Genomic DNA, 135,496 nt, shown 5'->3' on the forward strand with positions numbered 1-135,496 from the left:
TATTTAGTAGGAGACAAAAATTATTATTCATTGTCAAATTATATTTGTTTTATATATATATTTATATATATTATGAGTATGTATATAATTTTTTTAGTCGTAGGGCCTATAATTAGTGTAGATTTATTTTGACAAAAAATAAATAAAACACTGTTTCAAAATATCACAAAAACTTCTAAAACAAATCAAGACAAATATTATCTATATTTTGGCCATATCATAGATAAATAAAATTGAAACTAAACATTATGAACATGCCTTGGGAAACAATCCACGGCGTGTTTGGTCGTCCGATATATATATATATATATATATGTACATCTAGAACATTCTGACCTGACGGTCATTCTCCCACCACTTCCTTTTTATTTTTATTTTTGTTTTACTTTTTAAGTCTCGCCAGATCAAGTGGAATTTCCTTTAATTGTATCCGCCTCCTCGCTGTCTGAAGCTCCTCTCCATAAACCCTAAACCCTAGCACAACCGCCTCAGAAGAAAGCAGAAAGGAAATTTCGAAGCAGCTATCTCATACTCTCGTGGAAATGGCGACTGCCGTTCTTCTCAGATCTGTCCGTCGCCGCGAATTTTCTTCCGCTCCTATTTCTGCTTTCAAAACCGTACGTCTCTGTTCCGGAACTTTTTTTTTCCCCCTGATTCATTGTTCTTTTCTTTTCTTGTTTTGGAGTGCTTGCGTGTGATATAGTGTGTTTTATTACTACTTAGGATAATATCTCCTAAATACTGATGTTCTTCTCCGGTAATCTAGCTGGATAATTTATTAATGATGTTTTTCATTTGCTGAATGTTTGAACACTTTGTTTTTCTGTTTAATGAAGTGTAAAATTCAGATCAACTGCCGCCTGAAGGGAGTGGTAATAAAAGTAGAAAAGAGAGGACAGTATGGTGTTCTTTTTTTTCTTCTTTCATCATTACTTTTTTTAAAGAAAAAATATTAGTTGATGAAGAGAGATAAAACAGTTATTCTCTGTGTTAGTACGACTCTGTTAAATTGTATTGTGGTTTTCACTATATGATGTATACCCAAATTCGTTGAGCAGATTGAAAACTTCTTCCTGTCAAGAGGCTGTTGTTTTATTCTCTTTACTTTCTTTTGCTTTATATGATGTGAGTTAGACACATTATTCTTGAATTATATGAAGCATCATTTGTCAAACTTACTACGAATCCATTGAAGCTCACCTATGACATCGATGAAGGGTTTTACATGTTATCTTAAGCCTTTGTGCTTTAATTAGTTTATTATTAATCACTTAAAGACAAATTTCCTGCTGTTACTGAATGCTATATTTTGTACTTCATACTCAGTTAACTGGAAACACCAAACCATCATGGGCTCTGGGCAACAAGTGGGCAGGTCTAGCCAGACCGTTCAGGTATATTTCCTGTTATAGTTTCATAAAGTTAGTTCCAAAACCACGGTTTTCTCATACTGAATGCACTTCCTTCTTGGTACAGCACAAAACCAGCTGGAAATGAAGTAATTGGTATTGACTTGGGTACTACAAACTCCTGCGTTGCTGTCATGGAGGGAAAGGTGCCACTTAGTTATTAAGTTGATAATTACTTTGTACTACTTGTTCCTGATTGGTTCACTCATGTGTAAAATGATTTTTTTGGTCAGAATCCAAAAGTTATTGAGAACTCTGAGGGTGCTCGGACGACTCCATCAGTGGTTGCATTCAGTCAAAAAGGAGAGCTTTTGGTTGGTACGCCAGCAAAGCGACAAGCTGTCACAAATCCAACCAACACAGTCTTTGGAACAAAACGCTTAATTGGTAGACGCTTTGATGACTCTCAGACGCAGAAGGAAATGAAGATGGTCCCTTACAAGATTGTTAGAGCTCCAAATGGGGATGCATGGGTTGAAGCAAATGGACAGCAGTACTCCCCAAGTCAAATTGGTGCTTTTGTTTTGACAAAGATGAAGGAAACTGCAGAGGCCTACCTTGGGAAGTCTGTGAACAAGGCTGTGATTACGGTTCCTGCTTATTTTAATGATGCTCAGAGGCAAGCCACCAAAGATGCTGGCAGAATAGCAGGCCTTGACGTACAAAGAATTATTAATGAGCCTACTGCTGCTGCGCTTTCCTATGGTTTGAACAATAAAGAAGGTCTTGTTGCTGTGTTTGATCTTGGAGGTGGAACTTTTGATATCTCTATTTTGGAGATATCAAATGGTGTTTTTGAGGTATAACATACTTATTGAGCAGTTTCAGCTATCCATGATTAGAGTTTGTTCTAGTTCCGTGAGCTGACTACGGTTTACCCTGCAGGTGAAAGCAACAAATGGTGACACATTTTTGGGAGGAGAGGACTTTGACAATGCTTTATTGGAATTTTTGGTGAGTGAATTCAAGAGAACGGAGGGAATTGATCTTTCCAAGGACAGGCTAGCTCTGCAGAGACTCCGAGAGGCAGCTGAGAAAGCAAAGATAGAGCTTTCTTCTACATCCCAGACTGAGATTAACTTGCCCTTTATCACCGCTGATGCATCTGGTGCAAAACATCTTAATATAACTTTGACAAGATCAAAGTTTGAGGCTCTGGTCAACCACTTAATTGAGAGGACTAAGGCCCCTTGCAAGAGTTGTCTGAAGGATGCTGGCATATCAACCAAGGAGGTCGATGAAGTGCTCCTTGTTGGAGGGATGACTCGCGTGCCGAAGGTTCAGGAAGTGGTTTCTGAGATCTTTGGCAAGTCCCCAAGCAAAGGGGTGAATCCAGATGAGGCGGTTGCTATGGGAGCTGCCATTCAGGGTGGTATACTCCGTGGTGATGTCAAAGAGTTGCTTCTCCTTGATGTCACTCCCCTCTCACTTGGTATTGAGACACTGGGAGGTATCTTTACCAGATTGATCAACAGAAATACCACAATTCCGACAAAGAAAAGCCAGGTGAGCCACTCATTTCATGCATGTCACTTTAGAACATTTTATGTGCAAACCTTAGATGTTTAAATTCTTATTTATCATTGTTATATTTTCAGACATTCTCAACAGCTGCTGACAACCAGACCCAGGTCGGCATCAAAGTACTTCAGGGTGAGCGTGAAATGGCTTCAGATAACAAACTCCTTGGTGAGTTTGAGCTTGTGGGTATCCCCCCAGCTCCTAGGGGCATGCCTCAGATAGAAGTGACATTTGATATTGATGCGAACGGAATTGTTACTGTCTCTGCAAAAGACAAGACCACTGGCAAAGAGCAGCAGATCACCATTCGGTCATCCGGTGGTTTATCAGAAGATGAGATCGAAAAGATGGTGAAGGAGGCCGAGTTGCATGCCCAAAAGGACCAAGAGAGGAAAGCATTGATAGATCTCAGGAACAATGCGGATACCACAATCTACAGTATTGAGAAGAGCTTAAATGAGTACAAGGACAAGATTCCAAGCGAAGTTGCATCAGAAATTGAGTCTGCTGTTTCAGATTTGAGAAATGCAATGACCACTGAGAATATTGATGATATCAAGGCTAAGCTTGACGCAGCGAACAAAGCTGTGTCAAAGATCGGACAGCACATGTCTGGCGGTTCTGGTGGTGGTTCCTCTGGAGGTTCTCAGGGTGGTGATCAGGCACCTGAGGCTGAGTATGGGGAGGTCAAGAAGTAGATGATTTATATTAGTTGCTGTTAACTGACAGCTAATTTTCACTTGTTTCAGTTGAGCTACAATGTTTTCTTGACAATCGCTTGTATCTACTTGGTAGCTTGGTTGTATTAAAAGCTCAAGGACTGGAAACTTCTGAAGGAGGGATTCTTGGTGGTAGAATTTTTGTATACCTTCTGTGGAATTGATTCATGCTTAAAGCTTTAATTGCTCTAATAAATTCCATACCGTGGAGCAGAAATTTGATCTGAATTCTGATTTGTATTCCTTCTCAGTGTATTTGCTATGTTTTTGATTGTGCTATGGGAAATAATCTGAAAGCAAACTTGGTTTCTGTTGTACGTTTGTTTGTATTTTGCAACAAGTTTGAAGAAGATAATGTGCTGAATTTTTGCCTTGTTACAATTACTAAACCATATTGGTCATAGACTAAGATGTATAGAGACTAGGGACGCCAACCTTTTCAACCATAAAGTCCTTTTAACTGATTAATACATTCTTATTATTTCATTTTCATAAGTATTAAATTACAGGGACCAAATAAAAAAAAATATTAAATTACAGGGGTCACAGCTATAAAAACAAAATCAAAGAGGGAGAACTGTAAAATGACAAAATCTTAGTGGATGTGCATATAATTTGCATAAACCTCAATGAATGTTTGTGCAATTTATATAAAGGATAATGTGAGGTTTATTTAATAGTCACTAATATTAAGGAGGTAGACGTAAATTTTCAAATTTCGAAGAATTTAAGCATAATTATAACAAATTTCAACAATCAAAAGGATTTATTTATTATTTCCTATTTGGGCCAAGTGGCAAGGCCTGTAACTCATGGGTTGGTTTTCCATAGCCCAACAAATCTAAGACCAAGTCATGCTGAGGCTAGGGCTGGCAACGTGGATGATCCACATAACCAAAAAGGGCGGGTCTCAACTCTCAACTACAGGATGGATCCAGAAAGATCGGATGTGGATCCGGAAGCGGACCCGAATAGAAATTAGATGTAGGTTTAAACTCGGTGCTAAACCTCAGCCTGCCTCCTTTTCTTCTCTCGCACTCGCATTGCTCGGTTTGAACCTCGGTGTTTGAGCTTCTCCTTCGCTTTCGCTCTTGTATTCCTCGTCTTCTTCTTCTTCTTCCTCTTCTTTCTCCTCGTTGCTTTTGCTAAACAGGTATGTGAAATTGTGTTGGTGCTTTGCTGTTATTTACTACTGTGTGTTGTGATTTTGGTTAATTTATGGAGTGTATATGGGCTAATCAGTCAGGTTTTGAGTTGAATACTATGAGTGTTCTTGTTTTCCTTCAAAGATGTAGTGGATGATCATGTTATTGTTTCTTCCGCAGATTATCATTCTTATTTGTGTTGGCGTCCATGGGTAGCAAGAAGAGAGAGTCCAGTTCTATGGAAGACTCTGGAGTAGAGCTCCTAAAAGACAAGCAGCAAGTGAACTCGGGCATTGAGAATGCTGGAGCAGAACCCTCGAATAAGAGGGTAAAAAAAGAGAAAAAGAAGAAGGATACTGAAATTCCTGAGAGTGAAAATCAGAATGATGCCAATGTAGCATCAACCTCCTCAATTTCTCACAACCCTTCCATGAATTCGATGGAAAGGAGAAAACAAAGGAAGATGCTGGATAAGGAAAGACATCGAGCAGAGACCATCAAAATCGAATCGGTACCTGAAAAAATGGACGTGGAATTAAAAAGTGATAACAATGAGAGGGGTAGTACCAGTAATAGTAGTAGCGGAATATTGCCTGAGTTCCACATTGGGGTTTTTAAGGATCTGGCCGCAGTTGAGGCAAGCATCAGGGAAGCAGCTGCCAAGGCATTGGCGACCGAGTTAAGGGAAGTTCAGAAAGCGTATGATAAGTTAGAGAACAAGGATGAGGTCGAAGATAAATCCAAACTGGAAGCAGAGAAGGATGACGGCTTGAATAACTGTGCTCCATCTGTGCGGTATGCTGTGCGGAGACTCATTCGTGGCGTGTCCTCATCGAGAGAGGTGGGTTTGTTGGTTTGTCTCTAACATAGTTCTGTAATTGATTGTCTTGCTATATCGTCAAGGGATAATCTTTTGGATGGTTGAATAGGTAGCAAATTCATCCCTGTTTTCCAATGACATCCGTGAGTGATGATGTTTCTAGTTTTTGAGTATTGAACAGTACCCAAATTTCTGACGGTTGAAGGACCAAGAATATTAAATGAATTGCTTTGCTGCTGAATTTGTTTTTTTATGTTTGCCTCTTGTTAATTTCCGACCATCATTGCTTTTGTAACTTTATGCAAAACCCAGATTTCTAGTGAAACCTGTTAATTGTAGGTTGGCCTTTCTCAGTTGTCCATTCATTTGAACATATTGGAACATAGAAAATAATGAATATATGGATACACTTTATCTTATGAATAGAAGCTTTATCATTGCGAATCTTGTTGAGTAATAAGACATAGACATCAACTTCCTTTATGCATAGGCTTAGTTTACTTATCATCTGCTTTTATAATTCTGCATGGGACATTAGATGATATTGTTTGATTGATGCAGACTTAGTTGTTATTACGTCGGTCACGGATAGGATGATGAGGTGTGATGCTTTCCACTTGCATGCAGCATGTTCTTAAAAATTTACATTCAGTTAGCATACGAAAAAACTTACAATACCATATTTGACCTCTTATACATTTCCACATTAAGTCCTTAGCAACGGTTCAAGTATATTACAATTATTAATACTGGAATCAGGAAATCTATTAGACAGTAGATATTTCTTAAATATTACTCCAGATCAACTCACAGTACTTGCCATTCAAGCTTCCATACAGGCCATAAGTTTCGAAGCTCTTCACCAGCTATTCTTTTGTCAGCTTATTTTATAATGTCTTCAAGTCTAATATTGTTTGAGACTTTGTGCTTGAGAAGAGAGCAATCCTGTGTCATTTATTGGATTGGTTTATCATCTTGTTGAATAGAAACTCACTGAAAATATGTTAGGAACAGACTATTATTAGAAGATTGTTCTCTCCAATTCTTTAGGCTTCCACTTTCCATGGTCGTATATGTTTGTTTATTGATTCCTGGGAAGATCTGGCTCTTGTTTTTTGTTGTTTAAATGTCACTATTCTGGTGTCATTTCTGAAAGACTCGTATGGATGTTTTACCATTATCCATATTATGTAGAGTCATGTGTTCATGGATATTCACAATTCAGCTACAAAATTTGCTATTTATTCTTGCATTTGAATTTCTTAATGTTAATTTTTTCATTCAAATTTTCTTGGCCTTCTGAAAGAAATTGCAGTATTTTAGGCTGCGATACATCCTGTTGGCACTATTACATAAACCCTGTTGGCACTATTACATATCTGTATCCATTGGGAACATCTTGAATTATGAGAAACAAACTCAGTACTTTGTCCCGTGTACACACATGTCTCTGTGAAGCATTTATGATCATAATTACTTTCAGTTTACAGATATTATTTTCTGAAGAATATCATTTGTCGGTCCCATGTTGCTAGATCATTCCTTTTCTTGTATCTGTAAGCATAGATCTCCTTGATAACCCATTCACTTTTACAGTGGGTTGTTTTAAAAATTTTCAAGGTTTTGGAATATCTTAAAAACACATGGATTATGAGTAATTTTCCTCTCATTTTTTTCTACTGCAGTGTGCAAGACAGGGATTTGCATTAGGTCTCACAATTTTGGTTGGCACAGTCCCTAGCATTAAGTTGGATTCATTGTTAAAGCTGATTATTAATTTGTTGGAGGTCTCTTCTTCCATGAAGGGTCAGGTGGGTGAATGTCTTTCAAGTTTGTAGTTAAAGTTTGAAATTGGTGTGTAAACATTTATCTCTTTGTATAGGAGGTTAGGGACTGCTTACTGGGTCGCTTATTTGCATATGGAGCTCTTGCAAGATCAGGAAAGATAACTGAAGAATGGATCGCAGATAATAATACTCCACTCATAAAAGAATTTACAAGTTGCCTTATTGCCCTTGCTGCTAAGAAGCGGTACTTACAAGAGCCTGCTGTTGTAGTCTTATTGGAAATGGTTGGAAAGGTAATCTAGCCTACTATCATTATCCAGCACATTCTTGTCCTTGACACCATCTATTTGGCGAATAAAATTCTTTTCGTTTTTTGTAGTCATTTAAATAATTTTAAGTTCTGATGGTCTGAATGATTTGGTCACACATTATAGAAAGCTGCGTATGCTCATCATCCCCTTGTAATTGTATCATATGGAATTCCTGCCATTTTGCCTTGCCTGTTGCCTTCTGTTCTCAATTCTGCTTGATGATGTGTTAAGTCAGAATTTATTACCCTTAATCTGAACATTGATCTACAATCTTGTTTAGTTGCCTGTTGAAGCACTGTCAAATCATATTCTTGAAGCACCAGGACTTCAGGAGTGGTTTGAAGGAGCAATTGAAGTTGGAAATCCAGACGCCTTACTTTTAGCCCTTAAAATACAAGAAAAAGTTAGTTTTGACTGTAAATGTGGGAAACTATTGCCTTCCCCCTATAGCAAGAGCGCTCTCTTCGCTGCTGATCATTTGTCCAATATAGCTGGTTGCTTAAAGGTGGTATTCATTTTTGTTTCTTACAGCTTTTGTCTTTGATCAAAGGATATTGTGATTTTTTGTTAATCTGTATGTCTTTATATTTCAGGAGTCCACCTTCTGTCAACCACGAGTACATAGTGTCTGGTCTGTTTTGGTTAGTAATCTCTTACCTGATGTTGTACAAGATTTAGATTCAGCATCAGGACTAATTTCCATCAAGAAGCACAAAAAAAGTCGCAAGTGTAGCCCAGCTGAAGAAGATATGGGGAGAAATCTTCAGCGCTTCTGTGAAATAATAATTGAAGGGTCACTTTTACCCTCATCTCATGATCGCAAAAAGTTAGCATTTGATGTATTGTTGCTTCTACTGCCAAAGCTTCCTGCTTCATGTGTGCATGTTGTATTGTCTTACAAGGTTGTTCAATGTTTAATGGATATACTTTCAACAAAAGATTCTTGGCTTTATAAAGTTGCACAACATTTTCTTAAAGAACTGTCAGAATGGGTAATGCACGATGATGTTCGGAGAGTGGAGGTAATTGTGGCTCTGCAAAGACACAGCAACGGGAAATTTGATTGCATCACCAGATCAAAGATAGTGAAGGATTTGATGACGGATTTTAAAACTGAGTCTGGTTGTATTCTATTCATTCAGAATTTGATCACCATGTTTCTGGATGAAGGCCATTCTTCGGAAGAACCTTCAGATCAGAGTCAAACAACAGATGATAATTCCGAGATAGGATCCGTTGAAGATAAGGATGCTGTTGGGATACTAGGAACTTCTGAATTCCTTAAGAGTTGGATCGTGGAATCTCTTCCCAATATTGCAAAGCATATTAAGCTTGATCAAGATGCGAGGTTCCGTGTGCAAAAAGAAGTCCTGAAGTTTCTGGCAGTTCAAGGTCTCTTTTCATCATCACTTGGGACTGAAATAACATCTTTTGAACTACAGGAAAAGTTTAGATGGCCAAAATCAGCCATTCCTAATGCTTTGTGCCAGATGTGTATTGAGCAGCTACAGTTATTGCTTGCAAATGCTCAGAAAGGAGAGGGACCTCATGCTGTGGCTAGTGGTGTTGAGGCAAATGATATTGGATCTTATTTTATGCGGTTTCTTAGTATATTATGCAACATTCCTTCAGTTTCTCTATCAAGGGCCCTAAATATTGATGATGAAAAAGCATTCAAGAAACTGCAGGCCATGGAAAGTCAACTATCAAGAGAGGTACTCTGCTCTTCTAATTTATATCATGAATTGATGGTGTGGCTGTTAATAGAAGATTATAAATAATTTGAGTTTTACACACATAGATTTGTGTATTTCTCATTCCTATTACTTTTCTCTCTTGACTTCCCGTTTTTTCCCTTACTTTGTGGTTTGGGTTGGGCTGGGAGTGTCTCCAACATGTGGCCTTCTCTTATTTTTCTAAATCAGTAACCGAAATTAGAGCTTGGGCACATTCCAGGACCTCGGTCAAATAGATTTTGATGCTCTGAACCCTTGTTTTTCTTCCTCATATTATCCTTGAGTATGCCTGTGACACTATTCTTAACAATTTTGGTTTCTCCAGGAACGCAATTGTGGTCTTAGCACGGATTCCAGTAAATTGCATGCTCTGAGGTATTTGCTCATCCAACTGCTGCTTCAACTCCTACTTCGACCTGGGGAATTCTTTGAAGCTGCCTCTGAACTTGTCGTGTGTTGTAAAAAAGCCTTTGGCTCTTCTGATCTTTTAGAGTCCTCTGGAGAAGATGAACCTGAAGGGGATGGTGTGCCTGAGTTAATGGACGTACTCGTTGACACAATGCTTTCTCTCTTGCCACAGTCATCAGCTCCCCTGCGATCTGCCATTGAGCAGGTAAGTAGAAGGAGACCGTTCTTAACTTTCTCCAGCTAACCGATACTTAGTAAATACTTTACACCTCTATCCCCTTAGTGTTTTACTTACTGAATGTTTCCACCTCCTTTCCTGAATATTTTGCTTGGTTGAGTCCATCAGAACATGTCAAATTTATAGCTGTAAGCATGAGAACATTCAACATGTCAAAGTGAAATGTGTTTTGTAAAGAGACTCAGAGTCATAGTTGTGCATGCAAACACATAATGTTGAGTAGAGTGGACCAAAATGGTGCTGTGGAAAAGCAGCAAAATCTGAAAGGAGCTTTGGGGTTCAGCATATGAGAAGTTTTGATGCTAGTTAAGGGAAGTATAGATCTATTTGTTCTGCCGACAGCATATTTTGATTCGACCAAGAAAATATAGAAGCTCAACTGATAATGGATTTGATTCTAAAGAGGGGACAAAAAGCTCATTGAACGCCAGGGTTGTGGGTTTTTTAAGAGCGGTGCGAGAAATTGGATTAGCAGTTGGTTTAATTTCTCAAGGTCAATGCTTTTAGTGCTGTAAATATGAGAGTGGTAAAAGCAAAATCAAATTATTTATATACATGGCTGAATGCAAAGAGTAGAAACTCGAGTCTTATTAGGAATAAGCTTTTCACATATTCTTTGTCTAGTAAATTGCAATTGTGGTGGAAGGATGCGACTGCATAACAATGCTGGTTACTTGTTGGGAAAGTATTGATATTATGGTGATCATATTTTTTTGCAAAATTGGATTCTCTTGCTCTCCCTTTTCTGCTTTGCTTGACCATGCACTGATTCATTTTGCTGTGCCATTTTTCTTAGGAGTGACTGATAGGTTTTCTATCTGAATAGGTTTTCAAATATTTTTGTAATGATATCACTGAAGATGGGTTACTACGGATGCTGCGGGTCATAAAAAAAGATTTAAAGCCAGCTCGACACCAGAATACAGATAGTGAAGATGAAGACGCTGAAGATGATCTTCTTGGTGTTGAAGAAGCAGAGGAATCTGATGAGGCCGAGACAGGTGAAACTGTTGAGAGCGATGAGCAGACAGATGATTCTGAGGCAGTTGTGGGAGTTGATGCAGTTACTGCTGAACTACCAGAGGCCTCTGATGATGATTCTGATGAGGGAATGGATGATGATGCAATGTTTCGAATGGATACCTATCTCGCACGAATATTCAGGGAAAAGAAGAACCAAGCTGGAGGTGAAACTGCCCATTCACAGCTTGTGCTCTTTAAGCTTCGTGTTCTGTCTTTGCTGGAGATTTACCTACATGAAAATCCAGGCAAGTTTGATAACGAATATGCTTGTGCTGTTTGCCTTGGCCTCTTCTCATCAATTCCTTTTTCTTTTAAGTTTTGGATCTACTCTTTAGAGCTCACCAAGCTTTCATCATTTTTTCTCTTTGGCTGTTCACTTAAAGATGTGGATTCTTTTTGGTTGGAGTATCATTTGATTTACGTCCAGTCTTCTCTAGACTCTAGGTTTCTACCTGTCTTACATGAATGTTTCTTTTAGTAAAAAAGTTGACTCTGTTTATCACCTATGCACAGGTAAACCACAGGTACTGAAAGTATTCTCGAACCTGGCTCAAGCATTTGCTAATCCACAAACATCAGAAGGAAGTGAGCAGCTTGGTCAGCGGATATGGGGAATTATACAAAAGAAGATATTTAAAGCTAAGGACTATCCAAGAGGTGAGTCAGTGCAGCTTGCAGTACTTGAATCCCTCCTGGAAAAGTACTTGAAGTTGGCAGCAAAGCCATTCAAGAGAAAGAAATCTGCTTCTAATCCATCAAAGAAGAAACAATCTGCATCCTGGAATCGGCACAAAATGATCAATTCACTTGCTCAAAGTTCAACATTTTGGATTCTAAAGATCATTGATGCAAGAAACTTCTCAGAGTCTGAACTGCAGAAGGTTTGTGATATATTCCAGAATGCCTTAGTGGCCTACTTTGATAGCAAAAAATCTCAAATGAAATGCGAGTTTCTGAAGGAAATATTTAAACGGCGACCTTGGATTGGTCAACACCTCTTTGGGTTCCTTTTGGAGAAATGTGGTAGTGCCAAATCACAGTTCCGGCAAGTTGAAGCCCTTGAATTGGTGACTGAAATACTAAAATCTCACATTTCTTCCACTACTGATGAAAGTGCAGAAGATGCACAAAAGGTGATGTTGAAAAACCATCTTCCAAAGCTATGCGATTTGGTCAAGCACTTAGTGATCAATATGCCTGAAAAGCAGACCAGAAGAGCTGATGTGCGTAAATTCTGTGGCAAGGTATTCCAGATTTTGACAACTTATAATCTGACCTCTGGTTTTCTTAAAACTTTAGAACCAGATGGTCGCGCTGCCTGTGAATCCCAACTTGGCGACATATTTCTTGCTCTGAAGAAGCGGGTAGATTAACATACTGTTTTTCTTCTGCTGGACAAGCTCTGTTTGGGGCATTCGTGGAACTCTTGTTTGAAGCTTTCAGGTGTAAAATGATCAGAGGCAAGTTCGATCCTTCTCCATTGACCTCATAAGATGTTTCTCCTGTTGGGATTTTATTTGTTAAGGTATTGGAGTATTTGTTGAGCCTTTTCATCTGCAGCTCTCTGTTCTCTTCAAAGTGTTAATGGCGAACAAGGCATCATCATCCATTGCAATCAACATGCTATAGGGACCAGCACAATTTTGAGTAAAATTATAGTGTATGTCTTTTCTTCTAGTGACATTTTTACGGTTTGACTTTGTATGAATAGTTCTCTTCTTCTGTGGCACTAGACACATTCATTTTTGTTTTACCTAGTAATTTTTGTATTAAGTTCTGCCATCTCCTGCCTCCCTCCACTTGCACACACGCTATTTCGTGGCAGTTCATTGTGATATTTTAGATGTTTGTTTTGACGGAGACCAGACTTGACATTATTCATTACCCACAACACAAGCACATAACCTTAGACAAGTGCTGCAGGGAATTTTAGTAATAATACACACTTATTATTATTATTATGCTTAATTGATCAGAAGCTTTTGGCTGATTTTCTTTGACTAGGGATGTGGGAAGTTACGTAAGTCATGAGATCAGAATTTGATGAGATTATAAGGTAAAGCACTATCATAGAATCATTTTGTTTGAGGATGATTTTCGTATATGTTGATTCTCCTGAGTAACTATTGAAACTTCGTTATTGATCGAAATCATTATTTTGAAATCACTAATATAAGCAGAATTATACACGAGTAGGCACATCGTTGCGAAGAGAAGCCCTGAATAAAATGAACAAAATATAAAGTCAAGAACACAGGACAGAGTAGCACTACCTCCTAGGGTAGAATTAGAGTCGGACACAAGTTCGTTAAACTTGGATGTTTTTTCAGCACAACTTGGTGAAGCATACGAGGAACTAGTTATAAGCGTTCTTGAATCAATATCAACGTCATGTAAGATTAGTATCATATTCATGTTCCACTTTGTCCAACTTTATCCTCAACATACGCATGATGCTACACGAGAAAATCGTGGTTGTGTCATCTCAAAATCAAAATTTATGCCCAGTATCTTTACTATTTTAGCGATGGGGAAGGAGGTGGTGTCATCTCATTGCCCTAACTTTAACCATTTGAGTAAGTCAGTCGCACTCCAGGAAATATGACAGTTTGATTGGGGGATAAAATGTGCTGGGTGCTTTATAATTTAAACTTCTTCGACATTTTTTATTGAATAAAAAGAGTTGTTGATAGAGAGTAAAAGTTTGTCCAGAAAAGGTGTAACGGATGATCTGATCTAGGAAACAAGTAAAAACCCCTCCATTCACACAAAGAGAATGGCACCTGCACCCGCACACCAAGTTTGGCTTTGCGTTGTAAATGATGTGCCAACTTGTCACAACTAAACATAACGAATATCTCTCCATCACTGCTTCCTCCCAACCAAAGAAAAGATATCTGACATGTGGGCCAAAGACAATTAAAAACGTTAGTTAAAGATCGGCCCCTTTCGGCATATGAATTGCTTAACCTGGAAAAATCAATCTTGCGCTGCACAACTACACTAATCAAACAAAGGGCTATTTTCCCTATTGAACAAAGCAGATCCCCAGAACCCTTCCACCCTCCGGGGAACCGTGTTTGCATATCCTGAATTGAAGAGATAATAATAACACCAAATGAAAGGGAAATCACATGGCATGCATATGATTGAGGTGATGCCTTTTCCGTTTTCTTTTTGCCGCTGGAATCCACCAAAATCCTGACTGGCAAACCCTATCGCCCCCATGTGCCTTGTTTTTCTCTTCCGTTGGCAGCATAAACCAGTGCTGCTCGTCTTTTTGCAGGCTTGCCTTTGGTGCCTGTCTAGATTGCCACGCACACTGTGCTAACAATCTTGACGCGATAAAGAAAACTGGAAAGAAGACCGATCACAATATCGCACAGCCCAAGATCTTTTTCATTTAGAATTTCAACTACTTTTTGTTCTAAAACTGTACAGGGCTTAGGCTATCTATCTACATTCTCCTAGCTACACTTGATTTCAAGTGATAAACTTGCCAAATTCTGATATATTTGCCCCCTATCATCTGATGCATTCTTACATATAGATTATCAGACTTCTACAGTCACCGTTAACCCGGTGCACAGGATGGATTGTCATGGCCACCCTCTGCAAAAGAGGATCGCCAGCTTCAGGAGAAAGAAAAGTGACATTGGAAAGGAAAACAAACCACTTACTATACCTCATCAATGGACCTCCTTATATATTGAAACAACATAAGGGACCCAGGTCGACAGTCCATCATCAATACTCAAACCATAGAAGGTTGCTGAAATAATGTCAGGACTGTGCATCATCTGCATCCGAGTCGCTCCCAGTTGAACTCCCTGAATCAGAATCTGTAAAAAGGAAGAAGCTCAAACTACTTGGCATCATGTGAACATTGCCCCTGGCAATAACAAGTAACAATTCCTCAACAAAGTGTAGAAACGCAAGAGTCAGTATCAATACCACTGGAGGAAGACGAATCACTACTTGAGCTGCCAGAGCTGCTCGAGCTACTGCTGGCATTACCATGACCAACAGGATCATGATCATGACCGCCGCCACCCCCTCCACCCATCCCATCATCCTTCTCAATCTCCACAGGAGGAAAGCTTGTTGCTGGCATATCATCATCAATATCTACCTCTTCATCATCGTTCTCCTTTGATTTCTTTCCAGAGTCATCATTTTTATCACTCATTGAACCCTATACAACATACCAACACGGATAATTAATTCTTCAGAAAATACTGTTAAGAAAATTTAGGAACTAGAATGAGGAATAAATTACAGCAATAAAATATTACCATATCAGCATCAGCCATGGAACTGGTAGCGGCAACTCCACCCGCTGGATTGATGTTCATCAACAATGCTTGCCGCTTAGTCTTACTCACCATTTTCTTCCAATTGGTCACGAAGCGATCCAGCTCCCAAAGCGTCTCTGTATCAAGGGCCTCAATGTCGAGCTCAATTTCATCACCATCCTGAGCCAAATGCTCATTTCTTTTCCTTATAATCTGTACCAATTGAGGCATTTTTTCTTGAGGTAAACTCTGTAACCCAATTCCAAGCTTCTGTTTCTCCTCCATACTCATTTCCCTCTTATTTGGATCCTTCGCTCTTGGCTTTGGCAGCTTCACCGCTCCTCCTCTCCCAGCCTTCTGTTCCTTAGATGGCAGAGCAGGAGCTCTCACTGGAGAAGGGGGCAATTCTTCTGGCAACAACGGCTGTTGATTCGTTGAAGGGGGAGGAGGATGCGATGGTGTTGAAGCACTAGAGTGAGCTGGCATTGGTGTTACCATTCTATCAGGCTTCTTGAACACCTGTGGAGAAGGAACAGGGCTTACTTTCGGCTTTGCCTTCTTGGCCCTCACAGGAGAGGCAGCATTCCGATCATTATGATTATTCCAGGAACTACCCTGCAACTCATCAAGGCCACGAAACTGCGAATCTTCAATAGCCCTAGACTCACGAAATTCCCTCTCTCTCCGCTGTCCTGCGAACTTGTCAATCTTCTCCTGTATTGGCCTAAATAATTCCTCAAATCGGGCCAACATCTGCTCTGCCATCCCATTAACAGGATCGGTCTTAGGGTTGTATAACAACGCATTGTTAAAAGTCAACCTCATGTCAGCTGCAAATTCAATAGGGGTTGGATAGAAATTCTTGGCAAGATTCGCTTTAACAGTACCCAGATCCATGGGACGCTTCACAATCAAATGATAATCGTGAAGACCCAAGGCCACGGCATCCACGGGCATCTTGAAAATATACCCATACTTGTGCTTTATTAATTTGGCGACAATTTTACTGCATTCCTTCAGCAAACCCTCAAAACTGGCGGAGTCTAAATTTCCATTCTCGTAGGCATTGCTAATTTTCTTGGGAGCAGATCCAACCGCCGAGATGGGCCTCTTGTTTCCAGGAAATTTCTTTAATTTCGGTTGAGATCTAGGGTTTTCGACAATGTTGAATTGACCGGATTCAATCCGATCTCGTAAATCACGGATCTGCTGGAGCTCTGCAGACAATCGTTTCCGGAGCTCGAACAGCTCCGATTTCGTGTACGAGGCAACGTTGAAGGTCAAGTAGCTGCCATAATTGCCAGCGTTACGGCTCGTGGATGTCTGGTTGAAAGAATAGGCGTCATCGGAGGCTGTCTGCGTGACGGCTGGGGAATCAACCTTGTTCTGATAACGACCAACGACGCCGTTCGCGGTGGGGTGATGGAATTGCTTTTGCTTTTTCTTGGGATTAGGGTTAGGGTTCCCATTTAGGTGAGGGTTGGAGTAAGTAGTCTTTCCCATGTGGCCCCAGCCGGAGTCATTCTGGCTTGCTAACACAGCAGACGCCATAAACAGGAGCGTCGGCGGCGCTCAGCTCCGGCGAATCTACGGCAGCAATTTTCCCCAAAAAACATGTATCAATTACCCGGGGGTCTTTCTTCGGTCTGGAAACCCCTCTCGAATTGCGATTACTGAAGATGAAGAAACAATTGTGGGCTATTATTATAATTAATCGGCCCAAAAAGAAGGCGAAAACGATGAAAACCTAACGTGGGTGGGAAAGGGTATTAGGGTTTGGAGTTTGAGCGAAGAATGAGAAGGCAGGGGGTGCATCTTAAAGGCACTGAGATCTGCCCGGTGAAAATTCGGGCAGTTTCTGGGCCGTCGATCAATGAAGGAACCATGATCGAAGGGCGGACGTGAGTTTGTTTGCTGGCTGGGTGAGTTGATCGAAACATCTGTCATCGACGGTGTGGATCATGCTTCACAGACACGTGGCTGATTCAACAGCGTCCGATGAAAGGAAGAATTGGAAGGACGCCAGGCGTTAGGGTTTGGGGCGGAGGCTGACGTGGATGGTAAAGACGTGAATTTGAAGAGAAGTTGCAATGCCACGTGACGTGTCAGGAGGATCTCGTTCTCGTTAGACGACTTTGGTTGCTAAATTACTGTCTTGTCCTTCAAGTCTTGGGAAATTTTTATTTTGTTCGACATCAAAACTTGAAGGAAACATAATTTGGTTTCCCTTCAAAAAGTTTTTTCTGGAAAATATTTACTTATTTTTTAAGTTTAAACAAAAATTATTTACTAAAACCTCACAAAACCAAATACCAAAAAAACCCATATTACTTATTATACCAGCCGTTTTTGTGTGTATATAATAAAAAAAATATTTTAAAATATTTTGTAAATAAAAACAAATTATATAGGTCAAAAAATAATAAATTAAGAAATAACATAAAATTAATTATAACATAAAATTTTAAAAAAATTAGATAAATTAATTATTTTATCAATTAAATAATATTTTTTATTTTATAATAAATTTATGTGGGGTTGTTACTAACCACTATTTTATAGTATAAATGGCTTTTTTTAAAAAAAATATTTATAATTATTATGGCACGTCATTCTTACGTACATATAATAAAATGATCTTTTATATTTTTAAATATAATATAGTAAGAGTAAATTATCTAAAATGAAACATTAGATTAAAAAGAGAAAAAAACTAATATAGATATTATATATCATAGAAAGAAAAAGAAAAAATAAATAGAAAAAAAAAAGGTGAAAAGGTGGGCCAAGGGCAGAAGAGGGATTTACACTAAAAAAGTTTATATAAATTGGGGCCACAAGCAACAATTATTATTATTATTATTATCTATTAGAAGACAAGCAAAGTGAGGTAATATATAAGTGGGATTCACATTTCAACCAATCCTTTCTATGCATTGCTCTCTCTTCTACACAGAGGGGAAAGGAGTTGAGGTTAAACGCAGATCCAGCTGTCGGTCGCCGGAGAGGTATTTTGCGGCTTCTTTGATCCGGGTAATCTGTTGATAATTGCTTGATGTGGTTGGAGTTCTTCTGTAGATTATTCTAGATCTCGGGTAGCAGGGCGGCGGAATCTAGAAAGTGATGAAGGCTCCTTGACTTATCAGCCGCCGTATGAAGGGGGCGGGGAAGTGAGTTGTGGCTGGAAATGTGAATTTGAGGGTTATATGTGGCCAAGTAGTAAATTAAGTTTCTTATACAGAGGTTTGCAATTCTTTGAAAATTCTGGATTTTTTAACAGAAATTTGTTTTCTGGATTTCTAGTCCCGAGTATGCAGAATCATATTTTAATTAAAAGGAAATGAATCAGTCACGAGTCTGTACTGCACAGTTGTTGTTGTTGTTGTTATTAAAGTAAATATGATATGATGTGTTTGGGGATGGAAAGTGGGATTTCTTTATTGAGCTGTTATTGTTGAAGGGCAATTGCAGCAGGTAAAAGTGGGGGTGGTTTAAGGGCAAACATCGCCCAAAAGTCAAGAAACGTGTCTCCTCATTATTTAAATATATCTACATATCTCAGCTTTTGCATGAATCAATAACATGAAAATTTCTCTTTTTCTCCATCAATAAGTACTAAGCAAGTTGGATTTTAAGTTTATTATTTAACTTTGAAGCTTTTTTCTTTTTTTTTTTCTTGGATTTTCAAGTTGTATTCAAACTTATAACTTATACTTATCAGGAACAAAGTGTCACTATTGAACTACTTGATCGTTTATTTATTGTTTAACAGTGAACTTAGTTTCAAGTTCGACTTCTTGAGGGGATATGTAATGTCTACAAGCATACTTTCTCTGCAGGTTTTAGTTTGAAATATTTCTAATCAATCGTGAATTAACCATATGATAATATATTTATTATGTAACCATTGTATAATTTGAGGAAAGTAGTTACATTTGTTCTGTAATAGTGGGGCGATTCGGTCGAATTCAATCTAAATAAAAATATTTTTCATGGCAGCTCTAAATTTATAAAGAGTTTCATTTAGTCTTTTTACCAACTAACCTCTTTTGATATTATTTTGGGACTTACATTAGCTATCAACTATCTATTTATTACCAACCCCTTTAACTTCATCAATTGCATATAACGTACATTGAAGCAACCTTATCTTTGACAAACATTTTTTGGGTGTAACTGCATCATCAAAGTTGTGTGTTGAAAACATCATAGGATAACACATTCCAAGTGTTTGGAATAGGACACAATTTCTCCAGTTTAGTGAACTCGTAGATGTACGTATCTGTTATCTTCTTTTTTTTCGTAAAGGCACGCCATAGAGTTGATTGGACTATCACCATCTCTGTTTCTTGTGCAAATTAAGACAAGTACTACCTATGCTCCACCCTCAATGTAAGGGAAGTGGAGACTTCCGTAGATGGGACTGCAAGAAAGCTTTTATAAGTGAAATAACATATAACATACAACATACGCGTGAGTGAAATATCCATATGTGGCATAGATGTATTGTGAAAGATCGAAAAAGCCATCCTCAACTGGCAGTTTCTCCAGTCTTAGTGATACAAAGTGCATGAAACTTTCTCTAATTAATGGTTCCTTTAACTACAAGGGACAAATGTAATTTACTAAGCATGTAATCAATTGGTTGGCATATACGCAAAAATGAGCATTTTGCATTTTGTAGCTTTTCAGTATACATGATATATTTACTAATCACATGACCAATCACATGATATATTTACTAATCACATGAGAAATATATTACGCTTACAAAATCATTCACATGAAGAATATATTACACTTACAAAAACATTAATTTGGTTGGAAGGACCTTATTCGAGTAAGAATATTTCTTTAGCTAGAGATCAAGGGTGTCTCATTAGTCAGTATGGAAAGGATACACACGGGTTTTAATCTAAACAAGGATACAGTACCTAATATAATCTGAATTAACAGAGTATGTACAATCATTACATATGTGTGTGTATATATATTGCTCCACAAAACCATATTTATCAAATACAAATCAAAGAGAAGCAAATAGATATCGTAGGTAGGTCAGTATGAAGAGATGGAGTCTCCTAGAAAAACCATAGCAGGTCACAGCATTCGTCCATGAGGCAACAGCAACACAAAGCCGCAAGGCTGCAACACACCAACCAACCATCATCCATTGCGGAACAAATGAATCAAGATTACATGAGTAGTTGAAATTAGAAAGAAGATGGAATATGTAAGTCCAAGATCAATACATGTGAGGCAGAACATATATATATATATACGTACCATCCCTCCAAGAATCCGGGTTCCCTCTTGGGAGGGGGAGCTGCATACTGCGGTGGCGGCGCCACCACCGGAGGAGGAGGGCCACCTTGGTAATAACCTGTTCAAGAATCATCATCGTCATAATTACGCATAGAAATAGAGAAAGGGAGAAGAGAATAGGAAGTGAAGCGAAAGGGTATATACCTTGAGCAGGGTAAGGGTAGGCGTACTTTGGCTGTTCTTCACTCATCTTTAATTACACACAGTTGTATTTGGTTTTGGAGCAAGAATCAGAGGATTGGGAATTGGGATTGGTGGGGGGCTGTCTTATACGTTGTTTGGAATAAGCTAGGAAAGAGATAGGCGAAGAAGAGATGAATAATGGAGGTGAATGAATCCAATTCTTTTCTTGCTTAGGGTAGTAGTAGTAGATAGATATTAATGGGGGAGGGGGAATCTTGTGAATGTGAAAACAAGGAAGAAGGGTCTGGAAAAGTTTGGCGACATCCATCATCATCCTCATGTTCAAACTCCTGCGTGTGTGTGCAGGCAAGTTTTGACAATTTTTGTATTGGGTGTGTACTGTCCAACACCACGAATATTATCGCATCCCAACAATTCTAGAGAGTTTCAATTCGAATTTTCGATGTTTTAATGGATTGAGTATGTATGATGATGGTCGGAATCAGGAGGACATGTACGTATCATCATCCAACTGCCACTCCATATATAGGATGAATTAAGCCCAATTATTAAAACTGGATTGAATGATATGGGCTTGCAAAAACAAGACACCCATTCCAACCCAACTCCTAAACAAAAACCAAACAAACATTACAACGGAATACAGAGAAGATCACAGCAGGCGTCCACCATACAACAGCAACACAGAGCAGCCAGACAAGTCTCAAAGAAACCGGGGGTTCTCCGGGGAGGAGGAGCCGCGTACTGAGGCGGTACCATCACGAATGGGCCTCCACCTCCGTACCAAGATCCTTGAGGAGGCGGATAAGGATAAGCATGCTTTGGAGTAGTACTATCAACCATTGATCTAACAATAGTATAATATGCGTACGTACGTGTTTCTAACAATTGAAATTATAAGCTGTGTGTGGACATATAATATATGCATGGTGTCCCAAACAGGACAACTTTAACCGACTCATCACAAAATAACATTGTCATCATGTTATGCTTTCTTCATATTTTGACAACGTTACTGCATGTCTCACTCCACGTGCCACCTCCACACCCTGCTTCCCATTACCTCTTCTGCCAACACATCCACTCTTTTTCATCTAAAAACTATCCTTGTGTTTGAAATTTGTGTTTTAAGTGCTTTATTTTATATTTTGAAAACAGAGAGGAAAAGTAAGTGTGTGTTGAAAATAGATGATATGTTTGGATTTGTATTTGGGATAATTTAAAATATTTTAAAATAAATGGTGTAGGTTTGATGTTCGAATTTGGAAGATAAAAATCATTCTTCATTGTTAAATCATATATATTTATATATATAAATATTTTATGTTTAATATTATGTGTTTGGGAGATAAAAATTACTATTTATTATTAAATCATGTCTGTTTATATTATATATATATAAATGTATATATATGTTATATGTAGAAAATTGAAAAATAAAAAAACACGCAGATAAAGTATAAAAATATAAAAACAAACATTGACCGTGTTTTATTTTGTTTTGAAAAATGGGAAGACATGACTCCACACAGCCTATGGTTTTAATTATCAAGATATATATATATATATATATATATATATATTTTATGGGGGTTAAGGCTAAGAGGCGCCATGTGTCCCGAAAATGGTTGCTGGTCCTTATCCAATTCTATGAGGTGTGTCACAAAAAATTTTACTGGATGTCGTCTAGGTTAATGTGAACGCCATGTGGGATGAACTTTGATTTGGTTGGGGAATTTCAAATATCTAAAATTGTGGCCGTCTTGAATTTGGATCGATTGGGCTATTTTTGCCAATTTATTTTTTGAGGGCGATTGTTGAACTCTGTGTAAGCTTTATTTGTCTTGAACAAATTAGACACTTCATTCTAACTATGCACCGATACAACATCACTTCCTCATAAATAAGGCAGTATCAAATTTCACGCTACACCACGTTGAAATTCATCTCAAGCAATACTTAACCACCAAATAACTTAAGCAAAACCAATAACAAATGAAAAGTGTAAGGAGAGAAAACAAAAAATATTTGTTCTTGGGGCTATTGGTATGTTTTGAAGTATAGTTGAAGAGCTCTTTATATAACAACACCAGTCAACAACAGCCATAAATGACATTGAAGCCTTGAGTTGCATAAAGTAGTTACAAAACTGTAACCACCAAAATTAGACTTGATTTAATAACCAAATCAATAATCGCTAATAATGATCAAATGTTACAAAAGTGCCGATTGTTACGAAATTTAAAAGTGTTGAATTAAGGTAATTACAAATATTTTTGCTACCAAAAGATATATAACGAGAATAAGACGTTTACGCGTGCCCGTGGCTGTAAGCCGAGGAGGCGGTGGCGACGTGCATATGGAGTATCACAAGTTCACTCTTGTCTTCAATAACACTTCAATCTCAAGTTGAATTTTGAATTCAAATATATATATATATATATATATATATATTGTTATAAACTTAGAGAAATTCTAAGTTTATAACACGTTATCAGCACGACGTTACGTTACGATCGATCAAGGTAAAATGTTAATTTTATTAGTATAATTTTTATTTCTTGTTTGTTTACCTCTACAATATCATAGTTACTTTTATTCTTGAATATTTCATAATAAAAAAAATGAGCAATTATATTATATATTTCAATGTCTCCTGAAGTAGACATATATATATAAATTCTCAATTTCATCCCCTGAAGTGGATGATATTGCCTCCAGAAGTAGGCATATAATTCTTGATTTTATCCCCTGAAGTGGATGTGATATTGCCTCCAGAAGCAGGCATACAATTCTTGATTTTATCCCCTGAAGTGGATATATTCTATAAAATTTCATTGCTTCCTGAAGTAAGTAATAAGTTAAAATCATCTCCAGTAGTAGGTGAAATATTTTGTACCAATTATGTGCAATATCATCCCTGAAGCGATGATAAGTATATGTTTAATTTTCTCACCACCTGAAGTGTTTTGAGATAATGGCTTGATCAAGAAGCCCGATGCTTCTTCTTTTATTTATTTGATTTCTGATAATTTTTTGATAACATAGTATAGCTATTATTATATGACTAACTTGAAGTTAATTTTATTAACTTTGCCCACATAGTTTTCTTTCATATGCCCATGTATGTATTTTACATGTTTTGCTAGTATTTGCAACAAAATTTATTTATTAAGAAAATGATTTGGCATGAATACCATTTAATTGCTATTTGTAACATTATAAGATTTAAGGCAAACATTTTTATTTAATTCCATGTATACATGCCATAATATATCATACTAATTACATGGTAACTTATATGTAACTTAATGTTAGTAATATTTCATGTCATTTTTACTTTATATCATATGTAATACATATTATTTTACTTTTATGTATATGTTGAATATTATGTTAAAAGTGCATATTAACTTGTTGTAGCTTAATGGCCAATCTCACAAAATTGGATTTCGTTGCTCTTGATGTTTCTGGAAAAAACTACCTATCATGGGTTCTTGATGCCGAACTACATTTGGCAAGTAGCAAATTGGGAGAAACAATAAAAGAAAATACTGTTGCTTCTGAGCAAGACTGTGCTAAAGCAATGATTTTGCTTCGTCATCATCTTCATGAGAGCCTGAAGTCTCAATATTTAACAGTCAAAAGTCCTTTTCAACTCTGGAAGAGTTTAAAGGATCGATTTGACCATCAAAAGACTGTAATCTTACCACGTGCAAGATATGAGTGGATACAATTGCGACTGCAAGATTTCAAAACGATTGCTGAATATAATTCTGAAATGTTTCGAATTGTATCAAAGTTGAGGTTATGTGGAGAAGATGTGACGGATGAACAAATGTTGGAAAAAACATTTTCTACTTTTCATGCATCCAACCTTGTACTCCAGCAGCAGTACAGGGAACGTGGGTTCAAAACCTATTCAGAGTTGATTTCATGCATGCTTGTTGCAGAAGAAAATAATCAACTTTTGTTGAATAACCATCACACCCGACCCACTGGTTCCAAGCCACTTCCTGAAATTTCAGCGGCATTGCCTGAAGCAAATGCTACTTCTTCACGAAAGGGGCATGGTCGTTACCATGGCTCACCACGGGGCCATTCTTATGGTCGTGGTCGTGGCGGTCGCGGCCGTGGTCGTGGTCGCGGTAATGGTCGTGGTAATACATGGATTAATCCCAATATTCAAAAGAACAATAGGAACAAGGCAAAGAATCAACAAGAGAAAACTACAAATGAAGATCTTTGCTATAGATGTGGGATGTCTGGACATTGGTCCAGTACCTGTCGTACGGCACAACATCTGGTCAAATTATACCAGGCTTCTGTAAAAGCGAAAGGTAAAGAAGTTGAGACTAATTTTGTTGAGGCTGGAATCTCAGACAATACCCACATGGATGCTTCAGATTTTTTTCAGTCTATTGAAAATGAAGATAAAAATCTCCCTGAGCTGCCCCTACAGTTTGGTGACATTACTGAGGATTTTGACATGCTTGTTGATTAGATTTATCTCATATGTCATTAGTATGTTTCTATTATTCAGTTACGTTTACTTTCATTGATAGGGTATTTCTTTAATCTTGTAATGTTTTTATATTTTATGAATGAAGTGTTTCTTTTACTTATTATATATCTATCTCATGTATATAGAATGGATCAAGCCATTACAAATCTCAATGACAAAGAACATTATCTTGTTGATAGTGCCACTACACATACAATTTTGAGAAACAAGAAATTTTTCTCAAGTTTGTTAATGACAAGAACAAATGTGAGTACTATTTCAGGAGTTAGTAATCTTATTGAAGGCTCCGGAAGAGCTACAATCTTGTTACCTGAAGAAACAAGATTATATATCAATGATGCCTTATATTCGAGTAAATCACAAAGGAACTTATTGAGTTTCAAGGATATTCGACAAAATGGTTTTCATATTGAAACCATGAATGAAAATGGTATCGAATATCTGTACCTTACAACATATAAAACTGGCCAGAAGCAAGTTTTAGAAAGAATGAGAACATATAGTTCTGGTTTATATGGCACATTGATAAGCTCTGTTGAAACACATAGTATCACTAACCCGAAGTTAGTTGATCAAAGTATTTTTACTTTGTGGCATGATAGACTTGGTCACCCAGGTAAAACAATGATGTATACGATCATTGAAAATTCACATGGCCACCCACTAAAGGACCTGAAGTTCCTTGTTAAAAGCAATTTCATATGTTCGGCTTGTTCTCTTGGAAAATTAATTACAAAGCCATCTATGACAAAAGTGAATGTAGAATCTCCTATGTTTCTTGAACGAATTCAAGGAGACATATGCGGGCCAATAACACCGTCATGTGGGCCATTTAAATACTTTATGGTGTTGATTGACGCATCAACACGTTGGTCACATATAAGCTTGTTGTCAACACGAAATGTTACTTTTGCAAGACTGTTAGCGCAAATTATTAAATTGAGGGCTCATTTTCCTGATTATCCTATTAAAAGGATACGGCTAGATAATGCGGGAGAATTTACTTCTAAATCCTTCAATGATTATTGTCAATCAATTGGGATAGTTGTAGAGCATCCAGTTGCTCATGTACATACTCAAAACGGCCTGGCAGAGTCGTTAATTAAGCGGTTACAATTAATAGCTAGACCCTTATTGATGAGGTCAAAATTGCCTTCATCGGCATGGGGGCATGCAATATTGCATGCAGCGGCTCTAATTCGTCTTAGACCTACCGCTTACCATAAATTTTCTCCATTACAATTGGTCTCCGGAAGAGAACCAAATATATCTCATTTAAAGGTGTTTGGTTGTGCGGTGTATGTCCCGATACCCCCTCCTCAACGAACTAAAATGGGGCCACAACGGAGATTGGGAATTTATGTTGGTTTTGAATCTCCCTCAATTATTAAGTACCTTGAACCAATGACCGGTGATCAATTCACTGCTAGGTACTTGGATTGTCAATTTAATGAGACAGTATTCCCGGCATTAGGGGGAGTAGATAAGGAGATTAAAAGGAAAGATATTGCATGGAATGCAACATCTATGTCTTTTATGGATCCACGGACAAATGATAGTGAACTTGAAGTTCAACGGATCATACATTTGCAAAGTGTTGCAAATAGGCTACCAGAAGCATTAATAGATACCAAAAAGGTCACAAAATCATATATTCCGGCTGAAAATGTTCCAGCTCGTTTAGAAGTCCCTGAAGCGATTCTAAATAAATCAAATGCATCTGAGTCACAAATACGCCGGAAGCGTGGTAGACCACTTGGCTCTAAAGATGCAAATCCTCGAAAGAGAAAGGAACATATCGTCTCAATTAATCATGATGCTAATGTGACCACTAGTGTCTCTAAGGATAAAATCCCTGAAGCGGTTTTATCTGATGACTCTAAAAGTAATGAGCAAGATCTCGAGGACAGTTATGAGATGTCTATTAATTATGCTCATAACAGTTTAGGTTGGTATCGAAAAGAAATTGAAATGAATGATATTTTGCCTATTCTGTAGCCGTCCAAATCATGGATGAAGATGAAAATGATCCTCAAACTATGGAGGAATGTAGACATCGAAATGATTGGAAAAGTTGGAAAAAGGCCATACAAGATGAGCTAGACTCGCTAAATAAGCGAGAAGTATTTGGACCTATAACTCCAACACCAAAAGGTGTCAAACCTGTTGGCTATAAGTGGGTGTTCATACGCAAGAGAAATGAACGAAATGAAGTTGTAAGGTACAAAGCTAGACTTGTGGCCCAAGGCTTTACTCAAAAGCCCGGAATTGATTTTACTGAAACATATTCACCTGTAGTGGATGCTACCACACTTAGATTTTTAATCAGTTTATCAGTAATTGAACAACTACAAATGCAGCTCATGGATGTGGTAACTGCATATCTGTATGGGTCATTGGATACAGATATCTATATGAGAATCCCTGAAGGATTAAAATTGCCTGAAGCATTACAGTCAAAGTCTCGTCATATGTACTCCATCAAATTGAAAAGGTCCTTGTACGGACTTAAACAATCAGGACGTATGTGGTACAATCGTCTTAGTGAGTACTTAATAAAGAAAGGATTTTGCCATAATCAAATAAGTCCATGTTTATTCATAAAGAGGACAGAGTCGGGATTTGTAATCATAGCCGTGTATGTTGATGATTTGAATATTATTGGATCTCCTGAAGAGATTCGACAAGCAGCTAATTACTTAAAAAGTGAGTTTGAGATGAAAGATTTAGGCACTACAAAGTATTGTCTCGGCCTGCAGTTCGAACATACTAAGGGTGGAATTTTCATTCATCAATCAAACTATATAGAAAAAGTCCTTAAGCGTTTTCATATGGACAAAGCTCATCCATTGAGTACACCTATGGTAGTACGATCGCTTGATGTTAATAAAGATCCGTTTCGTCCTCCAGCACATAATGATGAGATTTTAGGTCCAGAAGTACCATATCTCAGTGCAATTGGTGCATTGATGTATCTTGCTAATAATACCCGACCAGATATAGCATTTTCTGTTAATCTACTAGCAAGATATAGTTTAACACCAACAAAGAGACACTGGAATGGTGTTAAACACGTGCTACGTTATTTACGTGGAACAAGTGACATGGGACTATATTTTGAAAGGCATGATGATGCCAAAACAACCAAATTAGTTGGTTATTCAGATGCGGGGTATTTATCTGATCCACATAAAGCTATATCTCAATCTGGATATGTATTCATGTATGGTGGAACTGCTATTTCATGGCGTTCAACCAAACAGACTTTGGTAGCCACCTCATCAAATCATGCAGAATTAATTGCATTATACGAGGCTGGGCGTGAATGTGTATGGTTTAGATCACTAATACATTATGTGCATGAATCATGTGGATTACAATCAATCGAGAAAAGTCCCACAGTAATATATGAAGACAATGCGGCGTCCATCGCCCAAATCAAGGATGGTTATATTAAAGGCGACAGAACCAAGCACATATTACCAAAATTTTTCTCCACTCACGAGCTTCAAGTGGAAGGCAAAGTTGATGTTCAACAAATTTCATCAAGTCAGAACTTAGCAGATTTGTTTACGAAGGCATTACCAACAAAGGTGTTCAAACAACTCATACGTAATATTGGCATGCGACACCTGAAAGATATCTGCCTCAATTGAGGGGGAGATTATACAACTGTACTCTTTTCCTTAGCCTTGGTTTTTATCCCATTGGGTTTTTCCAGGCAAGGTTTTAACGAGGCAGGATGTATATGATAAAGAGGTATGCATTCAAGGGGGAGTATTATATATAATATGTATATATGAATGCATACACCTCTTCATATTCTTTTTTAATACCCATTATGTTATACACCCTTTTGTATCCCCCATTATAATTTGTAATTAAAATAGTTATGATGTATTTTGTAACCACAATTTTGGTGGTCTATAAATACCACCATGTATTTCATTTGTAAAGTAATTTTGGTGTGAACAAATAACGTTTGTTGGAGAAATACATATATTGTTTTCTTTATATTCTATTAAGAGTAATAGGCCAATAAACTTAGAATTTCTCTAAGTTTATAACATATATATATATATTGAAGTGGTAAAAGTTGAAATAACTCTTAACTTATCCCATGTTGAAAGTTATTTGAAAAAAAACTTAATATACATTCCTCGTTCTTTCAATATGGAACAAATGCACATTATATCTCATTTTCAATATAATCTATAAATTAACATTTAAATTGACATCCAATTTATGTAGAAGGACAATTGTTTATGATTATCGTTGAATTTTATAAGTAATACAATTAGAAGTATGCATATGGAAGGATTAACGTGTACGCCCTTTACAAGCAGTTTATAAAGAAATGAATTACCAAATCATGCTGCATCATATAAAGAATGCTTCTTTCATTATCAATCCCTTGTATCATAAACAATTTTCTTCTTCTGGGGTAAGGCTTATACTCATCATTTCTTTATTACTACAATATTGAAAATGATGGGAAAGGATAATCTTCTAAATATCCGGGAAAGGGACCCTACCCCGATTAGCCTCTCGACACCACATCTACTGTAATTTGTCATCAACCAAATCTCAAATGTTTTATTATAATAATATAATAGGAAAAAGAGTTGTGGGAACTGAAGAAGCTCGATTGCTTGCTTGAACCTAAAGATAGGGTAATTGGTGGGGGCCATTCATGTCACTCGCACTCATAATTCAATCTCCCACCCCACTTCTCTCTTCCTTCATTTTTCCCTTTCTTTCTTTGTTTTTTTTTTTAACATAGAGGTTAAAAGCTTTTGTACCAAAATCTTAATTGTAGTAACAATAAAAACATCATTAATGTATGAATGCCCTTGATAAGAAACTTTTTAAGATTTTGAGGTGGTGGGTGGAACTTTGTCTACACTTATCTAATCCGAATTGGTGGAATCTCAACGGCGAAAACTCTTCCATTAACCACAACTAATTAAATCAATAGCGCTCCTCGTCAACCTCCTATTCTCGGAGATTGCAATAAATATCTTTCTTAGGAGTTGGTTTTTTTGTCTTCGGTGGTGCACATCAGATTGCCCAATCAAATTCAAACTAGTGGGTATTATTATTTACCTAGTTTTGTCCTATCTTTATTTACTGCCTTTCACAAACTTTTTTCACCAACATCAAAATTCAAAACCCATCAATTTCTTTCCCTACGCACATCAGGTTCAATTCCCATTTCTTACTCACTACTTACTTTTACCAACACTTTTTTCCTGTCCTAGTAGAACAACCATGATTTTGTTCCATTTCCACTTCAATGTACAAAAACAACGTAATTAGCTAAACTGAAAGGAAAACCAAAAAAGTAACATATAAGTCGACCGACGTAAACCACACAAATCATTTTGTAATGAACTAATCAAAGTTTGCAAGATAATATGACTAACTGTAACATGATAACCCCGCTAATCAATCAGTCACACAGATGCTTGCGTAACCTTTCCGACACCCACACCTTTGCCCCCTGCTTCCGGGTTCAGTACTACTGCGCCAGCTTGTCTCATGTCAGCGCTCACGCCTCCAGCCACGGCTTGATACTGAGCTGTCGCTTGAACTTGCGCTGGCGTCCCCATTACACCCCCTGGTGCAGTGTAGATCACCTGTCTCCCCATCCCGCCGTCGTACGTCATCTGTGCGTACCCCGCTTCTGTCACCACCCCTATCCCGCCCGTAGCCGCTGGCCGCACCATCTGGTAACCCTCAGAATATGCGGTGGCCTTCTGTGGCGGTAGTGTCGGTGGGGCCGCTGGCATCGACGGAACTGGTGCCTGTGAGAACACATTGTACATCTGCTGCTGATCTCGGTAGACATCAGATGGTATCCTCTGATGAACTGTATAGTAGCCCTGAGTCGGTGCTCCGGTCACTGGTCTGACTAGAGGCGCGTGGTACGCGCTAGCCGGAGCTGGAATCATGTAGACTTGCTGCTCGTTGTTGACGCTACTTCCCGGGAAAACCCCGCCTGGAACCTGCTTATCGGTCCAGTAGGGAACGCCGCCGGGAACCGCTACCGGAGAGATTTTCTCCGGTACCTTATAATATTCGCCACCGGTTAACCCTCCTGTAAGATTATCCTCGCTTTTCCTTTGGTAAGTTGCTTGTTGCTCCTCAAGCCTCAGCCTCTGTAGATCTTGAATGTGCTTCTGGATCGGATCCAACCCCGTAAACCTCTCATCCAAACCCGGAGCATGAATCGGATCGTCAACCTCTGTTACTCTTCCCACCATCGTCGGCTGCGCGAGAGGCTGTCCCGCCATTGCATTTACCTTCTCAAATCCAAACAAGAAATCCGCGTTGCCAGCCGGGGCCTGCGGCTTAGGAGCAACCGCAGCGGATGCCGACTGCGGCGGCGCAGTCATAATAGGCGCAGAATTTAACGCCTCAACAAACCTTTCCTTCTCCGACTTAACCTCATCCGACCCAAAGCTCCGAGTCGAGGAATTCAGGCTCTGATTCTGCGTCTGGAAAATGAAAATCCTCAGCCTCGCAGGCTTAGGAGAAACCCTACACAACCGCTCATACTCATGCATCATGTGCTCCAAATCGTCATCGTTGGTCACCGAAATCAAAGCGTCCAGATCTTCACCAGGCAACTGATATTTAAACGAGATATTTTCACAATCACACAGCGCAATCAGCTTGGACAGCAGAGACCCGAACTTTATGTTGCGATCGACTGCGAGAATTTTGGTATCGCCTCCGATGTACGACAACTGGTTATCGTTCGGCCGAGGATGAATCTTCCCACCGTAACTGCACATAAACTTGACCTTAAAATTCGGCGGAGGCTGATTCCCCTGCGTATCCTCCCACGGCGGCGGATTGTCGAAGTCAATTTCGCGAGAGCGCGGGGAGGAATCGCCGGACTCCGGGTACGACGAGTTGTAGGAGTAGTTCTCCATAGGCGCAGGCTAGCGAGGAGAGAGAGAGAGAGATAGGGTGCGTATTAGCGTGAGCAATGGCTTTAGGAGATTTAAAGGAGAAGGTTGTTTCTGTTAGGCCAATTGGGATTAGGAGTGTGGGTGCGTAGGCAGTTTGATTACGAGGAGGTCATTGAATTTGCTGGTATTCGGGTTCTGATAAAGTGACACTGGATTTCACCATTATTTCTGTACAACCGTGTGACGTGGCGAGTGGAGGAACAGGTGGTGCGGGAATGGGGAACAGTGCTGGTGGGGATGAGCTGGGAGAAATTTAGGGAAGGGGTGGGGCCCGGCCCACCATTCTCAAGAAAAAAAGAGATAAGAAAGAGAGAGCTGTTGACTAGCTTCGGAGGAGGGAGATTAATGTCATTTCACTCAATTACTAATACATCCAATTAAGTTGAATTTTTGGTAACTATCTCAATTACCAAAATACAACCACTCTAAACAAAAATTATATTTGCCAACACTGATTTAATAATAATTTAAAACAACTAATTATTTTTAATAATTTATAAGAAAATGTATATTTTATTTGTTCAAGACCACCTCACTGCAAATTCATATGTTAAACAAGGGTAAATTTTTTCTTTTTTTCTTTTTTTTTTGCCTCTATGTATAGTTATTTATTTGCTTAATCCCTAATGTTTATGTATGGTGATTTTGATTTCTAATTTTTACAAAAAAAAAAAAATTATATTTTTGGTCCAATCATTAAAAATATATATTAAAACTAACAAAATTGAAAAATACAACCGTGTTGCACAACACATTCTAATCTTGTAACATATGCAAAAGACAAAAACACTCGAAATCTACTCTAAAAAGTCTTGTTAGGAAGATTAATTTGAGAATTGTTTACATATAGAAACACGCTCTTGCATGTATGTTTTTCGGTGCCGTCTTTTATTTTTTATGTGTGTTATACATTCGAACCGTGATGTACACCAAGATTGTGTTTTTGACATATTTCCTAATGATATGATCAAAAGTATAAACAAACATTATGGATTGAAATGATGATACGTAAATATTAATTATAATTTTAACGGGTTAAACGTAGGAGGGGGTGGTTGGGAGTTCTGGGGACCGGACAGGAATCAAATTTCAACACTTGCATGTTGTGGTGGAATTGGGAGCCCTCCACTTGTTCCAATCACATATTTTGTTTCGGATCCCGGCTCAAATTTTTGTACATTCACATCCTCCCTCACTCTTCTTCCCAATAAGTTATTTTAAATTTTTAATTATATGTAGCTAATTATTGTACCACATCATTTCTGTATATATATAATAAATTATTTTTTACGTTTTAAAATATATAAATCAACATATTATATAGAAAAACAAAATCAATTTAAAAATATTATCCATACAAATATATATGTATATAGTAGTGTCATAAATTATCGTTCGTGCGTAAAAAAAATATCTTATTAAAGTAATAATCTCAACTAATATTTTGGTCTAATTTCATTGCAATTAGTGCTCCAAACTTACTAGGTTTCAATTCTCATTGACAAAAAGGAGTGGTAGTCCCATTAGTGGGAGAATAATGTGGGCATGTTTGGTGGCTAATTCATTGGTTGACTTATATGAGTTACCTTTCTCAACAATTTATATTTCAAAATTCTGTCCATTTTTTCGGTAAAAAATATGTATTTTTAATTTATCGATATATACTTCAAGAGAATATATAAATTGGATAAAAAATACGATCGTCTGATACTATATTAATTATTTTAAATTTATTTTATCAATGTAAGTAGTATTTTCTTTTAATAATTGGTATTTCAAGAATCAATAACATATAAGTGCCTCAATTGTGGCCTAACAAATTATTGCACTAAACCTATGTGTCCACTCTCCCGAAACCAAATAAGCTGCTTAAAAGTCAACAGATAATTAATTAAACTTATGCAATAAATCTTCAACTAGTTCTTTTATTTAATTCCAATATTTGCCTACTTTTATAACCAATTATTTAATTTCATCCAAATGGGCTATTAATTTACGAATAAAATAATATTAATTAAGGACAGCAAGCACGAGAAAGCTGCACGAATCTACTGTGGTATTGGGTACAAGAGGGCACTTTTAAACTCTGATTCAACTTGTTTTAATTAATTAATTAAGTTACGGAGGCGTAGATTATGGAAAACTGTAAAGAATACGTATACGAGTAGAAAAAAGTGTACTTTTTTAAAACTGTTAATGGTCTGTAATTAGCGGAAGACAAGCAGTCCAGATCCTGTTCTTGCATTGCTTCCAACTTTACTGTTCTTCAAAGTCATTATCTGATCGCGTTACTAGAAATTTGATTTTTTTTTAAATGGTGAATCTTGAAAATAAATAAATAATAGGTTAGAAAAGTAGTGAAATAATATACGATAAATTATATTGTCATCCTTTGAAATTTGATTTAATTAAAAATGCATTTATAATTAGATTGAAAGTTGGAATTAAAATTAAAAAAATGGTGGGGAAGGGGTCAACCCAAGAACACAACAGTTGTGTTAGTCGTGCAATTACGGCAGTCTCGGCGGTAATACCTCCAAGAACATGATCATCATACTCTCATTTAATTTTTCGAGTTCAAACATGATTCGGTTCGATTCTATGCGACCTTGATCAGCGACCGTGATCTAAGCTACGTCACCTCCCAGATCTGAGATAGGGTTTGAGGATAAAACAGAAAAGTTAAGCTAGTCGGATCGTCCCCGACGACGACCCTCCGATACTTAGATTAAGTGGTGGTCGAAGAGAAATATTGCGATCTCAATATGTGATTTAAGATAACGGGTGTGAAATTACCTTCTCTCACTATGGCTTGGGGTATTTATAGGATTTAAACGGATCCCACTACCCAACACGTGTCATTTTCTAGATCCTTCATGCATTGATTAAGCATTGTTCTGAGGTTCCACCTGTTCGGATCGGGTTCAAACAACTTGACCCGGATGCCAGCTCCATGAACCGAAGCGACCAGCGACCTCCTCTGTGAACTCTGATAAAATGTCCATCTTGCCCTTGATAAAAGATTTTTCAATCTTGCGTTTAATAAAAGATTCTCCTTCTGTATTTTGACAATAAAATCCCCATCAAAACCATAAATAAGTTTTGCTGCTTCATATATATAAAAAATGGTGTTCTATGCAAATCTCACGTACTGAATTATTATAATATCTCAAACTCGTAGATCCTTATAAAATTAATTATTAAAGATTGCTACACACATATGTATTTATTTATTTATTTTTATAATGTTGGGTAGTTTGTTGGATAGTTTGGATATGACTCATTTAGTCGAACTCTAGCCAGATTTTTTCTGGAAAAAAAAATCTAATAAAAAAACCTGAGCCCAATCAAATTAAATCGGAATTCGAATTACCTGACCTGAATGCCCACTCCTAGTATGACGTTAAATAGTTGATAGTGTTGGATGATATGAATTCTTGAGAGATTTTGAAGCGTGATTTCACTGTCGTTAAAGTGAAATTTGTCCCCACTATATAGTTGTTGTCGGGTTCAGCAAACTCACTTTTTTGAATATGACAAAACCAACCGAGGCTTGCCAAACAGCAATTCCGACAGCCTCCTTCCAAAAACAAATTGAAAAACTAAAATATAAAGTGAAAGAGCTTATGAATATTGAAGTGTAGTTTTGGCACTTGATTTCAACTATATATAAATATTTAAATGCCCTCTTTTTCAAAAAAAATATGCATTTATTCAATTGATGCCTCTTTAGTCCAAAAATTGCAACTTATTCCCTCCAACTTCTATTTTACATCTGAAATTAAACAACATTATAAAGTATTTAAAAATTAATTAAAATTATATGTGCAAGCTATCCAACACATAGCTGGTACCAAGATTCTCCCCAAAAAGAAAGGAATAATGCAAAAGGAGATGATGGTTGAGATGAGGTGAATGGGATGTGGAGTCCATGCTTACATACACTCATAATATTACCATATCTCTACATCATCACTACACTTGTTCATATTCTTCTTTATTAAAATATGTAATTATAGTTACAATGAATTACAAAATAAGATAAGATGATCCATAGCCGCAAAGCTGCTAATCTCATCATGTCATGCTTCTACATCCACATTTGAGTAAAACAAAAATTACCATTTTTTTTCCTAAAATTGTCAAAGTTGTCATCATTAAGAAATTGGCAAAATTAGTCCCGTAAGTAATAATACGAGTGGAGCTAGATGTATTACTGTTCGAGTTTTTAAAATTATATTTAAATTTATTTTGATTATTGATATAATCGAACGTTAATTGAATTAAACATGACTCGAGTTGAGTAATTTAATATTTTTAAATATATTTTATTAATTTTACACTAATTGCAGAGGTAAGCACTCGAAGACCATCCAGAAAGTGGGCCCAATTTGATGGCCCAGAATTGAAGCCCAAGCCTGTGGTGCTTACCATCCAGAAAGTCGGCCCAATATGATGGCCCATAACTGAAGCCCAAGCCTGTTGTTTGTTTCAACGTTAAGTACTAGACTATGTAGGAAGTCGACTTCAGATGCTAACAGCCAATTACAGAGCTCCAAGAGGTGGAGTGGACAGCTACATTCATGCAATGCATAGACAAGAAATTATGCTGACGGCCGGGCCATTACTCTATCTTACGCTGCCTGCGCAACATCGCCAACTCATGCTCTGTTTTTGCCATTAATGGTTCTCAACTTTTCCTGCCTACTTTGAGTGCATTTACTTCACCTACTTTACCCTCCCCGGGCCCGGATATCCCTTTCGTTCACTCCGCACGTCGACGTTATTTTGTGCTTCCCAAGGTCAAACAACCACTGACTTGCCGATTTCGTAGGAATTTGGGATTTTGGGTGTGGAAGAAATGCGTGTGTTGATGGATGATTGGTGCTTTGACTTGGAGCTGTTTGTTGAGTCTTTTTCTAGTTCTTAAGTGTTTGTTGATTGTTTGTGTTTTGGTAGATTGGAGGATATTGTGCTGAGAAGATGGGGAAGAAGAAGGTGATGCTGCCGGCGGATGAAGTTGACATGACTGCGGTGAAGTATCAGTATGAAAAAATTGCAGGTGTGTTGTCAGCGATTCGATTCATCTCCCTTTTTCCCCCCTATTGGTTTGTAAATTTTGATTGATAGTCTATTGATCGATCACTTTTCCAATTGCAGCGCCGCATTTAACTGGAATTTCGCTGAAGTTATTTGTTAGATTGCTTGAGGCTCCCATAATTGGTTCCTTGATTATGTCTCATTTGAAACAGCAGAATAAAATGGTTGAGGTCAGCGCTCTTCTTCCATCTTCTTTTCTGTTTGAATTTTTTCAATTTGGTGACTGATGAAGTTATGTTTGACTTTTGAGATTTAACTGTAAAATGGTGCTAATCATTGACAGATGCTGAGGAATACTGTGATACCTGAGGCTCCAATGTTCAAACCCGAGTTTCCTCCTCAAGGTTTATTATCATAATCCTCTATCCATCAAATTTTAACATGATGCTAGACTTTGATTCCAAACATATTTTTCTGAATTTGCTAAATTGTGTTGTATTTCAGGCACTAGGCAATACATCAGAAAAAAAAAAAAAAAAAAAGAAGAAGAAAGAAAAGTAATGAATCGCATCATTTTTCCACTGCGAACAATCAAGCTGAGCATACATGTCACCAAAAATTTCTGTATCAGACTATTATATTTCCTTTTGTCAAATTTCAGTTGATAAATCCTAAAAACTGAAGAAAGTGGACTTATAATCTCTTGAATTACAATTTTTAAGTAATAATGACCTAAAGCAGATACCCTATCTCTTCTTTACCAGTGACAAGATGCAGTGAAAGAAAATGGTATGAAAAAATTGCTGAGTGTTTGATGACCTCCTTCTACTCTCCCATTGGCAGAGCTGTTGATCTTCACTTCTGAAAAGAGGCACAATGAAAACAACAATTAGACATTGGCTTTAGAGTCCTCCTTCGCAAGTAAAGTTGGGTAATTATTGAGGTTATGGATATTAATATATGACAAGAAGTAAAGCAAGAAAATGGATGCAGTCAAGCAGGAGTTGACTGGACTATTGAACTTGCGCTTACTAAATTCCAGTATTGCAAGTAGGGGAAGAATGAACTAGCTGTCGCATGTTGCTATTAACTTGTAGTCATTATTATTTTCCCTAACTTATGTCGATTAAATTGGTAATATATTTGAATTTCAGAACCAGAACCTGAAGTTGTTCTTTTGGATGAGGATGGAAAACCTGAAGAGAGAGTTGAATTAGCCTTGAAGACTCTTCCACACTATGACCCTGCTAATAGTTGGATTCCTGATTCTTCTTCACCTTTCCACTATTGGAAGATTAGAGATTATGCATATGCATACAGATCTAAACTTACGACTCCATCTGCAGTAAGCATATATAAAGCAACATCTCCACCTGCTTCAATTTGTAATGATTTCATTGATAGAAATTTTATTTTAAAGGTTGCAGAGCGATTCATTTTGGCCCTGGATGAGTTCAACAGTAAGAAGCCTCCAACTCCATTGTTGATTTCTTATGACCCTGAGCTTATAAGAAAGCAAGCTGCAGCTTCCACCCAGAGGTTTGAGGAAGGTAAAACATTTTATGGTGTGGGTGTGTCATGTTTCCTCAATATGCAACTATTTACGTTCATTTCAAATGTTCCAACAAGATAAATTCTTATATGAGTACATTGTGTAGGGAACCCATTGTCAGTCCTTGATGGGATTTTTATAGCTATTAAGGATGATATTGATTGCTATCCTCACCCCTCAAAAGGTATTTATTTGATCTTTATTATATGGATCATCTTTTTCAGCAGTTACAAGTTTGGTGTGTGCTTAATGATAACAGGCGGAACAACCTTCTTTCATGAGGTTCGTCCTGTAGAAGAGGATGCCGTCTCTGTTGCAAGGTTACGAAGATGTGGTGTGATCTTGGTTGGGAAAGCAAATATGCATGAGTTGGGTCTGGGAACAACTGGAAATAATCCAAATCATGGGTATGCATTCATGCTCTACTATACAGGGATCAGATGTTTTGCTTAAGTGATCCATGATTATATATGAGAAATTACTAATGGCAATGTATTTGCATTCAATGCCTTCAAACAATTTTGATGGTCCAACAAGAAACTCGCCAAAGACTTTGTCTGGAATTTATTGATATCATCTTATGCATCGTCCAAAGTTTTTGGGTGTAATGTAAATAAAACTAATTCCTATCAAAATCTGGTGCATATAAATTAACTTAGAATTGGTTGGGAAACCAAAGATGCATGAATTCAGGCCGAGGAGGCCATCCGCCCATGATGCCTTTGAGTTAACTTAGAATTGATAATTTTTCTGCATTCAGAACAGCAAGAAATCCACATGCTCCTGAAAGATATACTGGTGGATCATCCTCAGGCCCCGCGGCAATTGTTGCTTCTGGATTATGTTCAGCTGCACTGGGGACAGATGGGGGAGGTTGTGAATTTGTGTAGCACAACCAGAATTGTAAATTGCTTTTAAGCTTGCTCACAAAATTGGTGCAATTCTAATTATTCTTAACTCAATACACAGGTTCTGTTCGTATACCATCCTCTCTTTGTGGTGTAGTGGGACTGAAATCCACATATGGAAGGACTGATATGAGTGGGTAAGCTCACGCCTCCTACTAACTTTTGCTAAAAGAACCACCCTCTTAATGCCGTCGACTAATACATCCGGTGCAAGAACAATATCTTAATCAAATATTATCTTAAGAATATGATTAATGCTTGAAATTCTTGACTAGATGATTATTAAGCTGTCTATGACTATATGTTATCTTTTATAAGCTTTTCTTTCTTAAGGATGGGGATAGAACAGATAGCTCGAGCCTGGGTCCAGCATTTTAACAGCATGTGGAAATAAACTCCAGTCTGGGGTAATGAAACTTAGACATCTTGTAAAATGTGAACTGGGATTTATCCTGGATTAAAGGAACTATGCAGTCACTATGAAACTTAATACTTGAGTTCCTTTAAGCTAGTTCTTTAGAGTTCAGGTAGCAATTAAATCACAAAAGACACTTGGACCTTATAAAAATTAGTCATTTTAATTTCGAATGATGGATGTATTGATATCACTAGTTCTTGTTATTAGTTGCAACAACCTTCTCAAGTTTAACATCAAGAACTTTCTAATATAGTAATTGATAGTTGTATATTGTTATTTCAGTTGTTGTGCCTTTCGTTGTTGCATCACATGGTTATATCTTAATACAACCGATTTTTTGAAACCAGTACTCAACAAAATTCATTTCATTGTGGGCGAATTCACTTACCTATATTTCATTTTGGCAGCTCAATATGTGATTCTGGGACAGTAGAGATTATTGGTCCTATCACATCAACTGTCGAGGATGCAATACTTGTGTAAGTGATCATGCTTTAGATATCAAATACTATGGTTTGTTCTTTCCATCTTCATATGTACGGATTCTTTGTTGGTCACTTCAGTCCAAATTTAAACTATGCTAGCCCTCGTCTTTCACTTGTTTGCTTACATACTATGTATCATTCAGCCAAATTATAAATCAATGCATAAAAACTATTTGTTTATATGACAACTACTTCCACCAAGTACATTATGTAGACATTTTTTTATGTTTGCTTCTGTGCTTCTGCTTATTTAAATTCTCTAGATCTTCTATTCTTACAATGCCTTCTTCCTGTAAGTTTAAATTTGCTTGCTTCCTGCTGAAAATAGTTGTGATTTCATGTTTGCATATGGTAAGAGACACCAATTTATCTCGTGATCATTTTTCAGGTATGCAGCAATTTTAGGATGTTCAACTGCTGACAAAATCGCCTTGAAGCCTGTAATTACCTGAAACATAGTACTTCTTTCTTTTCTTTTCTTTTCCTTCCCTGAGTCTCAAGATCCACTTCTCATTTTATAGCTCTAATAGTGTAGTATCTTCTAGTGTTTGGCACAAAATCTCTAATATTGGTTCTTGAGTTTGTTCAACTTGAAATTTCTTTAAACGTATATCATGACTGAGCTGTAATGTCCAGATGATTTGGTATGACGTCATTTGCCAGAAACTGCAGATCCTTAAAATAAGATAGTAAATTGACCTCCTCTTTTTTTTTCCTCCCCCCCCCCCTGCAGTCTCTCCCTTGTTTGCCAAATTTAACTTCACGTGAGAATTCAGATGCTCTTGGATCACTAAGATTGGGGAAGTATACAGAGGTGTCCACTTGCCTCTTCTATTTAAAGATTATTGAATCTCTTGGCTCTTGAATATCCATTAATCAGTATAATGTGCTGCCTGCAGTGGTTTAATGATGTATTTTCTACTGACATTTCTGATAAGTGTGAGGATGTTCTCAATCATTTATTAGAAACACATGGATGCAAGGTATGTTTGTCTTTGATCATTATGAGAATTGCATCATATTCTAGAAGTATTTTATTTGTCTAAATTTAAATTTCCGTACTCTGAGTTCCTTTCTCTTGATATGAAAGATAGTGGAGATTATTATACCAGAGCTTCACGAGATGCGCACTGCTCACATTGTTTCAATTGGCTCCGAATCAGCATGTGGATTGAATCCTGATTTTGAAGATGGGTCTGTTCAATGCCATTCTGTATATGGACTGAACTTGAGTTTGTGCATGGTAATGTTAAAATTCATATGCTGATTATCTGAATAATACTCTACTTTTATCTAGGAAACGGGTGGAGTTTACACATGACACACGGACAAATCTAGCACTTTTTCGGTCATTTTCAGCATCAGATTATGTAGCCGCTCAATGCCTAAGGTAAGTCAAAATTTGTGAACTATGTGTCATGTCCATTAAGATTATCTCCTTTAACTGGGAGTAATTGGAAGTCTGTCTGGTGAATGATTTACTGTAAAAGCCTGTTGACCTGTATATAACCACCAAGTTGCTCAAGTTGACTTTTTGTTAGTTTTTCAAGTTATAAGTTAGATCAATATTCTAATGTGCTAGTACACCTTAACCTAATCAATATTTGGCTTCTTATTACATCTAATATTGGTTAGTTATGTGTTCTATAGCATTGCACTTGTTGTGTCAGATATCTAATGTGCTAGTACAACTTTCATTAAGGTATAACCAAATGTGTCATTAATTTTTCTGTTCAATACAAGAGTAAATCCACATTATGCCATATAAGCCTGCTACAAATTGAGTATATTTTGTATCAACTTTTTCACTGTCACCTGTTCTATTGTAGGAGAAGACTCATGTACTACCATATGGAGATTTTCAAAAAGGTGGATGTCATTATCACTCCAACTACTGGGTACGATGAACAAATTTGCTGGGCTATGGCTTTGTTGTTGATGATATTCTCATGTCTGTGTGCTGCACTTACATGGATATATGGCCATGCATACCTTGTTTGCTTTTAGAGGACTACCATATAGTGCTGTGGTCGAACTTGACCTTCCAAGTTTCAGACAATTGTATAATGCCTGTTGAATGTGTCTATTAAGTAAAATAGAGCTGTTTGATGCTCTAATATAAAGATGAAGGTATTTGCATTTTCAGTTTCTAATAAGTCAAACAATTTTATTTATTTAAATAGTTGAATCTGAGTTCTTTCTTCAGGATGACAGCACCTCTAATTCCTCCAGCTTCACTTAGTTCAGGGGAGACGAATTTGCAAGTTTCAGGTTAGTTGCTTTTCCTCGTATATATGCTTCAACAGAAAAATTTATTTTCTGATCCAACAACAAATGGGCCTTTCATTTCCACAATGCAGTGAAATGGAATGCTGCACTATTATTACCATACTTGTAAACTCGTCCGTCTGTCCTTAAAGGATGGGCGTAGGTTTTTTGGCTGAAGGCCTGTGGGGGCTAATTCAACTATGAGAGTCTTTTTTTTGTTAGTCCTGTGTCTACCGTCACTGCCTTCAGATAGGTTCTTATTAGATGAACAATACATTTCACTGGTTGTGATTATTAGTTATCTACTCTAAGATGATTATGGCCAGGAGAATACAACAGACTTCAAGCAGGGATCCCGTTCTGGATGGGTTTAAAGTGCTAATGCTCGCCTGTGATTTCTTTTACCCTGGCAGCCAACATGACTTTGGAATAAAATTATCTGGTTAAGAAATTATTAGAGTGACCTATAATTTTTTATAGAAAATTTCCGTAAATATAATACATCTGCTCTTCTCAGGAAATCTAATGCGCTTCGTAGTAAATGCAAATCTTCTTGGGTTTCCAGCAGTATCAGTCCCAGTAAGTAATCTCAGTATCTTGTCCTTTCTCTTCGTCTGATAAACAGTTCAAAAAGGTGTTTTGTCGCCGAGTGACATCCCATGTAACTTTAAAAGATGAATAAGATCTCTAATGCCTATATCTTGTGCATTCATACTTGCAAATCATTTTATGTAGAAATCCTGATTCCAATTTTCGGATTTCAAATAGGAATTTGCCGACCACAAAATTAAATTCTGAATTTAGTTATCCAAGTTAGTTAGAGACAGATCATATTAATCTGTATAAAAAACGGCCATCAACTGTTTTTGTCGATCACACGTTAATTTGATCTTTTTTTCTTTCCTTTTAAAAAAATGTCCAGCTATGTTTTTCTCTATGGTTACCTTTGGTAGAAAATCATTTCACATAAAGCTATACATTTGTAAGAAAAAAGCATCAGTTAGCTTTTTTTATCCTTGATAATTTGCAATCAGCTGTCCTGGTTTAACACTTCATCTTGCCTGCATTTGCTACCAATATTCAGGTTGGATACGATAAGCAAGGACTTCCAATTGGCCTACAAATCATAGGCCGGCCATGGTGTGAAGCTACAATTTTGCGTTTGGCTGCTGCGGTAGAGGTATTGTTAACATTCACCAAAGTGAAGAACCTTATTTTCTCAGTTATCACTTCTATTTAAGTTTAAAAAAACTGATCTTCACCCACAGTTCCACCAAGAAAAAGATGGGAACATTTTCCAGATTAGATCACTTTTAATTGCGTAAAGTTCCAAGTATCCAAACAGCAGCAGAAGCAGTAATACTAATAGAGGTGTTATCCATATTCCAGGAACTTTGTGCCACACCGAAGAAAAAACCATTGCAGTTTTACGACATCTTGAAAGGGAATTGAAACAGAGGGCTGCCTCAATCGTTGGTGATTGTCTAGTCCACTTTCACTAGAGATCTAAAGAAATATTTGGTTCTAAACTATTCTGTCCCAACGGTCAATTGGTTCCTTTATTTTTATGTTACGAGACTGGTGCAGAACAAATATATTTATGCATGTCGAGTGTGTGTGAGTTTAATTCAATAACAAATAAGTTATATGCCCAACTTCATCTAGGTAGATGTGCAGTTTGAATGTAAAGCACATAATTAGACGAGCACAAAGTCACCTGAATCTCCTGGACACATTCTACGAACAGAAAGCGAAGAAAATATAGGGTAATCAAGTCTGATGTATTCCATGGTAATGAAGATTCAGGGAAGACAATATCAAAGGCATGACAACTACGCAAATAATGTAATGTTACAGGCATTCTGGCACAATGCTTCCTCAGCCCCGTAACCCTTTTAATTGGTATCAACCAAATGGATAGAACAGACCATTGATAACAACACAGTTACAGCCCACAGCTTATAGAAACACATCTTGAAATGGCTTTTGCAATTGGTTGGCCATATCCTCATTAACTGGTTTGCCTCTAATCGAACAGTGGGACATTGTTTACTTCTGCAAAGAGTTGGGTGTATCCTTCTCTTGATTCTTTTCATCAACACCATCACTAGGCAGATCGATGCCAGATGGGATCTTTCCAGGATAATTGGTCCATGAAGAATCAGAACCCACCATGCTACCCAATGCAGAAATCATTTCAATAACCTGAATGCTATGGCAGAATTCATAATCAGAGGCAGATTTTAAGTTATGGGGTTTACCTTCTGTCAACGATCACCATAGAACGAAGCTCACAGTTAGCAAAACTGCAGAAATGTGGCCAAAGAGTTAATTATGGCAAATGCAATCACATAGCATAAAGCATTCTTGTAACACCAACATGAACCTAAACCTGCACTGAGACATAAAACTATGTGATTAGTTCTAGCCTGCAGCTCAAAGCAATTGTTCTATCACGACTTACTGACTAGAAATCTCCTTCTTAACAAGAGGGTGACAGTCGTTGCCAAATGCACCCAGCGTATGGAACAAGAACCCACTGTGTGTAACTATTGCTATCTCCTTCTCTTTCCGTGTGAATAACCTGTATATATGAAACTAAGATGAAGATAACAAATGCAACTTGAGGCACATATGAACAGAAAATGGGTAAGAGAAAGATGAAATTAACTGAGAAGAGTATAAATTAGAGCTTATTGAACAGTTTTTGCATAGTAAAGAAGTAGTCACCAGTTCATGAAGTTCATTCCCCTAGCTGCAACTTCCTCCTTGGTCTCTCTGACATCAGCCTTCCATAAACTATCATCATCGCTCTCAATCTGAATCAAAATCAGTAGGACCAGTGTCTTAATGCTTGATCGACTCAAGTGAAGCATGCACGGCTAGAAATACGCAGCAGTAATTACACGACGTACCAATGAAAAATCAACTGCAGGAAAAAGGCATTGATATTCACTAATGCTTCTCCTCTTGTCACAAGGATGAACACCCTGCAACCATAATTGTGTACGGAAGCTCTCTGGAAGTAAGGATCCAATAAAGATTTCCACTCTACCTCATCATGTTACTAAACCATAAAGCTACTGTGTCATACATCACATGCCATTTATTATCCTTCCTCCACCAAGAACTGAAAGTCCCCCTCATTATTTCAAATTAACCTTTGCAATTATTTCAATTCTTTACAAGCATTTAGGATTGACATTTTTTCAACTCCCATATCCTCCTAGATATTAGATCATAATAGAAACAATTTAGGTTGCTACAAACAACAGAAGAGAATCAACAAAGACAATTGAGAGGAAGAGCCTATGCTTGTGATAGAAACAAGAGGTATAGTGAAAGCTTGTTGCTTGAGTTAACATACCAAATGTTCTCGACAAAGTTCAACTGCAAGAATAGGTGGGCAATCAAGACTTGAAATTGCAGCACGGCTGCTGTTTCCAGCATTTGCCACCATTAGTGGCAAAACATCCATCCTATCTGTATAGCCTTCACCTCCAAATACCCCAACAGCTGTCTGGATGGTCCTATGATGCAAAGGAAACGGTAATACAGTATAAGCTGATATTTACACGGCACTTTTTGTTTTATTCTTTTTCATGGACAATAATATCCAAGAGAATTTTGAACCTCTAATGATAATTTGATTGGTGCCAGAGATAGAATGCTAAGATGGATGTATGGCAAGCTTTGAGAACTGAAAATGAGTACTGCAGATGGGGGAAGCAAAAGACCTTTTTTTAATGCAAAAATAGACAATACTGAGAAACCAGTTTGTCGATGACTATTTAGGATATCATGGAGCTTTATGTCCAGAGATGCTACCTTAGCAAGGGAGATGTAATGACCACATCAATTTTCTTGATAAGCCCACTTGAGTGAACATGTTTCCGCAAGTTGTCAACCTGATACAGGTGCTAAATGTCACATCTATGGAATTCAAGTGTTTTAGAACAACAAAGAGCAGGACAACCGTAAGTAATAAATCTGGCAGCTACTTTCCGACCTGTTGCCAGCCCAACGGAGTAAGGTGTGCGTCAAAATATTCAGGGGACATATATGCTTTGTAGTTCTTATCTCCTTCTACATTGTGGATCCCTTGAGCATGCCTCACCTAAATATATGGTTTAACAAGACCACAAAGCCTTCGATGAGAGAAGACAACCTCGAGTGTCCTTCAAATCAAAGATGCAGCATATTCAAATTTTCTCTGAACGCAATCAGAAACTTTTAAGTAGCAAAATTTGATACCAACCAGGTGAATGGTTTTGCAGCGGTGCAGCGGAAACAAACTCGGACTACCAACATTGTCCATCTCTGCAGTTGGACCAAACAAAGAAACACAATTTTCGAATCTACACAGAAAACCTAAGGTAACCATAACAAGAATGTTCAAAAGAATCTAGCCATAGCAAGTCAGTAACCATAACAACTTCTGACATCACAAGAATCAAGTTATCAACCACAGTCAAATTACAGAACAATAAGAATGAAAATCTAGCAAACTGATGCAGCAATCATACATACTGTACTCAACTGAAAACCCACCACAACAAACAATCAACCAGAGTAATCAAACAAGAATATTTCATAAAAATTCAAAATTTCGAAAGATTACTCCCTGTCCATAATACTTGAGCTATTGCTAAGCAGTTACCACTTACGGGATAGCGAAAGGAGCAACTCAGGAGATGGGAAGCTCCTTGGATGCGTGAGGATGAAGAGGATGGGACTGGGAATCTAGAAATGAGAGAAGAAGAAGAAGAAGAGAATAACTGGATGGAGGTGGAATTTATGCAAGTAGTGGTAGTGGTCATGTGCTCGCTCGACTCCAAGATTAGCGAGTGAGGATTGGATTTCGCTGTTAAGAGATCATAAATTATTGGGGAAATGACAGGTACTTGTTTGTTGCATTGTGTGACACTGTTGCTACTGTCCACACACACATCACATCTCTTACTCCTACTTTCTTGGTTTATTACCATATTTGACCTTTCATTTCTCAGACACATTTCTTTTTTTTTTTTAATGATGACAGTAGATCATTACATACGATATACTGAAAAAATAGAAAAAGGAAAAAGAAAGAAAGAAAAGATCCTAAAAGAATAGATATACATTGGCTCATACATTTCTCAGACTTTTCACTCAAGATTGTGAGGCATAAATGTTATTAGTGAATATTTGAGACCCTTTTTTTTCCCTAACCTGAATCCGGCATCGCAACATATCCATGGAGAATATATGAAATTCAAGTACTATGTCTAATGTTTCGGTGATCTTGTGGGGTTGGAAGAGGCCGACAAAAGGACATTAGCATACGAGAGAAGGAACTTCATACTTTCAAACCGAACTTCCATTGCAGATCCTATTTCTCACCCCCAAATCCCTTCTGTGTGTGGAAATAAACAAGAAAATCAATATATACTTACACTATACTCTCCGAAGGGATCCAAGATTGCCTGAATGTTAATGGCATCGAAGCTAACCCCCAAACTCATCACATCGCTAATCCTTCCCTCCTGCTTACTCATCTTCTTCTACTCCAGACTTCTTCCTCTTTACACCACCCCCTCCCCACAATCTCCCACTTCCAAGATCCCTCTTTTACCCCCTCCCCCGTGCAACCTTTTCAAAGGCCGATGGATTCTTGATCCGTCTCGCAAACCCATGTACGATTCCACCTGCCCATTCCACAGAAACGCTTGGAACTGCATTAAGAACCAAAGGGAAAACGTGGGTCGGATCAATTCTTGGAAATGGGTGCCGGAAAGTTGTGATTTGAACCGGGTCGACCCGAATGGATTCTTGAATCTGATGAGGGATAAGAATATTGGGTTTGTCGGGGACTCTTTGAACGAGAACTTTCTGGTGTCTTTCTTGTGTATATTAAGAGTGGCTGATGCTGGTGCGAAGAAGTGGAAGAGAAAGGGAGCGTGGAGAGGGGCTTATTTTCCCAAGTTTAACGTGACTGTGGGGTATCATCGTGCGGTTTTACTGGCAAAATATGAGTAAGTATTGTATTAGTTAGGATAGCGAAAGTAATCTATTTCCACATTTATGGTTTTGTAATTCTTGATCTGCCAATGCTTCATGACTACTTGAAATACAACTTCTCATGATTTGGTTACGGAAGATATGATGCAATCTTGCTTTTGATGATAATTCATATATCGATTTTGCTAATGATTTGTATCTACTGCTTTAATGGATCACATTTTTGTAATTGGATTTGAAGGACTGCATAGGATATGAAAATGGTGTTCAATGTTTTGGAGTTCATGCAACTCATGAGAAAATTACTGGGGTTTTACTTGAAATCTCTAGGATAAGTAGAATTGTTTACTGTTAACTGACAATATCTACCAAATTCTGGGGAAATCCTTTGCTTATCCCAGTGTTAGTAGGATTACGCCTTAATCCTTGCTAATGCCTAATTTAATGCTAATCCATTTGATTGTCAGCTGGAACATTTGCTGCCGCTATCATACATTTGGCACAGAGCACATTTTTCTGCCAAACCTTTGCAGTGAAATTAGAGTAGATACTATTTGTTTCATATAAATCCAGTACAACTTCTACTCCTACGTGAGCAGTGTGTTATCGCTGACTTCAGTTGGATAAACTTGATGCTGTTGTTGTGATTCATGAATGCTGGATAGACTTTTTTTATCTCCATTATCGAGATGTTTGTTCATCTTTTGTTGGGGATGGTTGCCTCACTAGCTCATTACTGATTAACTTAAGGTGGCAGCCTAAACAGCCTGAGCTAGCTGGCCAAAATGGAGTCAAGGGAATATATCGAGTAGATGTTGATATTCCTGCAGATGACTGGGCTGATATTGCTGATTTCTACAGTGTCCTGGTCTTCAACACTGGTCACTGGTGATTCTCCATTCTTTCCTGTTCTTCATTCGTAATTGTGTAATATGTGCTTGTTTCCCAGTTACATAGAAGTTATTGAACGATTGTCGTATTGAGTGCGCATCATTCAAGCCTATCCTAAGAGCATAGTATAGATGGACCTGGTATTAGAAATTGGTAAGGCAGGACTTAAATTTCTTGATCCTATGATCATTGCTAGTTTCTTATGAAATTTGAACTTAATGTTAGGTTGGCCTTCTGTTCTAATCTTAAGGATGTTTTCTTCCATATATTTTTGCAAAACTGGAATTAATGTGCGGGAGGCAATTTCTTCTTAGTCTCCTTGAATTTCCCTACTATTACATGTGCATACAGAAATACCCAAATAAATAATTTTTCCTTTTCTTTCTTTTTCTTCAGGACTTTCCTGTCAGTTCTTTTGGGTCAGTTGGGTGGGTGGATTTATTGTTTTGATGCTGCACATAACCGGGATTTCTGATAACATATTGTAATAATGATTCTCTTTTGCTTACTTGTCCTCATTAGGTGGGGCTATGATAAATTCCCAAAAGAGACTCCTCTCATATTCTTCAAGGGTGGGCGACCAATACATCCTCCTCCGGAAATGTCAGACGGGCTCAAAGTTGTTGTTCAGAATATGGTAGCTCACATTGAGAAAGTATTCCCAAAAAAGGTACTCAAGTTCTGGCGGCTACAGTCACCAAGGCACTTTCATGGCGGCGAGTGGAATCAGAACGGAAGTTGCTTGTTTGATCAGCCTCTTGAAGAAGAACAGGTACAAGGGAAATATGGTCCCAATTTTCTTCCGTTTTCCTGCTCATGGATCTGGGAAAGGAGCAACTAGTTTCTCATTCATTCTTTGCTTGCCCTGTTTTACATGTGAAACACTAATCTTTTGCATTTTACGGAATTACGCTAGCAAAATAATATTGATGCATGAATCAGACCATGTACTCTAAACTATCCAAATCTTCTATAACTCTTTCCACAAAAGAACACACACATGCATTAATTAAATAATCATAGAATAATAAAGATTAATAAATGCTGATGACTCCACAGCTTGATTGGTGGTTTGATCCCAGTAACAATGGAGTGAACAAAGAAGCCAGAAAATTGAATCATCTCATTGAGGAGACACTGAAAGGAACAAGTATCCGAACGTTGGATCTGACTCATTTAAGTGAATTCAGAGCAGATGCTCATCCAGCAACTTGGTTAGGCAAAAAGGATGCAGTAGCCATCTGGGGCCAAGATTGCATGCATTGGTGCCTGCCAGGTGTTCCTGATACATGGGTTGATATCTTAACACAATTGATCAGCTACAACTTGGAGATGGGTTGATCAACTTGGAAACAAATTCATGAAGTTAACTGAAGTTCATTGCTTCATGTCACTCGGTTGTTTACGTTCTACATTTCAACAATCAGACAACAGGAACTTCTTTCAGACATCTAAACACGAACAGGAGAGGCCGATGGAAAAAATTCAGTCATTCCCATCGACATTCCATTTTTGATGCATTCAGTGGTACACTCAAATGTTTAGACTTGTATGGTGCTAAAGCTAGGCAGACATAAGTAGTGATGCATATTCATTTTTTAAAACTCGAGAGCTGCAAAATTCTTACAGATCGTTTCCACGTTTGCACTTCTGATTTTGGTTCCACTGTTGTAAATCAAGACCTTAACCACATTGTAAGAGTTTTAACTGCTAAAGCAATACAGCATCGGTGTAAAGATTTGATAATGATCTCAGATTATTCTGTTGGGTAATGTTTTCATTTCTTGCAAGTGTTGAGTTGAGAAATGAGACCAAGTTTAGCCATCTTAGCTTGAAAGCGGTTTCGCTGATTCACACTTATGTCTCTGGCCACGCCATTTAGCAACTCCCACAGAAGCTAGAAAAAGCAAGTAAAATTAGGCTTGTATATGATCTGCTGCTCAACATATACTCTTTTAAAATGTAGAATGAATTTTAAGCTTTTAATAAGAAAATCAAGAACTCAACTATAGTGGAGGGTGCTTGAGCTTGAGAAAAAACTAAAAGGATAACTCCTAAATTTTGAAAATATCTATTCATCATATAATAATTACTCTCTAAATTAATAAATATAACACGTACCCCTAACAATTAAGTTTTTAAATAATATTGCCCTTATATTATATATATGTATATATTTCGTTCAAAGAATTTTCTTTTAGTAATTTTACATTTTTAAGTTTAATTAATTTTTTAATTGGAAAAAATATTTATATAATTAGTGAGTATTTTTTTTACAAACTCAAAGTTAACTAATAAATGAGTACAATAAATACACAAAAAAAAATTCATGAAAATGTTTTATTAATTTAGTAATAAAATTAGGTTATTAACTATTTATTCTTTTACATAAAAATGAATATTACATATCGTTTTTTTAAACATATTTTTCTTTAAAAATTATGATAAAATATATTTATACATTTTTTTCTAAAAATGTTTAACTTTCAATTAAGCATATATATATTTGTCAATTTCTTTTAAAAAGCATATATGAGTTGTTGTTTTTTTTCTTTTGACCAGTATATGAATTGTTGATTATATTATATTTATTGTGTATCTACTATATATACAATCAACTTTTAATTTAAATACTTCACTTATTAAACAAATTAATTAAAAAATAATTTAGTGATGATTCAATGTGTAAAATACTAAAATATATTGAAAATAATATAATTGTTCAAGACACGAAGAATACTTTTGTCCAACCAAGGGGATAAGTATTACATTTGTTAGTTTAAGGGGTAAATATTTCATGACCAATAGTTCGGGAGGCAAAGTGTATTTTACCCCTTCTGGAATTTTCAGTTTTACCCAATACATCAATATTAATTGTTTTCAACATGTTCTCTTGATGTATTATCATAATTTCAAATACACCCTCATATTTAAAAAATTACAAATATTTTTTTGAAATTAACGACCACTTAATAAATATTCCTACAATGAATTGTCACAAAAAATATTTATTACACAATTATTACTATAAAAATATTTATAATTTTATAAATAACAAAAAAATAATCATAATTATGACAAAACTCAGTAATTGGTCTAAATTTACCCTCTCTCTTTTGATTTAGGATTAGATCAAGTGAAGTTTGATGCTCCACATACTAACCTTGTTTTCCTTCTCTTTTTACTCCTTCATACCATTTCCAACACGACCGCACAACGAACTCCATCAATGATGCCTATCAAAGCAACTGCAAAAATGGGTTCAAGAATGCAAACCCTTCCTCCAAATCTCATCCCACAACCCACAAAGTTCCAAACCCAACCCTTTCCCTCCAATCCCGCCGTGGCCCATCTCGTGAAACCCAGTTCCAACCCACCCAGAACCCTCAGAATATCGTGCAGCAAAGAGAAAGAAGGCCTCACTGATGAATTGCTGGCAGTGGAATTGGGCATAGAAATCAAGAAATTGAACTCCCACGCAGTTCAAAGAGATGAGGCGTTGAAGAGGAGCAGAGAGCTCCTATTCACAGAGGTCTGCAAATTCATGGGACTGAAATCAGACGATTTGAGGAAGAAATGGAAGAGAATGAATGAAGAGGAAAGATGGGCTTTGGCAAAAGGGTTTGTTACAGAGTGGAGTGCCCATTTTCATCCATTATCTGCACGCTCTGTTAAGGAACTGGTGGAAGAACACTTGTGCAAAAGCAATGAGTTTTCTGATTCTGCTCCTAGTAATTTGTTTCCAGACCTGAGAAAATTGTTGGGATTTCCTCGAAATAGTGAAGGATGAAGAATTTCATCTTCTTTTTATTCCTTTCTCAAATTTTCATTTCTTTTCAAGGTTCTGGTTTTGTATTGCTGATACATGTCATGGGGTCAGACCATTGTTTCTGATTGAAATGATACCAATTCAGATTATATGCTCATATTTCTTTGATTTGTTATTATGTTTTTGGCCTTGTGTTAAGGAAATGATGATATTTGCACATCATGTTACTTACAAGAAGCGTTTAGGAAGTTCTTTGACTCAAAAGATATAGAAGATTGATAGTTGGATCAAAATAATTGGTAGTTACTTCAGCTATTGGATGTAATATTATGAAAGGTAGTCCAAAGAAGAAAGTAGTTAATTAGAAGATACACCTTCACAAGTTCAATGGAACATGTTCTCCCTTTATTTTCCTTTCAGACAAAGAAAGGCTAAGATCATTGTCGAACTCTTCCTAGTTCTTTTGTTTAGCACATGATCACCATCTATGCTTGTCCCAATAACCAATTATTTATCAATTTTCATAATCAATCTAATGATCTTCAGCTGCCTCTGTATATAGCCGGGCTCCTACATCATGTAATGACTGAGTTTCAAGATCAGACAATCAACATGCATGAACTAAGATGAGATTGCCATAATGATTATGCATAAAGGTGTCAAATTTGCTTTTGCCAAAAATAAATAGTTCAAACTATTGCTAGAATTAGCATAGTAAACACAGCTACCATGAAAACAAGACAAATTACTCTTTGCAGAGCAGGAGGTATATTGACATTCTATTTGTGAAAAGAAATAGCAAAATAAGATTTTAGAAGAATGTGATATTTATTTACAGAACAAAAGCCGAGCCGTCCTTGGAAAGGAGGACAGAGAATACAGGAGCGCTATACAACTATCAGAACTCAGAAGTATAGTTGCTGGCATTGTGCAACTGATGCATTCTGTGGGCAGTAAGGACACTTGAAGCTACGACTGTTTCCCTTCGATAGTTTACTAATTGACTGCTTGCAAAGAACATGACCACATGGCAACAACATTGGTGGATTTTCTTCACTACCTTGTTCCCGACTAACTGGACAAACAAAAACCGAGTGAAACTGAAACTCCTTACCCAGCTCCACTGGCACAGGCAACTGTTTCATTGCCCACCATTCCTGTTTCTTTGCTGCCATTACGTTTGCCAATTTTAACAGCGTAGGCAGTCCTTCTGCCCCAGCAGCAACAGCAACATTAAGAGGGTCCCTGAAGGATTGTCCTGTGAAATTGCAGTATGTCAACATAAGCTCCTCGGCCAATTTTTCCCAATGGATTGGATCCACCAGATTAGCATAAGGGGATTTATCAAGCTTTCCTGCCCAGAGTAGGCTACCCATGAGTTTTTGTATCTCTTTCATATGATAAGAAGCCAAGGGAGCAAGGTAAGTTCTGGCATATTTAACTGCATCTGCTCTGCTTCGCTTCTGTAAAATGTCTACAAAATGCAGCTTGTGGAGTTTCAGTTCTAAATTTGAGCCAGACTCCTTTAGTCTTTCCTGGTTTTTGGAGACCCAGTTTACTGCAGGCTCTAGATTCCTTGACTTCAGAGCCTTGAGGATCTGATGAATCTCTTCAAAATGCAACCTCAAGGATTTGGCTTCAGGTTCACTAGCTTCTTGTATTAAACAGTCTGCAATATCAAATAGGCCTTCACGGTAAACGTGGCCGATGATGATTTGATTTACAATATGGGGGTCAAAATCAACATTTCCGTACGTGTTCGATATATCAGGATATAGCATCTTCTCAAGGAGCTTCTGGTGCTTGCTGAGACTCGTATTCAGATCTCGCTGCAGTCCCTCTAAATGATTATGTGAACCAACAATCTGGAGCTTGGCTTTGAGTTCCGTGAGAACTGTTTTAGGATCAATGGATATGCCAGAATCATTATCTGACTGTATTCTTGCCAATGCTTGGTCAATTTCATGGCCAACTTGGCGGATCAATTCTTGGGATTTGGAATATGATAACTTTTGCTTCTTCACAACCCTCTCAAATGAATCTTGTATAGCATTCAGCTCCATACCTGACTAGTTTCACAAAGAAGCAGCATAAATAATTATATACGTTCAGCTGGACAAAAAGGCAAAGAATCTAGTCCCAAAAGGTAAGAAATATAATTCATGTTTACTTGAACTAGAGTACGGTGTTTTGGACCATAAAATGATAATTCTAGATGAAAGCAACATAGTTCAAGCATCCACCTTCATAATCAATACATAAAACAAAAGCATAATGATACTAACACTTACAAAATCCCAAGAACATCAGGCACAAGCTATTCTTTTTCTCATAATGTTAGACAACCATTTGTTACAAATATAACCTCATGCATCTAGTTAACCAATTAGCATCCAATTGATCACATCAACCAAGACCAAAGGCCAAATAAATGTGACCTTACCTTTTATAAACATAGGAAGAGGAACAAACTGTGCAACCAAGACAAACCCCAATTATAGTGTTTGCTCTCTCTAAGTCTATCATTAAGGACCTAATGCACAGAGATTCTCAATAATCCATTCTTTTGGCAATACAGAATGCAACATGAGTTGTACAAAACGAACAAAAAATGACCTCTCGCACTTTGATTAGGTGAGACATGAGTCTCTCCCAAATTACTAATTCCTGTGACATGTCCTAAATTGCTGTTTTGCGCAACATTCATTTGCTGCATTGGTTTCATTGTTTAAAGTTTAAACTCTCATGCACAGAAAACCTACAAAATGAGAAAACCAATATAGTTTACGAACTCCACCAAGAAGTTAGAACAATTGTGACGCCATATCCTCATTTTCTTTATGAAATTTCTGTTTAGGGGAAGAAAGAAAAGTAAAAAGAACTTACCTTTTTCAACCTCACAATTTAGGATCACTAACCACGCCATGATTTGTAAGAATCAAAAGCAAATGCAAATTAATCTATTAATCAACAAACCTGAACGACCAGAGAAAGAAACCACAACACACACACACCACGCGCATACATAGATACATAACTGTATATACATATATATAACACGACATATAAGCAGGATCATCTAGATACCACTCCTAAAACTAGCTTCAGAAATTATGTTCTTCAATAAACGAACCGCCTGACGTCATAATACCATCCATTACAAACAATATTGAAATTTCATTCACTTAAACCAGAGCCGCACGTCAGTCGCTTGTTTTTCCCTAGGTAGCAAACAAGCAGAGATTTTTGACATAAGTACATGCCTAACTCCCCACTCCCCACTCCTCCGCTAAAAAAAACAAAGAAGAAGGCCCAAAAAACCAATAAAGACAACTTCAAGTACTTCCCGAAAACTATGAAATCAAGAATCGAAAAAACTATCAAATCTAGAAGAAAAAATGGAATTCGCATTCGTCCAGACAACACAAATTAACACAGACCATTTCATCTTGCAATCATGGGAGTACTTACCACTGGGGAAAAAAAAGAAGAAGAAAGAAAGCAACTTAACGCCGAAAAGCATTGAAGAGTAAAGGAAAACGAATCAAACAATAGAAAGAAAACATACCGAAGTGAATCAAGGGATTGAATTTAGGTAGTGAAAATAGTGAGGGGAGTGTCAAGACTGAGACAGGAGAAGACAGAAAAGTGAGAGAGAGAGAGAGAGAGAGTTTGAGACAGAAATGAGATTGAGAGAAACGTTTTCGGTTTCTTCAGTATGAAGCTGACGACACGTACGCAGGATCTCTTCTGAATTCCCAAAATTGCCCCTTCCACCCTTTTCTTATCAGTTCCTTCTTTTCTTTTTTTCCTCTGTAAAGGCAAAAATAAAGAAGTAAACCTAAGAAAGCAAGAAAGCTTCTTTTGCCGGCCATAGTTGGGGAGAGGGCGGTGGTACGTTACGTTATTTGTTGTCCCTACCAGTTGCAATTTAGGATCCAATGAAAATTTATTAAATTTTCTATATGTTATGTGACTCAGTAATCAAGCAAAATTCCTACTTGAATCAAACTTAATTAAATCAAATCAATAAAAAATATGCCCTACGAGCTGCGAATCAAACTTAATCAAATCAAATCAATCAAAAATATGCCCCACGAGCTGCAAACCAACAGCAAAAAGTTCAAGTCATTGTGAGAATAAATAACTCTAATGCCTACAAACTTGTATGATTCTTTTATTTCATCTCGCTAAACTACATTTCGAGTTACTTCTTTCTCTCCTATAGTGAGTGTAGTCTACGCAATACAAAAGGGACGTTAAAGCCATCCCTTGGACTGGGCGGCCGCACCTATACAAAGTTATACAAGACTCCAAAGAATGTGATGACTCTCAAATGAATTCAAGTGCCTATGGAGGGAGTTTCCCTCCAGAAAAAAAAAAGAAACTAATAAAACATCGCATCAGAGAGAAAGCATGTGCACTCAAGACACTCCTTTTTTATTTTGTTCGACCTTTGCCCGTACTTTCTGCTCCAATAAAGCTACCTCCGTGTCAAGACTAAATATTCTGTTAAGTGCATGCATGTTCTCCAATATTTCATTGAGACTCCGGGTATCATTGCCATCACAGCGCAAGTGCTGCATTGGACCATGAAGGAGCTTGTTCACAATTCCTACGCTAAGATCATAGATAGCTTTCTTTTGGTTCTTTGGGATATCGTCCCCCATCTTTGACAGACACTTTTCCAGCTCAGAAGCCCTGATTCTTTCTGCATATGCCCTAAGCTTCTTGATGGTTGGAACAGCCTCAAGGGAGTCCTTCCATGCCTCAAATTGTTTCACTTCTTCTATAATGATTGCCTGAGCTTCCATTGCTTTCTGCAGTCGATCTTCCTTGTTAGTAGCCACTACTTCCTTCAAATCATCTACATTGTAAACTTGAACGGTCTCAATATCTGATACACATGCTCCGACGTTCCTAGGAACAGAAATGTCAATGAATAGCCTCTGGCCTCCAACATGAGAGCCCACAAGGGGGAGCGTCTGAACTTGATCTTTTGAAAATAAAAGAGTTTCTGAAGCAGTACACGTGAAAACAACATCCGCTTCTGCAGCACATGCTAACACATCCGACAGAGGCCTATATTCTATCTCAACACCCTTGAGCTCCTGACGAATTGAAGCTACTTTGTCCTCTGTTCTGTTGACAACAACCATTCTTCTGCATCCCTTTGCTGCCAAGTGTTTGATCACAAGCTTTCCCATCTTGCCAGCTCCGACAACCAACATTCTCGCTGAAGCATGTGAAAATTCTGGAAGTTTCATCATAGCAAGCTCGACAGCAGCTGAACTAACTGATACTGACCCAGTGGAGATACTGGTCTCTGTTCTAACACGTTTTCCCACTCTGATTGCATGCTTAAACAGCCCACTAATTTTGCGGTCAAATCCAGGGACTCCTTGACCAGTTTTAACAACTTGTTTTACCTGGGAAAGAATTTGACCCTCTCCTAAAACAAGGGAATCAAGCCCAGAAGATACTTCAAAGAGGTGTTCTGCAGCATCTTTATTAAAAAGCAAGAATCTGTGCTGACATAGCTCCGGAACTGGAACTGAACTTATCTGCAGAAAAGAATGTACGATGTCAGGAACTATTATATATTTATTCCATAGAGACATAGAATGTTTCATGCTTTTTGTGGTAATGTCAGGATAATATATCAGAGAAAGTTTTCACCACACCATTTAATAGAGTAGAGACATCAAAGTAATTTCAGGCAATTGAAATCTGGATGATTAGTGTATCATCTAATCTCTGTCTTAAGGTAGAACACTAAGTCTTGTTGTAAAAAAGGTATAGGAATAGAAGAGACCAGTACTTTCAGAGAAAACAAGTTGAATTTTCCAATGCACAACCAATTCAAGACTTTAAGTTCAGTCATCAAGACTATTTACATTGTGGCTTGGACATTCTTATCTTCTCATGCCTTTTACAGACAGAACATCAGTATTAAGCCTAAGCAATAATATATTTCATGTCAAACAATCACTTATGTATATATTACAAAATCAATTCCTTCTGTTGCTACATAACTGTCTCATATATATTTGTTTGCCTTTATGGAGCTAGGATGGTGCAACGGATGCAGCAATTCTCTCCACTCTCTTCAGAGACTATAAATAACCATATAATGCATGAAAGTGGTGAATGGTATTACCTTAGACATCCATTCAGTCACTTCTTTAATGCCACGCTGTTGAGACAGAGCCAAAACATATATTTCCAACCTGTTGCAAGTACTAAGAACAGCAGCTTCCTCTATATGATTTAGAGCACATAGTTCACCAATCGCTTGAGGCCATTGTGCTTCTGGAATAGAAAGCTTCTCACGTATCTCAATGGGTGCTGTGCGGTAGTTAAGCCCGACGACCACAATACTGCTACTTTCCTTTGTATAACCTGATTGGAAAAAGTAATAGGTAAGAAAACAGCTCCCAAAAGTCTCATTATAAAATTGAATAAAAGTGTAGGCCATCAGTTATCAAGGTAGAGGGGGAAAAAGAATCTAGTCTCCTATGGTCTGCACAATCCTAATCAAGAAAATCAGCTCTGAATCCTTCAAGTAGCACTAGCATCCTTGTTTCCTAATCTAAAAATATATGAAATAAATGCAAACCAGAAAGCCATGATCTGAATTTAAATTTCACATTATCAAATATAAACTTCCAATCAGAGAATAAGGTCCAACACCTTGAAAATCAGATCAAATCAGCCGGGGAAACAGAAAAAAAAAAGGGCAAAGAAAAAGAAAAAAACAGAAAGAACGAACAGTAGCTTCAGAGGAAAGCTCCCAACGCAACGCATCCTCAAATAAAAGGAAACAGAAGAAACACATTTACTTTCTCAAAACCCCATACTAAAACTCGGATTAATCAAGTGAAGAACGGAAACTCACGATTAGCAGCGGAGGTCTTCAGGAGCTCCAAAGCCATGAGATTCGAGGACCTGGGTGGGATCTCCGCGTTCGGAGCAACTTCACATCTAGGGTTTAATCTGAAGGACTTGGTCACCGGAATCACAGCCTTGTACCTCGAATTATTGCAAAAAATTCTCGTCTGCGGAGGAAAACAAGCCACGGAACAATTAGATGAGCCGCAAATACGGAGGGAATTGCTGCGACAATCGTACTTCAATTTAGCCTCTGAATGAATACTACAATTGGTAGATGAAAGAGAGGTCGCGAAGCCACTCGCCGCCGCCATCAGTGTGAAAGAATAGGTGGTGGTTTGGTGGCGAGATGGCTCCTGGAGGCCGAGTTTTATTGGTGGAAAACCAGAGCAGGTTCGGAAGGAAAGAGAGAGACGGTGGATGAAGTGGGTTTGGTAATACGGTTCAACGACTCCGTCCAACGACTTTGGGTTCCGGATTCAAATTTCGTGCCAATTATTTGACCCGGCAATGCCACCACTAAATACCAATATTTGTTTCTTTTAGGAATATATTTTGCTTATTTTTGTTATTTTAATATAATTAACTCTTCTTTTTGTAATAAAATTTATTTTTACTCAAAAACCATAATGAAGTTCTAATATTCAAATATCAAATTATTATTTTACTCAATATTTCACATAATGTATTTGAAAATAAAATTTGGGTTTGTTAAATCAAGAAAGGATTAGTAAATTATTGAGAAATGAAGACAAGACCATGGGATTTAATTGGGGGTTGACTTTTGTGAATTGAATTTTTCATTTTTTGTTGACGGACGTTAGGCCGGCACACGCCCGATTGGTGACGGAGCCACCGCGTTAGACCGTGGAAGTGTTCTCTTTCCTCATTTATTTTATCGTTTTCACTTTCATGCTTTTCTCGTGTTTTGACTTTGACGACACCGAACCTCTGTTCACGTTCCAGTGTGAAAGGAACATTATTCAAACTTCATTTTCGGTCTGTTTGGGAGGACCGCAGAGTGGATTCCAACAACTTGGGGAAAATTGATTATTTCTCTTTTTTAATAATAATTAATGTTTAATTACACTAACTATGATGATGTGATGGAGACTGTGAAATTGAGCACCATATGTAATTATATATTTAGAGCATCTTTATCATTTTTCATGAGATTGATAATATAATTTAAATGCAATCTGTGGGTCAGCTCATGGGTCAGATTTTCGAGGCTCCAAGTCGTGCCAAAACCCACAAATCTACTCGGATAACAGTATGGACTCTTCACCGTTGGATAAAAGGTAAAGTCACCCAATTTGTGACACATGGGCCAGTCAACATTGTATATATAGCTCTATAAATACCCAAACACAAATCATTTGAAGTAACTTGCATTAATTGCTTTTGACCGTACACCTTTAGATCGCATATTTTCATATCAATCCAAACTAACTTGAGCAAAGGAGGGTCTTAGTCTTGGATGAACCCGACTGGTCTAACGTATGTGTTTTAATTCTCATGACCCGTTAACGATCTAGAGAGATTACGTGGCTGATTTGGATCACCAAAAGGAGATCGCATATTTCGAGTCGGATCACCTCCCTGTGATATGAGAAATAAGCAAATATCCCCATTCTAAAAAAATAATTAGCAAATTGTCATGTTTAATTACACTAACTGCGATAATGTGATGGAGACTGTGGAGAGGGGAAAAAAATGAGTACCAAATGTTATTATATATTTGGAGCGTTTTTATCTAGCAATGAAATTGTCATTTTTCAATTTATTCTGTTCATGTTGTTGGTAATTATAAATGAATTATTAATAACAGAATGAAATTATTTTAATGACATTTGTTATTTATATTTTTATTATTAATCTATTTACATGATTGGTAATTAAAAATTAGGTTCACATGATTGGTGATAATAATTTTCTTTAAAATTTTCTTTTTTATTTATTCACGACATGTTAGAAACTACTAATACCATATTTATCCATTTCCCCCAAATTTTACTTTTTCGCAAATTTCCTTTCTACCAAACACACCCTCAAAGCCACCCACTCCTTGTGCCATTTTGGTGGACACTGTAGCGCCACACGCTCACGCTCACGCTCACGCTCGCGCTCGCTCTCAGTGAAGTGATACATGGTTCATACGCTGATACAAAATCGAATAAAGAGATAAATAAACGAAAAGCAAAATTAGTTATTGTCAAATGGGCTCGCAAATCCTGAAAATCTCGCCTCTTGCTGTTTCTAGAACGTTCATTCTCAAGCCCACCACTCTATCTAGATTTCTGCCTGCCCCAATCAGCCATATCGCGACAGCCCGCGTTGATCGTTGTTCATTGACGAAGGCAGTCAGGTATAGGAGCAGTTTATCGAGTGGGTTTTCTGTGTTGACGCTTAATCAGGGAAAGAAGAGCTTCAGAAGTGGGGTTGTAGCCATGGCTGCGCCTGGGTCGGTACAGAAGTCGGAGGAGGAATGGCGCGCTGTTCTTTCCCCGGAGCAGTTCCGTATTCTAAGGCAGAAGGGTACTGAGTAAGTCTGATTTCTTGCAGATTTGCTGTGTTCTTTTTGACTTGATCTCAGGTTAATTGGATTGTGAAATTTGAAGGGCTTTTAGTTTTATTAGTGTTAGAGTCTTTCCTTTTGGTGGATTCTGCAATTTTTGTAGGGAGTTGCTGTAGGGTCATTTATGCAGGTGTTTGTTTAGTGTAAGTTGCATCCACCTATGTGTTAGACTTTGTTCCTTTGAGCTTGAGATTGTGGGATTGAAATTTTGCTGGTTGGAGCTCCCGAGTGTTCGCATTCCCAAGAACTGGGAGTTTTTGAGTTAAATTTCAGTCAACTAACAGGTTATTTCGGTAGATTTGAAGACTCTAGATTGAAATTGAGAAATAATGCATCTCTTAAGGTCTTTTTGATGCTACACCAGGTGCTTAGATGACGAACACATGTCCATTTTGAATTAGCCATGCACACAGTACACAAAGGATCGGATGTAGCACCCCTTGAGAGATTACCTAAGTGGAATATTTGATGGTAGGGTTAGAGTGTTGCTAATAATTCCCCCATTCTGGCAATAGTTATGATTTTCAAGAACTGGTATTCTGTTCTAAAGAACGCCGCGCGCCAGCTGCAGAATTTAGTGCTTGATAATTATTTGATATACATTTGTCTGCTATAACACTCAATATCCTTATCCAGATTGGTCATTGGTCATTTCTGTTTCTGTTTTTCTGGTTGGGTCGGAAGTGATTAAAGAAGTGACGCTTGTTGAGCTTAATGTAATACTATGCTGCCACAGTTGCAAGAATTTCGTCATACTGGTTATTCTTTCGGCAATTCTGCTATTCTAGGGACCTTGACAGAAGCTAGTAATAAACTTTAAAAGCAAAAGCATCAAATGTCGTGTGTATGGCGGCTGTGAAATTCTATGCTCTGCTGTGCTTTTTTCAGCGAGTCGTATATAGTGTAGACTGTAGTCTATGAAGTATCTGAGAACCAATAAATTAAATTGAAACTTTAGTTATGTGCCCGCATACTCTCAGGTATCCAGGCACTGGGGAATACGACAAGTTCTTTCAGGAGGGTATTTACACTTGTGCAGGATGTGGAACTCCTCTGTACAAGTCCACTACCAAATTTAACTCCGGTTGTGGTTGGCCAGCTTTCTATGAGGGTCTACCCGGCGCCATAAATCGAACAGTAAGTTTTCCTTCCTCATTCATTTTCACATGTGGGAATCTCAGAGTATTAGCCTCTTAAAGACTGCTACTAAATGATTGTATAGCCTGATCCCGACGGAAGGAGGATAGAAATCACGTGCGCAGCCTGTGGAGGACACCTCGGTCATGTGTTTAAAGGGGAAGGGTTTCCTACACCAACAGACGAACGCCATTGTGTCAATAGTATATCCCTCAAGTTCACTCCCGCTAATTCTGCTTCTTCGCAGTGAAGAACACAGTTACAGTTACGGTCCCAACTGACGAGGATGTCGTGTAAACTGCCAAATAATATTACCTTTCTGTTTTATGTATCGAATGACCATTTGATCTGCATTGTGGAGTTTAATATTGACACTTTATCCAGCTATTTTAAATATTTACCAATTTGTATGATTATCATATGTCGTTAACTGCCTATTTTATTAAAAAATTAAAAAGTTCTGGACGATTGAATTTCTATTACTAAATTATTCCAACCACACTTTCTTGGCTTAGTTTAAAATTTTATTAAGTAAATAGTTAATTACATTTAGATAAAGAGAAATTATACTTTTCATTAAAAATATTTTAGAATTGCACTTATTCCTCTATGAGAATTTAGAGTTCGTTTGGTTTTAAGTGACAGGAAAAGGGAAGTGAAAGGGTGAGGCGGAGGGGGAGTGAAAGAATAATATTTTTTTCTTTTAAGTTGTTTTGTATGATTGAAATGGGAGTATATCTCAAATACTTTTATTTATTTGGTAACTCTTATAATTTTATAAAATTACCCTTCTATTCACTTTGTATCATAAACTAAATAAATTAGCATTATACTAATATAATTTCAGTATATCAAAAATTTTAAAATGTTAATAAAAATATTTATCAATTCAAAATAAGAATATCTTTTATTAATAAAAATATTCATCAAAATGAGTATCGTTCATTTATTTTAAATAAATACTAATTACTAACAATATTGTTTATCTAATTGTTAACTTCGATGTAGTAGTTTTTCAACGATTTTGTTATTTTTCTTTTACAATTATGTATGATATTATCAACTAGAAGGAGAAAAAAATTAGAGAGAAATTGTATATATTTCCCAACCAAACACAAGAGATATCTTATATATTCAGTTTTATTATGACTTCTCTTATTCCTCCATTTCTATCCCAACCAAATACACTATTAGTGTTAACACTTGATTCCATTTGTCAGGATTTGAACAAAAAATACTGAGTTAACAAAAAAAAATTATATAAATTTTTAATTTTACTTCTTATTTTAACATTTTCATGTAATAATTTGTACTTATAAAAATATATATATATATATATATAATGACGTTCACCTTATATATATTACATTTATCTTTTGATAATTACAAAAATATACTTGTTAAATGAGGATCAAAATTGAAAAAGTTGCGTAATGTTTTTGCTTACATTAGTATTTTTCATCCAAGCTCTAGTTGAAGGAGTCATGTGTAAAATGAGTACTTTTGAAAAAGATGTAATTGTAATTTCAATTTTTTTTGGGAGAAATAATAACTTAATATTTTAAAAAAAGATCCAAGTGTAATTAACCCTTAAATAAATATAATTATTGTTTTATAGAGATAAGATCAAAGTACAAAATTAATAAAATTCTCTTGCAAATATAAACCCTAATTTCCATAAAAGGTTTGGGATATCATATCCAGAGATCAAATTTAAGCCCGCGTTGAAGATCAAAATACGAAATCCCCAATCCGCCACGTTATCTTATAAACTCATCATAATAAAACTTACTTATTTTGACAGTTAAACAAAACGCTCCAAACTCCCAATTGCGTGAATGTGTGGCTCCTCCTCTTCCTCTTCTTTTGAGCCTGAATGACGTGAAGATTTTCACTGACCCACAATCTCAAAACCAAGAATCTTTATCATCAATCTCTCTTGTTACTATCTTTAGATGTTTTGTTTAGTGGTTTTTGATAAAGTAGCTGTTCCACTTTCGTGAATGTCAGTATGTTGGATGCTGTGGCGTACTGCTACAATCCCAGAGTGAGTTTTATTAATGTTCTGATTTAATGGTTGAGATGCAACGATTCATGGGAAAGGAGGAGAAAATAACTTGTAGTTTATGTTTTGATAATTAACTTGAGTTTCTTGGTTGAGAGTTTAGTGACTCTTGATTTATTTGTGTTCTTTGCTTTTCTTTTTATTCATTATCTTTTCACATTAAGAGGGGAAAGGAAAAGAGAAGAATTTTATGAATGGATTGTTTTGCCTGATTGCACTGAGATTTCCCTCTCGAGGTTTCAAGTGGAAGAGCTTAATATGTTGTAGCTTCTAACTGTCTGCAGTATCCTTTTTGTTTCATTCCTATGTACATGTGTTTATCCTTGTTTTATTCTTTTGATGACATGTCTTCATCCTTGAATACTATTATTTCTTGATATTTGTTTAGATATCACGCATATATTTCTCATGCATGTGGCCAAACATGTTCATGAATCCATATATAATGCAGGGTTATGGCATCGGTTTGGGGACTAGTTCCAGTAGAGCAACTTCTTCTGCTCAGCGTCCATGTGGGCATTATCTTGATCTCTCGTGTGCTTGTAGACGTGCGGTTCATCTGCCATACCTTTCCACGCATCACAGGATAAATTGTCATCTTCTATACCGATCAAACGATGGTTTCAAGGGAACAGCACTGCCACCTAACTCTGTATTTGGTGGAAAAAGAATTTACCTTCTCAACTCCAGACGTGCCAAACAACGCAGATTGAGGGTATATGCATCAGTTGATGTTGCCAGTGCTGTTGATGTTATTAATGACTTGGGCTTGGACACTCTAACGTTCTTAGCTGTGACCGTATTGGTGGTTCCTGCTTTCAGAATGATCAAAGCTAGCCCTGTAAGTTGACTTCACCAATTTGAAATCTTAATGGGATTACCATTGTAAGTTTATTATGAGGTTAGGACTGTGTGCATGCTTTGGGCAATATCGTCATTTATTTTATATTCTCTTTGGGTTTATGATGAAATTGATTGCAAATTGTTGTTATTCATAATTAGGAGTGAACAACTTCGTTCTTCAAGAAACATAATTCTTTCACAAATTTATATAAATCTGAAATCCTCCAAAGCACGTATTCAATCTGTACCTCCTTCTCGGTTAAATTGGACTGGCTGAATCCAAAACATCATCGCATCTTACAGATTTATTGACATGATACATATGTTGCCTTGTTCGCTGCAGCTGTATGTTCAATGAAGCTATCTGGTTTATGATTTCAAGAAACTCTACTATATTGCTTATTAGAGTGCTCCTATTTTCTGGTTTATGTTATTTCCTTTTCTATCGAATGTATGGGTGCTAATTCCTGTGGTTGTTTCAGATTCTAGGTTTCTTCTTCGCTGGGGTTGTGCTCAATCAATTGGGCTTGATTAGAAATCTCACAGATGTAAAAGTCCTATCAGAATGGGGAATTCTCTTCTTGGTAAGCTCAATGACTTTTTTCCTTTTTCCTTTCCTTTGACATTATCCTTGACCTCAAAATTTCATCCAGAATTATAATGACAAGTTTAAGTCCAGGACATCATTATTTTTTACCACTGCAATTTTAGTAGTTTCTTGAAGAACACCTGATTTCTGGTATAGTTTGCCCTTGACGTTTCTTTTTCATCTACTTTTCATCATGTCCTTATTGGAAGAAAAGGAAAAAGGACCTGTATTTCCTTATATTTCTGATTGCATGAGCCCTTTCATAAATGATAATTTAGGTTTAGTTGGATAATGTAATAGTTAGGTTATGGCTTAAAGGCCTTTCTAGCATTTTAGAAGTTAGTGTAGGTGAAAATATGCTTGTTAGCTGTAACTTCCAAAGACCGTAAGGTATAAGTCCCGTCATTAGGTTGTGAATTTCTTCACCTGCAAGTGTGACATTCCCTTCGCATTATTTTACGTACATTGTTTAGGTGAGCTTTCTGCAGCTTTAATGGCATATTAGTTATAATGTCTCCAAGTTCTGAAGTTCCTTATTTTTATGGGTCGGTTAACTTCACCTCACAGATAATTCCTTGCAGCTGTTTGAAATGGGTTTGGAGCTCTCACTTGCTCGCTTGAAGGCTCTTGCTAAATTTGCTTTTGGCTTGGGGCTAACTCAGGTACATGTTGACAGATGAGTTTAGTTGGTTGTTGTGTGTGATTATTTGAAACCATTCCCAACAGGACTGATGTGATCCTATACCTATGTGATTTTGTTACTGGTTAAAATTTGATCTTGTCGGGATAATGCTATTATTTGCTAGTTAAAATAATTAGAGACGCAGGATGTGGATTCCAAAACTGCGAGAATTCCTTAGAGTCTGAGTATTCTTTATGGCTATATCGGTTTAGCTCTAGTGTACGTTTGGATAACTTGTGCTTTCAGTTATACATTGCAAAGGCTTATGTACTTGTTGCCCCCGGAACATTTAAGATGATAAATCTTGGTTTCACATGTTTCTATATTCTTGGACTTCATATCTTAATTTTTGGTTCAATCTACTCTGTATACCTTGAGTTGCGCCTTGAGGTGTGAGCACCTGATCAATATACACACTGTCATCCACTCTCCGAGGACCTTTTACATTCTACCAATTCGTTTCTACAAATGTTAGTTTACGAGGAGCATGCCATTGTCTACTCGTCCTGATGTGTTGATCAACCCACGATTCCACAAGGTGTCTTCCCCTTGTGCAATTTTATCAACATTATCCATCAATTTTATATTCTCTGATTTTCGGCTTCCTTGATCTGGCACTTTATTATCCTCACTTAGAGTGCTTTGGACTTTACCAGCCTATGATATGGTAACTATTGTTTTCACAGTACCAGTGAGATCTTGAAGAGGATAACGTCTCGTATGAAGAGAATCCCAACTAATTCTTGGACCCAAATCTTGCAAAGCTTAAGCTACTAGGTATTGGGTCAATTGGTGATATGTCTCAACAAATTCTCACTTCATATGCTGAAACCACAAGACCACATTTTTTGACTCTCCTTTTTTTATCTCATGTAAACTTAAGCATCTTGTGGAGACTAGAGTATGAGTAAGATAAATACCATGTTAGTTGTAACATTGGATGCGAGTGTAACTCTTTTTATAATGCATGCCAGCTCTTGTTTATCTTCTGACTGTTGGTTTTCTCTGATGAAGGTTTTATTATCAACTCTTGCTTTTACCGCATTTGAGCTTCCACCAAATGGGGCTATTGGAACCAGAATATTGGAGTTTCTTTTCCACTCAAGACCGGACTTGGTAAGACAATTTTCTCCATACATGCCTCTATTGAAATTGCTGACGACTTGTCACAAAGAGATATGTGGTAATTTAATCTTAAATGAGATCTTTGTAGCTTAATTGGCTTTTGATCTCATTGCCCTTTTCAATCAGAGTTCCAACATGGGTGTATCTATGAGCATATTCAGTTTTTGCATCTTATGAGCTGGACATGAAGAGTTAAATAAATCATGATTGATAATTCTATCTACTATGGTTTAATCATTTTCAGTCGAGTGGGTGTCTTTTTTATTTTGTGGTACAAACACCAAGGTAAACATTCCTGTTTTATGTCCTATGGACCTTTAGCTAGTTGGTATTTAGTTACATTCCTGTTTGTGCCCTATGGACTTAAACCATGAATCAGAATATTTCTTGAACTTATTTCCTAAACCAATTACAAAGTTAATATTTTAATTTGTTTTTATCATTCTAATGTGATATATGCTACCTTGAAGCCATTAATTATATTTCTGATGGTCCAGTCTGAGCTTCACCAACAGATTTGTCAATTATATAAACTTTCGCTCAAACTAAGTGAAGATTTATTAATTTCAGTGAGAAAGTTATTGGAAGACTAGAAAGGTACCTCGTACATGCCATATTGAAATGCTTATTTTGGAGAGCATCTATCTTTTTCCTCTGAAATTTCTTTTTAGACACTCCAATGCGAATATGATGCCTGAATCCTCAAGTGTTGTGTTGTTATCTATTCGTGCTTGAAGAAGATAAGTATAATGTCCCTATTTCTACTTTGGTCGGGTTGGAAGGTGGAACAAATAATGAATACTTATGTTGCTATTTCTTAAATGTCTAAGATAAATTGTTGTTAGAAAATACCAAATTTCTTCAAAAGTTCACTTTTTTGAATTGGAAAGTGGCATGTTTTTCGCTGCAACTATGTTCTCTAAGACAATGATTGTTATAAATGTAGTTGCTGGAAATTAACTTGTCAAAGGTGAAAGCTATAAATGGAAATTCTAAGTGTTTTTATCAGCATGTGTGGTCTGAATTCTTTCAAACAAATGACAACTTTCTGGTACTGTAGCCTACTACTGTACCAGATGACTACTACTAATTTTTTAAAATCTGAAGGGGTTCTGTAATATATCAGTTTAAGTATGAGTGGTGTGTGCTACAGTAGCCTGAATTTTTTTTTTTAAAATATATATGAAGTAATATTGGTTATTCCATTTTCCTCATACATACCCACACACATGTATGTACATGTGTTACTTTTAATTGTTACTGTCTTTTCCTGTGTGGTAAGATACGTCTTGAATATTGTAGGTCAATATTCGAAGCATTGATGAAGCTGTGGTTATAGGTGCTGCTCTTTCCTTGTCTTCTTCGGCCTTTGTACTTCAGGTATTTCAGCTCAGATTACTTGAATAAGATCTACTGTTGGTTACTTATAGCAGTGCACTATACTCAAGTTAGGGAACTACATTTTTCTGTAGTAAGTCATGTATTTTTTCTTCTTTCTACTTCTTCGTCTCTTTCTAATTTCAATCTGGAAACATTGGATGGGAAGCTGAAAAAATCAAACAATTTCCTCGTGACTTTTACCACATATTTATGCTACAAATGAGTTCAGGCAATTGCACCATTAAGTGAATTCCTTTGTCATTTAGAATAATCTGGTCTTTTGTTGTTAAAACTCAAGGTATCTCCACTAGGTAACAATTCTTGTAGTTCTGGATCATCCGGAAGTTCACTGTCCCTTGTTTTTTTATCTTTTGGCACCATGTCATACTTGAAGTTCTGGACATGCTTTATAGAAATATTTAATTTCTAGAGGAATTGTTAAATGAGTTTGGTAACGTCGCTATCAAAAGATTAAGGTGTGCCATGTACCAAAGAAACCTCGCTCAAGTTTCTAAGGTTAAGTGCATTACTCTTACATGTAATCTGTAGCTTCTTGCAGAAAAGGGGGAACTTCCGACTAGATTTGGCTCAGCAACTCTAGGGATTCTTCTCTTGCAGGTTGTTTATGTTTTTAGTTTATCTCCCATATATTTCTTACCATGTTGCTTCTACTCCCACCTCTTTTGTTTATGTTTATCCTGAATTGGCTGGGGCTGGTCATGGAGATTGCCTTGGAACATGTGTAAAGCCAATAACCTTTTTCTGAGTTACCTTCTACTTGATAATTGCAGGACATTGCAGTTGTCCCACTTCTTGTGATATTGCCGGTGTTGGAGAGCCAGGTACATCAAAATTCTCGAGATGGTACATTATATCAGTAAAAGCCTGCAATTATTTAATACTGCAATTTTCAAGAGAGTCTATTCTTTGAGGTTGTGGCGTCTTTGTTTTACAATTAGAGCATTATTTCGTACTTCATAATAGACTTAGAGATGTGTTTACAACTTCTAGTCACAACAAGGTTACTTAACATAGCAGGTCATTAGATTCCATAATTTGCATAAATGTATATTTGCCTATGGAATTTGGAAAGAAATGTGGAACAATGTCTAAACTTCACAAAGTCGGTTAAAATGGTCAGATTGTGTGAGTCCTTTCTCTATGTCATCCATTTTGATAGGAGTTGTAATTCTATTCTGTTTCAACAGGGCGATGTTACATTCCACCATGTCGTTTATATGTTATTTCTTGATCTTATTTTCTCAAATGTTGTGCTTCCTCCAAACTGTATCTTATTAAAGATAAGCATGAAATTCCTAACTTCAAAGGATTCTTGTATTAATTTATTCTTACTAGTTACAAACTAAACAAATCTGCACCTACTATCTTTGTTTGGTTGGATATCGTCGTTATATTTGAGATGCAACAACGACAGTGTATCTCTTTTTACTTGCACTTAGCTTATGGATGCTTAGGATGGGTTGACTTTTGCAAATGTATAGAGAAAATTGGGAAACATGGTTTCTAGATGTTTTTCTTGACTACAGTGGCAGTATTTGTATTTTTTCATCTTTTATTTCCGAATAAAGCAAGCTTGATTGAGTAGCTTTGACCAAAATACAAATGTCTTCTAGGTTTCTTAGTTCAGAATATAAGGTTACAGCGAAAAAGTTATCTCTGTCATAGTTAACAACACATACACGTGCATTTATGCTGGATTGCAAAAGCAAATTTCATTCTTATACTGAAGGTGAAGTGTTGATCGTTTCTTCCAGTAAATGTCATTTTTGCCTCTAAGTTCAGATTACTGCCTATCAAATACATTATCTTCTGAAGCAACTCATTGGTGCTTTTGCTGTTCGCAAGCTTCTACTACAGCTTCACAATGTATTATCTGCAGAATTTGGTTGAAGAAAGTATTTGGCCAATGCTTGCAAAAGAGAGTTTAAAAGCTTTAGGTGGATTGGGTCTGCTTTCCCTTGGAGGAAAATATCTTCTAAGGCGGGTTTTTGAGGTGTGCACTCCTGTATTTCAAAGAGAATAAGCTTCAAATGTATTTTGTTTGTGTTACAAGATGAAATTTGGTTATTGTTCCAGGTTGTTGCAGATACGAGGAGCTCAGAAGCTTTTGTTGCCCTCTGCTTGCTTACAGTTGCAGGGACATCACTGCTAACGCAGAAGTTGGGCTTCAGTGATACGGTTTGATATTGTTTCCCAAAATACAGATCAATAATGTGTTGTAATTCGCAAACTGAAGGTTTCTAATTTTGTTTATTTGCAGCTAGGAGCTTTTCTGGCCGGGGCTCTTCTAGCAGAAACAAACTTCCGCACACAAATTGAAGCTGACATTAGGCCTTTTAGGGGTTTACTTCTTGGGTTATTTTTTGTGACAACAGGGACTTCTATTGACATGCAGGTATTGATGTGTTCTGACGTCATGTGAGCACATTTTCTGTCAGCTTTGTAAGGCTTCTCTGATTCATGTTCCTTCCATTATGCTCGATTAATTAGATGCAGTAATTTACCATATATGACACAAGTGGTAAAAGTTTTGGCAAAAACCATTTTATTTTGTCATGCCCTGGACAAGACCTCCTGGCACATCAAATTTATGTTTTCACCCGGTTGCTTACTTTTGGAAACTTGGTAACCTCTTTTACATGTGTGCTTATTTTACGCAGCTTCTTATCCGAGAGTGGCCAAATGTGCTTTCGCTCTTGGCAGGTTTGATTGTTATTAAGACACTGATTATAACAGCAATAGGTCCACGAGTTGGATTGACTCTCCAAGAGAGCATAAGGATAGGCTTGCTTCTTTCCCAGGGAGGAGAATTCGGGTTCGTTGTCTTTTCTTTGGCAAACAGGTAAATAGTGACTGTTGCTTGAGTACAATATCCTCTGTCATTAATTTCAGTTTATACTGTTAAAAATAATTTTAAAATCCTGATATAGGCTTGGGGTGCTGCCACTTGAACTGAACAAACTTCTTATAATCGTTGTTGTCCTGTCTATGGCATTGACCCCCTTACTCAATGATGTTGGAAGAAAGGTGGCTGATTTTATTGGTGAGAAGTTTGAAGATGAAGGAGTAAGTTTCTGAAACAGCACTGGCTTTTTATTAGTAACAGTCAAGGATGGCATAATGTGGTCTAGTTAACTACTTAAAGTTAGCTTTACATCAAAAGAACTACATTATGGTTGTGTCATGAGGTCTTGATCTAAGGCATTTAGTTGAATAATTTAACTAAAAGACTAGTTGCACTCTCTTTCTTTCATTAGTGATCTTTGTGAAGCATTTGATGAGTGTAAAAGCTTGATATCTGAGTCTGATTTTTCTCTTATTACTATATCCATTACCTCCGGAGTAATACCTATCAGAAGTAAACTGATTTCTTTTTAACTTATTGACTGAAATATTATGGTGACACAGAAAATTGATGGTTCAGTAAACTTTGATGCCAGTGAACCTGTTGTTATAGTTGGATTCGGGCAAAAAGCTCAGGTATGGCTAAACTATGAACTATGTATTTAGCTGAACCTAAGTCATCCAGTTTGACCGATAAAGCTCTTGTCCTATACAAGATCCTTGCAAATTTCTTGTCCACTCCATTGGCTTCTGGAATTGATGGTGATGCAGGGTGGCCATATGTTGCTTTCGATCTTGACCCTTCTGTTGTGAAGGTAAGTGCTGCTGACGCGTTAGGAATTCACAAAGAATGCTCTTGTTTTAATTTTTGAGGGGACCAAAATTTTGAATTGGAATCCATCTTGTAGTGTTTTAATGTCCTAAATGTGCACGACCCCTTTGAGCCTGAGATTATCTACACCCGATATTCCCTTTATTGGGACTAGAAAGAAAAATTGAATGGTTTTTTCATGCTTAACAAGAAGTGATTGTCATGGTGGTTGACTAATTAACAGGTAGATTATCTCTTATTGGATAAGAACCTGTTTTTTGTTGTTAGTCCAACTAATGCCATTTTCTTTTCCTTATCATTCTATTCTGCTCAATGTCTATCATAATAGATACTTTTCTTTCTCTTTGCAATTTTTTCCTTTTCAATTTAATGGTGCTTCAATAGGTTAGGATGCTATCGTTTTTTTTTTCTAAGTTGGATGTGTCTTCTCTTTGTGTTGAAGAGAACAAGAAATCTAGTTTGATTGACATTTTGTCTTGTTATCCCCATAACAGACATCTAGAAAACTTGGTTTTCCTGTCCTGTATGGTGATGGCTCCCGTCCAGCAGTTTTGCAGTCTGCTGGTATTAATTCACCGAAAGCTGTGATGGTCATGTACACAGGGAAAACAAGAACACTTGAGGCTGTTCAGCGAATTCGTCTTGCCTTCCCTGCAGTAACCTTTTCTTCTCTCTCTCTCTCTCTCCCTCCCTCCCTCTCATTTGTGGGTGTGAGTTTCTGTCTGTCTAACTACACATGTGAACTGATACAAACAAAATGAATGCAGAATGAATGTCCTAGAATGCCGATACTAGTTCTGAACTGAGAAAGAAACCAAAAGACAATCTCAGTAGAAAAAGATTACATTGTCGTTAACCATTGCATGTTGGATTACACTTGTAGTTAAATGCTTAATTGCCTACTTATTTGTAAGCAGAAGCTGAAAATTTTTGTTCTTTACCCAAATAATTGAGATTTCTTTCTAATATCCACATAGCAATCAAGAACATTCATCTAAATATTTTGCTGGCTGAAATTGAAACTAAAGCTTCACAAAACCCAACAGGTTGTCTTTTAATATGTTCATGTTCTTTATAGCGCTAATGCATGAATAAAAACTTAACCTTTGCAGATTCCCATATATGCCCGTGCTCAGGACATGATGCATCTGTTGGATCTGAAGAAAGCAGGCGCAACTGATGCAATTCTTGAAAATGCGGAGGTATTATTATGTCAATCCGATGAGGAACTTGTTGTAGTGAGCAAGGATTTTTAACTCTACTTTGTAATTTTTGCAGACAAGTTTACAGCTTGGATCCAAGCTCTTGAAGGGGTTCGGTGTTATGTCTGATGATGTAAGCTTTCTGAGTCAGCTTGTACGAGATTCGATGGTATTACAAGCTCAAGAAACATTAGCAAGAAATGATGAACAAGAGTCGAAAGTGATGAAGCCATTGCAGGTAATAACACAGTACAGAATATATCATATATGTATGTGACAAGACACCATATTTTAGAAAGGGATGACTACCTTACCAATAGCTCCTTGAGGTTTGGCGTGATTAAAAAGAACCCTATCTGTTTTCAATAATTACAGTGATACCTTGTGTCAGTCAGGTTCTCCATGCAAATTTCCTCAGCTGTCAAATTGCTGTTTCCAAAACTTATTTTGATCCCTTTTGACCAACTTTTCAAGCAAAACTACTCCTTTTTTACTGATGCATGTGCATTGCATATAAGGAGGCTTACGGCTGTTATTCTGAAATATCCAAGGGGTTTTAATGTAATGGGAGTATGATTTTACTTTTTGCTTTTTTCTTTCCTTAATTTCTTTTTTCTTGTTTCTTTTGTCGGTAACTTTCATTTTCTTATCCTATTATTCAGTTCTCTACTTCTTATAATTCTTTCTATACCTTGTACCTTTTGTTTCATAGAGTTCTCTTTGTTCCCCAATTTTTATGTTCTTTTTGATTTCTTTCGCCACCCATTGCCCCCACCCCGCCCTGCGGATCTTCCTTCGTTATCTTTCATGTTTCTGTATGTTCTTACATGTATACTGAACGAGGCCATAATTATTGCTAAAGATGAAGGTTACAGACTTAGTTGGGGTACGCACACTCTCAAACAACGACCAGTCACAGATGGTTAATCAAACAAGTGAAAGGAGCACATTGAAGTCACCTGCAGGGACCGAACAATCTTGTGATGATAAGCTCCATTTGGACGATGAAGAAGCCAAAGGCGTGTTATACTGTGAGATAGATACAGGAAACAATGTCCAATCCTACACTGATAGAGTTGATGTGAATGATCCAGTAGGTGTCGCTAATGAGGAGCCTTAAGAGTTTCATTAAGGCCTTTGTTAATAACATTGAATTGATAATCACATTTGAGGGTATCTTGTCTGATGCATATTTCTTTAATGCCTTTGGAGCATTAAGTTTTGTAGCTGAGAGAAACCATACGACATGGTGGAGACCTCAAGTGTTATTACATTTGACATTTTGCTTAACCACACTATGTACATATGTGTATTCATCAACTATGAGTGGCTAATGCAAAAATTTCAACATTTCCTTTGGGGTTGATGCAATTGTGTCGAGCCATATGGTCTTATCATTGGGATTTTAGTGATATGGTCCCATTACCATTCGGATTTTACTGTAATGTACAAGCTGCATGCTGCTGCCTTATCCTTTCTCTTGTCGATCTTATACGCATCCCATTTGTCAGCTGTATGCTTTGCCTATTATGTCTCCAATTTCAGTGAGTAGAATCAAGAATGATCAGTTTGTCTCTATGTATGTACCTGCAATATTTCTGGCATGGCAGTGCCACAGTAAATTCCAGGTGTTTGGATTTCTTTGTCCTCTCTTCTCTCGAATTCCTCTCATCTCTTGCATTTTTGCCATCTTCTCTTCTCTCTCTTCCATTTTCTCCATATTTGCAGCCGCTCTCTCTCTCTCTCCTTTTCACAACCCAGATGACAAAAATTCAATATTTTTCTTGTACAAATTGAAGATTTATAAGCTTAAGGAAAAATTGCCATCTCCAGTGCACACTCTGTTTCTTCTCAATTCACACCAACAGCCATCTCCAGTTTGGGCTTTTCTTTTTCTTTAAATTTTTTTTTTATTATTTATGGTTTTCTTATATTCTTTTATTTTTAAATTTTAAAAAAAAGGAAAAAATGCTTAAAAAATCATGTAAAAATTGCTTAAAATTTCAAGTTAAAAAAGGGAAGAAATGTTGGAAAGTCGGAAAAAATGTATAAATAATAATATAAATATTTAGTTATGTATTTATAGATTATAATAATAAATATAAATTTTTAATCATTAATTTAAAAGGAATAGGAGGGAAGAAACTTGAGGTCATATTTGATATAATTTTGTCTTGTCTATAATTATAACTGTAATTTCATATTTTAGTCACATCTGGTATATTATAATTGTAAACATACAAATAGATAATCAAACAATTTATGATAGAATAATTAATAGGTTGTTAGTTAATTATATCCTAATCAATCACAAAAATAATTTCCATTAAATTTGGAGGGCCATTATCCCATGCCAACCAGTAAACATGGCCATGTAAGTGTGAATCTATGAATCCAGTGGAAGAGGAAGATTCCTTGACTGACTTGAATTCCCTTATTCCATCACAGGGTCAGTCAAGAAACATGAAGCAATAATTGACATGCCTGAAAACAGAGGGAGACCCATTACTTCTCTTTACCAAATCATTTGTTGCGAGCATCAATATGGCGGAGATCATCCTGACTCCACTTTTGCAGGTAATCTTTGAGAAATTAGCCAACCCTGTTCTCCAAAAGTTTGCTGATTACTGGGAACTCGAGGAGCGGTTCAAGAAGCTTCAGAGGATATTGCCGATCGCCCAAGCTGTTATCCAAGATGCAGAAGCGCGGCAAACAACAGATAAAGCTGTCAGAATATGGCTAACAGAGCTCAAAGATGCAGCCTACAAAGCGGAGGATTTGCTTGAAGAGTTTATGTATGTCAACAACAGTAAGCTTTCCAAACAATATAATTTAAATTTTACCAAGTCAAGGAACATTCTTGATGATCTGCAGAAGACTGTGGTAGAAGGGCTCAACTTGCGGTTACTAGAAAGTAAAACTATGGATGAACAATTTGACATGAGAGAAACAAGTTCTTTTGTTATTGGATCTGAGGTCTATGGAAGAGAGGAAGAGAAAAAGAAGATACTTGAGATGTTGTTGATGCCATCTGGAGAATCCACGAGGGAACATGCAACTGTAATATCAATAGTTGGAAGTCCAGGCATTGGGAAGAGCACTCTTGCTCAGATGGTCTATAATGATGATTTGGTGAAAAAAAGTTTTGATGTGAGAATTTGGGTTTTTGTATCACATGGTTTTAATGTCAAGAGGATAATTAAAGCAGCAATTGAGTCGGTAACTGGAAATCAATGCAACTTAACAGAATTGGACGCTCTGCAGTCTAAATTATGGAATGTATTGCAGAAAAAGAAGTACCTTCTTGTTCTTGATGATGTTTGGAATCAAGATCAGGAGGAATGGGATAAATTGAGGCTGTTATTCAGTGCAGGTGTTGATGAAAGTAGGGTCCTTGTCACCACCCGGTGTCAAAAGGTTGCAATGATTATAGATTCTTCTGCTGCATATCATTTGAAGAGATTGTGTGAAGAAGATTCCTGGGCTCTATTCAAAAAGCGAGCTTTCTTCCATCAAGGAGAAGAAGAGAACAATCCCAGCCTTCTGGCAGTTGGCAAAGAAATTGTTAGAAAATGTGAAGGTGTGCCCTTAGCTGCAAAAGTTCTTGGAGGTCTCATGAGCTTCAAGAGAGAGGAGAGGGATTGGTTGCATGTGCAGCACAGTGAACTTTGGGATATAGGAGTTTACAGAAAGGGAATTTTTCCAGCCATGATTTTGAGCTACCTGCATTTACCACTTCACCTCAAACATTGTTTTGCATTTTGCTCAATCTTTCCAAAAGATTATGAAGTCCAGAGGGAGAAATTAATCCACATGTGGATGGCACAAGGTTTTATCCTCTCAGACGGTGGAAGCAGGTCACTGGAGGACATAGGAGATGAGTATTTTAGTGAGCTGCTATGGATGTGTGTGTTCGAAGAAGTCAATAATTGTGGAGGTGGTTCTACAGGAGGGTACAAGATGAATAAAGTCTTTCACAGCCTTGCAAGATTTATCACAGAAAATGAACACTTAGTACTAGAGAAAGGACTTGGAAGAAGGAATCTTGGACAAGTCCGTCATGCATCAATTGTGTCCCATCTTGGTTCATCTCTAGTTCCGGAGGCCTTACATCAAGCCAAACATTTGAGAACTCTACTTGTCTTTTCTGAAGGAGGAATTCCTACTGTCCCTTCACATATTTTGTCAAGTTTTGTTTACTTGCGGACACTGAAATTGAGTGGATGTCTCGTAAATCTACCTGAGTCCATTGGTGCAATTTCATTTTTGAAGTATCTGGATCTCTCCAACAGTCATTTCCGCGAGTTACCTTCAGCCATATCTTCCCTTTGCTCATTGGAGGTACTAAATTTATTTGCTTGCTATAATCTCAAAAAGTTGCCTCCCATGGGCCAGATTACTGGCCTCAGTCATCTCAACATAAGCGGATGTGAAGCACTGGCAGAGATGCCTAATGGAATCAAAGACTTAGTTCACCTTCAGACCTTACCAATATACATTGTTCCTGTAAATTTTCGGCTACTGAAGAGGTATAATCTGCTGAGAAAGAACTATCAGTTCCCCCCAGGAAGCATATCAGACCTGAAACATGGAAGCATATCAGACCTGAAACATTTAAACCTTCGAGGTGAGCTGAAGATCAAATGCCTGGATCATTTGATTGATGTTGAAGAAGCTAGAGCAGCTAATCTGATGAATAAGGAGTATTTGGAATCTTTAGGGTTGTGCTGGGGTCATACAGGAGCAGATTTCGTCATGAACCCTGACCTGGAAGCCAATGCTGCAAGATTTCAAGAGAGAAAACCTCCCATTCCAGGGCCGTCAGAGGATCCTGAACCACCAATCCCTACAGTACCTTATCTGGGCTTCGCTTGGGAAGTTCTGGAGTGCCTCCAGCCACATAAAAATCTGAAGAAATTGTTCATAGTTGGCTATCCAGGAATCAAGTTTGCACAGTGGACTCTTCCGAACCTGATTGAGTTGGTATTGCTCAACTGTCAAGGATGCTTACAGCTTCCAGTTCTTGGTCATCTTCCACTTTTAAGATCATTGCGCATGGAAGGACTAAGCAGTATTACACATATTGGCCAAGAAATCTATGGAGATGATGTTGAAGTCTCGTTTCCATCACTTCAAGAGCTATCTGTGAGGGACTTCCCACTTTTACAACAGTGGGCGAGGCTGGATAGCAGAGAAACTTTCCCAAGACTCAGGAAATTAATTCTCAACAACTGTCCTCACCTGATTTCAGTGCCACATTTCACATCTCTAGAGCACCTTGAGCTGCGGCATTGTACTTCAACTGTATTGAAGTGCATGGAAGATTTGACCTTGCTTTCAACTCTGGCTATTGAAGGATTCAATGAGTTGTCGTGTCTACCTGGTGAATTGATCAGAAACAATCAACTTCTCAAGAGCGTGAAAATAAGCTCTTGCCGAGAGCTTCAGTCTCTAAGTTCAGAATTCGGAGGCCTCACTTCCCTCACTCTCCTGAGCATCCGTTGGTGTGAGAATCTCCCTCTTCTGTCCAAGGAACTTGAAAACCTTGTTGCTTTGGAGGTTTTGGAGATTAGTGACTGTCATAGCATAACAGCTCTGCAGGGGAACGTGATGGAAGGTCTGAAGTCCCTCCAGGACCTGTCAATAGAGAATTGCAGTAGCCTGGCTTCAATATCCTTCGGGCTTCAGCAACTCTCAGCCCTTAAACATTTGACCATTATGTACTGTCCAAGTCTAGCCGCATTGCCTGATAATCTAGAGAACCTCCCTTCCCTTGTGAGTTTGGCCATTATAAGCTGCCCTATGATAGAATTTCTGCCTGAGGCGATCAAGCATGTGACAACACTCAGGAGCCTGGAAATACGCAGCTGTCCAGGACTCAAAGATTTGCTCGAGTGCTTAGACAGTTTAACATCGCTAATATCATTTGCAATATCAGATTGCCGTAACTTGAAGTCTCTGCCAGCAGCCGTCCGACGTCTCACCAAACTCCAGCACCTGACTATTCAGGACTGCCCTGATCTCCAGAAGCGGTGTCAACAGGAGAGAGGAGAAGATTGGTGGAAAATTGCTCACATACCGCGAAGACACATTTTCTCTTCTGAATCATTAAACTGAAATAGGTAGCACAACATTCTGATTCTGCTTCAGTCTATTGCAAAGAGGAGTTGGCAATGTTGCTGTTTCTTTCATTTTAATAACCTTTTTTCTGTTTAAGTATTGCTGGACTTGTAACTCAAATAACTTCTTGTGAAGCTGTCTGCTATGTCTATGCCTTCATTTGATTAATAAAATTCCTCAAAATGCCACTCACCAAAAATACAATTTATCCTTGTCAATATATAAAAAGAATAGGTTTAACTACATTTAGACCCCTCTAAAAATACAAAATTACACTTTCCCCAAGTAAATTTTAAAATTACATTTATACCCCTTCAAAATTTCTTGGTTTACACCTGACCCCTTCGGTTAGAGTTTGAACGAAAAAGTTGACGTAAGAAAAAATTAAAATTACATAATTTTTTTTATTTTATCGCTCATTTAATATTTTTATATATTTTTTTTGTACTTATAAAGAGATAAATGTAATATATATATATATGAAGTGATGTTAATATTATTATATTTTTTCCTTCATAAGTATAAAATTATTACGTAAAAACGTTAATGAGGGATAAAATAAATAAAAAGTTATTTTTTTTACTAATGTCAGTATTTTTCGTTCAAAAATCCTAACAAAAAGGAGGTTAGGTATAAACAACGAATTTTTGAAAGTATTGTAAGTGTAATTTCAAAACTTATTTAGAAGAAAGTGCAAAATTTCATATTTTCAAAGGGTTTAAGTGTAATTAATCCTAAAGAATAATATAATGTACTTAACTATGCTGAGATATTGAATTGAATACTATCAAATCAAATACGAATTGATAACTTTGGTTCATAGAACAATACGAAGCAAGTATAGTTACTGTATAAACCGTTGAGCAGAACATTTTATTTTAGTAAATGTAAGCATAGTCAACTTAGTTATTACACAAGGGAAGCGTTGACAGCAAGTTTGGGAGAAGGAGATCCGACCAAAGTCTGTAGCTTTATCCGGAAAGAAAGATCATATGGTCATCTGGAATGAAGTGGTGTCTTTGGTGCTGGACCTGGATCACCTCCTGAGCTCTGACACCCATTTCTTCGGCCGGGAGCTAGGTCGTCGTACTTTGACCGAAGAACTGCGGATTCTTGATGTTACTCTCTGTTTGTTGGAGTCTCTCCTCGGAGAAAATCGTAATCATGGATTCATGAACCAAATATTGGAAAACACGATCAAACGCGTGATTCAGGAAGCTGGGAATTACATTGGATTCAGGGTATGTACTCGTATGTATGTATGTATCTACGTATATATTATCGCCCTCTACAATTATCCGCTAATTATAGGACTCCTTCCAAATAACCAGCGATACTTAATTTCTTGCAACAGACACTACGATCTCGTTCCGCCTTTGACGTGAGGATACCATTTGCTGAGGTTGGTCTGACTAGAATAAAAAAAGAGATACTCTCCATCAACGAGGAGCTGAAGAAGATTCATGATCGGAGAAATGTCCAAGAATATTTAGAGCTTACCACCTCTTCAACAGGCAAGCTGCATTGTTTTCATCCAGGAGCATAGCTTTCTTCAGTTCTTGTGATTCATGTGTTAGAAATTTTACGTTATTCTGATGTTGAAGTGTTGGGTTATTAATTAGTATAAATTACGATGGGCTACCTGAAGTTTATAGTTGGTTGAAAAATTATAAAATATTTCCCTGGTATTACCGGTCAAAAGAAGTATTTGTTAGACGACTATTAATTCTAGGGGGAATTTTGTAATTTTTCAAACAACGATTGTATTTGTAATTATGGCAATTTTTCCGGAGCCCATTGTATCTTTTAGACAACGGCTGTAAACTCCTATGCTTTGCTTCCAGATTTATGAACCTGCTGGACTGGACTTGTAGCTTAAGAATCAGTCAATGTCTTCTGTAAAGTGTGAACACATGTTTTAAGAATCTAAATAAAATGGTAAGAATCTTGAACTGATTAATGCCAGTTAAATTGCCTTTCTAAGCAGGTAACTCCACCACTTTCTTGAGTCCACCAAGAAGAACCCCAATTGCAGAGGGCAAACTGGTGGGACTTGAAAAGGACTTGGTGACAATGCTAGATAATCTGACTGGACATCCATTGCAACTTAAAGTTTTTCCAGTCATTGGTATGGCTGGTATTGGGAAGACAACATTTTGCAAGAAACTATATGATCATCCACTGGTCATGCATCACTTCTATGTTCGTGCATGGGTCACTATATCACAGCAATATGAAGTGAGAGAAATGTTGTTGAGCATTCTATGTTGTGTTACCTATATTTCAAAGGAGATATATGAAAAGAGAGATGAAGAATTAAGAGAGCAAGTGTACAGAAGTTTGAAGGGTAAGAGATATCTCATTGTATTGGATGATATGTGGGATACCGAAGCTTGGGACGACTTGAAGAGAACATTCCCTGACGATAAGAATGGTAGTAGAGTTATGTTGACAAGTCGGCTTAGAGACATAGCTGTTCATGCATGTCAAGATACTAGTCCACACAGTATGCGATGTTTGAGCATACATGAAAGTTGGGAACTACTTAGTTCAAAAATCTTTGTGGATGAACCCTGCCCCATGGAGTTGTTGACAATTGGAAAGCAAATAGCATGTAAATGTCAAGGACTGCCACTAGCAATAGTTGTTGTAGGAGGGCTTTTATCAAAGATGGACAAGAAACTAGATGTTTGGGACAATGTTGCACAAAGCGTAGGGTCACTGGTGTTGGGAGAAGCAGACCACTGCCAAAACATACTTGCTTTGAGTTATAACCATTTGCCTGATCACTTGAAGGCATGCTTCCTTTACATGGGAATTTTCCCGGAAGATTATGAGATATCAGTTAAGAAATTGGTATGGTTGTGGGTTGCTGAGGGATTTATCAGGCTTAGTATGTTCAAGAGCTTGGAAGAAGTGGCTGGGGACTATCTTGAGGACCTGATTGCCAGAAGTCTTATAATGGTCAAGAGGAGAAGTGCCAATGGTAGGATCAAGACTTGCTACATCCATGATCTCATGAGAGAACTGTGTGTGCACGAATCCCAAAAAGAAGGCTTTTTTCTTGTGATCAAAAGCAGTGAACAGTTGATACTAACGAATCTATATGATGACAAACAGAAGTGGACTATTGGCACTAAAGAATCAGCAGCAGTGGACAAGCACCTTCATAATCTGCGACGCCTCTCGTTCCACTCCAACATCCTCAAGTACATAAACACGACTTCATTTCAACTCGTCCAATCTATCATGTACTTCAAGAAGTTATCTTTACCAGACCCTTTACAGTACTTAGGCATGAAGAATTTCATGCTACTCAAGGTGTTAGATATAATGAATATACATTTGAGTATTGTTCCATCTGTGATAGCAGATTTGATTCTGTTGAAGTTCATGGCCCTCACCATCGTAAATGACTTCAGTATGGATTCTTTCATCACGTTGTGTGGCCTACAGATCCTCATTATTGATTGTGAATGGGATGGCTGTTTAGCCAGGATATTGTGGGATATGCTGGAGTTAAGACATTTTCGTTTGAAGAGGAGCTGTCTATCTAATTCACCAATTTATTATACAAAGTCAGCTTCAACATCAGTGTTAAGTCTACAAGATGCAGAAGTTCGACTCAGGGTTCTGAAGAATTTACAAACTTTGTCTACAATAAGGCCTATAAGTTGTACCCAGGAAGTCTTTCTGTCCGTGCCCAATTTAAGGAAATTGGGAATATACCAAACTGAAGAGGACTACCGGTTCCGTGGGTGGTTTGAACAGCTTGTCCACTTACAAGAACTTGAGACGCTCAAGTATGCCTTTAGTAATCCATTTGTCAGTTCCGCTTTGAAACCAGATCGCCTTCCATCATGGAGAAGTTTCCCCCCAAAGCTTGTGAAATTGACCCTGAGTGGCACTTCACTGCCATGGGAAGATATGGTTGAGCTCAGTATGCTACCCAAACTAGAGGTGCTCAAACTTAGAAATTATGCCTTCTCAGGATCAGTATGGAAATCTAGGGAAGGTGGTTTTCCTCGTCTCAAGTTTCTGCTAATTGGCAGCACAAATTTAGAGATATGGGATGCTGATGGAACTCATTTTCCGAACCTTCAGCAACTTGTCCTAAGGCATTGCAAGTTTTTGAAAGAGATCCCTTATGGCATTAGTGAAGCACCTTTGCTGGAGAAAATTGAACTACATTGTTGCAAGGATTCGGCTGTAATTTCTGCAAGGCATTTGCAAGAAGAACAACAGAGCCTGGGGAATGATGGGCTCAAAATTCACATAAGTGAAGGTTAATAAACTAGCTAGACTGAGGCAAAACACTTGTCAGTGTAATAAGCTCAAAAACTACTAGCAGAAATCTTACTGCAGTTGGGCTCCCAGCAATCTCATCATCAATTATGTCTATGTTTCTTATTAAGTTTTTCTATGGGAACATGATTATTTTCCGTTCGCCTTCTATCTTTTCCTCTGTTTTACCATGTCTTTTTCCGGATTCAGGTTTTCTTGCAATAACAGTGTAACTGCTGAAGATCATATTGATTAAGCAAATGCACACATACCGTATACATATTATTGGAAAATGTAATTTGTGAGCACTGAGAAAGCTATACTTTTGGGAGCTGGTACAAGATATATGATCCATGTATACTAACTTCATGCCAGCTGAATCAACTCTCTACAACAATGTCAAGACTCAAGCGTATGCATGTGACAAGAAGGTAGTTAGTATCAAAGACTTGTCACTTGTGGTACCAAAAACTGCATGAATAATTCAGACAATATATACATATACTGGTCAGAATTACTAAACTTCCTTATCTTGGTTATCATTAGATATCCAAAAAATGGAAATTTTCTCATTTCACATCTTCCATAAAGTGGGATGGTAGAAAGTAGAAACAAAACTGAAGCACTTGCTCTGATTCAAGATCTAGTGTAAAATGTTTGCAAGTCAATGAAGTATATATTCGCTATTATCCCAGTATTGATTTTTCTCAACCCATACTAGCTCATATTCACCAAAGGCCATCAGAGAAATACAAGTGCTCATGATCCCTTTCCAACATCCGGATTACCATAAATGAATGTATAACTGTCATTTTCAATTTTAAAGAATCTACAAGTTCAGAGTAGTGATAGAAGATGACCAATTTACTTTCTCTTGAATTGTGGCCACAAGTAGTTAATCTCATCCCACATTGCTAGAAAATAGACTTTAGAAATATTTATAAGAAATCATCATGCCAGTCATGCTCGCCGAGCTTTGTAGCGCAAGCTTGTAACCCAAGTGGGGGCTTCAAAGTGATTGAACATTGGGCCTGCCCAACCAGTTGGGTCATTGGTTGCTAAATGCCGGCTTGCCTGTTCCAAGCGAGGAGTTGGGCTATGTAGCTCAAGCGAAGGTTTGGGCTTCGTGCCTCTTAGAGTGGAGGGCATTGCGTCAGGCTGGCTTCACAGAGCAACGAAAACCTCCCGCTCTTTGCAGTGGAGAGATAACAAGCTGGTGCTTCCTTGGCTCAAAAAGCTGGCTGAGTTGGCCTTAATTGAACAATCATTTTTAGAAAGTAACAAACCAAAAAGGATTGAACAAAACCTATACAGAAGAACAACCAACCTCCTTAGAAACGGGATTCTTTATGAACCAAGAAAAGAATTTGGCAATCAATATGTAAATGAGACAAAAACATGCAAATTGGAGCAAAGGCAGCATACTAAGGAATTCCTAAGTTTGTGGGGGCTATGCATCTATCTGTAAGGGACATGAGAAATTTTCCACCAGTCTTCACCTCTGTCCTGCTGTCAACGTCCCTGGAGACAAGGGCAGCCCTGGGTCGATAGGTGGTGGAGTTTGCTCAGCCGTCTAATGGTCACCAGCAAAGTTTTCAGATTTTGGCAATCTAATATAGCCAATGTTCGTAGCGCTGCAAAATTGCCTAACTCTGTGATTCTTGGGCAGCTACGTATCTCCAGCTTCGGTAATGCTGTGGCATGCTTGATCCCGTCAGGCAAAAGTTCTATCAGAGGGCAACTGATAATGGCCAAAATCTTGAGAGCAGAAAGATGCTCATGATTGTCAGGAAAAACAGCTAGGCTTGGAGAATACGTAATGGCCAACTACTCCAAAGATGTGAGATGCTGAATAATTTGCAATCTCTGTCTGCAATACGGCCTGTAAATTGTACCAGAAAAAACTTCCTCTCCATACCCACCTTAAACAAATTGGGAATACACCAAACTGAAGAGGACTACCCTTTCCGTGGGTGGTTTGAACAGCTTGTCCACTTACAATAGAACTTGAGATGCTCAAGTATGCCTTTGATAATCCATTTAAAACCAGATCGTCTGCCGTCATGGGAAAGTTGGTTTTCATTGTCTCAAGTTTTTGCTAATTGGGAGCACAGATGTAGAGATATGGGAGGCTGATGGAAATCATTTTCCGAAGCTGCTTCAGCACCTTGTTCTAACAATAACAATGTAAATGGTGGGAAATCCAATGTTTGCAAGTATATATTCGCTATTACTATCCCAGTATTGGTTTTTCTCAACCCATAAACCATCAGAGAGATTGGAGAATACAAGTGCTGATGATCCCTTTCCAATATCGGGATTACAATAAATGAGTACGTAACTACTGTCCGTTTTAATTTTAAACATTCTACAACTTCAAAGTAGTGATACTGATAGAACATGACCAATTTACTTTCTCTTGAATTCTGGCCACAAGTAGTTAATCTCATCCCACATTGCTAGAAAACCAACTTCAGGACATATTTATAAGAAACCAGCATGCCACACATGCTTGCCGAGCTTGGTAGCGCAAGCTTGTAACCCAAGTGGGGGTATCAAAGTGATTGAACATTGGGCCAACTCAATTAGTTGGGTCATTGGCTGTTAATTGTTGGCTTGCCCGTTCCAAGTGAGGAGTTGGGCTATGTAGCTTAAGCGAAGGTTTGGGCTCCATGGCTCTTAGAGTGGAGGGCATTGCGTCAGGCTGGCTTAACAGAGCAACGAAAACCTCCCGCTCTTTGTAGTGGAAGGATAACAAGCCGGTGCTTCCTTGGCTCAAAAAGCTGGTTGAGTTGGCCTCAATTGAACAATCATTTTTTAGAAAGTAACAAACAAAATCTTGGAACAAGCAGCATAAAAAGGAGGAACTAAGGAGTTCCTAATGCGTCAATCCAAGTTTGTGGGGGCTATGTATCTGTAAGGGACATGAGAAATTTTCCACCAGTCTTCGCCTCTGTCCTGCTGACAACGTCCTTGGAGACGAGGGCAGTCCTGGATCGACAGGTGCTGGAGTTTGCTCAGCCGTCTAGTGGTTACCGGCAAAGTTTTCAGATTTTGGCAATCTGATATGGCCAATGTTCGTAGCGCTGCAAAATTGCCTAACCACTCAGGCAACTCTTGATTCTTGGGCAGCTACGTATCTCCAAGCTCCGCAATGCTGTGGCATGCTTGATCCCGTCAGGCAAAAATTCTATCAGAGGGCAACTGATAATGGCCAAACTCTTGAGAGCAGAAAGATGCTCAGGATTTTCAGGAAAAGCAGCTAGGCTTGGACAATACATAATGGCCAAGTACTCCAAGGATGTGAGATGCTGAGATCCGATTGATATTGAAGTCAGGCTACTGCAGTTCTCAATAGACAAGGTTTGTAGAGATCTCAAATGCCCTATCACGTTCTCTGACAGTGAGATCAGACTGTGGCAATCACTTATCTCCAGAGACTCCAAACTAGTGAGATTTTGAAAACCATGTGGCAGCATTTGGAGCTCCTCGCACCAGCGAATGGTGAGGGACCTAAGGGAATTCAGGCCACTAAATTCTGGAAAGAGGGACCGAAGTTTAGGAGAAGAGATTATCTTTAGACACGCCAGATGAGGCTTGTCTCTCAGCAACTTTTCAGGTATTGATATCAGCTCAGGGAACCCGTCAATTACCAGGGTTGTGAGTTGGGATAATTCTTCCATGCATGTTAATATTGCTGACTTGCAATTGTGAAGCTCCAAATGCTTCAGAGACACTAACGATGGGATGGATACAAGGTTTTGGCAATTTCTGAGAATGAGTTTGCTGAGTTTTGGGAATACTTCTTTGCCATCCGGGCTCGACCACTCACTCAAACTTGCAAATTCTCCCATAAAAAGTTCTTGCAGCGATGGAAATGATATTACTGTAACATCATCACCATAGAATTCCTCACCAATGAATGTAATTTTACTCATCCCTTCCATGTGCAGTGATTTGAGAAGTGGAAGATGACCAAGAATGGGAAGATCCACACATCCTTCACAGTTTATCAGGACCATCTTCATCAGGTTTGGAAGATTCCAGCACGGGAACTTGAATCCTGGGTACCCTACTACAAACAAGTTCTTGAGGTTTTTATGCGGCTCGAGGCTTGCCATAGTTTCTGCTGCGAAGTGCGGATCAGAAGTAGTTGCACAAGCTTCAGGACCCTCTGGATCTGATGGTCCTGCAGACCCTGGTAAGAGAGGTTTTTGCTCTTGAAATCTAACTGCATTTGCTCCTAAAGCAGGATTCATGATGGAATCTGATCCCTCATGGCCCCAACAGAGCCCCAGTGAATTTAAATGTGCTTTACTTATCAGATTAGCTGCTTTAGCTTCCTCAACATCACGTACATGTTCAAGCTGCTTAATTTTCAACCCACCTCGGAGATCCAAATGCTGTAGTTCAAACAAACTTCCTAATTCGACTGTTTCTATTAAATGCGAAGCATCTGTTTGGATATTAAGCTTCAGATTCTTGAACCGTAGGTCTTTAACTCTAAACTGTGGGAGGTTTTTGGGTACTATATATATTGGCAAAGTCTGCAGGTAAACCAAGTTTCTAATACCATATGGTATCTCTGCAAGTGCTTCGCATCCACTTATGTCAAGGTGCCTCAGGCCAGTAATTCGACTTAATGGGGGCAAGACTTTAAGGTTATAGCAACCAAGTAAATTCAGTACCTGTAAAGAGCAGAGGGAAGAGATAGCGAAAGGTAAACTGTGGAAATGACTATTGGACAGATCAAGGTACCTCAGAAGTGAAAGTTCAACAATCGACGCAGGCAGCTCTGTGTGACATCCACTCAGCGTCAGCACCCGCAAGTGGACAAAACTGGAAAAGATATGGGAGGGTGCTGTGGGAAGCCCACCTTCTGAAAACACGAGGAGAGTTCGCAAATGCTTAGATTGACGCAAGGCTTCTGGAATGAGAGGTGGCCTGTAGCTGTATTCAGGCAAAACTGATGCATGACGAACTTGTGGAACACTATTTTGTCCAAGTCCTTGCTCTAGTACCAAGAATTCTTTCCCACCCATGAATCTTGCAAGATTGTAGAAAGTTTCATTGGTCTTGTACCCTCTTACAGGACCACCTTCACATTCTTTAATTTCTTCAAATACAGACATCCAGAGCAGCTCATTGAAATACTCGTTCCCGATATCTTCCAACGCCTTGCCTTCTCCATCTGAGAGGATAAAGCCATGTGCCATCCACATGTGAATTATATTCTTCCTCTCAAATTCTTGATTTTTTGGAAATATCGAGCAAAATACAAAGCAATGTTTGAGATGAGCAGGCAAATGCAGGTAGCTTACAAGTAGAGCAGGGAAAACTCCATCTCTGTAATCTCTCAACTTCCAGAGATCACTGTTTTGCACGTGCAACCAATCTGTCTCCTCTTTTTTGAAGCGCATGAGGCCTCCAAGAACTTTTGCAGCTAAGGGTAAACCTCGGCATTTCTTGACTAATTCTTTTCCAACTACCACAAGGTTTGGATGGTTTTCTTCTTCTAGTTGATCAAGAAAAGCTCGTTTCCTGAATAGTGCCCAGCAATCTTCTTTGCATAAGCCCTTCAAATGATATGCCAGGTTAGAAGGACCTATAATCATAGCGATCTTTTGAGAACGAGTAGTGACCAGAATCCTACTTCCATCGAAACCGTAGCTGAATAATGGCCTCAGTTTATCCCATTCATCCTCATTTTCATTCCAAACATCGTCAAGCACAAGAAGGAATTTTCTCTTGTGTAATATGTCCCATAGTTTAAACTGCAAAGCATCCAACTCCTCCAAGTCACATTTGCTCCGAGTTGCAGACTCAATTGCTGCTTTGATTACCCTCTTCACCTTAAAATCAGGTGACACATACACCCAAATTCTCAAATCAAAATATCTCTTTACCTCATCATCATTATAAACCATCTGAGCAAGAGTACTCTTCCCAATGCCTGGAGAACCAACTATTGACACTACACACGATCTCTCTCCAGATGACTCTAACAACATTTCAAGAATCTTCCTGCTCTCCTCTTCCCTTCCACAGACCTCAGACACAACAACGAACGAGCTCGTTTCCCTGGTGTCGAACTTCCTGCCCGCAACGTTTCTTTCTGCTAGCGGTAACTTGAGTCCTTCCACCAGGGCCTCCTGCAGATCATTAAGAACCCTTCTATTCTTATTGAAATTCACAGCATACGATTTGGATCCCCCACCCTTTTGTCTATAAGTAAATTCCTCAATTAAATCCTCAACTCTGCAGGTTGCATCTTTCAGCTCTGAAAGCCAGACCCTGACAGCTTTATCGGTAGCTTGCCGCTCTTCAGCGTCCTGGATAACAGCTTGGGCCATCGGCAATATCCTTTTAAGCTTCTTGAACTGATCATCGAGCTCAAAGTAATCAGAGAATTCCTGAAGAACAGGATCAGCTATTTTATCAAAAATAACCTGCAAAAGTGGAGCCAGGACTATCTCTGCCATCTCAAATCTGGTCAGATGGGATGTGGGAACAGAAGATGAATTGTTGCAAAAAAACTGTGTAGTTTACAGCTTTGCGGGTTGAAAATTTACAAACCTCCAACTTTCTCAAGGAACTCAATGATGCAAAAGCTGAAGTCAAGTCAGCCAAATGGGATGTTACTGGCAAAAAGTGTGCCCGAATTCTTCTTCCTTCTGTGCTACTGGTCCACATTGCAATCTTGTTGAAATATTAGAACGAAAGAGGGTGACAGCTTTCATAGTTCAAAAAGCCAGTGAGACAAAGTTCAACTATTCATGAAGAAATCAGTGAGAAAGTCAATCAAGAAATCAAGCTGTAGTTCAAACAAATATTTCCAAGTCATTGAAATATTCACTATTTTATCGATCAAGAGAATTTATGTGCCATCAATCCCTAATTATATGATTTTCATTTTCAAAAAGTTACCAGTCCGAAGGGGTAAAAAGATGATCAATTTACTCCCTCTTGAATTCCACCGAAGGAGTGTAAAACATCCCACATTATTACAGAACAAACTTCGATAAGGAACCGCACATTACCCCAACGTGGGCTTGTAACTTAAGTGGGGCTATGAAGTGGTTGAACATTTGGTTAGTCCAACTAGTTGGGCATTGATTGCTAATTGGCCCATTCCAAACAGGGGTTGGCGGTTGGGTCATGTAGCTTAAGCGAAGATTAGAGCTTCATAGATCCTACAGCGGAGTGCAAAGCGTCAGGTTGGTTTCACGTAGCAGCGAAATCTATCCGCTCATGCAGTGGAAAGATAACAGGCCAGTGCTTATAAACTAGACGGGTTGGCCCTCGTTGAACAATCACTTTTTTCTATTTTATTTTTGCTTATTAAGATGTTGAAAATTAATTCTTCTTGCTAAATATTTTTTGTTCGATTTATCCGAGTAACTTATTCTATTTGCAGCAGAAGTATGATAGGATGATGCTTCGTGCATCCAAGAAAGCTAGATTTGTTGGCCCTAACTGAAACTTCCTTTTTGTTTTTTTGAGATTGTCAAAATTAATTATTCTTTAATTAATGGAAGCAACTTATGCTGGATTTTGGTTATATTAAAACTTATAGAGATGGGGAAGACAGGAAAACATGTGATGGTCTTTACACAATTAGACAATTAAGTCTATGATAGATTTCATATATTTTGGCTAGTCATAAATAAAGTCGATCAACTAATAGACGTAGAAATTGAACCGTAACTATTTTCCATGTTTAAAAGTTCAAATATTTGAATTATTTGAAGCGCGGTTGTTCAACTTGGTTATTTTTTATTAATCGAAATTTTCGACCTACTAAAATTATTTCGATTTTATTCGATTTTTGTAGCAAACTAATTGAAAATTAAATAATAATAATAATAATCTAATGTTAATTTATTAATTATGACTTGTTTTTTAATTAATAATTGAATAAAATTAAGTATATATTAATTATAAAATTATTATTTTTGGTTATAAATACTGATATTAAGATGTTTAATATTTATATATTACTTTTTTATTATATTTATATATACTTTATAAAATTTGGTATTCTATTGAGTTTGATTAACCAACACAAAAGATTAAAATCAAGCCGAATATCGAAACTTTAAATAAATAAAAAGAACAAATAAGAAACCGAATTTTTTATTAATTTGATAAAAAAAAAAAAAGAATTTTCAATTTGATCAATCTTACTTGATTAACCAAAAATTGCACATCCATATTTACTAAAATAAAAGTAATTATATATTTTTATCAATATTTCATAGCCTTAAAATATCTCAAGTTATATTTGAATGAATAGATTTGAAATTATACACTTTAAGTCCTCAAAGGCTCGTATACTGTATTTGATTTGTTTGGATAATTACAAATATAAGAATCATTCAACCCTAACTTCGATTTACATTCTATTAAATATCGATGTACTTAAAATTATTTTAATATAAATCATCTGAAACTTTTTTTTCTTTCAAACCATCCTCTTAAATTCAAATCCTTAATAATGTATTCCACATTTCTTGAAAGGAAATAAAAATGTTAATTAGATAGAGTAGAAATATTATCAAGAAACAAAGTAATCATGAAAAGGAAAAGTATCCAATTAAGATTCCCATTCCCATTTTGATAGAACAGATCACAACAAATCCAACCAATCTCACAATCATCACTTCAACTCAGTTTCAAGAAAAGTGACCCGAAAATTATTTCCCACAAAAAAGAAAAGGAAAGAGGATAAAAAGCCATCAAAGGCAGCAAAAGTTAAAAGGAAAAACAAGAAAAAAGACACGAAGGAGGAAGACGCTTTCCACACGGAGGACGTTGGGCGGCTTCCACCGTCAGAGCAGTTAATAAACAGTATTTATAGTGGAGATATTTGTCGTTTCATGGTGAACGAAAAGCCAGAGGACCCCAATCCAGACCTGAAACCGGATCCAAATCAGGGCCCGGAACCTTCATCTGCAGCTGTGCCTTTGGAGACTAAAAGAGGGAACAGAAAAAGGATGGCCGTAGCTCCGGCCTCGGTAGCTACCAACCCTTCTTGGTTTACTCCGAAAAGGTGAACTTTTCATGACTGGTGTTGTTGTTTTATTTGTTTGTATTGATTGAATTATGATGATATGTGTGATTTTCTTGGTGAATTGTAGAAAATATACTGGAGGGGCTGAAAAAGGTAGTGTCTTGTGTGGTTTTGCTTTGTGGGTCTTCAAGAAATGGGGGTTGTCTTGGTGCAAAGGGTTTTGTTGGGAGGGACGTAGCATTAATGCATATTGTTTGATGGGTTCTGTGCACAATTCTGTTTCAGTGGGAGGAATTGAAAGGTCTGCAGTGGGATGAGACTCCCCAAACCCATTGTGTTTCTGTTTAAATGTGTGATATGAATGAAGTTTTTAATTAAAGTTTATTCAGATAATTTTAACTGCCTTCGTTACTGAGGTGATATTAATATATGATCTTTTTAATCTTAGTCATTTTCAATACTTATTCCCCATTGTTTGTTCTGTTTGCTTCTTTCGCAGGTTGCTTATTATCTTTTGTTTAATCAACTTAATAAATTACATAGATCGAGGTGCTATAGCAAGTAATGGTGTAAATGGTAGCCGCAAAACTTGCTCAAAAGATGGTACATGCTCATCTGGTAGTGGAATTCAGTAAGTACTACATTTGTTATCTTATCTTCATGTGACACTGCAAAAGCCGTCTTTTTGTTTGTATACCAGAGTCTTGATTGTTTCACATTTCACATATTTTTGCCCTCATAATGGTGGTCGTGATGGTAGTATGTGTAGGTGTTTTGTGTCGTTACCCTTACATTATTCTATTTGGCATATGTTCTAATTCGGATTCTACTCAGGGGCGATTTTAACATGAATAATTTTGAGGATGGAGTCTTATCATCTGCCTTCATGGTTGGACTCCTTGTGGCATCTCCAATATTTGCATCTTCAGCCAAGAGGTAATAAATCTTTCTTGTTTGTTGTTACCTCATGATATGATTGGTATTTATCTTTGTTTGTTTAATTCATAAAAGAAGGTAGAGATAACCCCGGGAATGGAGTACAAGAAAATGTATTTGTGTACTTGAAATGATAGTTTAATTGGTATCAGTAAAAGGAAATCTTTCTGAGAGCAAAACTTCAGGGTTTGCCTTGCCAAAGTATACAAATGAAGGAAAAATTGCAAGGTAAAATATGTTGGTGCTAATTCACAATGATGAAATTGAAGTAACAATGACAGAGCAACAAATCAAGATGAATGTTTAAGCTTGTGGCTGGTGCATTAGTACGTCAGTGCCTGTCTTTTTAACACGTATGAGATTTTGATAAGAAGTCTAATGATCGTATCTGTCTATTATAACTCATTTTGACCTTTTAACTCCTTAGCTGAGCAAAGCTTCCTACAACTATAAGGTAAAGGGCCATAGTGCTGATAAATTTCTATATCCTGTTTAAATCTCTTTATTGCTTTGGAGCTTATTTCCCTAACTATCTTCTTCTTCGTGTGTCTACTTTGCAGTTTTAATCCTTTTCGGCTTATTGGAATTGGTTTGACCGTGTGGACTCTTGCAGTTGCTTTCTGTGGATTTTCATTTAATTTTTGGTCTATCGCAGTCTGTCGAATGTAAGTAAAATTTTCTGTGTTACACAAATTTTATGCAGCATTTTATTTCCTTTGTTTATGTTGTTATAGTTCACTCTTGGGATTTTTGTTTTCTGTAGGCTGGTGGGTGTGGGTGAGGCTTCCTTTATAAGTCTTGCCGCTCCATTCATTGATGACAATGCCCCAGTCACCCAGGTTTGGTTTTCTCCTTAAGCCTGTGCATTAGATTACAGAATATTATACTTAAGTCTTATGCATTAGATTACAGATAAGTATATTATTCGCACCTCTTTATCACATGATACTTTCTCAACACTTTGTCCTTCTTGCTACAAGATAACTGTGAACTGCACTGTTCCAATCTGCCCTGGAATTTTTGCATATGACATGCTCTTCCATGTAACAGAGGACAGCATGGCTGGGAACATTTTACATGTGTATACCAACTGGTGTGGCTGTGGGGTATGTTTATGGTGGAGTGGTACGTCTACGTTCATTCTTGATTAGTTGCGTGCGAAAGACCTGCTAACTATTTTGCAATGACTAGTTCTTGCTTGATCATGCGTTTGTTATTGCCTTCCATATTTCAGTTCAATCTTTTTATTTTCTGCCCCTCTTCTCTTAGTCTCATCTTTACTGTTATTGGAAATTCATCAAATGTTTTGATTTTGTGCTGGATTCTAGATTAGTCGCTTTGGTTGGCGTTGGGCGTTCTGGGTAGAGGCAATTTTGATGCTCCCTTTTGCTATTTTAGGCTTTGTGATGAAACCATTGCAGTTGAAAGGTCAATACTAGACTATTGATTTGGTGGCATCTTTTTCTATCAAACATTTGCCAACACCTAAATCATACAGGTCTGGCTCCTGCTGAATCTAAAAAGGCATTGACAGCAGTGGACAATGGGTCAGAAGATCAAGGTGCTGTATACTAAACACACTTTACCAATCTTTCTATCAAGTAATGATTTGAAAATAGGTCCAACAGTTTGGAGTCGTGAACTCTTTCCTGGTTAAATTTTAATGTCTTGTGCATGCATCAATTTCCTGATGTTGGTTCTTCAGATTATTTTCAAATGAACCTTTTGAGAGGGCAGTGGTGTCACACAAGTAAATTCAATTAGAAGTATTGGATGAAATCTTTGTATATATTGGCATATTAATACATACATCTACTGATGAATGCCAGAGTGAAATTCTTTATGCCTGGACATGTGCCTTTTAAGAATATCAATTCTGGTTCTTTTCTTTTTGTATTTTCCATTTCAAAGTGTACAAGTCTGCAATAAATTAGTTGGCATTAGTTGGTTTTCATTTGCGTGGACACATTATATTCATGTCATTGCTTCTTAGGTATTTCACACTTCTATTTTTTTTCTTCTTATTTGTCTTAAAAGACTATATATAGCTTTCATGACTTGATCTATCTTTTAATGAATGAATGTTATATTCCAATTATTAAAGGTGCCCAACCTTCCGGAAGGGTAGAGGTTGCAGATGAAAGCTCAAAACCTTTGGGGTGAGGAACTTTTTTCAGCTTAATTTATTCTGACTAGTATACAAAGTTTGGTTTTCGGCTAGATAAAGTATCTTTCTGAATAACATGTGTCCCCAGTTTTACTTTAGATTTTAAAAAGATTTTTCATAGAAAACATTTTTACATATGTTTCAGGTTGACAGCTTTGACAGTATTTGGGAAAGATATGAAAGTTCTTTTGCTTGAGAAGGTTTACGTGGTCAATGTTCTTGGTAAATCTTCCTTCTGCCACAGCAATAAAATTATACAATTTTTTGTTCTTTTTCTTATTAATACTGCCTGTAGGGCTGATACCATATTCTCTACATATGTTTTTCGAGTTCTTTGGTGAAAGATGGCATAAATAAATGATTACCAACCTACTGATCAGCAACTTTTATCAGCAGAAAAACAAACTAACATTTGTCCAGGACTACTATTCATCCTTGTAATATTTCCTTCTTCAATGACCGTGGCAGGTTACATTGCATATAATTTTGTCATAGGTGCCTACTCCTATTGGGGACCTAAGGCAGGGTATAATATATACCACATGGTGAGCTCTTCAGCCCCTTAGAATGGCACTGTGGAGAATTGCTATGCGTCATTTTTCTAATGATTTAATTATTAAAATTCTTTCATGTAATAAATTTCATTTACCTTATTAACATCGACATTTCTTGTGGCCAGAGCAATGCTGACTATATGTTTGGAGGAGTTACCGCAGTCTGTGGCATATTGGGCTCACTAGCAGGTGGTTTGGTTCTCGATCGTATGACTTCCACGATACCCAATGCTTTCAAGGTGAGACTGCATTCTGCACTTTTGCACATTGTTTCATGAGAATCTCAATTTAAATTTCTTCGAGTTTGCTTGCATCATTGCGTCATTGAATCTCACATTAGTTAGTGGAGTCCTCTAATAGGTAGTCTCCCTTTACCCCATTTTCTGAGTCATCAATAGAACATAGGAGAGGAGGAAGTTTGTACATTAGTAAATCTTAGATGATATTCTGTGACACATCAGATCAAAAACTGTGAAAGGGGACTTTACATGTATGATTGGCTGCAAACACTTAATCAAAGGCTGTAAGATCTTCATTCTGAAGAGACATTGTGCAATTTATAAACAAGATTACGAGACTGAAAAAGCTATGCCATAAAGATCCATTAGGAAAAAATTCTCTTTCCCATCCTAAGAATGATTCCAGAAACAGGGTGCTATTTATATTCCAATAGATACCTCTATAGTTGGCTTTCAGCAGCCGATTATTCTCACTATTCTTGAATGCAGCTTCTATCATTCGCAACATTTGTTGGAGGAGTATTTTGCTTTGCTGCCTTTTGCTTCAAAAGCCTATATGCTTTTCTAGCTTTTTTCGCTATAGGAGAGCTGCTGGTATTTGCTACTCAGGTACTTTTTCCCTCCCAATTATCTTGTTGATGTTTTTCATTACATTACTTTTTTACTGTTGTGGATGAGTCCTGTGAGAAACGACTATTTGAAGCTTCAATACTTTGAAAGATTTGTGTAGAGTAGGAAGTAGGAACTATCCTTACCTTCTTCGCGCTCTACCATATATTTCTAAATTCAACTGCACATTAAGATATCATATGTGATTCTTGCAGGCCCCTGTAAACTTTGTCTGTCTGCATTGTGTCAATCCCAGTCTCCGGCCATTATCTATGGCAATATCCACCGTATCGATCCACATATTCGGTGACGTGCCGTCCTCTCCCCTTGTTGGGCTTCTCCAGGTTCATCTTCTTAGCTCCATGTCCTAGAGCAGAGTATGCACTGAGGCCGAGGGATGAAATTTCGGATGATAATGCTCCCAACAAATGTTACTTTTTGCAGGATCACATCAATAATTGGAGGGTCACTGCTCTCATTCTAACGTCTATTCTATTTGTTTCTGCCGGATTATGGTTTATAGGTAAAATCAAACGTCCCTAAGAACATTCTTGGCATTAGCCAAATAACTGTCAACCGTTCAAGATTTTTTTTTTTATGTTTTTTCTGATATCTCATGTGTATTCCCCAGGAGTTTTCCTTAATAGTGTGGATAGGTACAATGAAGACAACGAGCATCCAACTACTGGAGTCGACAAGTCAAATTCGACTCCATTGCTTGCAGAGAAGACTGCGTAGTTTCCTCACCAGCCATAGAGAAAACCTTCAATGACTGATGAGACGAGTCCAATTTTTGCGGGGTTTTACACGCATTTAATGTACATTCTTGATTTCGATTTTCTTTAGAGGGTGTAAATATGCTTTGTTCTTTCTTCAGAACTGTCAAAATTCATCGGAATTGTTTGGCGTTCTAAGAGAGAATTGATCCTCAGTTAGATATATTTTTGTTGTCCCTCGCTTTCATTCGACCGCCAATTCATTCCATGTTAGGCAGCACAAATGTTAAGGTCTTCCATCAATTTATGTCCCCAAAAGTGGTTTTGGAGTTTGAGTTGGTGGGTGGGCGTGCGCTGTCTCTCCACCTCCCCCCCCCCCCTGTCAGGGTGGATAAGAACAAACCAATTGTAGGGTCCCACATAAAATTTTACGACAGTAAAGATGCGACAACCTTACTATTTTTAACCTTCTAATATATTAATGTGACTAAGAGAGCAATGTAAGAAAAACCAATAATTGTCATCCTTGGAACCAGTAGCGTACCAGCGATAGTAGTATTATAATTATAAAAACTGTTTGAATGAGAATCCATAGAAGTGCAATCCGCAACAGTCAGGTCGTTGGAATCCGCTGCATCATTCAATTCAAAAACCACAAGCAAAAAGAAACAGCGCCCGCAGTTTGTTCCTACCCAAAATCCACCACCTCCTCCTACCCAATTCATATATCACCACAAAAAGCAACTCTGAACTCCCCTTCCCCCACAAACACAAACACACACAAATCTCAATCTAATCAAACTCTGTTGAAAAGACGCCATGGCACCTACAGCAGCCATGCTCTTACTAGCCCGCCATACCAAACCCGTTTCACAGGTCTCTCAATCTCACTCATCAAAATCCGACCAAGTTTTCCTGCTCGGGTCCTCATTACCTAAATGGTTTCCACATAGTTATTCCATGTTCCGACAAGGGCCCAAGGAGGAGGAGTCCATTAACCATCTCCGTTCTTCGCAGGCTTCGGATGAAGGGACGGGGAATCAAGAAAGTTGTTGAATTTTGGTTATGGCTGTTAAAATGTGTATATTCTATGCTAGTGTTTTTCTTTTCCCTGGATATTTGTCTGTTTTTTCTCATCCACACTGCTGTTGAAGGATAAGATCATGTATTTCCAGCTCTGTAACTATGTCAAAAGTTGTTTATTTCTAGAAGTTATGTTGCCGTTTGTGACTTCAGGTTGATTGAGATGGGGGATAATAGATGTAGTTTCATAAGCTGGGGATGCATGAAACACAAGCAACTCAAGAGATGGTGGAAAACGAAATCTCTTTATTCAAAAAACCTTTTCCAGGAAGAGTATATCTCACAATAGAAGCAGATGCATGGCTCAAAAGATAGATCTTAACTGAAAAAATTTAAGTTTTAATCTAGACAAATAAATACGAGGAGCAGCCAGCAAGAGACCTTCAGTGTCTTACTGGTTGTTCGCAGAAGACTGGCAGTTCATATTTTATGGCTTGCGTTTAGACAAGAGAAAGTTCGCCAGCAGGAATAGATCTTTTCACAAGCTTAGCCCAGGATTCGTTGGTTTCAGTGATAACCTTAAGAGCATAATCCTGTAATCACGGAACAAGATTGATGAGGGGCCAGAGCAACTCTCAGAGGTTACACTTGGATGAAGCGAGGACGAGTTAAAGAAATAAGTAGACAAATTTTCACGAGTTCCATTGCAAATCTTGGCTTTTAAACAAAACTGTGATTTCTACTCCCATCTATTTTTACCAACTCGTTTAGTTTTCGTATGGAGTGATGGGGTGGGGGGGGGGGGGGGTTCCAGAGGATTTTAACCAAAAGAAATGCTATCTGGAAATGTGGAATATCAACTATATTCATCTTAGAGATTATAACAGACACTAGAACTTTTCCAGCATAAATTACTGATTGCAAATGGCAGATTCTGACAGTGTGACCTCTGGATTATTTCTTAACAGTTAAGACGTTTCAAATTATTACCATTCATTGCCCATGAAATTTCAAAGACCAGAAATTGAAGTAGGGCCTCGGGCAGCTCTCAAGAGTTTCAAGATAATAACGGAAAGGAAATACAAGATTTCAGGTTGTAAATAATACCTTATTTGCTGGCTTGTTGCCAAGACCGAACTTGTTAGCTGGTTTTCCATCAGGAATCTTGTAGTCTCTAAACCAGTCCCTGATTGCAGTAAGGGTTCCCTATAAAGAGTTATGCAACAAGTTCATGATACTTTTCAGAATTACAGAGTACACCAGAGCTTAGATACACAGATAAAACAACTCAAAAAGAGAGTTTGTCACTCTCTTTCGTAAAACCCTGAAGATAAGAATGGAAAACTATAGAGTCCAGAAATTAACTTTTAGCATTTTTCCTTTTCTAACATTTCCAGTAGATAAAATTCACATTGACAGATCCAAACTTCACTCACGGTTTTTAAGGTTTGATTTGTTGCCAATTACAGCCCAGTGGCCAATCACATAAGAAATTCCATGAGGAGATATATCAATCTGCTAAAGAATACTAGATGCAACCCGAAAGAAAATGATTGCGACATATTGGCCTATGGAAAATGCATAATGCAGGCTAGGAAAGGCTCTTTTCTGGATCGAAAGCCTTCTAGTTTTCAGAATAAGTTCATAATTTTCAAGGTAAAATCTTTCTTCAGCAAATACGTGACTGATTACCAACAAGGACCAACAGGTAGCATGTTTGCTTTCTGTTCTAGTATACTAAACCCTCCTTGGAACCCTACGCAAACCATTCTCGTGTGAATGTAGAATTACTCAAAGCAGTTTTACAAGTTAAATCAAAAGCTATTTTGCTAGAGAGTGACAAGTTAAGCGGACAAATTTCCGGCTCAAACAACCACTGGGGAAAACCATCAAATAAAGACAACATAGGCAAACTTCTATTCATTTTTAAATCAAACAGAGCAGCTCCATATCAAATTGAACAGAGAGATAATGAAGTAGACTTGTAATGCCAACTGTTGCATGATTATTTAGTGAATTGGAATTAAATGCATCCACAAGTATTCATTGGGCATTACATACCGGAAAATGCTTTTCAACATCATCGACATCATTAACAAGAGAAGCTCTTGGATCATCCAGTGAAATTGCAACTATTTTCCAGTCAAGTTCCCCCTCGTCAATCATTGCCAAAGCAGCCAAGGGTTTCACTTTCAACACTTGCCCAATTTTACCTCTGCTTTCCCCAATCTCAACAACATCAACTATTTAGGAAAAGTGCCAACAATTGAAAATAAGTTTGCTTGCTTGCTTGCTTTATTTCCAGATATTGTCTGCTAAGGACTGAACCAAGTTTACTTCAGAACACAAGATAGTTAATGTTGGAAAGGATAAAGTCGTACCTGGATCATTGTCTCCAAATGCGCCCTCGACTTCAGCATTTGCAAGTGAAGGGTCTTCCCATGTTTGTGGAAGCAATCCATAGTTCCAGTTAATGTTGTATCTACAAAAGAGTAAAATATCTCAGAACAGATAAAGCAAACTTAAATATCTGAAATAGAAGACATAAGAGGACTCAAAAGAAGAACGCATGTTTATTGTGGGGCTCTGATCTCGTTAAAACTGTAAGTCAGATCCATGATATACATAAGAGAGCAATTCCTATAAAGCATCTAAATTGATTCAAAGCCTTCTTCTTTCCTTCTTTCTCTTACTTTGGGCTGGAAGCTATATACCACTTGACGAGCACCTGCAAGCCCAAATCTAGAATGGCACAGCTAATCCACTATGCATAATACAATATGCACTGTCGTTAAACCAGCAGTGAAATCAGAATTTATGTAGCAATGAAAAAGCAACAAATTGGCCGAAGTGATCAATAAGTGATGCATTTAAAAAGTAGAAACTAAATAAAGTTGTGCTATCAGAAAACAAAGGACACTATCTAGGACCAAAAAATGAAACAGAACAAACTTACGGATAGTATCGAAGTTTCCCCTTCTTGGTGTCTTGCTTAATGGGAGTAAAATGCTCGTCTGTAGCAACCTCCATCTTTGCACTTGATTCTTTTGGAATCTCAACGATGAAATTGAATACACCATCTCCCAAATGCAGTGGTACATCATGCCAAGGGGAAATCTGCAAGCCAATAATTACAGTGCTCGGTATTAGCTACTGAATAGGCATCCAGATTTTAGGAAGAACATGATGCTCAATTGTTCACGCTACTGTTATCTGTACATTGAGAAAGAACAAAAACAATATTTTTCCCAATTTTCCTACCCTTTGGTAAGACTGTGATTGGATAAGTCTCATTGCCTCAGATTTTCAGTTACCCAACTTATCTGATACAATAAATAGATTCCTTTTATAATCAAATTCTCACTGTACTAGTAACAAAATGATTCTTTGTTTTTATTCTTCAAATTCTCACTCTCTTCCCATACAAGTTCGCCATTATACTCCAAAGCATTTAATAACAGCTAACCACAAAATCATTTTAAATCAGCTGTGCTGTAAAAACATTAATACTGTTAAAAAGGTATTGAAACGGAAATATCAGTGATCTGACGAAGGCTGCATTATCCACAAACATCAATCAACGAGCTCCCGCGCACCATTCACCCAAAATACTTGAGATTCCACAATTCATCCTCTAATTAACAACCACGAATTCATCCTTTTAACCAAACAAATCAACAGCATCACAAAAACCACATAACTACTAAAAAAAAAAAAACAAGAAAAATCACACAAATCCTTCTATTACCATACCTTCTTCCCGGAATTATCAAGAAAGAAAACACGGTAGTCGAGGGTTTCAGGCTGGCCCTCTTCCCTAGTCTGAACCTGGGGATTATAGATAGCAGTGCAAGTAAAGAGACGCCTCCTCTGCGCCAACACTGTGTTATTTCTGAAGAAAATGCTTAGGCTTTGCGGTTTTCCCCTCAACGGACTCCTGGGTAGTACAGTGCCGGAGAAGGCGCTGCTCGCCGACGCCATCACTCTCGTGGCCGCCATCTTTGTTATGCTGATGATAGAAGAAGAGCTTTGTGGACTGTGCTCTGAATATAAACCACAGACTCCAAATACTGTCCGATGATTGGCTGATGGCTTTTGTATTCTCTCTTGTAGTTTTTTATTTATGATGGTTTTTTATGGTAGAATATAATAAATATTGTTTTTTTTTAATTCTATTTAATTTGTTGGTTTGTTGGATCTTTGTATCATTGTATGTATGATGGCCACAATGAGAGACGGATTCAGTGAGTGTAGGTTTTGTGGTAATAATCTTCAATTTCATTTTTAGAATCATTAGTAATAATTTTAGAAATTATATATTTTTCCAAATATGGCCCCCTTTCCATTAATTTAATGGTTTAGGTATTGCTATCCACTCATATTATTAATATGATTTTAAATTAAATTTATTTATTAGAAAAAGTTAGATGTTCATAAATTATATAAAATATTAATTTTTTTAAAATAAAATTTCAAACTGTTTAGATAAAACAAGATGATTATACATATAAAATATAAATAATAAAATGGTTAAATAGAGAGTGGTCACGGGACGTTGAGTGGGCTTCAAGGAAATTGAGAGGAAAATATATCATTAACTTATCGTGCACTCCTTACTGCTTGCATTTACCATATTTGGACGGGACGAAATTTGAGACGCTTTGAACATACGGAGCGACCACCGAGCATCATAGCCACCATCATTGTGGAAGATATTAGACAGAGGATTATCAGTGTTAATTTATCTCCTTCTGTTAGTTCATATGCGTTATATAAATTATGGCGTATCCCTTGACCCGTCGAGCGAGAAACCACCAGCTGAGCACTGTCGAACTGTACGATCTTGTTTTATTAATGAAACTTACATTTATCAAAAAAAAAAAAAATAGTTAAATACAGTTACCATCCCTAAAGTATTCACCCTACTTCAATTACCCCATAAAAGTATTAAAACCTTCAACCCCCTCCCCCCGCCCCCGAAACTTTAACTCCTAAGTTTTAAACATCCATTTTACCCTTGCAAAAATAGATATGTGAAAAAAAATAAATAAAGAGATTTTTAAAATATCAAAATCATCCTTTATCAAAGTTTTATCTAATTTTAATATCACTTATTTGTCGAATTCTTTTTATTTTTATAATTCTAAAATGCTTGGGGCCATTTTATTTTAGTCTCACTTGTTTATCAAACTAAATTAAAATAAATTTATACATACACATAATCACCACATTTATATAGTTATCATATATATATATATATAAATATGTATTAATTGTTTGTTTTTGTTATTAGTTCATCTGCCATTTTAGCTAGTTTTATTAATTGTATATTTTTATAAGTATATATATATATATGTATTAATTTATTTTTAATTTGATTTGACTAATAAATAAAATTAAAAAAATATGAGCTCCAAGCATTTTAGAATTACGATAATAAAAAGAGTTTGATGAATAAGTAAAACTAAAATTTGACAAAAGAATGATTTGTCATTTTAGAAAATTCTTTAATTTTTTATAGAAATCAATTTTTGTAAGGGTAAAATGGACTTTTCAAACTTAAAAATAAAACGTCAGAGTTTGTTTTTTTTTTAAATTTTAATACTTTATGGGATAATTGATGTGGGATGGATAATTCATGGGTGGTAATAAAATTTATCCCATAATAATAATTTAAATGAATATTTTTACTTTTTTTTTCTATTATTTTTTATTTTTTCTTTAACATTTTTAAGTTTCCCAATTGAAATATATTTTCTAAAGTAAATAATACTTTTTATAAAAATTATTTAACTGTACATACTTATTTAAATGTGCCACACACACTATTATTATTTGAGATAAATTTTTTGGTGTCCAAGATAATTCCATAAAAACAGTGCATGCATGAGACCACATATATAATATTTTTAATTTTGAGGGAGTAAAAATATTAACTTCGTAAAGTAGGGGACAGAAATACAATTTTGTAGAAAAGAAATATCCAAAATGACAAAAAATGCCACGAAGAATTACCTGTTTACTAGTCCAACCTCCACCTTCCCCAGGACAGTTCGCTAGCTTGCAAGTTCCTACTTAGTACGCAATCAAATTCTAACATTGTAACCAAACCCTAAACCCCACAAAACAAAGGATTCGATAGATTCAACAAGTTTTTTCATTCACTTTATGTAAAGGAGAATTTCAGAGAAAACAAAAGTTCATCTATTCGATCTCGAATGGCTTCATCAGAAATCGAAATCGTTTCAGATTCCAATGAACATAAGCCCTCCAATGGCAACCCTAACGAAGTTCATATCGTCGATGTTTTCTCCGCCGCCGCGTATGGAGACTTTGACAAGCTCCGGAAGTTCGTGGAACACGACGGTGTTTCTCTGTCCCAACCCGATGGCAACGGCTACTACCCCCTCCAGTGGGCCGCCCTCAACAACTTCGCCGACATTGTTCAGTATATTATCGAAGTAAGTTGGTAATATAGTTTATGGTTCCGTGATTAGCTCGTAGATGATAAGTTCTGGTCTCGTCCAATTGGAGATTTATCCTTTATTATTCGTCTTGGAAGCATGGTGGAGAAGTGAATGCGAAGGATAATGCGGGGCAGACGGCATTGCATTGGGCTGCAGTTCGAGGATCAATTGCGGCTGCGGATGTGTTGCTGCAGAATGGGGCACGTGTGGAGGCTGCGGATGTTAACGGTTACAGGGTAATTGTCGGCACCTTTGTGATTTTTTTTTTTGGCTCATGCTGGAGAATTGATGTTTATTTGTTGATTGTTCTGAATCTGCTTCTAGTGTTGATGTTATGTTTGAAGAAGACTAAGGATTACGCCACCAAAGATTGCTTGTGTTGTTGATTTTTAGGACAGCTTGGAAATTATTTAATCTTGTCAATAATTAGAGATATTCTATTGGCTGTTACTCTGTAAATGATATGAGAGTGGAAAGGAGTTGTTATTTTATAACTTGTTTGCATCTAGAAAAGTGCCACTTCTGGCATCTACAGTCTGGCTCTGTCTTTTTCTCTGCCCCCCTCTCTCATAGAATTGTGATACTAATTGGTGATAGTTTTGGGAGCTTATTGGCTGTATGCTGAACTACTGATTGCCGTCCCAGAATTCTGTCGCTGAGCAGAGGGTGTTATTTCACGAGCTATTGATATTAATTTGACTCTTTTGCTATATATTAAATTGAGTAAAATCTAATAAGTACTTTGGTGGCAGCCGGTTCATGTTGCTGCTCAATATGGACAAACAGGGTTCCTGAATTACATTGTAGCTAAGTATCATGCTGATTTTGACGTACCAGATAATGATGGAAGGAGCCCTCTGCATTGGTATGTAATAGTCCAGTACTGGCACAGATGTATAATTCCTTTACTTGACAATTCTGATTCTGCTTGCACTGATATTGACCTGGCAACTTTGGCTTTAATAGTCTAAACAGAGACTTGTAACTACATATGCTTAAATTTTATGTGCTGGGACAAGTATAATGTGTGTAAATTATTGTTGTAATATTTTTTGTTAGAGTTTCCAACATGCAGGTTGTCTCTGTTTCATATAAAGTTTGCCCTCATAGCATCTATTTCATGATATATATGCTTATATGATAAATTTATTTGTAAGTAAACCACACTTGTGAAAGTAGATTCAATTACACTATCTACTCATATTCTGCACAAGTATATAAAGAATGCCTCATCTGCAAGGCTTAGTGCTCAAAACATCAAAATTTAAATTTTAGATTGATAATTGTTATGCCAGAACTTAATTCTTTTCACCATGACGTTAATTTGAAAGGACTAAGGAGCAAGAATGAAGGAATAAATATCTGATTATCTGGTTAACTGTGCATTACTTCTGTTTTCCTTCTCTGCACCCTCGCCCTTTTCGAGCCTGGTTTAGTCTGTTCTTTGAAGCCATTTATGTTTTCTTGGACCATGAGTTCGAGCATTCAAGCAGCTTCTTTGTAACATTTTGGTCCACTGATTACAATAATGAAAAGCTGGTGAAGATTCCATCTAATTGTGGCTTCTATACAACATCGTTCTAGTGTATCTCTGTCTGAATGTGTCCAACTATCCTTTCTTGAGTATTTATTCCTTGTTGCTTCCAGGAGCGCTGTTTTCAGTCTGAAAGACTGCTAGTTTGCTTTATCTCTTTGTTCTTTGATCAGATTATTTGTAACGGAATTTGCAGATATATAACTGACTGCGGTTTCTAGGACAATGTATTAGTGTTTTTTTATATGCACTCAGTGAGCTATGCATTTTTGAGTAATAGCCATGCCTTGGTCCTCCATTGCTTCTGAACAGGGCTGCATACAAGGGATTTGCTGATACTATTAGATTACTTTTGTTTAGAGATGCTTCCCAAGGAAGACAGGATAAAGAAGGTATCTTTCTGTGTGATGTAGTGTTTTTGATTTTCTGAGCTATATATAACTTAGGGGCAAATAGATATTGATGTGAAAGTGAATACTTTGTATTATTGTTTTTTCCCCCTTGGGCTGAGATGAATTTTTTACTAGGATTCTTGTACAAAGGGTAAAAGGTTAAATCACTGGGTCTTCAGTGACCTGAATTCTGGCCCAATCTGGTTACATTGTATTTGATGCTTATTATCCTTTTGGCTAGGTTGTACACCTTTGCATTGGGCTGCCTTGAGAGGAAATGTGGAGGCATGTAGTGTGCTTGCACATGCAGGGTCTAAGGAGGAACTGATGGTAAAAGATAAAGCAGGAAAAACCCCTGTTGAGCTTGCATCTGATAAAGGTCATCGGAATATCGCCCTTTTCCTTGTATGTCAGTTTACGGGTAATTAGTCTCAAAATAATTTCATGGTGCACTATGACTGGGCCCAAATACAGTATTCATGCTTTCAGCTTTTGTGATGTTCTAAGGTCTTCAGTATTGTAATAACCTATTGTCATGGATTATATATATATATGTCTGATATTGTGGTGCTGATGGTATATTGTTATAACATTTTTTGAGGGAAGATTCATTTACTTGTAGAGGTAGCAAATCCAGAAGTAGGTGTTTGGTTTGCTTGCTATTGTTCTAATTATGATGAGACGTGCTGTATATGGGAATGGGCTTCAAAAACTAATAGCTGCTGTTGCCAAGTATGTGGGTTTGCTATTTTCCATGATGTTATTGGTTCCACTGATTCTATAGACTTAGACAAGTATATAGGTGTCTGCCACTGGGTATTGGCTCAACTGATCTTTGACATGCGGTTGAAGCTCTCAATAGCCAAGCAATAAGAAGTATGGGTATTTAGCATAAGTGGAGAATTTTAGGGTTGCTGCTGCACTTCTATTTGATCAAAATGATAATGCACTAATATTAATTTTGGATGTGTGGATATTTGCAGTAAAACTGTATTTTATCAGTCCCAATAAAATTCCATTCAGATGAACAACTTCTGCGATCATTTTGTTTGTTGCACCTCTAGCTATCTGCAACATTCTTCTTCTGATATGTCTTGTAAGTATTTTTTATGATACCATCAGGCATGACACTGAGTAATCTGATTGGATGCAGTCAAATGCATTGCGTGCGCAGAGCAAGCATTGGAATGACAGAATTTGCTCTGGACATGGCGGGAAAGTTGGTTATGCCCCCGTTCTTTTCTCTTTAATAGTTATTAATGTGATCCTCTTCATATGCTCTGTCCTCTTTGGTAAGTCCTGGTGCATTGTTGTTTTAGTGGGTTATTTGTATATAGCTGACTGTTGTTCATTCTTGTGCTAGCTCCAAATCTAACAAAGGTTACTGCAATTATTGGGCTTTGGGGATGGACTGGCATTTCACTAGCGATTGGCTCTTTATTCATGTTTGCCCGCTGCAGTAGGTACACTTTTACTATTGTATATTAATAATATGTTATAGGAAGTTAGTCATGTACACTACAACTTGTCTTACTTGTAAACCTACGAATATCCTAAAGATTATCGAAAATTAATATTCATGCATGTGTTTGGGCAAACATTTTGAAGCAGAAAAGAATATTTTGTTTCATAGAGTATCGATATCCTTAACATTTAAATAAATGCTGAAATGTCAGGTCAACCAAAGGAAAATTGATTTTCCCTAACGTTTGTTCAAAACAGAGCCTTATTCTTTCCTATTGAAAAAGATTTTAACTGGCTGTTGCTGATGTTGGTCTCTCGTTTTCTGCAGTAAAGATCCAGGTTATATAAAAACAAGGACAGATAACCATTCTGATACTGAGGTACTGATTTCCTTTATAACGGTTACTTGCAGCCTGATTTTAGAGGTTGGATTGCCCAACTCATACTGACTAACTGATTTATCTCATGTAGGATTCTTTATTGAACATTGATTTGAATAGTAATTCTATTTGGAATGGAAACTGGTCTCAGCTTTGTCCTACCTGCAAGGTTCCCCAATTATTTTATGCCTTTTAAGTATTATGAATGAGAACAGAAGATCACTTGTGAATGATTTTTGGTGCATTATTGCTTCAATGTTCTAATACTTTCGCTAATCTATCTTTTCATTGCTTTCTAGATAATAAGACCAGTTCGATCTAAGCACTGTGCTATATGTAAACGCTGCGTGGAGCAGTTTGACCACCACTGCCCCTGGATCTCGAATTGTGTGGGAAAGGTACAGAAGTTTTTAATGCTTGCTTTATGGAATTTTTTACTTATTCACATGCAATGATGTGTGGATAATTCCATGTGGAACCGCCTCTTGCTTCTACTTATATGCCAAGTCAACGTGCCTGATGTAGTTGAAAGTTAAGTATTTTTGTAGTTTCCATTATCTGCATGAAAATATGCTGCCTTGGACTAGTTTCTATCATATGCATGGAAGTATGCCTTGGACTTGAATTAGACTGGTTTTTGAAATTTCAACTAGAATCCTATCTGCTGCCTTTTTATATCTTTACCTATTTAAGTTAATTATTATCTGCTCCGTGCGTATGGCCTATGTGTCTTAGATGAGTGCTATCCATTGAATCACTGGATGCATGTTCTCTTGCAAAATATTGGTGTACTTCCCAAAGTATTACATGAATATCACTTTGCATTAAATAAACACTTTGTAGATTTCTATGACACCTCCTTTGTGGCGGAACGCTTGAAAAGATGTCTTTGAGACCAAAAAAGTGCCATTGTCCAGCAATGTCTGAAAGTTTAGTCCGTGAAGCCTATTCTCGTGCTAAGAATGATTATGAGGACTGTTGGGGTCCCGAGAAGATTAAGTTAACACCTTTATGTCAGTTCTTGCACTAGTGCAAGCACTACCTTAAGTTACAGACACCAAAAGACCTGATCTTGTGTGAAATGTGATAATCATTCTTTCATCTTACTCCAAGTCAGTTTGATAAACTTAGAATTCACGACTCAGAGTTTTAGAGTTGTTTTTGTTTTGCAAATTCATTAAGACGAATAAATGTAATTTGCATTTTCATTTCCAAAGTATAGTTGGCTGTAATTTGATCAATTTTGACTCTCTGTCCCTTGTCCCTCTCACACCCAGCCCCACACACATACAAATCATCAGTTTCCAGATACTAGCTATAGACTAAAACCAATATTTCTTGTAACTGTGTTATAGGTGTGTAAATTTCCCTAGTGTGTAGCTAGTTGCTTGTTTCTATTGATCAAAGTTTGACTAGTTTTCTTCCATTTGGCCTAAATTATCATTCTTGATAACATTCTTAATTCTGAAATTGCAGAGAAATAAGCGAGATTTTGTTGTTTTTCTCTTCATGGGGACTCTAACAGCATCAATTGGTGGCTTGGTCGCTCTCCAGAGTATGTCCGAGCAGATTGCTATTAACTCTTAGTTTACCAGCTAGAGTTTAACATTATTTTGGCCCTGAAAATTCAATATGTCAAAATTCAGTCTCAGAGTTCCAGTGTCACCAATAACTGCCAGTAGATGGTGCTTTTCTCTTAATTTGGTTCCTTCTATTAAATTTTCTAAATCATCAAAAAGCTCACGAGTGGCAAATTCGCCCATGCCATGGATTTTACATGAAATACAAACGCCGTATTTAATTCCTTCCGAATTTTGATTGCTTTTGCCTAAACTTTCATTGTTTCTGTAGTTTTACATTAATACTCTTGTCACACGTCTTGACTAATCATTAGTTTTATGAGTTTTAACAAAGTGGAGCACATCAGACTCTAAAATTTGTAGGTACAAACTTAGAAACTACAGTAAGACTTTCCTGAAAAATTAAAAGAAATTAGTGTGGCTACTCAAGAAGTGGAACACAGACTTTTTGAATTAACTTAGAGCTTATGTTATGTAACAGGAATTTGGACATCTGTACCAGCCTTGTCAACTGGAGAAACGTGGACTCATTATGTGATTTTTAACTATCCTGGCATCATTGCGTTCCTAGTTATGGATGCGGCTATTTTAATTGCTGCGGCAACTTTATTGTCTGTACAAGCAACCCAGGTGAGGAACTTGTCTTCTCATTTTGTTATTTTATTCCATTTTGTTTTTAATGAATGGCAATCCTTTCTAATATAAGAAATGCTGCTTCTATACAAATCATCTGCTTAAAATTCGAGGTCACATTTTGCCCAAGTCCTACATTTGAGTTTCTAGAACACAGTATCAATGTGCTTTTATTTCGGTAGCACGGTCCTGACCATCCTCCTGTGGTCTCTTGTTAAGTTTTGTGGCTTCTCCGATATTCTGTTTAATATAATCAGGTAGGTTCAGTTATGCATTCTGCTTATAGGAGCATCTCTGGTTTCGGTAGATTATATGTCTATGATTTCAATAATCTCTGTTCTCCATTCATACTCAAAATTGGCTTGGCAAGTATTCAAGACTATTCTCTCTCTAATTATGATTTGTTTTCTTGATACCGTCTTTTTGAATTTGTTATAACTGTAATTATATATGCATTGATGCGAGCATGAGCTAATGCATGCTGTTGATGAGCTATACTTTGTTATACATTTTGTTCCTGGAGATGATCAAGTTCATTACTTTACATAAGGAGAAATGCCGTATCAATAAAAATACAAGATGTAACATATTAATCATACAGCATAGAAGCCCTCTGAAGGCAAGCCTTAAAGTAAATACAAGAAAGCTTCAGTTTAAAAGCACACAGCCTTGAACTAAACTTACTCAAGGCGAATTGTATAACGCCTGGGGTCTCCCTGCGAGATATACAATTTCTGCAACTGATAACATACTCTGTGAAGAACAGTTACATCCATGTAAGAGTTCCTGTACATCTCTGCCATTCCTTCCATGTGAGATATGTCTCAGCAACCTTAAGCCTCTGAGTCTTCATCATGATTCTCACTACTTTGCCAAACTTCTCAGACACTTATTGGACTATGAAATATATTCTTAACATTCCTAAAGTCCTCAATAGAAAAATTGAATTTCTCAATGTGCCCTTAAATAGTTGTAAAGAATTTGACCATTAAAGAAAAGTTAAGGAAAATTAAGTAGCCTATTAAAAATTGATAATCATCATAATAAATCAATGATAAATGAGCGACAATCATATAAAATGTAATGGTCAAATACTTCATTATCAACCTCATAAGGTCACAATTAGATCATAGTATTGAGTTATAAACCTCAAATAAACATCAAACTAAACAGGAACATTAAGTTGAAATAAAATGTTGGAAATAATTTATACTTGATGAAAATTTTGAAGCTTATTTATAGTACTCCTGCCAACTTATACCAGAAGGCGTCCTGGCATAAAAAGTCTTAATTATTCTGCTTGTCTGTTTAAGATATAATTCATGTCTATATGTTTTGCTTGTGCCTGTCATTGTTTATGAAACCAGGAGAACATGTTTTTCTGTCTGACGCTGGATGATGGATACGCATGGGTAACAATGGTATTTCTTCATGCAGATTGCTCGGAACATCACCACAAATGAAGTAGCAAATGCAATACGTTATGGTTACCTCCGCGGCCCAGATGGCCGGTTCCGAAACCCATATAATCATGGTTGTTGGAAGAATTGCTCCGATTTCCTAGTACATGGTTACACAAATGATGATGAAATAGCCTGGCCGCCTCTGCAGCAGGTTGCAAGGTAGTATATATGTACCCGAGATGATACAGAAGCCCTTGATTTTGGGGATCTTGTGACATAATAGGCACGATATCATATGCTAATGTAACTGATTTTCCGAAAGGTAGCTATACCTCATGTATAATAGAAGAACACTTCCATGTCTGTGATTGGTTCTCATGTGAATATACATTTGCTTTTCTGCACTGTCTATCCGATTCCTGACATGATGGTGCCTTTTCATTTCAAGATAAGAAAAGATTAAATATTCCTGTTCTTGCCCATGTGCTGCTAGTCCAAAGAACTTGAAATTTTGCAAGCCGGGTCTATGATGGTTAGAGTGACAGATCGCCAGGTTTGTTGTTGAATCGTATTATTGTTGAATCGTATTATTGTTGCTATAGTCACCATGCCGCATAATATACAAAGTCAAATGCATTCAGTACGTAGATGTGTGTACGATGGAGATGCGCAGAGGTCGCTGATAAAGTACATTCAGAAAGTAGAGCGGTTAACTTCAGATATAGGAGTGTAGTTATCCAAGTCTAGTAAATCTTAGTTGAGGCAAAAATATTGGTTACGTCAGCTATAAGACAATAAAGGATCATACAGGATAAATGATTCAAAAAGCAATAGTCTTCAAGTGCAAGATATACAATAATCTAGTATGGTCCTTTTGCATAAATGGTTACTTCGTAAGTTGGTTTAGATGAATGACATTGTGGAGAACGCTTGCTGCAATACTATGAAGTTTCAGAACGTTGTTTTGCACAGACCACATGAATGAACAGAGTTTATATTTTATTTAACAAACCGTCCCTCAAAGAGAAGGCCCTATTACAAGATAGATACAACTATATTCAATTTTTTCTTTTTCTGTTCTTTTTCTTTGGATACAAATCCAAGGGTATCTTGATCATATAATTGCCCCTTTTTCACCTTGATGAATGAGTTTAAAGAACAACGGGCTTGTGTGGAGGCTACAACCCACTGAGAGAAACAAAACACGAAAACAAAACGAAGGGGCATGGCAGTGCTACATGTTTTGGCAATCCACGAAGGAGAAATATAGATGTTCCAGTAGTTTAAAAGGTCGATAGCATTATCAACTCTGTTGAATACCACTGGGCCATGTCTGATTCTTCACAGGTTTCAGAATGCTCTCTACCTCTGTTAGAGTTTTCTCGTCCTTCCCAACTGTCGCTAGCTCCTGTGCAGCTGCTATGTTTTCATCAACCTAAATTGAGCAATTTTAAATTAGGGTTTGTAGTTGCAAATTTGATTATGTATTACCATATAACTCAAAATGTCGGAATTTGATTATGTATTACCATATAACTCAAAATGTTGGAATATGTTTCATCAAATCACATCTAAATGAATACCTTGTGCTTTTCCAGTCATATTCATGAATGCTCCCATGTTTAATATGCTTAATGATGAACGGAGAGATAGAAAACATGTACAAACCAGACTATGCAATAAGTAGTTAATTGAATAAAGTGACATTTGGAGGTTGGTGGAAATATAGAAACACTAACCTGTTTGACAGAGTTCATCCCAACCAAGACAGTAGAAATTTCTTTGTTTGATAAGCTGTACTGCATGGCTAACTTTGATATGTTTTTTCCTTTCTCTTTGCAGTAAGAAGCAGCAGCTTTGCATGCAGCCTAAGAGGAAAACATTAGGAAGCTTAAGTCCCTGAAGTATAAGGAACATCAAATAGATTGGAGTTGGAAACAATATTAAAAAGAAGCTTGCTTAATACAACATTCAAGAAGTTTTCCAAGGAAATCATGGTTACACAAAGATTCAACTGTACTTTCTCTTCTTGTAGATCATAGGATAGGACAATTGTAGACTACCATTATTCTGAAAGCATTATCTGCAAAACAATTAGTAAAATGGAAAGCCAAGGACAATACATAGGCTTAAAGAATCAGCAGTCACCTTGAGTTCAGGGGGAGCAGGATGCCACTCAGGGGGGCCACTTTCTGTAAGAAGACCCATCGCCAGTGGAGAAGCACTGATTATACCAACGCCCTTGCTCTTCAAGTAAGGCAGTAAATCCTCCAAGGTATTATCATTGATACCGTAGTGACAATATGACAGGATTACGTCAACTGTTCCTGGTGGCACTCTATCTAGAACATAAGAGAAAATTCCCAATGGAAGTCCTGTTATGCCAATGAATTTGACCTTTCCTGCTTCCTTTAATTTAACAAGTGCAGGGATTGTCTCAGTCACAATCTGTAAGAGAAAACCAAGCCAAAGTTTTAAATCAATACACCGGCAAGGCGTGTTTAAATATGAATGAGATCAGAGGGTGTGTTACTAAATTTTCTTCCTTTTCGTTATTTTGATAATTATGATAAAGGGCAACTAGGATATTTAAGGGCATGGCATCATACTGCACAAATATATAGCCTGTTTGAAATTTTTGTCATTATCCATGATACAGACAAAACCAGATGAAATCATAGCCGTCAAACAACAAGGATTATATCTATGCTCAAATTTGAACATGAGATATGACTGCTAAATTGAGTAGATGTAAAAGGTTTTCCTTCCAGTAGGCATTTTAGACTTTTGTGTACGAGTTCTTGTTTGTACTCTTTAATAATTTTCACATAAGATAATTTTTGTGAAGTTATCAGACAAGAACCATGATTTACATAAAGGAGAAGAGTACGCAGCCTTTCAATAATTTGATAAATCAAAATAATGAATTTTATAAAGCTGGACAACGGCGGCTGCCATCTCAAAACAGTACAGACAGCAAGTCCAAGTTTGATAGCTCTGCATGATCTAGTATTTCAGCTCAAGAGGTGCTCAGTTTCCCAACAATAGAGATGAACTGAAATTAGAACCTGGTCAAGGGAGCCGAACTCTATATCATGACAATGCAGGATATCCACATAATCAAGCTGCAATCTTTCCAGACTCTCATCAATGCTCCTTGTCACTCTTTCAGCACTAAAATCAAAACCCTCTTTATACCTTCCACACTTAGTCGAAACAATGTATTCATTTCTGGGCACTTCCAAAGCTTTCAGTGCTTTCCCCAGCATCTTCTCTGATAATGTCCCACCATAGTACCTTGAAAAACCAAAACTTTGCACTTCAATCACCCACTCATATAGATTGCTTAAACATCCCCATGAGTGACTTCCTCAAACACGAGAATTTCAAAAATCGAAAATCATAAGAAAAGAATTCAACAGTACAAATTGATGAACTTACATCACAGTCAATGAGTCCCCGCCCCCAAGAAAGATAGAAAACCGAACGAGAACCACTTAAATTATCAAACCAATTCGCTTTTGAAATGAGATTCAAAACGGGAAACATACCGAAGGTTAAGGTACAACACTACGTCCAAGCATAGAAAGAAAGAAAATTGCACTGGGTAGAAGAATGAGTTACGGGGATGTGTCGAAGAAGTTGACTCCGAGGCTGAAAGCTCGGCGGACGGTGGCGATGGCGTCGGATTCAGAGATGATTCCGAAAACATTGCCGAGAGGAGAGGCGCCAAAGCCCACGCAACTGAGCTTCAGGCCCGTGTTACCCAACGGCCGGAGCTCTAGGAGAGTCGGGGCCGCCATTGATGTGGAGCAAGGAGAGAGTGAAGATTCACTGAATTCCTCAAGGATAACTGTTATCTGGAATATGATTTCCGGGGAAACTTTTCTGTAACTGTCAACAGTAAAAAAAACACAGCAAGGATTTGGATGTGTTTGGTAAAGAGCAAAGCGAAGGAAATCCCTTACCCCCCCCCCCCCCCAATTTAACACCATGTTTGGATGTTGTTTCTAAATCTGGGAAAAAGAGGCCCAAAAATTAAAAAACAAAAAAAGAGTAAAAAAGGTAAAAAGATAAAAGAAAAACAAAGGTACTATTTTTTTTTTATATAAATTCTTATATATAAATAATTAATCCTTCAATAACCTATGTTATAAAATTCCCCCCATGGACTTCTTTCTTAAGTGATTTTGAGCTTTTATTAAAAAAAATATTACTTGAAAATTAATACTTAAAAATATATCACAAATTATATAATATAAAAATATTTAGAAGCTTAGTATCTGCAACTATATTTTATACACTAAATTATTTATGTTAAAAAATACACATACATATGTATGAATTGACATGTAACAAAAAAATTTATTTTATTTAAAATTGTATATTTTATATTTAATGACATGAATAAATATTCAAAATATATCGTATCCTTGCTCAAAAAAATTGTTAAATATTATAAATTAATTATATCAATAATTCTTTGTATATTTTACAATACATATATAAAGCTCAATCTTTTTTGTAAAATAGTATTTACAATATTATATTTAAAAAAATTATACACATAAGTATATAGATATATACAACATGAAACATAAAATCTATAATTTTTTAAGAAAATTATATTAAAATATGAGGAGGATAAGCTTATAGATTTATAAACTTTTCTTTACTAATTATAAACATTATCTATTTTGAAAAAATTTGATTAGATAAAATTGTTATAATTATTTTAGAGGAGCATATACTAAATGATAAGAATAGAGGGGAGTTTTGTTATATTTTATACTTTAAGGGATGGATATGCAATTATAGTTATATTTCAGGGAGAAAATTATATTTATCTCATACTTATATATTTGGTTTGGTGTAATTATTCTAAAGTTTTTGTGGTTTGAAAAATTACGTCTAGTACCCCAAATGTTAATTTGCTTTTATTTCACAAATAAGTCCATATGTTCGTAATTCACCGAATTTACCAATATTTAACAAAAAAATATTGGATAAAAAGTCGTATTTACCCTCGATTAACTTATTATTCATTTATTACCTTTATATATCTTCATACGTTATAAGGACAATTTAGTTTGAAAAAATATATTTGATCTACAATAAGTTAGTAATAAGTCGATTCATATCAATTTTCATCCATTTTTGCTTTGTTAATAATAATAAATTCAGTGAATTTTGACGGATGAAGAGACTTATTTATTAGACGATACGTATAATTACATCAAATCTCAAAAAATGGGATAACTATATTTAATTTTGCTTGGCCCGTGATAATACAGACGGGCCTGTTGTTGATAGTGATCATTAATGCATGATCGGACTCTCCACCCAACTTGATGGTATTACCTTAACAGACGCCCACCCAACTTGAGATTAACTTTTTTTTTTTTTAAAAGTAAATTATAACGGGCTTATCTAAAATTTGTTATAATTATAATTATTTATTAATTTATAAAAATATATTAATTAGGTAGCTTTAATTAATCAGGTGAAGATTGAGAGTTAAGGTTTAAGCTGATTAGAAGCCAGCTAGAAGCAGAGATTAAGAGCTTAATTATTGGGTAATTAAGTTGGGGTACAGCTACAAAAAATTAATACCTAGCTGCACCATTATAATTATATATATAGAAGTTTCTTGATAATTTCTTCCTATGTCCTAACCAAAAGTTGTTCCTTTCCAGACATTTTTAGACCTTAATCCACCCCACCGACAGCTTTAACGACTTTTATGGTAAAAAAGAAATTAAAATTGATCAGCTTAATTAATATAAAGTTGTAAATTCTATAGCCTATACCCATAATAAGTGATTTTTAATTAATTATGTAGTAAAATATGCATAATCAAGAACTAATGAGAAATCAATTTTTCAACATTCTTAATAATATGATATTGATCAATTATTAATTTAATTACAATTATTGTAGACAAACAAACCCTATAAATAGATGGTATTTAATTTTTAAAATATATGGGTTGTTATTGAATTATCATGACTGTTTCGAGGCTGCATTTAGATGGACGAATTTGAATTCGGGGGATGATTTGAAGTAAGGATTTCAAATCACTGGATTAATTATAATATAATATATCTTATATTATTCCTATATCATGTAAGGTATTTATTTATTGTGTATGAGTCGATAATTATATTTACTTAATTGGAGTATTATTGAATTAAACATTCAATTCTCTATAAGTATTCAATATTTTAATAATACAAATTTTGAAAAAAAAATATAAATATTGAATATGAGATATACTAATTGAAATAGAATTTATTTCTTTAGGTATAATTATTATTAACAAAAGACAAGTGCAAATATTAAGCAAAATAGTACCTATTTAAAATATAAGGACAAAACAGTCTTTAATCAATTAATCTTATTTTAAAAGTATTTTTTCCCAAACGTTACCCCATTTATCTTTAATCTGCTTTTTACCTTTTTTTTTACAAATACTACCCACTTTTGATTCTACTACAACTTTCAACTTTTTCTAAAAGAAATATTTCTCCAGAAGCAGAAGTTTTCGCAAATAATCATTTACCATGTGAGAATTAACACACAGATCAAGATGTATATTTAGTCGCACCAAATATCTTGACGAGAATTCGAATCTATAACATGATGAGTGTGACAATGTTGGACGCTACCTCCTTAATTCGACAAAGATTAATTGGTGGTCTAAATGACTTTATTATCCTCCCAAAATTTTAAATTATACATAAATGGTACATTCATAAAGATATATACTTCGTATGCCCTACTTGAGTTTAGTGCCTACAATTATGAGCTAATGTATTGTTTAATCATTTAATTAACATATCCAACTTGCACTTCCAATATTTAAACATAATTCATTAAATACATATAATTATCACAACATTTCACGTATTTTATTATGAAAAAATCACTGCCATCAGATCATATCTTAAGAAAATAATTAAATTTCGACAATTTGCAATTAAGAATTGGGGCCAAAAACTGTATTCTAATGTTGTCTGTTGCAGTTCCCGATACTTTTATGTGATGTGATTCTTATTACGTGCGCATTTATAACTACACCATACGATATAACTACAGATGTGTACATATATAACGTGAATTTTGCAGATCTCCCTAATGGTTTCGTATCTTAAAATCAGTACACTTTTGTCTGATTAGTTATCAAATTCTTAATAATGGTCTCATAATTTATAAAAAATCTTATTTTAGGTCCTTTTATCCAATTCCGTCGATATTTTGAAGAAAAATGCATGTGCTAAGTACGTGACCGTTATCCAGAAGGCAAAAAGAGTACTTAACAGCCACGTGCCAATCACGTAGTCTTTTTCGTCAAAATACAAACAGAATTTGACGAAAAAGCTAAATTAAAGTGAAATTTTCTGTAACTGAAGAGACCATTAATAATTATCTCGTAATTAATAGGACCAAATATATATTAATCCTAAAATACAGGATGAAAAAACACATTTTTTCAGCATATATCTATACATTCAACAAGATAAACTCTTGGTTTCCAATGATACTGAATGGGTTCATACTTAATCCAACTCGACCCGTTAATTACTACATAAATTATGATGTGGAGTACTGGTAGTACCAAAATTATTGGCCGGAGAGTCAGTCCAACCAGATAAGTATACATGTAATATGCTAATTTAGGTAATACCAAAATAATAATTATAATAAAATTATTATACATGTGCCAAATTGGTATATTAATTATAGTACGTGTATGAGTCATCAAGATGTGGACATGAAAGCCCCGAGAAATATGGAGAGTATTTTATCTGATTGGAAGACATTATTATGGGTTGGTAGAGTTTTTCCACTTCCAACCCCTTCATTTTCTAAGTCTAAAAAGTCTAAAATTCTTTGCTTTTTTATTTTTTTGGGAAGCAAAAAAGTCTTCAATTCTTGGAAAGACAGCTTTGATTATTTTGTGCTGCCTTTACACCTGCAGCTTAAAAGCTACCCACTAAGGAATATTTTAAACCCTAATTAAATTAATTAATGTTGATATTATTGATGAAAGAGATATGCTGGAGATTTGAATGTCTAAACGCCAGTTTCACATCAGCGAAGCCCGTGAAGACTTTGTAATAAAAATATACCAAACCATATTTGTTGGACCTATAAATGTGGAGCTGTCTCCATAATTATTGCAGGAAGAAACTGTGAGTGAATTCTTCAAGGAAGAAGAAAAGTGCAGCTTTGTCCATAGTATTGAAAGCCAATTAGTTGTTGATTTTTCAAACCTTGAGATCAGACTCTGGGACTTTAAGGTATGTTCAACAATCACATTGAAATTTGTACATGTTTAAGAATTATTATTACAGAACTAATTTGATGATTTTTCATGCAGGGTTCAGTTAATTCTTGATAATCATGGAGATTTCAAGCTTCAGAACCTTAGCTGATTTGGTAAGCAATTTCAAGAATTTATGAATTCAGACATGTTATAACTGCTGATCATATGCTGTAGTTTGGGAATGATTGAGGAAATTAAGGGTCCACGTACTGTCCAAATTCTTGAGTGTTCTTGGCCAGAATTGATTGATTATCTTCACTGATTTTGCTATTTATAGGGAATGGAAGATCCTTTGTTCTTCCAGCAATGGTCTGTGGATCCGCTCGACGAGCTGAGCTCTGTGTCGATTGCTTCTGCATTCGGTGGAGACTTTCATCACTCCTACACCTCTCAACAGGCGCCGGCTGCACAGCTGGGCTTCAAACGGGCACCGGAGCCGTCTCCAGCAGGAGAAAACAAGCCATTGAAGCAACTCAAAACCACCACCGTCGCCTGGAATAACTCTTGCAAGCCTGAAAACATATCTAGTTCACCTCCTCCAAGCAGTACTGTTAACTTAGGATTCAACAATATCAGTACTATAACTAATTCGGTTGTGGGAATGGTGAAGCCTAAAGAGGAAACCTGGTCTTCTTCCAGCACTATAACTTTCCCGTCCGAATCAATTGTCTCACAGGCCTCTTTCGGCAACCAAAACTACGTGCTGAAGCCGTGCCAGGGCGCTAAGCGGATCAGCACCACCACCCGTCTAGCTCAGGCCCAAGACCATATTTTAGCCGAGAGGAAAAGGAGAGAAAAGCTCAGCCAGCGATTCATCGCTTTGTCTACTCTAGTCCCTGGATTGAAAAAGGTAAACTTCACTACAATTCTTGTTCAAAATCTAATGTTTTATTACATTTTCGGGCTGTTAATTCTTATGATTCTTTGGCTACACGAACAGATGGACAAGGCTTCTGTTCTTGGAGATGCCATCAAGTACATGAAACAACTCCAGGACAAAGTGAAGTCTCTTGAGGAGCAAACAAAGAAGAGAACAATGGAGTCTGTGGTTTTCGTTAAGAAATATGAAGTCCACAACAGCGGTGATCATGCTGAGAATTCTTCCTCGGACGAGAGCTTCTCCAATGGGCCTGTAATAACTGAGCAACTCCCAGAAATTGAGGCAAGATTCTGCAATAAAGATGTGCTCATCAGCATTCACTGTGAGAAACGAAAAGGGGTCCTGGAGAAAACTGTTGCCGAGATTGAGAAGCTCCATTTATCAGTTGTTAACAGCAGTGTCATGAGCTTTGGAGAGTCTGCTCTCAACATCACTGTAATTGCACAGGTACTATAACTAATTATAAATTATTACATCAATTATGTTTTGATATTAATAGTGTCTCATGCATGTTTTTTTTCACTATCTTAACTGAATAATAAAAATTCTTTGTGATTAATTTCCTGCAGAAGGATGAAGATTTCACCATGAACATGAAGGAACTGGTCAAGAATTTAAGGGCTACTCTCAAAGTGTTCATGTGAAACTGAAGTTCTTGCAGCTAGCTACCTTAATTAAACTTCTGAATAAACCTAGTTACAAGTATTCAAGATTCCCCGTTTCTTAGGTTACCGCCATTAGAGATCATCAGTCGTCAACATGAAGTCTAGCTTGTTTTGCTATGGGGTTCATTTTGAAGAAGGGTTTTTCTATTTCTGACTTTTTTTCATGGTTTAAGATCAGTTCTTGGCCATGTTAATTATTACCCTTCTGTTGTAAAGTGAGTCACCTCATAGCTTTGTTTTAGGTTTTTGTGTTTATGTAAGATTGGGAGTCCCAACAAAACCCTAGATTGAAAACAAGAGTTTGATGCAGCTTGTTGATCAGTGTTTTAGAGGCCTCCAAGAATGTATTTCTTAGGTCTCTTTTTCATGTAAAATGTCATTTGTTGTTTGTTGTTCCAATGCAATATGTGTTCACATTTAATTACCAGTAATTGTTTGTGGATGGAGGCTATTCAGTTCTATTTTTTTTATTTTATGACAAATTATTCAATATTTAGACGAGAAATTAAATTTTAAACTTTTATTTAAATCAAATTTTTGATTAAATATTATTATCTTTTAACAGTATATTAATCACATGATAAATATATTACACTTAACATTAACATAATCAATTGTCAAAATTTCAATTTGTCGTAATGAAAGTTAATTAGATGCTTAATTAGTTGTCAAAGTTCTCCATGGGTTGATACGTATAAAGCCGATATGGTCAAATTTGGTCGAGCTTATGAAAAAGTAGAAGAAATGGAATATTTTCAATCAAGAAAGTTGTCTTGTTTTTACACCCATGTCGTTGTTTTCTTTTGAACAACCTTAATTCAAACCATCGACACTATTAATTACTACACATGATGAATTAAAGATCGTGTGGTCGTCAATTTATTGTTCTTTGTCTGTTGATCTTTTATGTACTTTCTGAACTCAATTATGAAAAAGTGCTCCTCGTTCTCATGATAATTAAAATAAGAGAAAATCACATTGAGACATCATGAAATTAGGTTTAATAATTATACAAATATTCTGTATTTTTTACAAAATTATAAGTACGTTAATTAATTCTCTGAGGGGTTGTTGATTAATTTAATTCTTTTCGAGGGTATATTTATAAATTTTTGCCCCGATATAAAGAATATATTTGTAATTACAACTATAATTTCAAAGAGTGTATGTGTAATTTTAGAAAAGAATGAAATCATCGATATGATTAAGTCTAATTTTAAAGAATATCAATATAATTTACCCTAAATATAAGTGACTGTTGATATTAATTTTATCGGAACTGTATGATGATCAATAAACGTTTTACTTCTTAAAATACCTAAAATAACCTAGAAACTATATTAAGCAGCGTGGCTTAAATGCATTTTTGGTCCCGTGATATAGATTATTTGACGTTTTCACCCTTTATTTTTTTAGTGTAGCATTTTCACATTGTTTCCTTTTTTCTATCGGAGTTCACTCTTCTCACAAGAAAAATGCATGTACATCTCACGTGATCTTTTCATATTGAAGCAATTGTTCCAATTGGCTCATTTTGCCAAAAACATTTCTATGTTAAACTTTTTAAGGATAACATTTTTTTTTTGGTAAATGTAAGTTTCATTAATAAAACAAGATCGTACAGTACAACAGTGCTCAACTGATGGTTTCCCCCTCGACAAACCAAGGGATACGCCATAATCTATATAACGCACATGAACTAACAGAACGAGATAAATTAACACTGATAATCCTCTGTCTAATATCTTCTATAATAATGGTAGCTATTATATTCGGTGGTCACTCCGTATGCTTAAAGCGTCTCAAATTTCGTTCCCTCCAAATGTGGTAAATGCAAGCAACCAGGAATGCACGATAAGCCAAGTTAATCATATGTTTTCCTCTCCATTTTCTTGTAGCCCACTCAACGTCCCGTGACCACTCTCTATTAGGCCATTCAAACCGAACAATCCGTCGAATCGCTGTCAGGCAGCTTTTGGCATAACGACATCGAAAGAATAGATGAGTATGTGTCTCCATTGCGCCCTCATCACATAATATATAGGCACCTAGGTATGATAGCCATGGTTTATCAGTTGTGGATAGTTTTCCTAAAATCGCAAGCCATAAGATGAAATTATGCCTTGGAATTTTCAAATAACCCGAGAGTAGTGAAGACCAACCTACGTAAGGATAACATTTTTATCCTGTATCTTTTTTATTTTTATGATTTCAGTCTTTTTTCTATCGAAAATTCACCCTTTCGTAGATGAAGCTGAACACCAGCCAAAATTTTTTTTTAATAAAATTGTGAAAATTTAAAAGGTATAAAACCAAAATGCTATCTTGAAAAATTAAATTTACAAGTTTGCCCAGTCTGGGGCTGAATGATTAAACAATAGTTCAAAACCTACTCCACATATATAATTAATTTACACTATAGTTTATAAATGAGTTTAATTAATTAATTTCAAGAACGAAAAAAATAATTGGACCAGAATTACTTCCTTGATTTTATTAACAATAAAATTGTCGTTGTCATTTGTTTGTGATTAAAAATTAGAAATCGTGATTAATGCTAATTAATCTATTGTCTTAAGCTATTAGTTGAAACTAATTCTTGTCGTTTTCGAGGCTAATACTTTATTTATTTATTTATATAATTAAGCAGATGAGCTTGCATCAATAATATACATATATCGAAAAACAATTATTGAATTCCTTAATTTTCACATTTAATATAAATCTTGATTAAGTTGTAACATTAATTAAATCACAAGATCAAGATCACAGATTCACAACTCATTTATTCTAAAATAAATAAATGTAAATGGGACTACACATATTGTTTTTATAATGCAATGATTGATCGATGCTGATGAGATATCACAATCAATATCTTCAAAAATATTACTTCCTCTCTTGAACCATTATAAAATTTCGTTTTCTCATCTAAAAAATTTAATTATTTAATATTAATATTAAAATGTAGAGAATTAATAATAATTCAATCATTGAAAAATGAATACGAGCTAGTAATTAATTAAACAATTAATAGTTGATATACATGATTTAAATTTTGTTGGGCCGTACGTGTGAATACTGATTAAGTGAAGTGCGGCTAAAGATTTAATTTAGAACAGTCAAAGATTATGAAGAGATTAAAGAAAAATTAAATAAAATCGTATGTGTTGACCACAATAATTACCTGTTATTTTATCATAAGATGATAATTATAGAAGAAAAGACATTATTAATCTGGAAGCTAATTACGTACATTTGAAATCACTGTGACGATCGATTCCTATACCCTTATTCCAAGAACGTGTCTAAATCGAGTTGAGGTCAGACTAATTAAGCACATCCTTTTTTATTTATAAACATTCAAAATTAATAATGTTATAATCCCACGTTAATTATAATATTTATTATATCATTTGATATTTTTGATTGGTTTATTTGTAATGACTAAATAATTTATTTATAGAATAAGATAATTATATTATTGACCACTCAACTGTACTAATCAAGAAAGTCATTTTCAGGGACCTTTAATAAAGAAGAAGTATACTTTGGAACTCTTGATGAGATGTTTTTTACTCTGAAATTGACGTTGCGTGCAATGCGATTGGTGTCTCGCGGTGTAACGCATCGTTTATTTTGATCGATAGCTTACAGATAATTTTGGTCTTGAAAACCCATTTTGCTAAGAAAAGAAATTCTTACTGGAGAGAGGAGATTATATAACTTATAAATTAATTTAGGCTCAATTTAAAATAATCAAGCTTATTTCGAGTTTCAAGATGATTGTTTACTAACTTTATTTAAAATATATTGCAAAATATATTTTAATTATGCCATGTTTTCAAAACTTTAAAATATTGATTTTTTTTTCTTAAAAAAATACACTTTAAAGCAATTGAGATAAATAAAATCATTAAACTTATAAGATATCAATAATAAATTTGAAATTAATAGGATTAAAATTAAAAATTTTATTAAAATAAGTTAAAAATGCTATACTTTTTTTTATATGTACGGGCTTATAAGCTCCAACACCATAATTTTTAATCTCACTTAGAGAAAATATTTAATGATATCTTATAAGTTCGGACACATTTTACAATACAAAATATTTAAAAAAGAAAAACTTATAAAGTTGGGCGACCAATCCATCATCTGATTCTGAATTGAGTGTCAAATAAAAGTGCAAGTTTTGGGGGTATTGATGGCCCTAAGATTAAGTGGGCTAATTAGTGATATCATCGGAATCACAAGCCCTAACATTGGACTTGGGTTTATTATTAACCAGATGAGCATTGAAAACATGTGTATCTGCACCAACGAGGTGTCGTGGTGTAGTTGGTTATCACGTCAGTCTAACACACTGAAGGTCTCCGGTTCGAGTCCGGGCGACGCCATTTTGCCATTCTTTTTACCATTTTTCGTTTCGTATGACATAAAACGACGATATGAGTGTCCTACTACGGACACGTGGACTGGGCCCCCCCCACCACCTCGCGATAAAGGGCCACGCCATGATTATTTGATCTAGCCAATGAATTCATCCGCGCCATCACTCTCTCAATTCTTATTGGTCAGTCGTCTCCACGTCATCACCAAATTCCGGCAGGTATTTTCCTTCCTTATTGTCCAATCCCAATGCCAAACGGACACTTAAGAGAACTGATGAAAATCCAATTCCTTTTTCCTGCTCAATAATCCAACCCAGCAATTGAGCAATCCCTTGATTTTCCCCTCAGAATTGCTCTCCTTTCTGCTGCCTTCGATGGATTCTAATTCAGATTATCGCTGCAGCATTGTATTTGGTTTTGATTGGAACTCAGGTTTCACCATTCACTGCTCTGGTTGCCTCCCAAGATTTCAGCCCATTCTACCCTAAAGCCACTTCGGTAACTATGCAATCTTTGATTTTTTTGTTCGTTTGAACTTGTAAAGTTTTCTTGGTGTGCTGCTTATTGAATGAGGATTTTAATATGCTGTTCCTGTGATTTGAATGGGTTATGATAGGATTTGAAGGAAGCTATTGTGAAAGGATTAGGGTTCCAAGCTGATGATTTTAAGATATCGGGGTTCGATTTGAGGGATGCCTGGTGGGGAAATCAGTAGCATATGAATTCGATGTGGAGATTGATAATAAAGTTCTTCCCCTTAAGCTGTTGGAGGATGTCAACAGATGGGAGTACGTGGATTTACCCATTTTCCAAATGGAGCATCTGGTTAGGCCGGGTGAGGAAAATGGGTGGTTAGAGAAAGGCAATTCGATGATCAAATGCCTGTACTGGCCCCGTTTCAATTGGCTGGTCCAATGGAGCTATGGATTCGGGATGCCAAGGATATGAGAATATCGTTCCCTGTACGTTCATGTTTCTATTTAGCATCAATGTGTGAATTAGTTGATTATTCTTTGAAATTTTGATGATATGTAGATGTTGCTAAAATCTACTTCCAAAATAATTGAGAGAATTGAGCATTGCTGCGTGTTGTGGAATTGTTGGCTCTTACCATCTGATGTTTTCCTCTTATATTTACTTGCTTGTTTTATTGCTCAAATGGCATGCTGCATGACGTGGATGCTGGTGTGCTGAAGAAAGTAATCCTAGCAGATGGTGCTGTTGTCATTGTTAAGGGTGCCAGATCAGTTAGCTTGCGTCGTCCAGTTGAGCTTCCACTTCCACTGAATCGAACTAATAACGGAGTGGCTTCGGGTCTTTTAAAACTAGCAGAGCATCTCCAAGATGCGGCCCACTCCCAGGATGGTTCTCTCCTTTCCCTTCGCATAGTTGGGCCAGCATCGCTCACATCTCCTGCCTCATCGTCATCCTCTTCCAGTCACCAGCTCAAGCTTAAGCGCCTCGCACCAGGTTTGGTGGAGCTATCCTCTGCATCAAAAAAGACGGCCATAGAGGCAGACGCCTTGTCTACCGTTGATCTGCAGGGAGATACCACTGCCCTTCTAGCCCCTGATTGGTTCAGCACATTATGGCCTGTTGTTTCCATCAATGGCTCAAACACCAACCTTCTTGGTTTTGAGGCATTACTCTCCTCTGTGCTTGGTCCCAAAGCAAATAAAGAGGGTTCTTTTAAGCTTTTGAAGGCGGATGTGTCGGCTCAGACTTTTGTGAAGATAGGCTTTGGAGTTGAGAAAGCTGAGAGAAGGTGATGGGCTTGATCTTGAGGGTCTGCCAGAGTGGAGAACAAAGCCCCACACTGTTCGGATGCATTTTGAGGTGTTGGCTAAAGTAGATGGCAACAAAGTTGTACCAGAGAGGGTGGTACGGATCGATCCTGTGATAGCACAGGATTCTGTGGCACCGAATGTGCTCGTGGGCAATGTTACCATGTCAAAGATGCCTATTTTCCAGCAGCCTCCAAATCCCTTTACATTGTAAACTCTCATGAAAGTGGTAGTTTTGTTAAGGATGAGCCAAGTGTAAAGATTTTCCTTTCCTTTCATCTATAGTCATTTAGAGATACTATACAACAGATGCCTTGAGATGGCATAATATATGTACTTGTAGAGCAAATATAGTTAGCTTTTACTCGGACTATTTATATGCAGCCCAATTTTGTTCATTTCTATGGTATCTATATTTTTGTTTTCCACATAATTCAATCTCATGATGGGAATGGGATGTGGAGAGTGGATAGAAACTTATCATTTATCAAACTTGCTGCAAAAGCATATATGCCAAGGATCACTCTATCGCACCTGTATGAATTTACTAGTGATACACACCAAATAACCAGTTTCACCTGTTCTGCATGTAGCAGCAACATCTCATGACATTTATCAGAGAAAACAAAAGAGCAACAGCCATACGGGACATACTTAATGGTGAAGCTTTCTCATATTTCTATTTCCTGATGAAGGAAATACCCTTCTGAATGCTTGCTTCTAACTCTTTCTTTGCTTTCTCCAATCCGACCCTGTTGATAGCCCTCCAGGAATTAATAAACTAAACTTTTTCCCAGATGGAAATAGAGACTTTGCAAATCCTACTCACTAATAAGACCATTTTACCTCTCATACTCATTCAAAGGCCCTAGTTGGTGCACCTCTTCAGCTCCTCCACGTCCAAGTTTCACCTTAGAGGCAAAGAACGGGAGTTCTGTAACCTGCAAGTGATTGATCATTCACGCATGTGTCAGCAAGTTTCCTGATTTTGCAGAGCAGATATTTGGACAGAGTGAAGGACTGACAGAGTTACCTGAGAGGCTACAAAAGCACATTCAACAATGCCAGCATCTCCTCTTAAGCCACGAAGACATGCATCTGCAAATTTTACTGCTGCATATGCCTACAAATTTAACTCACATGGAATGTTATTTGTTTCTTGTGTATTTTAATGAACTATTGAACTATGACTGGTATCAATATCCTAACCATTGATAGTGTTGCAGAGCCGGTGCCCGCTTTTGCCTGCAATTATTGCATCAGTCAGATGTTGTTTTGTTGTAAGAAGATAATAAATAAGATTACCAAGCATACTTTTCTAGTTTGATTCTAGATAGCAATTCTTTTACCTGAACAACTTCTGTTCCACCGTCTTGAATACGTTTGGTCAGGTACTCAGTTTCCTCCGATGTGAAGGAACAAGGAGGTTTGACCTGCACAGCATGACAGGAACTGAGCTACTAGTAAATAAAATGTGCTGTAAAGTTGTAAATCCATGCGGCGGAGAAGGCAAATCTGCTGAGACCTGTGAGAGAAGAGGCAAAATTGTCACTCCTGCATGACCACCAACCACAGGAACATTAACTTCTCGGGGATCTAGTCCCAAAACTTCAGCCTGTAAGAATTTACGGAACATGGAAAATCCAACTTGTCAGTTCAAAAATCAAAGGCTACTGCAGTAATTATCTGGCAGCGCACACAGGAATATCTTGCCGGTTCTCTCATAATCACTATCAATCAGTTGGTGCCAGTGGAAGGTAGCAGGTGACCACATCAAAATTCAGAATCTTGTTTGAATATAAGAAACGACTATGCATCATATGAATAGCAGAGAGAATTTTTTTAATTTTAAACTTTAAACTGGTTGCTTCTGAGAGGAAATCATTCTTAAACTTTTAACTGTTCTGTTAGAGTGAATTTTCGAAACTTCTGTAGTAAATCAAATAGTGGGCACTTGAACTGCTATTTCTATTACGATGATTCCCACAGTTCCAAGGTCGAATAGTTATCTAAACTAAGATTCATCAAGCTCAGTTTTGGGAAAAGAGTACCCTATACAAATAAAAGTATAGTAATACTAGTCAAATACTTACCACAAATGTATTGGCTCTCACAACATCAAGCATGGTGACTCCCAAGAGCTTTTTCGGGTCATAAGTGCCCGCTTTCTTGAAAACTTCAGCAGCAATTGGGACTGTAGAGTTCACTGGATTACTGATCAAGTTAACAATCGCATTTGGACAACTCTTTGCAATTCCCTCACACAGTGTCTTGACAATCCCAGCGTTGATATTGAAAAGATCATCTCTTGTCATTCCGGGCTTCCTTGGAACACCGGCAGGAATGACAACAAGGTCCATTCCTGTCAGTGCACTCTCAAGTTGCTGTTGCCCCAGAAACCCTCTCACCTAAAATTTAAACAAAAGAAACAATTCTATCTCATTTCATGAAGCTCAGCAGGGCAAAAAATTTAGTCACACTAAAAACAAGTTAACTTACAACTGCACCGGTGTCCATGTGACTGATATCAGCAGTAACACCAGGGCTATTAACAACATCATAAAGATGAAGAACTGAGACTAACGGATTCATTTTCATTAACATTGCCAGAGGCTGACCGATTCCTCCGGCAGCTCCCAATATGGCCACTTTGAAGCCCGGGGCGCCCCCCTTCGCTCTGCAACCGTCCTGTCTCAAAATGGCATGCTCTCGTTCCACCTGTCAGGCATGAAACAAAGCAACATATAATCATCAAAAGTTCTTTTTCTTGACAGCTGAAGTAAAATTTGAAAGAAAACAAAGAAAACCTGTGGATTGGAAGGATGGAGATGAGCAGAAATTCTTGCAATGCGTTGGTTAGCTTCCATGCCTAATTGCTAGTGCAGTGGAGGAGGAGACGCAGTTGATGTTGTGAATGATAAGAAAGGGATGTTGTAAGAAAGAGTATGGACTTATAAGGTGGAAGAAGAGATTTAGTTTATGTGGAAATGGAAATTTGTGAGCCTTAACTTGTGTATCCAGTCTTTGTGGCTCTCAAAAATCTGTATTTGGTTGGTTGGATTTCTCCCATTTGTTTTCTTGTTTTCATCTTCAAAGTCTTGTAGTTGTTGCTACCTCTGACCTGCTGTGGGGCGTTTGTACGTTGCATGGATAGGATTCATGCCTCAATGTACAAGCTTTTTACTTGTTTGTTCGACCTCAGACCATCTTTCAAGCCTTAAAATTCTCTTACAAATCAAATACGAATTCGATTTTGTATTCCAAACCTTGTTTTAGAGCATTTTTTTATTTCATTTAATACATACGTGAAAAAAAAATTCTTTTTAATTTAAGAAAGTAAAGTTTCAAATATATATTTGATTTAAATATTAGTTGATAATGAATTAATAAATTTAATGACCAATCATTTAAAATAAATATTAGGCTGCATTCAGATTGATAGACTGAAATTATGAATTTTAAATTCTTAACAATAAATTCTTTGGACCTTTTTTGGCTAATATTAAAGGTAAAAAAATTCAAATCATTATTCTAATTTTGAACATACTTTGTGAAATACTGACGAATTTCAAAATCTTTTCATATGAAGTCATTTAAATTATTTCTCAATATTTTCTTTCAAATCCAAATATAACCTTATATTTGAATTGATGTTTTTAGAGCTAAAAATTTTAAATTCATTACTCTTGGATAATTCTATATTTTAAATAGAAATTCTACTACTCCCATTTTGAGGTTTTTTCTTAGTCATATTATGATAATCAATTTAATATGAATTAATTTAAAATTCTTTTTATGGAAGTGAGGACATAGATAGGGAGGAAGGATGGCCCACGTAAAACAACACAACATGGTAAGTTGGATTAGACCAACTGAGAGAGATGCGATGAAATGGAATTTTCAAATGCACCTTCCGAATAGTGATAAAATCATTATGGGATTCTTTTTCTTTTTAAATATGATTAAAATATTGATTATATCTAAAATAATCACATTCACATATATGAAGAAATATTTCTTGAAA

At 36.9% G+C, this 135,496-nt stretch overlaps 21 protein-coding genes, 1 long non-coding RNA gene, 3 other non-coding genes and 1 pseudogene across 40 annotated transcripts; 16 read left to right on the forward strand and 10 right to left on the reverse strand.

Moving 5' to 3' along the window:
* The first annotated feature begins 358 nt into the window (after positions 1-358).
* LOC105169310 (heat shock 70 kDa protein, mitochondrial) lies at positions 359-3,877 on the forward strand. The gene is made up of 6 exons (XM_011089683.3): positions 359-617; positions 1,327-1,394; positions 1,477-1,555; positions 1,643-2,209; positions 2,295-2,915; positions 3,008-3,877. Exons 1-6 carry the CDS (start codon positions 543-545, stop codon positions 3,626-3,628), a joined length of 2,031 nt encoding a protein of 676 aa, XP_011087985.1. The 5' UTR covers positions 359-542; the 3' UTR covers positions 3,629-3,877.
* A 766-nt stretch (positions 3,878-4,643) lies between these two features.
* On the forward strand, positions 4,644-12,899 carry LOC105169311 (DNA polymerase V family). The gene is made up of 9 exons (XM_011089685.3): positions 4,644-4,802; positions 4,975-5,635; positions 7,300-7,425; positions 7,497-7,694; positions 7,993-8,217; positions 8,306-9,427; positions 9,774-10,061; positions 10,921-11,362; positions 11,631-12,899. Exons 2-9 carry the CDS (start codon positions 5,003-5,005, stop codon positions 12,488-12,490), a joined length of 3,894 nt encoding a protein of 1,297 aa, XP_011087987.1. The 5' UTR covers positions 4,644-4,802; positions 4,975-5,002; the 3' UTR covers positions 12,491-12,899.
* A 950-nt stretch (positions 12,900-13,849) lies between these two features.
* On the reverse strand, positions 13,850-17,210 carry LOC105169312 (transcription factor GTE7). Of its 2 annotated transcripts, XR_848430.3 has the most exons (4): positions 15,413-17,210; positions 15,072-15,312; positions 14,803-14,959; positions 13,850-14,729 (listed from the first exon to the last, which is right to left on the reverse strand). XR_848430.3 is itself a non-coding variant. In XM_011089686.3 (3 exons), exons 1-3 carry the CDS (start codon positions 16,961-16,963, stop codon positions 14,901-14,903), a joined length of 1,851 nt encoding a protein of 616 aa, XP_011087988.1. In that variant the 5' UTR covers positions 16,964-17,210; the 3' UTR covers positions 13,850-14,900. The 2 variants fall into 2 exon arrangements, 1 of the variants encoding a protein (XP_011087988.1); XM_011089686.3 differs by having other exon boundaries at positions 13,850-14,959.
* A 2,952-nt stretch (positions 17,211-20,162) lies between these two features.
* On the reverse strand, positions 20,163-21,848 carry LOC105169313 (uncharacterized). The gene is made up of 3 exons (XR_016066612.1): positions 20,882-21,848; positions 20,699-20,795; positions 20,163-20,557 (listed from the first exon to the last, which is right to left on the reverse strand). It is a non-coding gene; the product is annotated as an uncharacterized LOC105169313 (long non-coding RNA).
* Positions 21,849-24,305: 2,457 nt separating this feature from the next.
* LOC148787349 (uncharacterized) lies at positions 24,306-25,441 on the forward strand. Its single transcript, XM_088884185.1, has one exon. It carries the CDS (start codon positions 24,309-24,311, stop codon positions 25,383-25,385), a length of 1,077 nt encoding a protein of 358 aa, XP_088740311.1. The 5' UTR covers positions 24,306-24,308; the 3' UTR covers positions 25,386-25,441.
* Positions 25,442-30,731: 5,290 nt separating this feature from the next.
* On the reverse strand, positions 30,732-32,479 carry LOC105169314 (Octicosapeptide/Phox/Bem1p family protein). The gene has a single exon (XM_011089687.3). The coding sequence runs from the start codon at positions 32,345-32,347 to the stop codon at positions 30,863-30,865; it is 1,485 nt and encodes a 494-aa protein (XP_011087989.1). The 5' UTR covers positions 32,348-32,479; the 3' UTR covers positions 30,732-30,862.
* Positions 32,480-36,921: 4,442 nt separating this feature from the next.
* FAAH (fatty acid amide hydrolase) lies at positions 36,922-44,650 on the forward strand. Of its 2 annotated transcripts, none has more exons than XM_088883138.1 (21): positions 36,922-37,188; positions 37,346-37,448; positions 37,547-37,656; positions 37,770-37,830; positions 38,581-38,771; positions 38,847-38,976; positions 39,085-39,162; positions 39,238-39,385; positions 39,739-39,851; positions 39,948-40,023; positions 40,712-40,783; positions 41,178-41,229; positions 41,523-41,603; positions 41,689-41,772; positions 41,880-41,983; positions 42,087-42,179; positions 42,619-42,687; positions 42,996-43,060; positions 43,575-43,636; positions 44,142-44,237; positions 44,447-44,650. In XM_088883138.1, the coding sequence occupies exons 2-21, from the start codon at positions 37,370-37,372 to the stop codon at positions 44,507-44,509; spliced, it is 1,827 nt and encodes a 608-aa protein (XP_088739264.1). In that variant the 5' UTR covers positions 36,922-37,188; positions 37,346-37,369; the 3' UTR covers positions 44,510-44,650. The 2 variants fall into 2 exon arrangements, with proteins under 2 accessions (XP_088739264.1, XP_088739263.1); XM_088883137.1 differs by having other exon boundaries at positions 36,922-37,072.
* Positions 44,651-44,819: 169 nt separating this feature from the next.
* Positions 44,820-48,047, reverse strand: LOC105169316 (Phosphoglycerate mutase family protein). 7 transcript variants are annotated; one of them, XM_020695824.2, is made up of 10 exons: positions 47,725-48,001; positions 47,316-47,428; positions 47,067-47,174; positions 46,886-46,965; positions 46,425-46,587; positions 45,973-46,047; positions 45,788-45,876; positions 45,522-45,641; positions 45,319-45,363; positions 44,820-45,233 (listed from the first exon to the last, which is right to left on the reverse strand). In XM_020695824.2, the coding sequence occupies exons 2-10, from the start codon at positions 47,373-47,375 to the stop codon at positions 45,107-45,109; spliced, it is 867 nt and encodes a 288-aa protein (XP_020551483.1). In that variant the 5' UTR covers positions 47,376-47,428; positions 47,725-48,001; the 3' UTR covers positions 44,820-45,106. The 7 variants fall into 7 exon arrangements, with proteins under 7 accessions (XP_020551483.1, XP_011087992.1, XP_011087991.1 ...); XM_011089690.3 differs by having other exon boundaries at positions 47,316-47,415; positions 47,725-48,000; XM_011089689.3 differs by having other exon boundaries at positions 47,316-47,377; positions 47,725-47,998.
* Positions 48,048-48,132: 85 nt separating this feature from the next.
* On the forward strand, positions 48,133-51,707 carry TBL12 (trichome birefringence-like protein (DUF828)). Its single transcript, XM_011089695.3, has 4 exons — positions 48,133-49,071; positions 49,808-49,945; positions 50,471-50,720; positions 51,008-51,707. The coding sequence occupies exons 1-4, from the start codon at positions 48,527-48,529 to the stop codon at positions 51,287-51,289; spliced, it is 1,215 nt and encodes a 404-aa protein (XP_011087997.1). The 5' UTR covers positions 48,133-48,526; the 3' UTR covers positions 51,290-51,707.
* A 2,740-nt stretch (positions 51,708-54,447) lies between these two features.
* On the reverse strand, positions 54,448-57,738 carry LOC105169320 (protein RMD5 homolog). 4 transcript variants are annotated; one of them, XM_011089698.3, is made up of 2 exons: positions 57,286-57,738; positions 54,448-55,782 (listed from the first exon to the last, which is right to left on the reverse strand). In XM_011089698.3, the coding sequence occupies exon 2, from the start codon at positions 55,778-55,780 to the stop codon at positions 54,623-54,625; it is 1,158 nt and encodes a 385-aa protein (XP_011088000.1). In that variant the 5' UTR covers positions 55,781-55,782; positions 57,286-57,738; the 3' UTR covers positions 54,448-54,622. The 4 variants fall into 4 exon arrangements, with proteins under 4 accessions (XP_011088000.1, XP_011088001.1, XP_088739946.1 ...); XM_011089699.3 differs by having other exon boundaries at positions 54,448-55,786; XM_088883820.1 differs by having other exon boundaries at positions 54,448-55,786; positions 57,189-57,289.
* Positions 57,739-57,870: 132 nt separating this feature from the next.
* Positions 57,871-61,088, reverse strand: LOC105169321 (glutamyl-tRNA reductase 1, chloroplastic). The gene is made up of 3 exons (XM_011089702.3): positions 60,616-61,088; positions 59,878-60,119; positions 57,871-59,281 (listed from the first exon to the last, which is right to left on the reverse strand). The coding sequence occupies exons 1-3, from the start codon at positions 60,920-60,922 to the stop codon at positions 58,142-58,144; spliced, it is 1,689 nt and encodes a 562-aa protein (XP_011088004.1). The 5' UTR covers positions 60,923-61,088; the 3' UTR covers positions 57,871-58,141.
* Positions 61,089-62,727: 1,639 nt separating this feature from the next.
* Positions 62,728-64,739, forward strand: LOC105169322 (peptide methionine sulfoxide reductase B5). The gene is made up of 3 exons (XM_011089703.3): positions 62,728-63,153; positions 64,167-64,323; positions 64,409-64,739. The coding sequence occupies exons 1-3, from the start codon at positions 62,828-62,830 to the stop codon at positions 64,571-64,573; spliced, it is 648 nt and encodes a 215-aa protein (XP_011088005.1). The 5' UTR covers positions 62,728-62,827; the 3' UTR covers positions 64,574-64,739.
* A 1,309-nt stretch (positions 64,740-66,048) lies between these two features.
* KEA3 (K+ efflux antiporter 3) lies at positions 66,049-77,256 on the forward strand. 2 transcript variants are annotated; one of them, XM_011089704.3, is made up of 19 exons: positions 66,049-66,370; positions 66,840-67,229; positions 67,714-67,815; positions 68,402-68,482; positions 69,517-69,618; positions 70,930-71,007; positions 71,557-71,625; positions 71,799-71,849; positions 72,908-73,021; positions 73,105-73,206; positions 73,289-73,423; positions 73,689-73,870; positions 73,959-74,094; positions 74,437-74,508; positions 74,589-74,687; positions 75,199-75,360; positions 75,817-75,906; positions 75,983-76,144; positions 76,769-77,256. In XM_011089704.3, the coding sequence occupies exons 1-19, from the start codon at positions 66,335-66,337 to the stop codon at positions 77,024-77,026; spliced, it is 2,421 nt and encodes an 806-aa protein (XP_011088006.1). In that variant the 5' UTR covers positions 66,049-66,334; the 3' UTR covers positions 77,027-77,256. The 2 variants fall into 2 exon arrangements, with proteins under 2 accessions (XP_011088006.1, XP_088739705.1); XM_088883579.1 differs by lacking the exon at positions 66,049-66,370 and having other exon boundaries at positions 66,798-67,229.
* Positions 77,257-78,239: 983 nt separating this feature from the next.
* LOC105169452 (putative disease resistance protein RGA1) lies at positions 78,240-82,209 on the forward strand. Of its 2 annotated transcripts, XM_088883578.1 has the most exons (2): positions 78,565-78,701; positions 78,781-82,209. In XM_088883578.1, exon 2 carries the CDS (start codon positions 78,829-78,831, stop codon positions 82,021-82,023), a length of 3,195 nt encoding a protein of 1,064 aa, XP_088739704.1. In that variant the 5' UTR covers positions 78,565-78,701; positions 78,781-78,828; the 3' UTR covers positions 82,024-82,209. The 2 variants fall into 2 exon arrangements, with proteins under 2 accessions (XP_020552053.2, XP_088739704.1); XM_020696394.2 differs by having other exon boundaries at positions 78,240-82,209.
* Positions 82,210-82,822: 613 nt separating this feature from the next.
* LOC105169325 (putative late blight resistance protein homolog R1A-3) lies at positions 82,823-86,473 on the forward strand. The gene is made up of 3 exons (XM_088883060.1): positions 82,823-83,267; positions 83,381-83,540; positions 84,011-86,473. Exons 1-3 carry the CDS (start codon positions 83,019-83,021, stop codon positions 86,314-86,316), a joined length of 2,715 nt encoding a protein of 904 aa, XP_088739186.1. The 5' UTR covers positions 82,823-83,018; the 3' UTR covers positions 86,317-86,473.
* An 805-nt stretch (positions 86,474-87,278) lies between these two features.
* On the forward strand, positions 87,279-87,582 carry LOC148787350 (signal recognition particle RNA). The gene has a single exon (XR_016067092.1).
* A 1,242-nt stretch (positions 87,583-88,824) lies between these two features.
* LOC148787351 (signal recognition particle RNA) lies at positions 88,825-89,128 on the forward strand. The gene has a single exon (XR_016067089.1).
* Positions 89,081-93,153, reverse strand: LOC105169453 (putative disease resistance protein RGA3). The gene has a single exon (XM_020696055.2). The coding sequence runs from the start codon at positions 92,790-92,792 to the stop codon at positions 89,409-89,411; it is 3,384 nt and encodes a 1,127-aa protein (XP_020551714.2). The 5' UTR covers positions 92,793-93,153; the 3' UTR covers positions 89,081-89,408.
* Positions 93,154-94,954: 1,801 nt separating this feature from the next.
* LOC105169454 (putative sphingolipid transporter spinster homolog 2) lies at positions 94,955-100,791 on the forward strand. The gene is made up of 16 exons (XM_088883409.1): positions 94,955-95,362; positions 95,823-95,954; positions 96,158-96,259; positions 96,820-96,924; positions 97,023-97,098; positions 97,310-97,384; positions 97,588-97,687; positions 97,758-97,820; positions 98,364-98,418; positions 98,572-98,648; positions 98,895-98,971; positions 99,106-99,219; positions 99,709-99,828; positions 100,044-100,172; positions 100,273-100,351; positions 100,460-100,791. The coding sequence occupies exons 1-16, from the start codon at positions 95,190-95,192 to the stop codon at positions 100,564-100,566; spliced, it is 1,584 nt and encodes a 527-aa protein (XP_088739535.1). The 5' UTR covers positions 94,955-95,189; the 3' UTR covers positions 100,567-100,791.
* A 1,062-nt stretch (positions 100,792-101,853) lies between these two features.
* On the reverse strand, positions 101,854-105,661 carry LOC105169326 (soluble inorganic pyrophosphatase 6, chloroplastic). Its single transcript, XM_011089706.3, has 6 exons — positions 105,321-105,661; positions 104,524-104,684; positions 103,949-104,049; positions 103,629-103,810; positions 102,675-102,773; positions 101,854-102,160 (listed from the first exon to the last, which is right to left on the reverse strand). Exons 1-6 carry the CDS (start codon positions 105,564-105,566, stop codon positions 102,068-102,070), a joined length of 882 nt encoding a protein of 293 aa, XP_011088008.2. The 5' UTR covers positions 105,567-105,661; the 3' UTR covers positions 101,854-102,067.
* Positions 105,662-107,587: 1,926 nt separating this feature from the next.
* Positions 107,588-115,829, forward strand: LOC105169327 (Ankyrin repeat family protein with DHHC zinc finger domain-containing protein). The gene is made up of 13 exons (XM_011089707.3): positions 107,588-108,028; positions 108,130-108,270; positions 108,787-108,899; positions 109,881-109,960; positions 110,202-110,365; positions 111,114-111,252; positions 111,324-111,423; positions 111,753-111,804; positions 111,896-111,973; positions 112,104-112,202; positions 113,281-113,359; positions 113,866-114,014; positions 115,455-115,829. Exons 1-13 carry the CDS (start codon positions 107,786-107,788, stop codon positions 115,641-115,643), a joined length of 1,626 nt encoding a protein of 541 aa, XP_011088009.1. The 5' UTR covers positions 107,588-107,785; the 3' UTR covers positions 115,644-115,829.
* A 569-nt stretch (positions 115,830-116,398) lies between these two features.
* Positions 116,399-119,375, reverse strand: LOC105169328 (NAD(P)-linked oxidoreductase superfamily protein). Of its 2 annotated transcripts, none has more exons than XM_011089709.3 (5): positions 119,045-119,375; positions 118,489-118,717; positions 117,569-117,868; positions 117,160-117,288; positions 116,399-116,855 (listed from the first exon to the last, which is right to left on the reverse strand). In XM_011089709.3, the coding sequence occupies exons 1-5, from the start codon at positions 119,221-119,223 to the stop codon at positions 116,724-116,726; spliced, it is 969 nt and encodes a 322-aa protein (XP_011088011.1). In that variant the 5' UTR covers positions 119,224-119,375; the 3' UTR covers positions 116,399-116,723. The 2 variants fall into 2 exon arrangements, with proteins under 2 accessions (XP_011088011.1, XP_011088012.1); XM_011089710.3 differs by having other exon boundaries at positions 118,862-119,186.
* A 4,133-nt stretch (positions 119,376-123,508) lies between these two features.
* Positions 123,509-125,736, forward strand: LOC105169455 (transcription factor bHLH18-like). The gene is made up of 5 exons (XM_011089845.3): positions 123,509-123,723; positions 123,804-123,862; positions 124,027-124,599; positions 124,690-125,076; positions 125,199-125,736. The coding sequence occupies exons 2-5, from the start codon at positions 123,827-123,829 to the stop codon at positions 125,271-125,273; spliced, it is 1,071 nt and encodes a 356-aa protein (XP_011088147.1). The 5' UTR covers positions 123,509-123,723; positions 123,804-123,826; the 3' UTR covers positions 125,274-125,736.
* A 3,884-nt stretch (positions 125,737-129,620) lies between these two features.
* Positions 129,621-129,694, forward strand: TRNAV-AAC (transfer RNA valine (anticodon AAC)). The gene has a single exon. It is a non-coding gene; the product is annotated as a tRNA-Val (tRNA).
* A 232-nt stretch (positions 129,695-129,926) lies between these two features.
* On the forward strand, positions 129,927-131,870 carry LOC105169329 (protein TUNICAMYCIN INDUCED 1-like; annotated as a pseudogene). The gene is made up of 3 exons (XR_016066765.1): positions 129,927-130,186; positions 130,305-130,650; positions 130,885-131,870. The product of XR_016066765.1 is annotated as a protein TUNICAMYCIN INDUCED 1-like (transcript).
* A 111-nt stretch (positions 131,871-131,981) lies between these two features.
* LOC105169330 (malate dehydrogenase, glyoxysomal) lies at positions 131,982-134,438 on the reverse strand. The gene is made up of 9 exons (XM_011089712.3): positions 134,280-134,438; positions 133,972-134,190; positions 133,566-133,880; positions 132,998-133,087; positions 132,822-132,905; positions 132,682-132,717; positions 132,506-132,595; positions 132,319-132,413; positions 131,982-132,224 (listed from the first exon to the last, which is right to left on the reverse strand). Exons 1-9 carry the CDS (start codon positions 134,337-134,339, stop codon positions 132,152-132,154), a joined length of 1,062 nt encoding a protein of 353 aa, XP_011088014.1. The 5' UTR covers positions 134,340-134,438; the 3' UTR covers positions 131,982-132,151.
* Positions 134,439-135,496: the final 1,058 nt, after the last annotated feature.

This window comes from Sesamum indicum, linkage group LG8, assembly GCF_026168435.1.
Source record: "Sesamum indicum cultivar Baizhima isolate 11 linkage group LG8, ASM2616843v1, whole genome shotgun sequence".
Classification (NCBI taxonomy): domain Eukaryota; kingdom Viridiplantae; phylum Streptophyta; class Magnoliopsida; order Lamiales; family Pedaliaceae; genus Sesamum; species Sesamum indicum.

Excerpts from the sequence above, each read along its gene's own strand:
- LOC148787349 (XM_088884185.1), top strand. The coding sequence starts at position 24,309 with ATGGCCAATCTCACAAAATTGGATTTCGTTGCTCTTGATGTTTCTGGA.
- LOC105169455 (XM_011089845.3), top strand. The coding sequence starts at position 123,827 with ATGGAGATTTCAAGCTTCAGAACCTTAGCTGATTTG. Across the intron at positions 124,600-124,689 it reads TAGTCCCTGGATTGAAAAAG|ATGGACAAGGCTTCTGTTCT; the intron begins GTAAACTTCACT and ends CTACACGAACAG. Across the intron at positions 125,077-125,198 it reads ACATCACTGTAATTGCACAG|AAGGATGAAGATTTCACCAT; the intron begins GTACTATAACTA and ends AATTTCCTGCAG.
- LOC105169312 (XM_011089686.3), bottom strand. The coding sequence starts at position 16,963 with ATGGCGTCTGCTGTGTTAGCAAGCCAGAATGACTCCGGCTGGGGCCAC. Across the intron at positions 15,313-15,412 it reads CCATGGCTGATGCTGATATG|GGTTCAATGAGTGATAAAAA; the intron begins GTAATATTTTAT and ends TATGTTGTATAG. Across the intron at positions 14,960-15,071 it reads TGATTCGTCTTCCTCCAGTG|ATTCTGATTCAGGGAGTTCA; the intron begins GTATTGATACTG and ends TCCTTTTTACAG.
- LOC105169322 (XM_011089703.3), top strand. The coding sequence starts at position 62,828 with ATGGGCTCGCAAATCCTGAAAATCTCGCCTCTTGCTGTTTCTAGAACG. Across the intron at positions 63,154-64,166 it reads CTAAGGCAGAAGGGTACTGA|GTATCCAGGCACTGGGGAAT; the intron begins GTAAGTCTGATT and ends GCATACTCTCAG. Across the intron at positions 64,324-64,408 it reads CCGGCGCCATAAATCGAACA|CCTGATCCCGACGGAAGGAG; the intron begins GTAAGTTTTCCT and ends ATGATTGTATAG.
- LOC105169311 (XM_011089685.3), top strand. The coding sequence starts at position 5,003 with ATGGGTAGCAAGAAGAGAGAGTCCAGTTCTATGGAAGACTCTGGAGTA. Across the intron at positions 5,636-7,299 it reads GCGTGTCCTCATCGAGAGAG|TGTGCAAGACAGGGATTTGC; the intron begins GTGGGTTTGTTG and ends TTTCTACTGCAG. Across the intron at positions 11,363-11,630 it reads TTACCTACATGAAAATCCAG|GTAAACCACAGGTACTGAAA; the intron begins GCAAGTTTGATA and ends ACCTATGCACAG.
- LOC105169452 (XM_020696394.2), top strand. The coding sequence starts at position 78,451 with ATGGCGGAGATCATCCTGACTCCACTTTTGCAGGTAATCTTTGAGAAA.
- LOC105169454 (XM_088883409.1), top strand. The coding sequence starts at position 95,190 with ATGGTGAACGAAAAGCCAGAGGACCCCAATCCAGACCTGAAACCGGAT. Across the intron at positions 97,821-98,363 it reads CAATGGGTCAGAAGATCAAG|GTGCCCAACCTTCCGGAAGG; the intron begins GTGCTGTATACT and ends CAATTATTAAAG. Across the intron at positions 100,352-100,459 it reads TGCCGGATTATGGTTTATAG|GAGTTTTCCTTAATAGTGTG; the intron begins GTAAAATCAAAC and ends TGTATTCCCCAG.
- TBL12 (XM_011089695.3), top strand. The coding sequence starts at position 48,527 with ATGTTAATGGCATCGAAGCTAACCCCCAAACTCATCACATCGCTAATC. Across the intron at positions 49,946-50,470 it reads GTCTTCAACACTGGTCACTG|GTGGGGCTATGATAAATTCC; the intron begins GTGATTCTCCAT and ends TGTCCTCATTAG. Across the intron at positions 50,721-51,007 it reads AGCCTCTTGAAGAAGAACAG|CTTGATTGGTGGTTTGATCC; the intron begins GTACAAGGGAAA and ends ATGACTCCACAG.
- LOC105169325 (XM_088883060.1), top strand. The coding sequence starts at position 83,019 with ATGGTCATCTGGAATGAAGTGGTGTCTTTGGTGCTGGACCTGGATCAC. Across the intron at positions 83,268-83,380 it reads GGAATTACATTGGATTCAGG|ACACTACGATCTCGTTCCGC; the intron begins GTATGTACTCGT and ends TTCTTGCAACAG. Across the intron at positions 83,541-84,010 it reads GCTTACCACCTCTTCAACAG|CAGGTAACTCCACCACTTTC; the intron begins GCAAGCTGCATT and ends TGCCTTTCTAAG.
- LOC105169320 (XM_088883819.1), bottom strand. The coding sequence starts at position 57,240 with ATGCTTTTCGGCGTTAAGTTGCTTTCTTTCTTCTTCTTTTTTTTCCCC. Across the intron at positions 55,783-57,188 it reads CTTCTTTTTTTTCCCCAGTG|GTATGGAGCTGAATGCTATA; the intron begins GTAAGTACTCCC and ends GAAACTAGTCAG.
- LOC105169453 (XM_020696055.2), bottom strand. The coding sequence starts at position 92,792 with ATGGCAGAGATAGTCCTGGCTCCACTTTTGCAGGTTATTTTTGATAAA.
- KEA3 (XM_088883579.1), top strand. The coding sequence starts at position 66,801 with ATGTGGCCAAACATGTTCATGAATCCATATATAATGCAGGGTTATGGC. Across the intron at positions 71,626-71,798 it reads TAGGGATTCTTCTCTTGCAG|GACATTGCAGTTGTCCCACT; the intron begins GTTGTTTATGTT and ends TGATAATTGCAG. Across the intron at positions 73,207-73,288 it reads AGTTGGGCTTCAGTGATACG|CTAGGAGCTTTTCTGGCCGG; the intron begins GTTTGATATTGT and ends GTTTATTTGCAG.
- LOC105169310 (XM_011089683.3), top strand. The coding sequence starts at position 543 with ATGGCGACTGCCGTTCTTCTCAGATCTGTCCGTCGCCGCGAATTTTCT. Across the intron at positions 618-1,326 it reads CTATTTCTGCTTTCAAAACC|TTAACTGGAAACACCAAACC; the intron begins GTACGTCTCTGT and ends CTTCATACTCAG. Across the intron at positions 2,916-3,007 it reads TTCCGACAAAGAAAAGCCAG|ACATTCTCAACAGCTGCTGA; the intron begins GTGAGCCACTCA and ends TTATATTTTCAG.
- FAAH (XM_088883137.1), top strand. Across the intron at positions 38,977-39,084 it reads CACCCAGAGGTTTGAGGAAG|GGAACCCATTGTCAGTCCTT; the intron begins GTAAAACATTTT and ends TACATTGTGTAG. Across the intron at positions 40,784-41,177 it reads GTCGAGGATGCAATACTTGT|GTATGCAGCAATTTTAGGAT; the intron begins GTAAGTGATCAT and ends ATCATTTTTCAG.
- LOC105169330 (XM_011089712.3), bottom strand. The coding sequence starts at position 134,339 with ATGGAAGCTAACCAACGCATTGCAAGAATTTCTGCTCATCTCCATCCT. Across the intron at positions 134,191-134,279 it reads TCCATCCTTCCAATCCACAG|GTGGAACGAGAGCATGCCAT; the intron begins GTTTTCTTTGTT and ends CATGCCTGACAG. Across the intron at positions 133,881-133,971 it reads ACATGGACACCGGTGCAGTT|GTGAGAGGGTTTCTGGGGCA; the intron begins GTAAGTTAACTT and ends TTTAAATTTTAG.
- LOC105169314 (XM_011089687.3), bottom strand. The coding sequence starts at position 32,347 with ATGGAGAACTACTCCTACAACTCGTCGTACCCGGAGTCCGGCGATTCC.
- LOC105169321 (XM_011089702.3), bottom strand. The coding sequence starts at position 60,922 with ATGGCGGCGGCGAGTGGCTTCGCGACCTCTCTTTCATCTACCAATTGT. Across the intron at positions 60,120-60,615 it reads GAAGACCTCCGCTGCTAATC|GTTATACAAAGGAAAGTAGC; the intron begins GTGAGTTTCCGT and ends TTTTCCAATCAG. Across the intron at positions 59,282-59,877 it reads TGACTGAATGGATGTCTAAG|ATAAGTTCAGTTCCAGTTCC; the intron begins GTAATACCATTC and ends TCTTTTCTGCAG.
- LOC105169316 (XM_020695823.2), bottom strand. The coding sequence starts at position 47,441 with ATGGTTACCTTAGGTTTTCTGTGTAGATTCGAAAATTGTGTTTCTTTG. Across the intron at positions 47,175-47,315 it reads GCTGCAAAACCATTCACCTG|GTGAGGCATGCTCAAGGGAT; the intron begins GTTGGTATCAAA and ends CCATATATTTAG. Across the intron at positions 46,588-46,885 it reads ATTACATCTCCCTTGCTAAG|GACCATCCAGACAGCTGTTG; the intron begins GTAGCATCTCTG and ends TTTGCATCATAG.
- LOC105169327 (XM_011089707.3), top strand. The coding sequence starts at position 107,786 with ATGGCTTCATCAGAAATCGAAATCGTTTCAGATTCCAATGAACATAAG. Across the intron at positions 110,366-111,113 it reads GGAATATCGCCCTTTTCCTT|TCAAATGCATTGCGTGCGCA; the intron begins GTATGTCAGTTT and ends GATTGGATGCAG. Across the intron at positions 114,015-115,454 it reads TGTCTGTACAAGCAACCCAG|ATTGCTCGGAACATCACCAC; the intron begins GTGAGGAACTTG and ends TTCTTCATGCAG.
- LOC105169326 (XM_011089706.3), bottom strand. The coding sequence starts at position 105,566 with ATGGCGGCCACGAGAGTGATGGCGTCGGCGAGCAGCGCCTTCTCCGGC. Across the intron at positions 103,811-103,948 it reads ATTTGGAGACAATGATCCAG|TTGATGTTGTTGAGATTGGG; the intron begins GTACGACTTTAT and ends TTTCCTAAATAG. Across the intron at positions 102,161-102,674 it reads GCAACAAGCCAGCAAATAAG|GATTATGCTCTTAAGGTTAT; the intron begins GTATTATTTACA and ends CCGTGATTACAG.
- LOC105169328 (XM_011089709.3), bottom strand. The coding sequence starts at position 119,223 with ATGGCGGCCCCGACTCTCCTAGAGCTCCGGCCGTTGGGTAACACGGGC. Across the intron at positions 118,718-119,044 it reads AACTTCTTCGACACATCCCC|GTACTATGGTGGGACATTAT; the intron begins GTAACTCATTCT and ends TGGTTTTTCAAG. Across the intron at positions 116,856-117,159 it reads GGATGAACTCTGTCAAACAG|GTTGATGAAAACATAGCAGC; the intron begins GTTAGTGTTTCT and ends TGCTCAATTTAG.